The sequence below is a fragment of the Quercus suber genome, unplaced genomic scaffold (genome assembly GCF_002906115.3).
Source record: "Quercus suber isolate HL8 unplaced genomic scaffold, Cork oak 2.0 scaffold_512, whole genome shotgun sequence".
In the NCBI taxonomy this organism is placed as follows: domain Eukaryota; kingdom Viridiplantae; phylum Streptophyta; class Magnoliopsida; order Fagales; family Fagaceae; genus Quercus; species Quercus suber.
Genome location: NW_027069961.1, coordinates 164951 through 308031, shown reverse-complemented (window position 1 = coordinate 308031; position 143081 = coordinate 164951). Strand labels below are relative to the sequence as shown.

Genomic DNA, 143081 nt, shown 5'->3' with positions numbered 1-143081 from the left:
TTCTGTGTGTTGTATCAAAAGGCTCATTTCAAACACCATAAAACTTGGTATAGAAAAAAATTTATCTATTGATGTGGCTTCCAAATGCCACAGTAGTCAAAGTAGTGGCCTGACATGAATTATTCCATGACAGATTATTGCTAGTCATATCATAAAACTTCATGCATCTGCTGGTTTGGCCTCAAGTGACAGTAAAGTTTCTAAAGAAGAGAACTGGCTGAAGAGGTATACAGTGAAGCAACTAGCTCATGAATTTCATTGATGTTGCTTTGTCAAATATTGATGAGATGCTGAAGCATTTAGGTTCCAATATTTGCAGGTATTTACAATACTGTCGAACTGAATGTCACCCACGCTTATCAGAATCTGCATCCACATTGCTCCAGAATAATTATGTCAAAATCAGACAGGTATTTATGCAGTTCTAGCTCATCTTAGAAAGAGCATTCAGTTCATATTAGTTCCAAGTTGGTGTTAGAAGAAATATTTGATGCAAGAAATTGCTTGGGAATAGCCTTGCCTATCAAAAAAGAAAAAAGTTACTTGGGAATGGCCATTTGATTGTTCTGTTGCTGAATTCCTATTTCAAATGAGCTTCATTGAGAAGGCCCTGTATCCAAATTGACTTCATTATTGTGATATTTTCTGTAGGACATGAGGCTGCAGGCAAATGAAACCGGTGAGGCTGCTGCAATACCGATTACTGTAAGGCAGCTGGAAGCTATTGTAAGATTGAGTGAGGCTCTCGCAAAAATGAAATTGTAAGTGTTGGTGTTAAACATGATAATTTCAACACTGTATGTCATTTGCTCCTGAAGTTGATCTCAGAACATTGAGCTGTGACATGTTGCACTAAATTGGGCATCAGAACTGTAGTTGCATGAACTCTATTGTGCTAAATTTGAATGATACACGGTTTAGAAAACATTTGGGAAGTGTGCAATGTTTGAATGACTTCTAATGGTTACTAGGAAGGAATAATTTAGACCTTTTTTTAAAAGAAATTCCTTACTCAATTACAGCATGGCAGTTGCTTGCTAGACTCCAATGAATGATGATCCAATTGCTAGGACTCTTAAATGACCATACCCTCCCAATAACAAGAGTCAAAACCTCACTCATGTTACTGAGTTAAATTTGTCTTATATGCCGTCACACAACACCACCCCCACCCCACCCCCCCCCCTCAAAAAAGAGCTTGCAGTAAACCAGCTGTTAAAAAAAAAAAAAAAATTTGCTGAAGGGAGCAGCAATAAGGGTTTTTTTTAGGAATTTTAGTTACAAGGGTTTAAGGAATAGGGATTCAGTATTTTTAATAGAGAATGCCTATTCCTCATTTTAAAGAACAACTATTCATAAAGAATGACTATTTCCTGTAATAAAAATACAACCTAACAAGTAACAACAAAATAGCTATTCACTATAATAGCTATTACATTATAGTGGTTATTACAGTTTACCAAACATGTCCTTAGTCTCTAAACACAACTTTCAAATGTGATTCAGACACTTTCTTTTGCTAAATGGAAAGAAAATGTATATATCCAACAACTAAAACATGCAATACATGATGTGACCGGATTGTAATCTTGTGTTGTGATATTCTAAGGTGCATTTCTGTCCACAAAACTCAAGCCACCTTCACCTGCCTTAGCTGCTTTGAATTCATAATAACTGCCTTAACCTGCTTCCATAATAAGATAAGTAGAAAATGATGCTATCAAGCCTACATGTATGTAAATAATAATAGCCAAAACATACTCAATTCTCCAATAAGATGATTGATAAAAAGCTACAGGAATGCTTTCTGTATGTGCTCTAAAATCAACGAGACTCCCAATCCTTCAATTTCTTGCTTCCTTTAGGTTTAGCTATAGGTGCATTCATTCCAGCCATTTTTGCATTGTATTTTGTGCGTAGAGGATCATTGTATGTCCACCTGCTCAACAAACAAACATTTGAGAATTGAGATCAAGAATAGACACGGGTAAAGAATATTCAAGTAACAAAAAGTAGCATAAATTTTTTTTATTTTTGACTTCTCATACACATCATCAAAATATAGAACTGATGTAGCAAAAACTAACAAGAATCAGTAGAAAAGCAGATCAATATCAAAAGTAAATGCAAATACGATATAGCAATTACTAATGAATGGAGAATAATCAAAAAATAAAACTTACGGGTTGTCCCAGTCGGTTGTATCCTCGTTGACAAGATGAGTCCATTTTGTCCTTCCACTACGACCAAAGTGCTTGACCTGCATGACCTTGGGCAATATTGTCTTGTCCATCTTATCTTCTCCAGTTGGGGCAGAGAAATCCCGAGTGTAAATATTATCTGATCCAGCAGTTGCAGCAGTGTCGTCAGCATTTGACTGGAAGAATACACCCTTGTGGTAATATTTCTGCATGAACCTCCATTTCTGCTTTTGTGGTGGAGCAGGTTTTGGATTCTTCCTCTCCCACTCCCTCCTCTCTTCCTCTGTCATGTTTCTCACCCTCTCAATCTCTTCCCTCTCCTTCAACATCGACTCACGGTCATCCCTATCCCTCTTGATCCTAGCAATCTCCCTCACCTTCCAAGCTTCATACTCCTCTGCCTCATTAACTTCATCATCTATCAAGATAATGATTCAAAACAGAAAGCAATAAAACAGCAGAAGAAAGAAGTGCAGTGATGCTGAACACAAGTTGCACAAGTTGAACGACAGCATAGTCTTGTAGTTTTTAATTATGCATTGTAAACGCTTGTAGTTTAGTGTTATTTTTAAGTAAAGCACTTCACACGTGTTTTAACTAACCAAAACACGTGCTGTAACCGTTTCCACTCTTCCTGGAAATTTCTGTTTGCTCTGTTTGCTCTGTTTGATGTATTTAAACCAGATCATGTACAGATACATTCATTCAATACAATTGAGATATTTTTCTTCATTCCAAATATTCTCTCTAGCTTGATTTTCCTTTCTTCTTCTTCCAAAGCTCTCAGTGCTTTCTTATATGGTATCAGAGCTTGACCCCTCATTAATGGAGTCAAATACATCTTCTTCTTCTACACGAGAGCTTTCTCCATTGGAAGATCCTGGAAGCCCATTCTTCTTGCATCANTATTCAAGTAACAAAAAGTAGCATAAATTTTTTTTATTTTTGACTTCTCATACACATCATCAAAATATAGAACTGATGTAGCAAAAACTAACAAGAATCAGTAGAAAAGCAGATCAATATCAAAAGTAAATGCAAATACGATATAGCAATTACTAATGAATGGAGAATAATCAAAAAATAAAACTTACGGGTTGTCCCAGTCGGTTGTATCCTCGTTGACAAGATGAGTCCATTTTGTCCTTCCACTACGACCAAAGTGCTTGACCTGCATGACCTTGGGCAATATTGTCTTGTCCATCTTATCTTCTCCAGTTGGGGCAGAGAAATCCCGAGTGTAAATATTATCTGATCCAGCAGTTGCAGCAGTGTCGTCAGCATTTGACTGGAAGAATACACCCTTGTGGTAATATTTCTGCATGAACCTCCATTTCTGCTTTTGTGGTGGAGCAGGTTTTGGATTCTTCCTCTCCCACTCCCTCCTCTCTTCCTCTGTCATGTTTCTCACCCTCTCAATCTCTTCCCTCTCCTTCAACATCGACTCACGGTCATCCCTATCCCTCTTGATCCTAGCAATCTCCCTCACCTTCCAAGCTTCATACTCCTCTGCCTCATTAACTTCATCATCTATCAAGATAATGATTCAAAACAGAAAGCAATAAAACAGCAGAAGAAAGAAGTGCAGTGATGCTGAACACAAGTTGCACAAGTTGAACGACAGCATAGTCTTGTAGTTTTTAATTATGCATTGTAAACGCTTGTAGTTTAGTGTTATTTTTAAGTAAAGCACTTCACACGTGTTTTAACTAACCAAAACACGTGCTGTAACCGTTTCCACTCTTCCTGGAAATTTCTGTTTGCTCTGTTTGCTCTGTTTGATGTATTTAAACCAGATCATGTACAGATACATTCATTCAATACAATTGAGATATTTTTCTTCATTCCAAATATTCTCTCTAGCTTGATTTTCCTTTCTTCTTCTTCCAAAGCTCTCAGTGCTTTCTTATATGGTATCAGAGCTTGACCCCTCATTAATGGAGTCAAATACATCTTCTTCTTCTACACGAGAGCTTTCTCCATTGGAAGATCCTGGAAGCCCATTCTTCTTGCATCACGGTGAATCTCCTGGTGCGATTCTGGTTGTTCAACCTCTCACCGAGGATAACTACCCTAATTGGGCCAGAGCAATGAGGATGGCTCTAGATGCTAAGAGTAAACTTGGATTCGTAGATGGATCCATCACTGCATCAATGGCAATTACACCACTGAGAAAAAGGCATGGTCCAAATGTAATTCAATGATCTCATCATGGATCTTGAATTCAGTTTCACCTCATATCACTGCTAGTGTGATTTATAGAAACACAGCTTTTGAGGTCTGGAATGCTCTCAGGAACCGTTTTTTGCAAGCAAATGGTCCTAGGATTTCTCAACTTCAGAAACACAATCATTTATCTGCTAATGCCTTTGATCTCATTCACTGTGATGTTTGGGGTCCTTTTGCAAAATCCACTCATAATGGTTTTAGATACTTCCTCACCATTGTTGATGATGCAACTAGATCAACTTGGGTATACCTTATGCAGTCCAAAATAGAAACTAGACCATTATTAATCTCATTTTATAAAATGATTTCCACTCAATTTCACATCAACATTAAAGTAGAACTGATAATGCTCATGAATTCTTTCTTAAAGATTTCTTTGCTGCTCATGGCATTATACATCAGCATTCTTGTGTTGCCACTCCACAACAAAATTCTGTTGTGGAGAGGAAACATCAACACATTTTAAGCATTGCAAGGGCACTAAAATTTCAGTCTAATGTACCTATTTCCTACTGGGGTGAATGCATTTTGACTACTGTGTACATCATCAACAGACTGCCTTCCTCCCTTTTAGGCAATAAAACTCCTTTTGAGAAGCTTTACAACAAATCACCTTCCTTTGTTCACCTAAAGGTCTTTGGCTGCCTTTGTTTTGCATCCACATTGTCTCATAACCGATCCAAATTTGATCCTAGGTCTATTCCTTGTGTCTTTCTGGGATTTCCTTTTGGTGTCAAAGGTTACAAACTCCTCAATCTAGTTACTAAGAAAATTTTTGTCTCTAGAGATGTGATTTTCCATGAGACTGTTTTTCCCTTTGTTTCATATACTTATTCTTCCTCACCTAACTCCACTATCACTTTTCCTCATCTTTTTCCTCCTCTAGATACTTCTGATATCTCTCAATTTGCCTTGTTTGATTCTCCTTTAACCACACATTCTGATTCTGTCATCACTCAGACCATACCTGATCCAAATCTGCCTATTTTGCCTTCCAATTCTAGACTTCATTCTCCTTTACCTGATGATTCTATTTCTGCATCTAGTGATTTGCATACTGTTTCTTCTCATAGTCCTACTCCCTTGAACACTGACCTTTCTATTCTTCCTTCAAATCCATCCTTAAGGAAATCTACTAGAGTGTCTAAGCCTCCTTCCTATTTGAAAGATTTTCAATGTAGCAATGTTATTACTGATCAGCCTCCCCATTCCAATCATGCCATCAAGACTGGTTCAGCTTCCCACACCTCAGGTACAAAATATCCCTTATCCCACTTTCTTGGTTCATCTACTTTATCTCCATCCTATGCCCACTTTTGCTCTCTTATCACTGCTGTTTCTGAACCACAATCATATCATGAGGCTGTTCAAAATCCCAAATGGCAATCTGCAATGGATGCTGAAATTGCTGCTTTAGAATCCAACCAGACCTGGTCTCTTACTCCCTTACCATCTCATAAAAGAGCCATTGGGTGCAGATGGGTCTATAAAGTGAAGTATAAGGCTGATGGCACAGTGGAAAGGTATAAGGCCCATCTTGTAGCTAAAGGTTTTACACAGCAGGAAGGTTTGGACTTCACTGAGACCTTTTCCCCAGTTGCTAAAATGACAACTGTCAAGACCTTACTTGTCATTTCTGCTGTGAGGGGCTGGCACCTCACTCAGCTTGATGTTAACAATGCTTTCCTTCATGGAGAGCTTCATGAGGAAGTTTATATGCAACTGCCTCCAGGTTTCCACAGCAAAGAGAAGAACATTGTATGTAAACTGCACAAGTCCTTATATGGCCTTAGGCAAGCATCAAGGCAGTGGTACTCCAAATTTTCATCCACCATTCTCAGATGTGGTTTCAAACAGTCAAGGTCAGATTATTCCCTCTTTACCAAGAAGTTTAATCAGTCATTCATAGCTCTTCTAGTTTATGTGGATGATATTCTCATAGCTAGTAATGATATTCAAGCTGTTGAGGAACTTAAGGTATTTCTGGACCAAGAGTTCAAATTAAAGGATCTTGGAAATTTAAAATTCTTCCTTGGTCTTGAGGTTGCTAGGTCAGCTAAAGGCATTTCTTTGTGTCAAAGGAAGTATGCCTTGGATGTGCTCAAAGATGCAGGCATGACAGGCTGCAAGCCTAGCAAAGTTCCTATGGAACAAAACCTGAAATTGAGCAAATACCATGGGGAATTATTACCTGACCCTGGCATTTATAGAAGATTGGTTGGCAGATTAATCTATTTGACTATTACCAGACCAGATATCACATATCCAGTGAATAAGCTGAGTCAATTTCTTTCCAAACCAAGAAAACCTCACTTGGATGCAGCCTATAAAGTGTTACAGTATATCAAAGGCAGTCCTGGACAAGGTATTTTGTTATCTTCCTCTTCGGATTTGCATTTGAAGGCATTCACTGATGCAGATTGGGCATCCTGTGTTGACACTAGACGCTCCACCACTGGCTATTGCATATTTTTGGGTAATTCTCTGATTTCTTGGAAGTCCAAAAAGCAATCCATTGTCTCCAGATCATTTGCAGAAGCGGAATATCGAGCCATGGCAGTGATAGTGTGTGAGATGACTTGGATATTGGCTCTTTTAAAGGATTTCGAAGTGTGTCATCCAAAGCCTGCAATGATGTTTTGTGATAACCAAGCAGCCATATATATTGGTGAGAATCCCGTCTTTCATGAGAGGACTAAGCACATAGAAATAGATTGTCATTTGGTCAGGAACAAAGTTGAAGATAAAGTCATAAGATTGTTCTTCACTCCTACTCACTCTCAGCTAGCTGATTTGCTTACTAAAGCCCTCAGTGGTCACCAATTGAAAGTTCTACTTGCCAAGATGAACATTGTGAACATTCACAATCCAGATTGTCATCTTGAGGGGGGGTATCAAGATAATGATTCAAAACAGAAAGCAATAAAACAGCAGAAGAAAGAAGTGCAGTGCTGCTGAACACAAGTTGCACAAGTTGAACGACAGCATAGTCTTGTAGTTTTTAATTATGCATTGTAAACGCTTGTAGTTTAGTGTTATTTTTAAGTAAAGCACTTCACACGTGTTTTAACTAACCAAAACACGTGCTGTAACCGTTTCCACTCTTCCTGGAAATTTCTGTTTGCTCTGTTTGATGTATTTAAACCAGATCATGTACAGATACATTCATTCAATACAATTGAGATATTTTTCTTCATTCCAAATATTCTCTCTAGCTTGATTTTCCTTTCTTCTTCTTCCAAATCTCTCAGTGCTTTCTTATATCATCAGTATCCACATCAGCAATATCTGCCTCCATTTCCAAATTCCTCTGAATCTCTTCATCTTTTCGGATCTCCTCAACCACAATCTGCTTTGTATGCACCTTCCTCTCCTCCAATCTCTTCTTCTTTGATTCCTCGAGGGCCCGTTCCTCAGCCTCAAGGCGTTCCCGCTCAGCAATGGTATCCCTCTTCGACTTGGGAACAAACACAGGCTTAACCATTGCAATACCCATATGCTCTTCCTCCGAGTCAGTCTCGTATTCAGACTCCTCTTCCTCCTCCTCCTCTTCTCCCAAAATTGCAGCCTCTTCCTGCTCCCTCTGAAGCAACTTCTCCTTAATCCTCCTCCTCCTTTCCTCCAAAGCATCCGCATCATCTTCCTCCATATCCAACTTTTCCTGCATTCTAGCTTCCTCTTCAATTGTCGAAACAATCTCAGCCTGTCTAATGCGGCGATGATCAGCTCTCACTTCCTCGCGATCGTCTATCCTACTCTGAGCCAAACGTCGCAGCCTAGCATCATCCTTCCTAACAATATTCGAGTCATCCTGACGACTCCTCGGAAACGCTTGTTCCAGAGCAACATCTCCATCTTCAAGGGCAGCATTAGCAGCATCATCATCATCAGCCCATTCAGGTGCTCTACCAGGCCAATACCTTTTAACTTTTGTTTGCCTAATTTTCCCCCTAAGCTTATCCCTAATGGCAATTATAGTATCACTAACACCCGCTGTCACCGACATTTTTGTTCCCTGTTTCGAAAATCCTAAGTTTATCAAGAGTTCAACCCTCAAAACATTATTGACATTTACTAGGTCTGCTGTTGTAATCCCTTAAAAGTGAAGAATTTTAGTACATGTTTTGGCCAACAATTGTACACAAAATAAATAACCCAAATAACAATTTGATAATCTCTCTCTCATTCTCTCACGTCGATCTGCTCTGGCTCTTCGGGAGAGCTGTCAGCTGACCAACCGATCTTCTTCCCTCTTTTCTTTTTCTTCTTCTTCTAAATATACGCCTTACATATTTTACCGTTTTCCCCTCTTGCCCCATAGGTTTTTTTTTTTTTTTTTTTTTTTTTTTGAAGAAGAAGAAGAAGAAGATACGAAAATAAAAGGTAGTTTGGTTGATGTAGATATGCAGTGGTGGGCGCTGGTTTTGCTGGGCTCTCCGTTGCTTGGCACTTATTAAACGTAACGTATTATCTATTCTTTTTTTTTTTAACACTCTCCTTCCTTCTTTCTTTACAAAACAAAAACATTAGCTTTTTATTGATTGATATTAACAATGGGGAGCAGAGTAGTGGTAAGGATTTGGGATTACGCATAGACATATTTGATGAAGTAGGCATTGGCGGTGGAGCCTCTGGAGTCTCTGGCGGTCTTCTCCACCCTTATTCCCCAAAAGGTACCATAACATACCAACATTCTTCACTCCAATCAACTCTATGCTCATTTGTCATCACTTTTTTTTAACTCTATATCTATATTGTTCTTTTTGTTGTTCACTAGTTACAATTTGCTCCATGATTTTCTGTTTTTCAACTATGTTAATGTAGTCTTTTCGGCACAAAGCCTATATTCTATCCAAAATTAAAAATTTTGGATGAAATTGGAACCCTTTAAACATATGAGAATGGAATGGGACCTTCTTCACTCCACTAAACTCTATGCTCTTTTTTCTTTACTTTTTGTTGTTCACTAGTTACAATTTGATCCCTCATTTTCACAAGTTCCAACAATATATAAAATGTAGTCTTTTTTACCTTCAAAACTTCAAGTGCCACACCATCATCAATTTCCACACGAAGCCTATATAATCTTCCAAATTAACATTTTTAATGAAAATTGAAACCCTTTTCAATTTTGGGAATGGAATTTGATATTTCATGAACCAAAAATTGTAGTTGTTTAGTTTCTTCTTTCTTTTAACTATTCATAATATACTTGTGTTGTTTTGTTTTTGCCATTTTTTGTAAAAAATTTAAACGGACTGATCAGTTTGACTTTTATTTTGTAGGTAAGCTACTCTGGCGGGGTGCTGAGTGTTGGAATGAGTGTTTAAAGCTTTTGAGCATTGCTGAAGCAGCAGTTCCTCAAAACTTTAATGAGTTCATAGTTCAGAGAAGGTTCTTTTCTCATTGCATAACCTCTTTGTTTTGTTTCTCTGTAGATTTGGTTACCCTTTTAAGTGCATGTGTGTGTGTGTGTGTGCAGTGCATACTTCGGATCTTTCGGTCATTGTATATGATATTTACAAATTAGTTGACTGAAAGTAGTAGTTTAGAAATCTAGGATTTTTTGTAAGGTCCATTTTGATGTGCTCTTAATCCCTTTGGGTCAGGTCGTTCATGAACAGGTTTAAACATGGAAATATCCTAAACTTCTGGAAGTAAAAGGTCATGTTTTCTTAAAAATATATTGCACTAAGTTGGAGCCCTGTTCAGTTTTCATTGTATTCTACTTTACTGCTCATGCATTGAATTTGAAGGCTTAGAGAGCTGGTATAAGTTCTCACTACTTTCATTGTATTCTATTTGTTCCCCTTTATCTTCTATGTCCGTTAACCTTTATGTGGTGGGTTGTCATTTCTGATCAAAGTTTTTCAAATTTCTATTCAGGGGCATCTTGAGACCTGCTATGAACTTGAAGAATTTGCTTATATTGAATGATGTAATTCAATCTGACCTTCATCAATGCTCAAATAGCTTAGTAGTTGATATTTCATTTGTAATAATATTGGCATTTCTTGCTTTTTATTTGTTTAGAATGCTCAGAATTGCCTTGCCAGTTGCAGAATAGAGACCATCAATCAGGATGCTGCTCAAAATCTAACACCCAACTTATGTCTTCCTTTCAACTCTGCCTTCTATATGCCTGAAGCTGTAAATATCCATCCTCAACGCTATCTCCAGGTCTGAAGAAATTAAGTCTCTTCTTGGAGTAATTATTAGTTCATATATATACACATATATATATATATACTGTCCTCATTCTAACTCTTATTTTTTTAGGCACTCTTCTTAGCGTGTGAAAATTTAGGGAAAGAACTATCAAATTCTGGCTTTGGACTAAAAGAGTTACGTTTGCATAAGAAATCTATTCACAAACTCCTAGATTTTGAAGGTAATCTCTCAGACTACTGTTTTGATCTTTTTTAATTGCATTTGTGCGTTGAAAGCTGGTCATCACATATCTGCTAAAGAAGGCTCATGTTGTAGAATTTTTAGGCTCTTTCTATATAGGTTGCATGCATGTAATCATCCCTTCTTATACTTGAACGTCACACGTAATTTCCTGTATAATCAATAAAAAATGAAATTTATAGTGCAAATTTTTTGACCTTGAGTTGTTGGTTGGCTTATAATAGTTTCTGATACAGAGCAGTAACATGGCTGGAAATATACAACTGAGTAACATGGACAATTCTTGTAGAGTATCCATGTCCCTGTTTTGTTTTCTTACAATTTCAATATTTGTTGCATGTATCCATTGTCATGTCTTTGACCCGTGTCCATGTTAATGCATCATGGTTGATTTAAGAATATAATAAAAATTGAATTACCACCTGAAGATTCAAAAATTTATCAAGCCTTCACCTACACTTGGCCCCCAAGTACAAAATGCAATGTCTCTTTTCTGTGGATTAGAGAGATGTCTTTCTGAATTATACAGCATATGATGGCTGATTATGAAGGTAGGGATTGGAACAGAAGGAGACACTGATTACTTTCATTTTGGGGAGTCAGCAATTCAGAAATGTTCTCATTCACACTTCTCAAAATGGTGTCCCAAACAGGTTAACTAGCTTGAGAAAGGTTTCTCGTACCTGATTATTCCCTATAACATTCAATCCTGAACCTGAGAACTTGGATACACAATCTGTTGGCTATAATAAAAATAAGATTTGGCTTTGCATTGGCAAAAGAAAACTTTCAATGGCAATTTAGACCATCAAACCTATATTAAGCTTCAAATTGCTGTTTTGACTTTTGAGTTGCTAATCTTGGTGGAATTTCATAATTTACAAACATACTTCGTTTAGATCATCTATCTCTTAATTAGTTAATCTGTGATTGAATTTTTTGTATTAGGGGAATATGATGCGGTGGTAGTATGTCTAGGTGCCAAAGCAGATTTGCTTCCGGAGCTCTCAGGAAGGCTTCCATTGAGGACTTGCAGGGGTGTCATTGCTCACCTGCAGCTGCCTGATGATATGGGGTAAAAGCTGTCTTATGTCTTGCGTACACTTTGTGCCAGTGTTTAAAATTAACTTGGAATCTCATGGCCCATATCATAGTTTTTAGTATCATAAGATATGCGATACACATTGTATCGTAGCCAAAAAGTTATGTATCGGTACATTACATAAACATTTGGGTTTAAATAGGGTTTTCTTACTAAAATTTGGGCTTTGGCTTGAGCCCAAAAGTTGTTATACTTGTTTTAATCAAAATTATTGGGCTATTTTGCTTTAGAGTCGTGTTAACAAATGCCCCTAGGGCATTTGTTAATGGATCATTTTTAGGAAAGTTTTAATAACACTTTTATTAGAAATATAAAAAGTTGTCCAAAAAGTTAATTACTTTTTTTTTCCTATAAAAAGTTTCTAAAAATAATTCCTAAACCCCCCTTAGAGCATTCATTAACTTTTCTCATTATATATAGCAAATGACTTTTAAAAAATTAGTTTAATATAACTGCATTTATAAGAATATATATTGTTATTTATACTGTGGTTCTTAGAAGATTTTTGTTATTTGTGTGATTGTACAATGAGCTTTCCAAAAATTTAAAAAAAGAAGGAAAAAATGGGTGATAAGAGGAAAAGAATTATGGAAAAGGATTCCACTTGGGATCATTGTATCCATAATTCCATATAATTGATGATAAGATAAGTAGGCTTAAACTTAAATGCAACTATTTGTCAAACGAATATTGGGGTGAAGTTGTACGGATGAAAAACCACCTAGCACAAACTCGTAAGGATTTTATTTTTTATTTATTTTAATAATTTTGATGAAAACTCGTAAAGATGTTTAATCATGCTTGAAGATGCTAGATGATGTTAAAGATTATTTTGCCAAACTTTTTTTATAATAAATATACAATTTATATATGTATATCTATAACTTTTTTGGAAATTTTATAAGATGTTTATATATATTACGACACACAATACATAAAAATGAAAAAAAATAATTCACGATACAATTCGTGTTTGATAACTATGGTCCATAATATATAACTCAATTTTGGACAACAAAACAAATTTAAATGTTTAATAACTTGTACAGGGTCATATAATGGATTTCTTGATATTTTGATCCCCTCCCTCTTTCCTTGTGTGTCAGTGTGGATATTGTACTCCTTATTTTGATTTCCCTCATGATGTCATCATCATGTAAAGGCTAAAAGAAACAAATGGTAGATCATGTTGTTTCTAGTCCGTTTGAGAATAATTTATTTAGCTAAAATTGAAAACTTTTTACTGAAAGTGTAAAGAAAAAAAAAAAGCTAAAAGTTAGCTGCATAGTACAATAGAATTCATGAATAGTACCAAAAAGTGCAATGAGACCCATATATAAAAAATAATAATAAAAAAGGCTAAAAACTCAAATAAGCTAAACTTTTCATCACATCCCAAACAAAAGCTTTCTCAAATTTTTACTTCTATTGCAATACTCATTTTTGAAACACTTGCAGAGAAGATTATCCAGACCATGGCCCCTCAATATTGTCAGATGCGTGGCTTGCCTTCCAGGGCCCCCGCAGTTTATATATGGGCTCAACATGGGAATGGAAATCAAGGAACTCCTCACCAAATGTATCAGCAGATGAATCTTCTAGTGCTCTTCAAGAGCTTTTGCCGAAGGCAAATGTGATATATCCAGCTATAAAGGATTGGACTTTTACTGGAGCAAAGGCTGGTCTGAGGGCAATGCCACCTCTCACTCCACATGGATCACTTCCACTTTTGGGATGTATCAATGATGTTATTGGTGGAAATTATGCTTGTAATTTCTGGTTATTTGGAGGGCTTGGTTCAAGGGGATTGTTGTACCACGGTTGGCTAGGGAAATTGATTGCACAGGCCATCCTGTGCTCTAATGAAGAAATGATTCCAACTGAACTAACATCTTGGAAGAAAATAAAGCAATGATTCATGAAATTCTTCAAGAAAACCATCTATTGAATTCTTAATTTATTTAGTTCTCTTAGAAAGAAGACATGCTCAACTTTCCTCTTGCAAACAGAAATGGGCCCATAGATTTTTGTTTTTTGTTTTTGTTTTTTGGGAGGCTCAGGTGGAGTAAAAATTATATGTTGTACCCGGCATATATGCCGGGTACACCATATACCTGCTCCAGGTGGAGGGGGGATTCTGTAACAACAAAGTAAACTGATCTATTACAATTCAAGGTTTAAGATTTAGGAAAATGTCAATAACTTAGCTTCAATTTTCATAATAAGCTGTTTTTTCCCCCTGGTATTCCCTGTCATCTAACTAATCTAAGATAGTGACCATCTTTTGAGGTTATCTTGGATGAGATTTTAATTTGAAAAGAGTAAAGATAGCTAAAATTGGACAATATATTTCCACAAGCAGTCATTAGTCATTTAGTTGTAACAATTCTTAGCCAGACAAAAAAGAACCAAAACAAAATTCAAGAAAAAATTCTAGCCGACATTTCTAGTAACTGGGGCTAACAAAAGCATTTTCTTGTCATTGCAACACATTAAACTGCATGAAGAATATACTTTACACTAACTGGTAACATCAATATGAAAACTCTGGTGCAGGAAGAAACCGAGGTTCTTAGCCCAATGTCCACATATAAACCTGGCCCCCACTAGTGGCTCCTGCAAGCATGCCAACATTGTAAGGGTGTGCATCAAACCTGCATGGAATTGCTGACATGTGTGGGCTTTCTAGAGTGAATATTGTTCTTTTTTGAGCTGGGGAGATAACATCAACTCCTCTTTTCATATTGCCAATGAAGATGTATGAATCATCCCAGCCCCATATTGCTCTGCTCCCGCAAAATTAGAAAAAAAAGAGACGTTAAAGACAATCTTATTTCCGCAATAATTGGTCATCAGACCACAGTTTACAGTCCAACTTATCCTAATCACATTTGATCTTTTTCTGTGTTTTTGAAAGAGGCTTTTTTTTTTTGGTGGGGGGGGAGGTGTTTGTGGCGTGGATGAGGAGGGGACTACGGTCCATCTTAGCATAGAGCTGGGCATGTAAAGATGTATTTCTTTGCCTGAACAACTGGGAACAGCAATAATGCAGGAGTTTCTAGTGTTATCTCTAATGACCATTGATGCTGATTCAAGATAAATTGCTTCAGGAAAACCTGGAAGAGAGGGATTTCATAGAATGGACTGGACTGTTGCTAAATCTGGTATCTTCAATAATGCTAGAGTTTCTAGTGTTATCTCTAATGACCATTGATGCTGATTCAAGCTAAATTGCTTCAGGAAAACCTGGAAGAAGAGAGGGATTTTGTAGTATGAACTGGACTGTTGCTATCAGATCAAAGCAGCCAGCTGTTGATTGGTGGAGGATGGTCTGGCATTCTTCTACTATCCCAAGGCATGCATTCATTTGTTGCTTGGATTTTAAAAATAGATTGATTACCCTTGACAGACTCTTAAATTGGGGGTATCAAGGTAACATTTTGCATGTATTTTGAAGAGGGTATATAGAAAGCAGGGATCACTTGAATTTTGAGTGCTCTTTTCCCTCGAGAGTTTGGCATCAGATTGAGATGTTATGTCAGATTAGATTCAGGAGGCAGTGCTATTCTAAACTCCTACAATGGGGTGTCAAAGCTTTGAGATGTTACGTCTGTGATTTGTAAGTTTGCTTTGGGCATCACATATTATATCACTGCAAAGAGATGCTAAAGCGTCTGATGGTGTCATCTAGTCTGAGGAGAGCACAATTCAAGCAGTCAAGTGGGATGTCAAATCTACAGGAAGTTTAAAGACTCTGCAGGAAAAAATCCTCAGCAGTCTCTGGGGCATCTTTGCTCAGTGTTGATTGGTGGAAAGAACTAATCGTTCAGGAGTCTGGGTTCTTGGTTACTTCACTGTAATTTGTTTTGTCTGTTTGTCTTAGTTGTTGTGCTGCAGTCTTAGCTGCTGGTTTGGTTTGATTTTTTGTAGCTTTTAGGCGCGAGCCATTGAGGAACAGTCACCAACTTTAATAGAGAATGATTTTCAGATTTGCCATAGAACATAGCAGATGGTTCAACAAAAGAAAGACACATCAGCATTTGATAATCTGACAAAAATTTGTACCTGAAAGAAGAAATCCATCTTCCTGTCTGATTGTTATGCTTAATCATTGAAGTGTTATCGAAATTAACTCCGGTCACTATACCAACTGTGTCGTCCATGCTACATGAAGACAATTGAAAATTAATTAGTAGAATTAAGATCACATACAATCCTGTTCAAACTAACCACACATTATGTACAATACTTTGACTCTAAACAAGATAACTAACATAAGCAATATATTGCATTTAAGGGAAGAAGACAAAATAAAATAATTTGCATGTTTGCATACCTAAAAAGAGGAAGTCGATTAGTAGCTAGAAATCCCAAACATCTCACGACTACGACTATAAAATAAAGGGATCAACTTGAAATTTAGCTTCTTCAGCAAGTGGTTTATAAGGTAATTCACTCAATCAGTATTTAACTAGTATTGGTAAATAGAATACACAGTGAAAAAGAGTCTTTTATTTGCAAAGTTTTGTAGAAATTATAAAATTATACAAAAAAGTACAGATTATGATCACTGAAGTGTACTCAGATAGTTTGAAGCAAACTACCATCTAAGAGGTTGTAAGATATTCAATCTGAAAATCAAAGGCTTGATACAGCACTGCATACCTTGTTGTTGCGAGGGAGCTTCCAGAGGGTGAGAAGTAAGCAGACTGCACAGCCCTATTGTGCCTAACTTCCTTCAGAGGTTTGGGTTGATCTACATTAACACTTCTCAAATCCCATATGCAGGCAGTTCCATCTGAGGAACTGGTAGCTATGATGTTAGAGTTTTCTGAGTTAAAATCAATGGAATTAATCCTATCTTCATGCAAATTCCATTGGGTTGAGCATTTCCCAACCCTTTCATCCCAGATATTAAAACCTCCACGACCCTCGCTAAAATATAAGCACTTGATATCATCTGGTCGTTGAGAAAGAGAATATATAGAATCATTACTAGAATATACCAGGTCAAATACCTCCTTCTCAGCATCCATCAATCGGATAAATCCAAAATAACAACTGGTAAAGATCTGCACTTTAAATTCAACAATTATGAATCAGCTGGAATCTTATGAATTTATGAAACTCAACATGCGTCCAATATTTCTATAGTGTAAGAGTGTGTAACTAGGAAGTCACAGCTAAAGTCGAATGACATTTTACAAGAGCCAGCCCAAGCAATGATATTGAACTATTAAAAGCAGATAACTCAACATGAAGATACAGTCATACATACAAAGCAAAGCCATCTGCATTCATTATTCAATCCAATGGTATCAAGGTATCCTAGAACATTTACAACCTCATTAATTCTTCTCAAATATACAGAATCATCATCAGAATTGTTAACTGAAGGCTACTATATTCAAGAAAAAGAAATGCCAATGCATGGCAAATAAGGGAAGGGGGTAGGGGAAGCATATAACAGCTACAAAAGTGTTGGTTATTAACCTATATAAGTGATATTCATTCTAATATTTACAGTGTCTACTGCTCAAAACAATGTGGTTTGGTCTATGAGGAAAAAACTATTACGTTGCAAGTAAAGCAACAACTTCAACAATAACTTAAAGTTCACATAAAAAAGATATGCATTATTGCTTTACAATTCATCTATCACCAATTCTGTACATATCATATAAAGAGATGATTATGCAGCTCCAATTCACTTCCAACCAAAGTAATACATAACTGTACAGTGAAAAACACCACTGCTGTCTAGTAAATAAGAAGTTGCCTTCAAATTTCAAAATCTCGTTACAGAAATTCTTATGCTAGTGCTACTACTAAAAAACTTCCTCAGGTACCATGTGACAGTAACTCAGCAAGATTGTGTTATGACAAAGTAGTTATAAGATAATACAATCTCAAAATGTACATGTGGTATACCATTTCTACAACTATTTAACACACCAACACTAAATGCAGAGTACTTATAACCTTTATAGGCAATCAATTACACACTAATGTAAACATTAAGTACAATACAAGCAATCTTTTCAAACCAAATTACCTTTGATGAGCATTGTTGCTGGATGGAAATCCCGGAAATGGGACCAGAATGTGGATGATACAAATAAATCCCGTCATCTTTATCCATACTAGAATCAACATCCCAAAACCCAACATCCCCAAACTTGTTCCCAACCACAATCATTTTCGAATTGCTACAAGGCAAAAACCGCACATTCATAATCCTCCCCGGCACAACTCGCGCAATATTCTCTGGATTCAGACTCAAAGAACCCAATTCCAAACCACCCTTTATCGAATCTCCACCGTTTTCAAAACCAAAATCCTCATGGGGTTTCTTTGAAACGCCCAAAATCCTTTCCATTAGTAGTTTATCGGAGCCGGTTCCACGATAAGCATCTCTGCAACTAAGAGGCCCCAAACCTCGCGGCGAAGGGTTGGATTGGGTTAAAGTTTTTGCGACCATAGGAGTTGCTTCGACAGTATCGTCTAGAGCTTTGAAGTCAGAGTATTCTGGTGGCATTCCACGAGTGCGCAGGGACCTTCGGATTACGATTGGGGATTGAGTTCTGGGCTTCTTCTCCGGACTCACTTTGTACGATTTAGTTACAACTCTGCCACAATACAAACAAAAACAAAAGAAATTTAAAATTTTGAGAAATGGGTTTTCCATTTTGGATAAAAATATTGATGGGTTTTGGTTTTTGGATGTGTTGTTACAAAGATGGGTTTTCATTGAAAGTAAAATTTAGAGAGAGAGAGAGAGAGAGAGAGAGAGACCTTTGGCGCTTAGCAGAGGAAGAGGCGGAGAGCTCAGTGGCTTTGGAGTGGATTTTAAGAGCAGCCATCATTTCGTCGTTTCGACGAATGTTCTCGAGGCGCTTCCGCTCGTATTCTGTGAGTTTCTGAGACGACGCCATGGGAGAGTCGAAAGACAGAGCTTGAGAGAGAGAGAGAGAGAGAGCGGTTCTATTTGGAATTTGGAAGTGTCAAATGTAGAAAATATGTAAATACGGGGGTGTTGTGTAATTGTGTTGTGTACTGTAGATGCGTGTGTGGCTTTGGCGGGAAATGGCTTTGGCGGGAATGAAAAATGTCATAATAGTGTAGGACAGGTGAGAGAGGCAGAGCATTTTGAACAAAATTGTCTTTCTCAATTGTCGTTTGGATTTGGGAAAATGTGATTGGATTGGAACCGAATGATAGTGGCACTGAACTTTTGATATCTAGGAAAATTCTTGTTAAAGTCTCATCTCATACAATACTTATTATGAGGCTATATTTTTATCTATACTACTATTTATTGAACTTCTTATATTTGGAATCTTCATTTATTATTATTATTTTTTTAAATGCCCTTACACCCTATGTCTAAGTAGTGATAAAATTAAATGACAATTCAGTAAAAATATAATTCTAATCCTACTGAAAAATAGGGCTACTCTTCTATTGATTTTCAAATAACTTTGTCCACTTATAAATTAAATTCTCTAAATAAAAATTATATATATAAAATAAAAACACTAGTTTTTTTTTTTTTTTAATTTTGCTATAAAAAAAAAAAGTCTCATCGCATGCGCGAACTAATGAACCTAGTCATATATTACGGTATTGAAATTCACTATTTATATTTAGGCAAAGCAAAAATGTAGAGTGCACCTTATTTGGCCAAAATTTACTTTAGGCTTTTAATTTTGTTTTTGTTCGAATGAGTCATTTATTCAATTAAGGCATCTTTGTTCCAATCCCCAAAAAAGAATTAAGGTATTTTTGACAATTTCTATTAAAAGATTTTTTAATTTAAAATTGTTGTAAAATAAAATTTTGGACACTTGATAACAACATTTAACAATGATTGATGGATAGATCTTAACAGTCCATTTGGATTGAGGTGGAGGCCAGAGAAGTGGAAGGGAGTAGAGTACAAATTAATAAACTTGAAACTTAGAGGTCTTAACTGAAAGGAAAGTAAATTTAAAAAATTGAAATAAATTTTGGTCAAACTTAGAGAATGCACTTTGTATTTTTTTCACATATTTATTATCATATTAATTTGTAATTTTTTATGAAGAATTTATAAATGATATTAATAGTAATCAAAATACATCCGCCTCAGTAGTTGCGGTAAAACAAGGAGGAATTTCCTCTAATCAAGAATATGAAACTAATAACTTTTTACTAAAAGTATTGTAAATAATACTAAAAAGAAGCTGAAATAGTACAGTGAGATCTATAAATAGTACAGTGGGATTTATAAATAGTACGAAAAAGTGCAATGAGACCCATGAATAGTACCAAAAAAAAGCTAAATAGTAAAAAAAGTTGACTTTTTAAGTTGATGTCAAATACAACCGACATATTCATTGCAAGAATTTCCTCCAAAAGCATCCATATGTTGCCATATCTAATCTGAGCGCTTTTACCAAACATAAACCACTTCTTGGTCATCCCATTCAACAACAAAGTCAAAAATACCAATTTCCAAGCAAAACATGATAACGATGGATGGAATCAGGACTTGGAGTTAGATGACAAAAGTATTAAAAAAAAAAAAAGTCATTATGATCGTCTTAATAAGTATTCATTTAGTATTAAGTATTAACAATTTGTTAACAAAGATAGAGATACAAAAAATCATTGTTTTTTAATAAGTTAATACATTACAATACAATTATGTATGAAAATGGAACTCGGTGTGTTTTTAAATCTTTTTAAAATCATCTATTATTGAATTCGTACTAATTGTCGCAGTGATATCCCTTTTAATGAATAATATCATAAAATCTGTCAAAAACTCACATTCCATCTTGTTGTGAAGGTCAATTTTCATGACATTCTTAGCTGACAATTTTCACTCTATAGTTGTAATAAAAATTAGAAGAATAAATACAAGCATGACCACTCTACAATCAAGCGGGTAGTATTATGATTTTTTAGTTCTCACCATCCATTGACACAATTATTTAATTTAAAATTATGTTGAATTTGCCAAAGGCTTTGTAGTTGAATTGGCACATTCCCATGTACTAAGTACTCGAGGATCTAAGGCGGGGAAGGATTTGAATTGCATGGTTAGCAGTATATTGTAATTACCTCTCAAAAAAAAATTATGTTGAATAAGGGAAAAATTATTTTGTTTAAATTTGTTTAAAGAGCCAAGTTGTCTGTTTTGGGTAAAATTAGTTCATTCTGCTTAAATTTTTTTAGCTTTACTATTGGAAAATTTTGTTGTTGGGCTAATTTTTTGAGCTTGTTAATTTTGTTTTAAATTCTAGATCTATACATTTTTTTAATAGCTTATAAAATTGTCAATGTATTGTTAAGGATGGTTAAATGTCATTTTATTGAATAAAATTGCTAAAATTAATACTTAGTATTTTAAAAAAAAAATTGGGGGGGGGGGGGGGGGGAGAAGAATCCCCCAAGGTCCAAGAATACCTCCATCCATTATGATCACTTCTAGAGCAGCAAATGCATGAGAGACTAACCATGAATAGAGAGATGACAACATTGTATTTGTACTCCTTGCCTTAATCACATTAATTTCTGAATGAGCTTGGTTAACAAGTATTCTTAGGGTATTTGTTTTTTGATAAACCTTAATTCATTTGTTAATGGACCATTTTATAAAAGTTTTTATACCACTTTCATGATAAATATAAAAATCTGTTAAAAAATCAATTACTTTTTTTCATTCCTTATAAATTTTTTTTAAAAAATATTGCATAAATCAATGCCCTTAGGATGTCCATATTAACATTTTCATTTGTAAATTTATGTAGTAAAATTTGTAATAGTTTTAGCATTTTTCATAGAGGACTTACTTAGGAAATAGAAATCTTATATCTCACTTTTTATATTCCACTTTATAATTAACCAATTATGGTATGTTAAGTGTCTATTTTTTTTTTTTTTAATTTTAAACTTTGGTTATTTTATAAGGAAAGTAAAAGAGAATACATGACAAGTTATAATTGGTAGAATATAAAATAAAACTCAAATACTTGTCTTAGAAGATGGACTAAAATTAAGCAAGTTGCAATCCTTATTTCTTGTAACATGAATCTAACTTTTGTTTCATATGGAATAAATAATAATAAAAAAACCATCTTTTTTTTTTCAATCCATAGGTTGAATGATCTATGGTCTAGTGGTTGCCTTTAACCTTAAAATTTCATTCATGACATCCATTTAGGGGAAATACATAGAAATTGATGTTTCACAATCATTTGAAATTACAATAAACAATCTCATGACTAAGGATGGCAATAAAAGCCCGACTCGCGAATACTCGGCTTGGCTCAACCCTAATGGGTTGGATTTTACCCGGTCCGATAAATAATAGGCTTGGATATGGATTAAAAAAAAAACCCGAAAAGGGTCCTGGTTTTATGCATACCCGACTCGTATACATATATAATATTAAAAAATAAAATAGAAAACCCTAGATATAAATACTCTCTTTCTCCTATTAGATTTCATTTCCCAAACCCTAACGCTCACCCTCACCCTCACCTCTCTCTCTCTCTCTCTCTCTCTCTCACAGAGGCACACACTATCGTTGACCACGCACTTTTGCTGATCTTAACAAACCACAATACAAATCCAAATCCTTGTTGCCGTTGTCATCTCTCATCGCCATCTTCGTAGTCGTTGTCTTCGCTTCATTACCGACGTTACTATTATCACCATCATCTTCATCACAAATCTGACAGCAAGATTGAAACGGCGCTGTTGTAGCATAGAGCCTTTCAACAATCCCATCTCTTCGTTGCTTCAACTCGCTACCATAATCCATAGATGCCACCAAAATTGCTGTCTCTATAAACGTCCACACATCCACACCTGAAGTCTTTAGAACCATTCCTGAAATCATCTATATCCATTGTTTTGTCCTCTCTTTTAATATATATATATATATATAAATTGTATCTGAAATGAAACAATATCATATTGAAGATTGAAAATAGTTTCTGTTTGTGATTTGTATTTTTTTTTTTCGATTAGTGTGATTTGTATTTCTGTTTATGTTTGTGATTGAAACAGTTTTTGTGGTTATGATTTTTGTGGTTGTAAATTTTTTTTTTTTTTAAAGATTGGATCAGATTGGGCCATAGATTAGGCCTTTTGAATAGGCGGCAAAACTGGCTAGATGAGGCCTGTAGGCCCCAACAAGGCAGGTTTGCCATTTATTAAACGGGCTGGGTTTGGGTAACGGATAAGGCCCACAGGTTGGGTTCAAGTATCAAAGAATCTGGCCTGAATCCGACTCGTTGCCATTCCTACTCCTGACTTAGAGAAATCATATAGTCATCAAAGTAGGGCAGTATGCGTCTATTTTCCTTGCTTTATAGATATTATGGGGGGCAACATATCTATAAAGCAAAGTGCTTTGGGAAAAAAAATTAAAATTAAAATTTTGAGAAATGGGTTTTCCATATTGGGTAAAAAAAAATGATGGGTTTTGGTTTTCGGATGTGTTATACAAAGATGGGTTTTCAATTTTCATTGAAAGTTAAATTTAGAGAGAGAGACCTTTGGCACTTAATAGAGGAAGAGGTAGAGAGCTCAGTGGATTTTGGAGTTGATTTTAAGAGCAGCCATCATTTCGTCGTTTGTACGAATGTTCTTGAGGCACTTTCGCTTGTATTTTATGAGTTTCTGAGACGACGCTATGGGAGTGTCAGAGGGAGAGAGAGAGAGAGAGAGAGAGAGAGAGAGAGAGAGAGAGAGAGAGAGAGAGAGGATTCTATTTGGAATATATATATATATATATGGAAATGCTAACGATATCCTTAGGTCATTGGTTAACAATTTATTTAAAGAAAGTTTTTATGGGAAAAGAAAAAAAATTAATATTTTTGACAATTTTTTTCATTTCTCATAAAAGTGGTGTCAAAACTTTCTTTAAATGGATTGACACTCGTTAGTATGATCCCATATATATGTGTGTGTGTGTGTGTGTGTGTGTGTGTGTGTGTGAGAGAGAGAGAGAGAGAGAGAGAGAGAGAGTGATTGTGTTGTGTAGGTGTGGCGGGAATGAAAAATATCATAATTAGTGTAGGACAGGTCACAGGAGAGAGAGGCAAGACCATTTTGAACACAAAGTTGTCTTTCTCAATTGTCATTTGGATTTGGGACAAAGTGATTGGATTGGAACTGAATGAGAACTTCTGATATCGTATATTATGTTTTTGAAATTCACTATTTATACTAGCATACACTAAACTCAATAGTTTACTTTATTTCAAACCCTAAATTTTAGTTTCTTAAAAATAACTTCTTGTGTAACCTTACTAACAATAGATAAATTCAAATTGAAAAAGTACATTAACCTCAAAATAAAAAAAGAGTCTCATTGCACGTGCGGAGCGCGAGTGATGAGGCTAGTAATTTATAAATGCTTAGTATGATATTTGCGGATAAAACTTTAACCACAATCTCTACAACCTATTGCAATCATCTTTACATCTTCACTTATGTGCCCAAAGACATCACATACAAAGCAGAATTAATGAACTCCAATCTCTCTAACCTGTTGCAACCATCTTTGCATCTTCACTACTATGCCCCAAAAATATCATATAGAGCAATGAATGAACTACTATATTAATTTTTTTTTTTTTAATTCCCCGTCCAACTTTGTTAAAGGTGAATTCTAATTGTTGGTGGTGCATGAACTCATCCTCGCACTATTTGCGAAGTTATTTAACCAAATGTTAGTGCTTGCACTCCAAAGGAAACTAATTAAAAGATATATTATCGGAGCAATATAAGCAAAATTGATTAGAGGATTATCTCTCCTATATTTATTGGAGAGTAATTCTTAGGTACTCTCGGAGTATGGAAAATGATACTCCCTCCTCTCACATTCATGGTGGGGTCCACTTATTAAATTCATTGCAGAGTTCATTATAAATGTGAGAAGAGGAAGCACTATTTATCCATGCTCCGGAAGTACCTAAAAATTTTCCTTTACTGAAAAGGAAGTAGAGAGCTAGATCCAAAAACTTTCCTTTTTGTTTCCTCAAAAAAGATAAAACTTAAAATACTAATTTTTAATACCGAGTATGAGATGAATACAATTCATAGATTATTTTTTGTGTAGTTAATTATATATTAATGATGGGGTTGGCTTCAAAAAAAAATCAACTAAAAAAAAAAGGATGGCGCTGCAATCCATTTCTTTTGGAGATAAGATTTTATTTACTCTTAATAATAAAAGGATTAGATGAAAATTTTATATTATAATCAAATTAAGATTTTTATCAACTTAGAAATTATAGGAGAAGAAGATTGTAATCAAATTAAGATTTTTATCAACTCATAAATTACAGGAGAAGAAGATAAGAACAAAAAAAATTTATATTTATTTTTTTATATAAAAAATGTACAAAAATTTTTGCAATTTGGTGCTGCCACATAGCACAACTACGACTTCTAAACTCAACTTTTATTATACTTATTATATATTAATGATTGTGTTGGCTTAAAAAAAATCAACTAAAAAAAATGATGGCGCTGCAATCCATTTATTTTGGAGATAAGATTTTATTTACTCTTAATAATAAAAGGATTAGATGAAAATTTTAGATTGAAATCAAATTAAGATTTTGATCAACTTAGAAATTATAGGAGAATAAGATTGTAATCAAATTAAGATTTTTATCAACTTAGAAATTATAGAAAAAGAAGATTGTAATCAAATTAAGATTTTTATCAACTTAAAAATTATAAGAGAAGAAGATAAGAACAAAAAATTTTATATCTAATTTTTTTATATAAAAAATGTACAAAAATTTCTACAATTTGGTACTGCCACATGGCACAATCACGACTTATAAACTCAACTTTTATTATATAGTATATGATTTAGGCAAAAATGTAAAATGCACTATTTAAATTTGACGAAAATTTATTTTAAACTTCTAACTTTGTTTTGTTTGATTGAGTTATTTAAGTTTTATATTTATTCAATTAAGGTCTTTTTTGTTCCGATAAAAAAAAAGGCATTTTTGTCAACTTCGGTTAAAATATTTTTTATTTTAAAAATTTGAAAAATAAAATAAAAATTTGGACACTTAATGGTAACATTTAACAGAAATTAACAGATAAACTTTAATGGTCCGTTTGTATTGAGGTGAAAAAGAGAGAAGTAGAATAGAGTTAAATTAACTTAAAATTTAGAGGATTTAATTGGAAAGTAAAGGGAAAAGGCTTAAATGAATTTTAGTCTAACTTTTTTTTTTTTTGAGGATAAACTACATAAAAAAAAAGGGTCAAACTAAAAAAGTGTACTTTCCATTTATTTCCTCATATTTATTATCCTGTTAATTTGTAATTTTTTTATTATAAAGAATTTAAAATTTTTATTAATAGTAAATCAAAAAAGTATATACGCCTCAACAGCTGCAGTAAAACAAGGAGGAATTTCCTTTAACCAAGATACATATTAACCACAAGAATTTCCTCCAATAAAGCATCCATATTAGCCGTATCTAATCTGAGCCCTTTTACCACTTAAAACATGAACCGATTCTTGGTCATCCCAATCAACAGCAAAAGCAAAAATACCAATTTTCAAGCAAAAGCTGATCATCACGTATGGAATTAGGAACTAGAGTTAGGAGGGTAAAAGTATATATATAATAAATAAAAAGTTATTATGAAACTCTAAATAAGTATGCATTTATAGTATTAACAATGTATTAACAAAGAGTAATATACAACATCATTATTTCTTAATAAGTTAATACATTACAATGCAATCATTTATGAAAATGGAATTTGGTTTGCGTTCTTAAATATTTAAAATCATCTATGATTGAATTCGTACTAATTGTTACAGCGATGTCCCTTTTAATGAATAATATCATAATGTTGTCAAAAACTCATATTCCATTTTGTTGCATAAGTCAATTTTTGATAACATTCATAGCTGAAAATTTTATCTAATTGAGAAACGTAAGTAGTTAAAGATTGTAACTAAGTTTTGCCTTTATATTTATTTCTGAAAAGCAAATACAGAAATACTTATATTACTAGAAGATAGACTGAAATTAAGCAACCATTACTTGAGAAAACACAACTACTAGTCAGATATTATATATATATATATATATATGTTTTCTTTGGGGTTGTGATTTGGATAATCTGACCAAATTATAACAAGTAGCAATCCCTATTTCTTGGCCATCTTCTTTTTTCTCAATCCCTTGGCCGAATGATCTAGTGGTTGCCTTTAACCTTAAAATTTCATTCATGACATCCATTTAGGGGAAATACATAGAAATTGATGTTTCACAATCATCTGAATTTCAATAAACATCTCCTGACTCAGAGAAATCATACAGTCATCTGAGTAGGGCAGTATGTGTCTATTTTCCTTGCTTTATAGATATTATGGGGGGCAACATATCTTGCTGCTTATTTCAGGAAGTGATTTGGTTCCTGCATGATATTGATATGCCAACAAAACGTAGAGGCAATGAACTTTGATCTAAGATAAAGGGTACTATAATACTAAAGAAAACGGAAGAGAAATATATAGACACTATATTTCTAGAAAAAAAACTAGTACAAAGGAGTATTTTTGATCCTGAAAACCTAAAACCAAAAATCTAATGAGGATAGAAATGGAGAAAAGGGTAACAATGTCTAGAAAGAAAAACAAAGGAGTTCTGTCATACTAAAACGTGACACCATATTTCTATAATAATATATAATAGCTCCTTTAATCTTCGTTCCGTCCCTTTGAGTTCATTTTTCCATTCTCCAAATCAACTACAACAAGTCTCAAAGCATCTGGTTATTCCAGCAATTCTAAATCCTCACGGAAAGAAACATAGAAAATCAAATGAAGAAAGAAACATCACAAAGAGCTTCTCCTTTAAACCTTGTCCTCCCATCTTACTTAATTGTCTACATACACTTAATTAACGACTCAGCCGCATTCCATGTTTCACGAGGTCTTTTAAACAGTGTAGTGCTGTTGGATGGTTTCAATGTCCAGACCCTTCAACTTCACCACTGATTCAACATGTCCCTTGAGGGTGTGCAACTCCCTGAGCCTGCAAAAATAAGTAGAGTTTATATTCAATGTGGTTTTCGAAATAAGAATGACTTTTCTAAATGAACTTGATATTTGAATGTTTAACTGGACTATCATACAAACTTTGTTAGCTAGTCCAATTTAATGCATAGGTACAATCTTTTATAAAGCTTCCTGCCCCAATAGGGCCTCATTGAAGTTTATTTAAGGAACCATGAAACAACATGTTGAAGTTAAAAAGTTTCCCAGAATTATATAAATTTGTAATCACTTATGTTCCTGCTGGATTGAATGAGAATTTTAAAGTTCAAATATCTCCAGGGGTGAATTTTAGATGGGGCTGGTTCTGTAATCTACCTGGCAACTTCAGCACGCCTCTTCGCCTGCTCTGCAATCTCAGAAAGATCCCGGTAGCTGCTTTTCTCTGTATATAATGCTTCCGGAGGCTGGAGACCATGGAGTGTACGTTGAGCCAAGGCCCATTGTGCTTCCCTCTCGCCCTTCCCATAATCCTTCTTTGTCGTGAAAGCGGTCTTCATTAGGTACATACACAAAGAGAAAGCAATGGTAAGAGAAAACAAAAAACAAAAATTAAATTGAATAACATCGACTGATGGAGCTTAAAGATTATACGGTTTTATGAGAATTATTAGTCACCTTGTTTTGAAGCATGTTGTTCCAGGCCTTGCCGGACAATCCAAATCGGATGATGAACTTGAGGACATCGAGAGGGAGGTAGGTAATGATGCTGTAAATCCAGATCACTCCTGCCCAACCCCACCCAATGCCATGGATCCTGGCAAAGCCCCAGTGTGCATACACAGCAATGAGAGTGGCAACCTAATTTGAACAGGTAACACAATTAGAACAATATATGGTAATCATGCACACAAAAGTAGTAAGAACAAATTCAACACAATAACAAATAAAAATACAAACCAATTGTGCTGTAATGAAGGCAATGCAAAGCAAGAAACCAGGGCGTTCAACAAAGGACCAGCTCCTTGATCGGGTCACAAAGATGAGTGCTTGACTAATAATGCTCACTTGAAGGTAAAGGGCCGAGTTAAGCTCTGCATCATTATTAGCAATTGCCTTCACTCCAAAAACTTTCTGCAACAGTTATATTATTAGTATCCAACTTCTTTATACAATCATATTTCTATTATTTCTTATTTGACTTGCTTCTTCTTCCTTTTTATTTTTATTTTTTTTAAATAATCTAAAAAACTATATTCTAAAGCATCACTTGTTTCAATGTACAGCCATACTTTTGTATAATTAATCAAAATAAGCTTTATCCAAACACATGTGTGATTCACTCACTTTGAAGAAGTTGGTGTCATTTGCAAGATAAAAGAACACCACAGACATGACGGCCAGGTAGGCCCCAAGGATAATTCCAGTGGCAAAGATTTCCTTGAGCTTCCATGAGTCAGGAACAGGAGATGGCTTCACCCTGTCCTTGGAGATGGTCATGATGGTTCCGTCATTCAAGATGGCAATGATCAGGACCATGAAAGGTGAGAAGTCAAACTTCCAGATGAGAGCAATAAGCAGGAACCCCATCACAATACGTATTGTTATGGAAACAGCATAGATTGTGTAGTTCTTCATCCTCTGAAAGATAGCCCTGCTTGTCAACACAGCACTCACTATCACACTCAAACCTGGCTCTGTCAAGACAATGTCTGATGCACCCCTAGCTGCATCAGTAGCATCAGCTACTGCAATACCAATGTCTGCCTTCTTGAGTGCTGGGGCATCATTTACACCATCTCCAGTCATTCCACAAATGTGCTTCCTCTCCTGCAGCCTCTTAACAATCTCATACTTGTGCTCTGTCAAGCCCCAAATTAGAATTGCTAATAATACTATGAAATGCAATAATCAATACCGACATCATTTTTGGTAGAGCTAAAATGAAAATTTTATTACCAGGGAAAACACCAGCAAATCCATCAGCCTTTTCAATGAGCTCATCAACAGGAATGGAAGAAATGGACTCATCCTTGCTCTGGCCAAGGAGGGTGGCAGAGGGATACATGTTGGTGCCCATGCCAAGCCTACGACCAGTCTCTTTTCCAATGGCAAGCTGATCACCAGTGATCATCTTAACATTGACACCAAGGTCAAGAGCCCGACGGATGGTCTCTGCACTATCATGCCTTGGAGGATCAAAGAGGGGTAAGAGACCAACAAACTCCCAAGGCCCTCCAGCGCTCTCTTTGGTCTTCTCTGGAACAGTCTGCATTGGGAGGGCATAGAGCCCGATTCAATACAGCTTTCACATTTCATTTACTGATAATCAAGAAGCTGTTATTATTAATTAACAACTAGTCTACCTGTCTAGCAACTCCCAAGGAACGAAGACCACGTTCAGCAAAATTGTCAATGACGCTGTGTGCCCTCTTCCTCACATCCGCCTTTGGATCACAAAGTTCAATGATCTGGTAAACAAGTATAATAGTTAGTTCTATCATATTTCAATGAAGCAAATTTTGTTGATAGGATGTTTTGTTGAACGTATGATATCGAAATGCTATAATGGTTCAAGAGGAGATTTTCGTACTTGCTCAGGAGCTCCTTTGCTGCATCGGTGCCAGTTGCCATCTTCTTCAATATAGGTGATTGCTGTGCGCTTATCTACAGGATTGAAGGGCAAGAAATGCACCTCAGTGATTCCTGCTCTTGCCTGCAAAGCCAGCAGTTAGAACTTGTCAATGAATAGAAAGTAGACTAACATGAAATGCATTGGCCAAAAAGTAGTTGGAATTTCATACCTCCTTGGGATCACCCAACATTCCAACAATACAAGCATCAATGGCATCTTGGTTTTCAATCCTGGAAGCCCTGGCAGCAAGCAAGACTACAGTATCCTTATCAATGTTCTTTGGAAACACCTGTAGTAAAAAATACACCCATGATAAGTACCAATACTTAAAATGGTTACAAGTGCATTTCCTTTGGCAAATTACATTACTTGGCTTTTAAGCCACCAACCTCAATCAGGTTCTTGTCAACAGTGAGTTTGTTGAGGGTGAGAGTCCCAGTCTTGTCACTGCATAGGACATCCATTCCTGCCATCTCCTCAATGGCTGTCATCCTCTTTGTGATAGCACCTTGTTCTGACAGGCGGTGAGACCCAATAGCCATGGTCACAGACAAGACCGTTGGCATAGCAATTGGGATACCTCCAATAAGAAGCACCAGCATGTTGTCAATACCCTCTCTGTATTTCCTGTGTTGGATTGGGTACATCACTATAATCTCAATTACCATGCCCACCGCAATAGAGCAGATACAGAAGTTACCAATGGCTGTCAACACCTGATCAAATTATCAACAACCATCAAAACATCAATCCAACCAAAAAAAAAAAAATCCCCGAAGAAATATATATGGATTGTTAAAATTTAGTATGCAATTTATTAGCTGGCTAGTATACCTTTTGGAAGTGACCAACTTGGTTTGTGCTGTCCACAAGGTGAGCAGCCTTGCCAAAAAAGGTATGAACACCAGTGGCAATAACAACAGCCTCAATCTCTCCTTGTTTGCAGGTGGAACCGGAGAAGATCTCTTGGCCCGGGTGCTTGGTGACTGGAAGGGATTCACCGGTGAGAGCAGACTGGTCGATTTTAAGAGGATCACCCTCCAAGAGACGGGCATCGGCTGGGATGATGTCTCCCAACTTGATGCTGATCACATCTCCTGGTACCAAGATTGCTGCATCTTGCTCACTCCATTTCCCATCCCTCAACACCTACAAACACATGAATCCATTAAGTTAAATTCTTCATAAAATTGAATGCAGCGACGAGTGTAATTAATTATTTAGTATTGGGCATGTATATACGTGGATCATGAACATGTGATGTGTACCTTGGTTTTGGGGGCAAGACCCGCCATGAGAGCAGCCGCAGCATTGCCTGCGTTGTTTTCTTCAATGAAGCTGATAGTTGAGTTGATGAGGAGCAACACGACAATACCAACGAAATCTTGCCAGTCCGGTGGCTTTCCCTGAATTGTTCATCGTTAAAGATATCAAGGTCTCATATACTTTATAATGGTGTCAACGTTACGTCACATCTTGTGTGTGTGTGTGTGTGTGTGTGTGTGTGAGAGAGAGAGAGAGAGAGAGAGAGTTACCCCTCCATTGGCCAAAACAATGGCCATGATAGCAGCACACTCCATGACCCATGATAGGGGATTCCACATGAAACCCAAGAACTTGAGGAGTTTACTCTCCTTTTTCTCCTCAAGCTTGTTTGGACCAAAGATTTGGAGCCTCTTCTCACCTTCATCTCCTGTCAAACCATTTCTTGTACATTTCAGCTGCTCAAAAACTTCATCAATAGGAATTCGCTCCTGCACACAGACAATCACAATTCATGAAAATCAACAACTTATTTTAACCATTAGCTCCAACGTAGTTCTAAGAAAATCGAAAAATAAAATCATGAAAAAAAACTATCATTTTTCCTGTCATGCAATCCAAGTTCATGTCATCCAAAAACCTTTCCACGAATAAAACAAAAAGAATAGCTAAAGAAGAATAACCAAACCAAGAAATGAAAAAAATTAGCAGATGAAAATTCCCAGCTGACAAAACATATAAAACAAAGAATACCCATTTGACATATTTGTGTTATATTGAGTTTTTCATTGTTTATCAAAACAAAATCCAACAAAAACATATTCAAATGAAACACAAGAATGGAAAAAGAAAACAATATATATATATATATGTTGTTTTGCTTACAAGATCAACAGTTTCGTTCTTGACATCATCTAAAGAAATGAATGTGGAACCCATGATGAACAACAAGTGCAAGTTCAAGGAAGACAATTAAAGATCCCTCTCTTTTCTGGGGCTTTTTTTTTTTTTTTAATATAAATTTTTTTGTTAAAACGGGAAACTCCCTTTCTTTCTCAACTTTTTTCAACGAGAGAGACCTATCCTAGGCCTTCTCGCCCTCCATCCAAAAGACACAGAATGAGAGGGAAAGAGAAAGAGAGAGAGACAAAGCTCTGAGGAAAGCCAAAGCAAAGATGGAATTGAGACTTGTTGCACTAAGATGAGACGACAAACTAAGGTTTCATAAGGACGGCTTTTATTTTATAAATGAACGTTGGAGAGGGAAGGGAGGGAATGAAAGGTTACGGGCAACCCATGATTACCCGTTGATTGCTATTACAGTTGACCGGTTACGTGCCGGTTCGGTTTCCCCGGAAGTGTTTGTTTTCGTACGTGTCTCATTACCATTCCTAAATTCTGTGGCTCACCAAAGTCCACGGTCTTTCTTGGGTACATGTTTTTATCTTTGGGAGGTTCACTTTTTTTATTTTTATGTATGTTGGCTACTTCATTTGCCTTTCTTGTAGCGGTTATTAAAATTTCTATGACATCTAAGAATGACAAGATTTTATAACCAACCATTAATTTGTTTTTTTTTTGGGATGGATTTTGGATCACAAAATTTTCTCACAATTTTTTGTTATTTTTTTTTATTTCGTACCTTGTGCATATTGTGATTGGTGTTATCAAAGGTGGTGATGATGTTATATGATAATAATGTTACTTCAATCACAAATTATCAAATGACAGGTATTAAAACGCTGGTGAAATTTGTTGTGCTCTCAAAATTACTTTTATTTTGGTTTTTTTGGTTTTTTTCTAGGTAATCATTATTGGTTATTAGTTATTACCAAAATGCTAAATCCTATTGATAGATTCTTATATTAAATTTGTTTCAAAATATATATTTTTTTGTGGTTGAAAATTTTATGTAAAATTCTTAACCACATTCTATGTATTCCACCTTTATGCAATGGGAGGAAAGTAAACAAGAAACCAGATTGAAACAACTTTATCCCTTAGAGTTAACTAGATAATTTTGCAAATTAATTTGAAACAATTTTTATGTTTTTTAAGACCCATTTATAATACTCATTTTGCTATATAATATTTATGTTTTACCAAAATATTGCTAAATGCTTTGAATCTCAATTTTCTTAATTCATATTTTGTATAAATTTTTTTCATAGAATTTGTTTCCGACTATTGAGCAGAATTGAATTGCTAATCTAAAATTTTGAGTTGGAACAATCAAGTTTTTCGACATTTGTAGGAGACGAACATACTATATTATTTGTAGACTTTATTTTTTAAATTGATTAAATTATTTAGAAATTTAAATTAAAAGTATAAAATACTTTCATATCCTAAAATTACAAAAAAAAAAAAAAAATCAAGGAATCTCCCAAATACTTCCTCAACTAACTCGATTTTCACAATCAAATACTGAGCTCCATATCTCAAAAACCCATTTCATTATCTCAACAAAAGAAAATTGTTTGTAAGTACTTGTGTAACACCCAATAAATTTGATACTAATTTAATTCTTATATGTAAATTAAAAAGGAGGCCCACAATTAAATGGATTTAGTTGGTTTGGGACTAAGATATTTAAATCTGATAATTAGTAGGGTGTAAGAGGCGCAAGTGAGATGGCATAGGTATATATATATGGGCCTTGATAAGCTTAAAAAAAAAAAAAAGGAAAACCCTAGCCTTTTATCTAAGTTATACGTGTGTGTGTGTGTGTATATAAATAGGAGATCTCTCCTCTTTGAGCGGCACGAAGAAATCTTCCTGTTTTTAGTCTTCTCTGCAACTAGGTGTGGGAGAATCAAGTCAGCCCTCCTTATTACTTGGGTTCTTTTACTTATGTGATACCTGGCAAGTGTCTATATAGCTTAAGGGCTATTGATATCTCACACACCTAGGATAGAGAATGTTTATGTATTTTAGTCTTTGGGTCACACAAATCACAGATGGTTAGGCATGGACTTAGGAAATCAATTTGTCACCAAGCTAATGAGAAAAAGCTGCTTATGGTTTACTATATTATTGCACCATCTATTTAAGTTCACAATCTGTCAGTCACGCACTTGCCAATATTCAAAAACTTGTCTAGCTTTATCATTAAGTCTAGTGGCAAAAGGGGAATAAAGGACTAGCAATGGGATTGATAAATTAAGATATAATATTAGCTTCAACTATATATTAGATTGAGTAGATATCTATCATTCAGCTATATTGGAGTTTCATGAATATCTATGATTAAATTAATGGGAAAAATATGATTATGCAGCAATATTTGTAAGCCCAAAAATCTGACAAAGCTGAAGTGTATCTCAAAGAATCTAACATCTCCGTAAGCTTTAATATAGATAGATAAAACTATTTAAGTGTGAGAACATATTTATAAGTGGAAAATTCGTGTATTGATGGACCTATGTTTGGTGTTGCTAGGTTCTAATTCTACTGATTTATTGCGACTCAAGGGTGGTTGATTTCATTTTTGCAAATAAGAGGTAAGTGGTGTTTACTAATTTTGAGGGTTTTCTCAAAACAATGTTGATTATTAAACTATTTTATATCAAAAAAATATGTTAATATTCTATATATAAATTGATATTTTATAAATGTTTGATGTGCATATTAACTATTCGTTTTATAAAAAACTTGTGGGACAACCTAAATTTATTTAAACTTGTATATGTGAATATATCTTTAAATTTTTGAGAATTATGAATGGATAATTTTTATGAGCATATTGAATATGTTTTGAAAACCTATGGCAAGTCGTGATTAAAAGCTTAGTATTGTATTTAGTTCTTAGTAAAAGACAATCATACTGCAGTTAGTCCTTAGTAAATGACGGTTCCATAATAAGGGGACAATGCACAATTGATAGCTCCTTAGTAAAGGAGTATACCAAGTTCCTTTGCAAGGGAGTGCACATTCAGGTTCTAAATGAACTACCCTTAAAAAAAGGGATGAAAAGGGAGTTCCAGTCCAAAAAGGGGATGGCACAACCTTGTCAACATGGTGTAAATGTTGACCACGAGAAAAACTTAGGAAATTGTTTATATGATGGTATTGATATATATATATATATATATACACCATTAAGGATCCGAAAAGGAAACTCCTTTGCAAGGAAGTGCACCTTCAGGTTCTAAATGAACTTGTAAGGAAGTGCACCTTCAAGTTCTAAATGAACTACCCTTAAGAAAAGGGATGAAAAGGGAGTTCCAGTACAAAAAGGGGATGACAAAACTCTGTCAACGGGGTGTAAACGTTGACCACGAGAAAAGCCTAGGAAATTGTTTATATGATGATATTGATATATATAAAAATATATATATATATATATATATATATATTATGATGGCTCACAATATAAATATATATTATTTTATGTTTCCCCCCTTTTACTCCTCCTTACAGATACATTAGAGGGATAATTAGAGTAAAGATTCTTGGAGGATAATAGTTACAAATTATATTGTGAAACTGAGGATTTCATTATTATTTCTATGGTATTGAATATTGTATTGGAGAATTATTTTGAGGATATTTTATCTTTAAGGGAATTAGAGCTCTGACAATTGCGATGAGATTTTAGGTTGTTGGTTACATTTATTTAATATTTTTTTTTGGATTATTTAGATTGAATAGAGATTTATTATTTATGATTTTGGGGCGTTACAACCAACATATAGAGAATGTGATAAAAAATAAAGAAAAACAGTTTAAAACATTTTCATTTATCAAGATTTAATTGCCTCTAGCAAGGCTTCCACATTAAAAAATAAAAATAAAGCGCAAGAAGCACCCTAAAAGCATCATTGACTTTTACTTTTATTGTCATGGCTCATATCGATATTGTACTAAATAATAGTAAAAAAATACAAAATAACCTATAAATTATAAGTTCTAAAACATAATAAAAAAAGTAATTAATCTCATCAATACTCAATTAGAAAGTTTCTTTTTATTTCTCTTTAGTTCTAAAACAAAATACATTTATGGCTTTCCCACACCAAACACCCAAAGCCCTAAAGCAATTACTTGCTTTACAGAACCCACAACATTTGATCACAACATCAAAACCATAATTTGTCATCACTCAATGAAAAAAAGCAAGTCATCTTTCCTTTGTTATAGCCAACTCATATGGGTTAAGATTAGATGGTATGACAAAGTTGGAGCTAGGTAGGTGTCATTGACATGTTAAAAATAGTGACATTATTTTTGATCTGGATGTGTTTGAGATGAGATGACATAAAGGGTCATGAGTTATATATAAAGGAGTAGAAGTGTAAGAGGTTTATCTTGAAATATTGAACCAAAGAAAACAAAGAGTCATACAAAGAATTTTTATTCTCTAATAGAAAAAGTCTTTAAACATTGAACCAAAGAAATAAAAATTTCATTTTTTTTTGTTCTTATGATTGCATCTCATGCTTTCCCACATGAGATCTTTGCTTTATTAAAATATATATATATATATATATATTGTGGGGGGGGGGAGAATTATAATGAAAAACTTGGCACCATTATATGGAGGTTAGAAACAGGGGTAATACTTGAAAGTGATATCAATTATGAGAATCTTAGTGGGTTAATTCCACATTAGAAAATAAATTTGAGTTAAAGAGGTTTAAAACTTGTGTTGTATATCCAAGAGTTAGGCCCTTTTTGGGTATATACCACTGTCAGTTTCTTTAAGATATTCTCACCTCTCCCCGTATGTGTTAAAAATACTTAGTATTATCAAAGCCATAGGGGTAACTCCAGTGTAGTTGCAAAGCTTTGGGAAGTACGGGATGGGTTGTTGTTGTTGTTTTTTTTTTTGAGAAAGAAGGGATGGGTTGTTGTTGTGTATTATTTTGAATCTTTTGGCAGTAGAATTGAAATTGATGCAAGAGTATTGCTTGGTTGGGTTACAGAAGAGTATAACGGTAATTTACATCATGCTTCTCTTATCATGGATTGCATGACCCTCATTAATTTAATTCCTCAGGCGAAGATGAGTTACTATTTTTGTGAAGCTAACAAGTGTGCAAATGCTTTGGCTAGAAGAGACTTTGGTTCCAACCAGGATTTTTTTTTTAATAGTCCCCCTGTAGACTTATGCATACTTATGATAACTTGAGACTATAATACGAGAGGATTTGTCCACTTAATTATGATGTTATTGTTCTCATTAATTTACGAAGGTTTGGTTTTTACCAAATAATAATAATATTAATAATAACTGAAGTAGGTGTTGTAAAAAGCCTAACGCATCAATTTCAAGCTACATTCATAAGTCAAGATGGCAACCACCGCACACCTATGGTGTGATACTTACTCCACAAGTATAAGTGCTTGTGGAGTTATACTTGTGGAGTATGAGGGGAAAGAGCAGGGGTTCAAGTCTCCATGAGAGAGCTTTATACACATATACATTTAAATTAGACTAGAGTAGAATTTCTATCTCGTTAAAAAAAAAAAAAAGTCAAGATGGCATTGGCAACAATATAATTCAGTTACATTATAATTTTGAAGTTGAAATATATTTTTTCATTCCTAAAATTTACTTGAAGGTTTGATTTTCATTCATCAAATTTAAAAAATTACAATTTCTCCTCAAAATATTTAAAAATCTCAAACTCCTTACATTATCTTAACTTATTTATGACTCTCATAGTCTTACATACAACAAAATCCAGTTAGATTACAATTTTTGGATTGAAATATATTTTTGGTTTCTAAAATTTAGTTCAAGTTTGATTAGTTAAGAACTTTACAGTTCAATTATACCACCTCGAGTCTCTAACAAAGATGTCTATAATTCAAATCCCTCATTCTCCAACTGTGAAACAAAAATACGTATATAAAATAAATTTCAATCACATTAGTTTTCTAATAATTCATGGAAACACTAGCTACCATATTTATGATTTTTTTTTAAAAAGTTCAATAGTATCAATTGGGGAAAGGGAATGCTTAATAATAATAATAAATTTCTATAATTAATATAAATATCATATTTTATATTTAGAAAAATAGTAAAAGATAAAAATATAAGTTGTGGAAGGCTCACAATTTTAGACGTCATCATTCTAATATATTTATATGAGATTAAATTCAATAAGGATAGGGTGTAAACCCTTTGGTTTATACCAGCTAATAAAGACGTACCACATCAAACTTCTACTTAAACTCATTGTAAAATCAATACATCCTAATACGCCTAATAACATCTCAAAAAAAAAAAAAAAAACCCTATTTCACATTTTTCCTAAAATCTCACTCCCTCATCAGCTCCTGTGTCTCTAGCCACAATCCTCACCGGACCGCCGTTTGCCGCTACACTAGCCCACTGAACCTCCGCTTGCTACTGCACTACCTCATCGAACCTCAGTCCGTCGCTGCACTACCTTATCGGACTAGGTGATTTGTTTCTTGTTCTCAATATTGATGGGTTATGCTATATTTTGATTGATTTGGCTATTGCTATATTTTGATATCTTCACAATTTAGGTATTGCTATTTTGAATAAAGACATATATGAGTTTTGCATAGTAAGGACTTTTTTTTTTTTTTTTTTTTTTTTTTTTTTTTTTTTTTTCAACTTCATGTTGAGTTCTTTCTCAAAAAAAAAAAAAAAAAAAAAATCATTATTTGAGTATAATATATTTAAACTATACATTATAATCTTACCACGTCATATTTCTTTTAAATTGTAGAATATATATTTCTAATACATTAAAAATCATAATACATATCTTTCAATAATTATCATAATTAGCAAATTTTATTATTCTTATTAATACTCCATCCATCTCACTTTGTTTGTCTTGTTTGAAAAATCAAACTTTTTAAGAGAACATCATTTATTGTATTATCGACCTTTTAAAAATGTATAAGTTTCCAAAACTATCCTTAAATAAATTTATCAAAAAATTGAATTAGTAAATTAATAGGGGTATAATAAAAACATTAGTAAATTAATGGCTTTTATTTTTAAAAACAAGACAATATTTTGGGACACCCCAAAATGGAATAGAGGACAAACAAAGTGGGACGGAGGGAGTAATTATCATTATTATTAAATTTCATAATTCTTGTTAATAATTACCATAATTCAATTTCATATTTAGACCCCAAAAAAAAAATTAAGAATTATATTTTATTAATTTTTGCCGTGCATTACATGAATAACTGATTAGTTAAAATTTAAATGTAAAGTAAATAAAATATCATAATAAAAAAATTATAATTAAAAAAAATACCTGAAGTTATATGATAGATGTCTATCATGTAAGGTTTATTTATTTATTTATTTTAAACTATAAATTATGGTAGATCTCCATCTCCTCTGTCTTTTCCTTGGGATCTATGAGCAAAATGGACTCAATTCCCTTTTTTTCCTAATTTCTTTGTTCCTTTTTGGTTTTGCTAATGAAGAGTATTATCTAGGGGGAAAAATGATAGATGAACTGAACTGCTTTTTTTTTTTTTTTTTTATACCGAATGTTCTTTGGCTGAAGTTAACGAGAAATTATAAGGTTTTCATTGTGGACAAGTGATGTGGTCCACCATTCCACTAAAAGACTCTTACCTATTTAAAATTGCTGAGTTAGAATTTTTTTTTAATTAAAAAAACAGAAATTAATTACTAACTCAGCAATTTTAATCAAATATGAGCTTTTTAGTAGAATGGTGGACAAGTGATGTAGTCCACCAAAAGATTGTATAATTTCTCAAAGTTAACCTAGGCCCAATTTGCAGAGGAGGCTCACATCTTTGATGGTTTTCTTTTTCTTATTTTTCCTTACTTTGTTTTATTTGGGCTAAGCCTAAGCACATCTTTGAGAGGGTTCTACAACTTAAAATACAAGCATTGAAATAGTTCATAATGCACCTATTATGAGCATTATTAGCCAGCAAGCATTACATGTCAAGCCCATACCAATCAATGGCATGCAAGTGCCCATTTCCCTTATTACGCGCCGCTAACTTGTGTACAACTGAACTGTGCAAGGCTGGCAAATCCATAGACTCACTACTTACTAAAATGGCATTGGCAGTCTAAAGAAACTGCAAAACTTGATAAAATAAAAATAGAATAAGAGAGTGAGTATCCATCAAAAAAAGAAAAAAGAAAAAAAAGAATAGGAGAGTGAGTAGAGACAGATCACATAAAAAGACTCAAAATATATACCTTATTTCAGATTGGATCCCAAGTTTTAATTGTGTCAAATAAAATCCCAAATATATAAGATCGGTCAATCATTCCAATTTGAATTTGAAGCTTTCGTCCATTTCGATTACTTTTGACAATAACATAATGGAGCAATGAAAAATTTACAAATCGAATCAGATTCATAAGTTTGAGAATTTGATTAAAAAGAACAAAACTTCGGGACTTAAATTGAAAGATTAACCTTGGGCATTTTTATGCAATTGAGAGAGAGAGAGAGTAGTTGGGTTGCGAATGTAACTCAGGTGTTTCCAAGAGAGTAAATAGTTTTTCTTGAATTCCCCTTTTATATATGCAGGAGGATGAAATTAATTTTGAGCTTAAATGTCAATCAGAGATCATATAAAACCATGCCTGATGGGATGGCATAAAACTTTATCCATATCTCTGGTCTGTAAACATGGGTATGTGTAAAATTGATTGGCATGGATTAACAAAGCTTCCAACACATATTTAAGTATAATATGACTCGGATAGACAAGAACTAATTGATCCATTAGCTTAAGATTATTTGCGAATGTAACTCAGGTGTTTCCAAGAGAGTAAATAGTTTTTCTTGAATTCCCCTTTTATATATGCAGGAGGATGAAATTAATTTTGAGCTTAAATGTCAATCAGAGATCATATAAAACCATGCCTGATGGGATGGCATAAAACTTTATCCATATCTCTGGTCTGTAAACATGGGTATGTGTAAAATTGATTGGCATGGATTAACAAAGCTTCCAACACATATTTAAGTATAATATGACTCGGATAGACAAGAACTAATTGATCCATTAGCTTAAGATTATAATCTTATTTTCCATATGCAAACCAACCATGCAGTTCAATCCCCAATTGCAAATCATGTTACTTCTCATCAATCTTTCAACTACGTAAGGAGTATATCATATATCATATACTCAGTCAAAAATTATATATGTGAATGTCTTAATGCTTCTCTATCATTCCAATTCTTCCTAATTGTAAGTTTCTAACACCTTGGCAAACTTTGCAGAGTACTGTTTGCGTATGAGCAAACATTACACTTAATTATGATTCGTCACTATCCCATTCAACTCAAAAAGGAGAGGGAAAAAATAATCATTTTATCTTACAAGTTCGATGTAGGTAGACTCATCACTATATAATACGATAGTTACTTTTGGTAAGCTCATACGTTTCCATTTCACTGTTTGATTTACACTTGTTGCAGACAACATATTCTTAAATCCAACTCCTATGCAAATTAGTTAGGACCAACAAAGACACTATATAAAAAAACAAAACACACCCATCTACATAATCATATCAATATCAAGCACAAAAACAACCTAGTAATCAACCAACCACCCAATTAAAACCAAACAGCAGAAACACAATAAAAAGTGTGGAAAAAAAAATCACAGCAAAACTCATGATTGAACCTAAAATAGTTCTAACCCATTACTTGAAATTCCAAATAAACTACAAAAACAAACACCAATCTCATCAAAACCCTCAACTGCATAACTTTCTCTTCCAGAGTTCAAAACCCAAACATATTTCCAAGTCTTTCAAGAATAAACGAAAAAAGAAGCTTAATTAAAAAACTAAAACCTGATTCACCCAGCTAAGAACCATGTAAAGCTATGTTCCCTGTGTGTGTGTGTATATATATATATTGTATTTCTATTTTGCATACACCCTCCGTAATTGATCACACTCCCAACACACACACAGAGGGGGAGAGAAAGTGACTACCAGAAGTCCATAAATATCACAATAATGATAAAATTTTGGCCTCTCAGCCAATCCACCACCCCAACAGCGAATCATATTAAAATTCATATCAGCATGAAACTTGATGTCTGTATCATAGATGTAGTAACCCATCTGACAAAATCCAATTAAAACCATGGATAAAAATAGGCTGTTCGTGGACCTTGAACAACCTGTAATTCTGTAAAGCAACAATTTATAGACTACATATCAATATATCATAATATCAAAATAAAAACCTATGTAAAAGGTTCAATTCTAGAAGGCATATAAAGCAAGACCCTCCACCTGTGGAACTATCAATATGGCTCTCAATTTTTCAGAAGCCAAATAGATGGCTCCAAGCATTAGACTCTCCATATCCCTTCACATCAACAGTAAAACGAACTTTGTACAAGGATAGTTTTCCCATACAGTTCAGCCACCATAATTCAGGCTTCTAGAAGAAAAGCTGCAAATTCATACCATTATAACCTACAGCAGAAGTATTGAGAGCCTAAAACTAGATTAAAATGCAACATAGTCAAATCTCTAATAATCGGATGCTCCAAATGCTCAGTAATAAAAAATTACACATTTCTAGATATCATTTTGTATAATCCAAAGCACAGATAAGTGATGAAGGCTATATTCCTTCTGTTCTTCGGGTGCAGTATGCAATTTTTTAACTTGGGGAAGGAGGGGTTCATTTATGCTTTCACCTCTCTTTAATGGTAATGTATAATATCAGTTAAATGAATCGAGAAGGAAGTTCATTACCTAAATGTACAATATCGTGTTATTATTTTGGAAGATATTGACAAGGAAAAAAAAATGAAAAATATTAGTTCATTTTACCGAATCATAAGCAGAAGGTATAAGCATCAAAGACAGACAAATGGACTAACAAGGAAAACTGAAGAGGCCAAGAAGAGTTAAGCTATAGGACATGTGCTCTAGCAAAAATTTGGCGGTTGATATATATATATATATATATTTATAGTAAAACAAGGTGAACCACCATCACTATAGTAGATTCTATACCTCAAATAGATAAGGCTTAAGAGCATATTCAATGAGTAGAAACAAAAGCAATCCTTTAGCTGACAAAAGAAAAACAGGAACTAGAGTAAAAAAGAGAAGGTATACAGAGTGTCAAAAGTATGAGGAGGAATGGTATTAACACCAAAAGAGCCAGGGTTACTAATAAACAGACTTCTATGATAAGTATTACAGGTTGCATAATATGCTAGAATAAGTCAACAAGTCCTCTTCACTGAAATTGGGAAGAAGGATATAGATAGCTCACATAACCTAGTTCCTTAACGTTAACTCCAAGCTGGTCTAATCTTTTTTTTTTTCTTTTTTCTTTTTTTCCATGTGGGGGCAATCCAATGGAGCATAAAGTTAAAACTGTCCTAAAGATACTACAAATAAAAGAAGTTTGCTCTTAATGGTTAATAACTTCTTAGTGAAACAAGAGTATCTTAAGTTTTGATGGCTTAACAAAGAGGCAAGCTGAAAAGAGACTATTCTTCACAAATTAACATTAGAATGAATGCTATCACTAGATAGCATAGCATAGTGATAGCATTCATTGTTACTTAGGTTGATTGGGCAAATGCTACGGGTGTTTTTACTTTTATTTCTTTACCTATTATGCTTGATTTTTGTACTTTCATTGTTACTTAGGTTTTTTTTCCCCTGTTGAGCATTCCCATCAGCTCGTGCATAAATTTTTCCATTTTGCATGTCTAAAACCTACTTTTTTCTATTTTACACACTTATTTTTACAAAACACTTATATCAGTTTGTCTATTATATACATTTATTCAAATAAAATATTCATTTATTTGCCACAGCCACCGACCCACACCCACAATCCACATCGATATCACACTGGAATCCACACAACCCACCGGCAGAAAACCATAAAAACAAACCCAACAAAATGGATCAAAACCCACTTATCAAGATCGACGCCTCGCCTTGAGCAACAAGATCAACCTCCGGTGGCGATGGCGATGGCGAGAACGAGAAACAAGATCAACGCCTCCAAAGGCAAGCAGTGGCGATGGCGATGGCGAGAGACATTCAACCCCATTCAAGCTGAAACCCACTGATCAAGCCCATTCAACCCGAAAACAACGAGAAACAAAGGAATAAAAAGCGATCGGCGGCGATGGCGATCAACGGCGGTGGCGATTGGCGGAAGCTAGAGGAAGAAAGATTGATGAGAGGAAGAAAGATGGATGAGATAAGAGAGAGAGAGAGAGAGTTGTGCACCTGAGAGAGAGAGAGAGAGGGAGCTGAGAGTCAAGTACAGAGAGGAGAGAGAAAAAATTGTTAAAAAATTATATACACATGCTACAGTGCCTGTGTAAATATGCATGGGTACTGTAGCAACTTGCATTTATACACAAGTTTACACCCACTGATGTGGGTGTTTTTTTGCTCAAATTGTATAAAATTTGTTACTTTTTCTATTTTGCAAAGTTATCCACAAGCTAATGTGGGTGCTCTTACTTCTAGCACATGGCCTATGTGATATTTTTCCCTCTGTATTTTCTCTTCTTCTTTTTTCAATGAAGTTATTACTTATAAAAAATAAATAAATAAATAATGAATGCTATCACTAACCTCAGGAAACGTATATTGTACTTGTGATCCAACAGGGATTGACACATGTTGAGTCAGAATATGCCCTTCTAAACTAATGTTTCCCTCAACTCTTGTTGTCACTTGGATATTCAAGGAACACTCAGCAACCCAGGCACTTCTATTTTCTAACTCTGTTGTATAATGCAAGTATACCCTCTTGTAATAATAAAAAATAGATGAAACCAAGTGGGGATCAATTATTTTCACTGGCTAAATCAAAAATATTAAAGCCTTAGTATCTTAATTATCTGATTCAATAAGTATAGAACAAATCCCCTGGAGGAACAAAAACACCATTAAAAATTGAAATTCTAATTCAGAAGGAATTGCATGACCACGAATAAATGTTAATAAGTAACTACATGGAAGAAGAAGAAATCTATACTACATGTTTCATAACCATGCATATCTACAGCTTATGAGGATACTACTAATCCTTGCACTAGTGCATTCTTTTCAAAGTTCCAAATATTATTAACATGATAGTTTATCACATATTTATTGTTCCGGAAGAAAATTATGCAATACAGCTCGCCCCAGTTATTAATATAGACACCTCATCCCATATGCCAGTGTTCTTATCCCTGTAATAGTACAAATGTCAAGTACTTAGAAACAAAATCATTTTGCTTTGAATATATTCTATGAATCATTTTGCTTTGATTTATTTAACTGGAAAGAGACCATATGGATAGGTTAAAATAGAACGAAAACGCATTCTTAAATGCAAAAGACACAATAAGAAGTGAATGCCCTTAGAATTTTTTTATTATTATTATAATTAAATATTCATTAAAGGGCAGAGGTGCAACCCATGCAAGAAATACACCAACAATTATTAATGATAATTACAACAATCAAGCATCTCAAGTAAATTAGAAATGTAAAACTGTCCTGAAGCTGATATCCACTCATATAAGGATCTAAGAAATGGAAAAATGCGTGGAATTTTGAAGGACAAAACCTTATCTATATTTGATGAATCCACTTTATGTTGTATGTCTATATTTTGTTATTCCAGGTCAAACTTAGTTAACAAGCTTTTGTGTCCCTTAAAATTCCTGAATGGTAAGTCTATCCAAGATCACATCTAATCTCCAAACATACCTTCAGAAGTTCACCCAGTGCATCAGTCCATTTTGGTTTTCAAGACACCCATACAATTGTTCTCATACTTCCTCTTTTTCTCTCGAAATCAGAACTTCCATGAATGAGCTGCATAAACCACATACAAATTATACTTATACCTTTGACCCATTTTCAACCAAATAATTCTCCATTGTATAACTGATCTCTCAATGAATTATCATCCTGACACTATCATCTAAAAATATGTTACAAACATCCATAGACAGTAAACTGTCTCATTTTGATTCTGACATGAAATTTCTAATCATTTCTTACCAATAGGCATCTACCATCTCTTATTTTCCAACAAGAAACTAGAAGAAACAATATCATTATGGAAAAAAATTAACCACAATCAAAGGTAATAAATATAGTCACCATATAGGAGCCATCCAATCCCAACCCTGAACGTATTGCATGGCAACATCGTTTCTAGTCTACCATGAAAACAAATTATTATTATATTGCATATCTTCCAAGCATATCAAAATTTAGGTTTTTACTCCACCATTCCACTCACATAGGATCCAAAATCATATATGTAATTCTTAAGTAAAATATTATATAAATTGAATAGATTTGGATTTAGCTATAAACCTCATGGTCACCACCTTACCCCCCTTAGGAGGAATTTTCCCACAATGATCTAGTAAGTGAACAAGAATATCAGTGACATTGCGAGAATGCCTCTAAAACATCCCCTTTTTGGCATGACCGTTTTGTGCTCATTTAAACATACTTTTGCAGAATAATTGATTCCACGAAAATTCAGATCCATGTGTTGATTTCTTGACTGCAAAAGGATAAGCTATTTGATACTGAGAAGTAGAAAGGCTTAGGAACTGCCAACTTCGAGACAAGTTTGATAAATTCCAACTCAATGAAATGTCAAAACTTAGATAACAATTTCCAAAATTTGTTATTGTTAGAATTATGATTAAGTGATTAAACTTACCATTTCCTGATAGCTTAAGCTTTTGAGACAAGTGATAATTTAACGTAGTATCAGAGCAGAAGATCATGAGTTCGATCCCTGTCTTCACTATACCTCCCATTTAAAATATTAAATTCCTACTTGTTGGGCCCCCATTTATTAAGGAGAAGTTTAGGTTCACAAGTAAGGGAGAGTGTAAGAATTATAATTAAATGCTTAAACTCATCATTTCCTGATAGCTTAAGATTTTGGGACAATCAGTAATTTAACAGTTATTTTTTAATTTCTATTACTATTTTTTTTTTCTTGGTAAGTTACTCACGCACCCAAGGGGAATTGAACCCCATCCTCACCAACCAACCATACTTATATGGGTGTTGGAGGTGACATTTGGCCCAAAGACCATCGGCAATTTCCAGAAAAATCAAAATTATCAAACCATCTTTTGGTTAAAATCTGACCCTGACTGATTTAAAAAATATAACTTTCATTTTCTTCTTCCGCCCCAAAAGTCCCCAAACAGCTAACATAAGCCATGAGTATATACAGATACAACACTTGCCAAAACTTTGTTTCTATGAAAGATAGTGAATGTTAGAAGCTCAACCAACTTTTAAATCACCAACCAGCTAATAATCCAACCATCCAATTCAATAGACAGATTATTAGACTGAACACAGAATATTAGAAATATTTGAGTGGTATCAAACCAATGGCTCTCCCTTCCCATCTTGATCCAAGTAATAGATAATGAACCTCTTATCTGGAGCATATCCTTCAGCTGTCATGTGTCTAAACAACTCAGCCAAAACCCCATATATGTTTCCAGATTGTGCATGCATTTTGTCACCAACAACAAAGCTTTGGACTTTCTTTTCAATCTCAATCCAACTCATACCTACTTCCTTTGACACCCCCATCTCCCTCATTCTCTTAATAGTCCTTGCTCTCTCTTTCCATCTCCCTTCAGAAGAATATATATTGGACAATAAAACATATGGTGCTGGGCTTTCAGGTGCTGCCGAAAACAACTGATCTGCAGCATACTTTCCCATCTCTGAATCACCATGAATGCTACAAGCACCAAGCAATGCTTGCCAAACCTCTATACCAGGATTCTCAGGTAATCTGGCAATAAACTGTTTTGCTTCAGTAAGAAGTCCAGCCCGACCCAACAAGTCAATAATACAAGCATAGTGTTCTGATCTTGGACTCAACCCATGATCTTTAGCCATGGATTCCAGCAACTCCATTCCCCTTTCAACTAAGCCAACATGGCTACAAGCATGGAGCAAAGACAGAAATGTAACATCCGTTGGCTGTATGCCTTCCAACCTCATCTCATCATACATTTCTAGTGCCTTGGAGCCATCCCCATGACGAGCAAAAGCTGCAATTAAAGAGTTCCATGAGACTGAGTTCCTTTGAGACATCCGATGGAAGACTTTGATTGAATCCTCCAAATCCCCGCACTTGGAGTACATGTTTATAAGTCCATTGATGACAAAAGTATTATTACTGAAGTTCTTCTTGATAACTAAAGCGTGAATTTGTGTACCAAGACCCAAAGAAGCATCAACTCCAAATGCCCCAAGGACAGCAGAAACCATATCTGGGTCAACCTCAATACCTGACTTAATAATTTTAACAAATATCTGAATAGCTTCTTCCTCAAATCCATTCTGTGCAAAACCCACAAGGATAACAGTCATGGAAACCTCATCAAGTTCTTCCGCAGACTCAAAGATTTTCCATGCATCTTCTATGCTTCCACACTTCGAATACATGTCCATTAGTGCACTCTCAATGCACAAATCTGATTGAATTCCCAATTTCCAAAGGAGCCCATGAATTTGACGCCCTTCACTTGATGTCTGCAAACCTGAACATGCCATGAGCGAGCTCAAATATGTCAATAAATTTGGATCCACTGATCCATACCGCATCTTTACAAAAAGTTCCAAACTTTCCTCGTAGCACTCATTCTGTGCAAGGCCCGAGATCACAGCCGTCCAAGTAATGACATTCCTTTCAAGCATTTCATCGAAAACCTGCATTCCTGAACAAATACACCCACATTTAAAGTATGATGTTATCAAAGCATTTCCCACCGTAAGTTCCTGCTCATTCCCATTTAAAATTACTAAAGCATGTATCATTTTACTCACATAACAAAACTCGGGTCCCTCACAAGCTGATAAAATTGTAGTCAAAGTAGCTTTATCAAATTGATATAAACCGGAATCACGCATTCGTTTAAATAACCCAAAACCTATATCAAACTCCCCATTCCTTAAAAAGCCAGACATAACCGTATTCCACGAAACAGTATCTTTCACAGGCATATGATCAAACAGCTTAACTGCATTTGACAGTTCACCGCATTTTGAGTACATTTTTTTTTTTTTTTTTTTTTTTTTTTTAAATTTTAATTTTTTTAGATGTGTATACAATGCCTAGTTCTAAAGTTAAGATATCTATACAAGTATGACTGAATAACAGATGCAGTTTGGAAGAATACTTAGTAAGGCTAAAGAAAGGCCCTAAGCATAATCTTAGGGTGTCACGTTAAGAAAAACTCAAATATAAATGCTTTCAGCATAATTTGACAATCATTAGAACTTTTAATTGCAGTGTTAGGATACACACCTTAACACCACGATAACGTAGTATACATACCTTAACACCATTCAACTAAATTCACAACCATGAATTTTTCTACCACAAAGATACAAATTAGGGGAAAGCCTCACAAATGAAAGATGCCTTCTATAGGATTAGCAAAACTAAAAGAAAACCAAAAAAATATGAAAAAAAAAGACGTAGATATAAAACCATACCTTCCATGTAAGAGCAGTCTCCCTAAACAGAGTGAATGTCTTTCTTTGTAAAAAGATATCTAACTATGTTACAAACCCATGGAGGTTTTGTGTCTATCAATAAAACTACTGTTTCCAGCAAAAGGATCGTTGACATGCTAGATTCCTTAGGTTTCATTAATACTAGCTCCTTCAATTGATTCCTGTCCAACAAAACAAATATGCAACACTTGCATTAAACAGTAACACAAACAAAAGAAAAAAAAAAAAAGAAAAAAAAAATTCTCAAGAATATCCCCAAAGCTTTTGTATTAAGTGCAATTAAATACAATGTAATATGAAAAATTCATGCTATATCTGAAATTACCCAAATCCTTAGATCAAGTCCATTTGGAAATAGTTCTCTTGAGGGCTTCTTTCATGTCATCATCTCTAGTAGCATGATAACAAAACCATATGCATCTCCTCTAGTGGAAACTTGTTAAAGGCAATTTTTTGGACAACAAACCAGCAAAACCAAAGAAAATGCTCCATAGCTTGAATTAGATTAACATGAGAAATCTATTGCCCTCATTAATTCATTATTTTGGTTACTCATTATATTATCTTTTTCCTAGGAGAAAACACAACGGTAGCAGCCAAAGGACAAACCATTGGCCTGAGTACCAAACTTGAATACTCCAAAACTTATCAAAACACAACACGTGGGCAAAAGCCTCTTAAACATCTTAATCAACTAAGTGGGGTTATACAACCAAATTCATTTATTTTAGAAGAGGTAAGTCAAGAAACAAGAATCATCATTAGCTTATCAAATGCGCAGCTGTAGGTATATAACAAATTGATCCTCATAAAAAACTTGCATGACTACATATCCTTTTAGTTTGTTGAGCTGACAGAAAATTTGTAGAAAAATGGAGAACATAGGGTCTTAAAGGATAATACTCTATGAACCATCTACTAACTTCTTTCCCTCCCTATTTTGTTATTAACGATCAAGTATACTAAGTGGGCAAAAGCATTTAGAAGTTCAACCAGCTTAAAACCAGTCACCTAATAATCCAATCATCCAATTACACCAAGAGGTTACTAGACTAAGCACAGAACATTAGAAATAATTTAGTGGTTAGTAAATCAAACCAATGGTTCTTCCTTCCTATCTTATCCAAGTTATAGAGAATGAACCTCTTATATGGAGCAGATCCTTCATCTATCATGTGTCTAAACAACTTAGCCAAAACCCTATAGAGGTTTACAGATTGTGCATGCATTCTGTTCCCAACAACAAAGTTTTGGACTTTCTTTTTAATCTGATCCAACTCATACCTGTTTCTTTTGCCACCCCCATTTCCCTCATTCTCTTAATAGTTCTTGTTCTCTCTTTCATTTCCCTACAAAAGAATACTAATTGGCCAATAAAACATATGGCATTGGAATTTTGGGTGCTACAAAAAACAACTAATTTGTAGCATATTTTTCCATCTCTGAATCACCATGAATGCTACAACAACCAAGCAATGCTTATAAAATTCTCGGGTAATCCATTCATAAAATATTTTGACTCATTAAGCAGTCCTGCCAGACCCAACAAGTCAACAACACAAGCATATTGTTCTGATCTTGGACTTAGCCCCTAATCTTTCTCCATGGATTCCAACAATTCCATAGTCCATACCCCTTTCAAATAAACCAACGTGGTTGCAAGCATGGAGCAAGGACAGAAATGTAACATCTGGTGGCCGTATACCTTCTAACCTCATCTCTTCGTCCTTGCATGAGACACAGTTCCTTTAAAAGACACCCTACTAAAGTCTTTGATCAAATCCTCCAAAACCGCATTACTTGGAGTACATGTTTATAAGTCCCTTGCTAACAAAAGTTATCCCTGAAGTTCTTTGTGATAACTAAAGCATGAATACTTCATTCTCCACAATCTCAATTTTTACCTTGCTAGGTATATATAATTACAATTATAAAGGTGCCAACATTCTCTACAAACATCAGGAATGATAATTACAATAGTACAATGCAACAAAAAGATGTGATAAACTCTAATGACAAGAGGGAAAATCCTGTTGCAAACTAGGATTAGATATGAGAAAAAAGACAAGGTAAGAACATGCAAAGGACATATTGCATTGTATTTGAAGAATTTCACACACATTTTTCCTTCCTATAAACATAATCTGTGCAATGTGCATGTAGAAATTACACAAGGCACATTGATATCTCTATATTTCACAAGAACTATTACATTTAAGAGTGGTCTTTAGTTTCTCAATGAAAGAAATGGGGTGTGGGCGATAGACAAATGTGTAAGTACCTCCAAACAGTTGGCCATTATGTGTATTACTTCCAATTTGGGTATTTCCCAAGAATACCGTGCAGCACATACTCTAGGTGAGGAGAGTAGCAATGTGGGTGAGAGCAGCATAACCGTCAATTTTGAGCTGGATTTAGACCAGGCAAGAAAGGGCTTAACATTATAGGGCCTTCAGCACTAGGCAGACCTAAAGAGAATAGTACTGTGAATTTTGCAACCCAACCGCTGATGCTGCAATTCAAGATTGGAGAATTCTTAGATTGGATTAAGAAAGCTTAGAGCCTTGAAGAAGCTTAGAGCCTTGAAGAAGCTTAGAGCCTTGAAGTAAGGATGTTTATGGGGTCCCCATGTTTAGGTTGTATTAAGCCAAAGGCTATGAAGTAGGTATTAAGGAGTAAAAATATAGAAATATATAGGAATTTGGCTTAAAAAGTGGAGTATGGTAAATTGAAATTATATGTTGTGCAGAAGTGTATGTTTCAGTCTCTTGGGAATAGGAATCATAGGATTCTCAACAGGTAAAACAATTAGCTGTGGGGTACTATCAGAATATGTTATCCACAAACATCTGACTTGAAAACCAGAATTGTGGATTGAAGAGCTCTCAAAATTCAACCTTGATTGTTACATAGAACAGAGTTATAAAATGAATCATTGAGCTGCACTATTATTTCAACTTTAATCAGCTTTCGCATCTTCAGAGCTCACTAACCAGTTACAAAGTGGAGAACTAAGAGATTACACAAATACATGCTATCATCATTTGCAAAAATAAAAGAAATTATGAACAAGATAAATAACAAACCATTATTAAAGGTCATAAAGAAAATTCACCATTACAGAATTATTCACAATTTTTCCTCCCAATTCAAGTTAATGAAAATAGCTTCTTTCACATTCTTGCCATAAAAACTGTATGCAATTCAAATGAATAATAGTACATGCTTTTACTTTGATTATAAACTCTTACAATGTTACTCAAGTCAACAGATGGGTTAAGGAGTTATTTTAACCTGGATGACATTATATCTCCAATGCTCCAGTGGGTCCATTACCAAACTCAAAAGATGCACACTTCTTTCTTTCCAAGGCAAATCAGCCACAATTAGACTCATTTGGTAAATTAAGAGCTGCAGTGTGTAACCCCATCCAATACTAACATGGCTCAAACTTAACTGATACAATTTTCCCAACTCAGATAAAGAAATAATTCTCAAACATCAAAAGCACTCTAAAAGGACATCTAATTAACAAGACCCCCTTATTAGTACCATATCAGACCATATATGATGAGGATTACCAAACACAACATGCTAGGTGCCAGAAAACTCCCGTATAACATGGAATCACATTAAAAATATACGAATATCTTGAGAAGAAATGTCAGTGCCACCAATAAATAGTTCTCAACCTTGATATATTGTCCATACAATGGAAGGGCTCAATTTGCAAGTATGCTGTACTAAAACCAACTAATTTCTTCGATGCTGCAACAATAGATTGCTCCAGATCAAACAATCACTTGGAAGAGTACTTAGTCCAACTATATAGAAAATGAGAAAGATACATCATAAGAGAAGACTTAGGAGATATATATATATATATATATAGAATCTTTTTAAAAGGTGAAATACAAGCGTAGATAAGGAGACACTATTCAAAGAATCATGTGTAATATAAAACATTAGGATACAGAAGATCAAATATATTATGTGCATTTTTCTTACTACAAGAGCTATAGACTATAGGTGTTGGCAAAAACATATGATTAATCAGTCAAATTCTAGGTTTGATGATAAATTGTAGTAAATTTGAACTCAGTTCTCAAAAGGAATCTGAGATCTCAATATTATTTTCTTAATAAAGTTAATGTCGTAAGTAATATCAAGAATAAAATGTCAACTATAAATGTTAGTATAGGACTTCTGAAAAATGAATATAAGTCATTTAAGAACAAGAAGAGAGGTATAGGGAAGCTCAAGAGATGCCAAGCACTTTGTCTCATGGTGGTGAATAATGCTGACTATGGTAATTGCACAGTCATCAAGAGATTGAAAAAAATAACATAAGAATTGGGTAGTGAAAAAAGTGGACAGAGTTAGAGGATTAGAATAGGAATATCCATATAGTATCATTTAAAAATAATAATAAGAATAACACAATTGGACAGAAATCCAGAAGTAGAATGCTTAAAAATTAATTGAGGGAAAAGAAACAAAAGCATGGTTTTTGAAGACAAGTACCCAAGTAATAATAAATGTTTCTCCCTTACAATTTTAGAAGTGCTACATAACAACGACATTGTTCAAAGTAGGAAAGGTCCAACTAGCATTTTTTTAAACTAAGCCCAGAACTTATCAAACCTAGTTTGAAGTAATCTCTTTGCCTGGCAAGGTTTTGAAGATTACTTTAGAGTACATTCAATGCCACTATATAACTCAACTAAGCTATTTTATTACAATATTTATATCTTGAGAAGAAATTTCAGTGCAACCAATAAATAATTCTTGACCATGATATGCCCATACAATGGAAGGACTAATCTCTTCTATGTTGCAACAACAATTACAGACTGCTCCAAATCAAATAATCACTTGGAATAGTGCCTAGCCAAATTATGAACTCTATTGATAAAACATGAGAAAGATACATCATAGGAGAAACTTTAGGATATATACATGATCTTATAAAAGGTAAAATATAAGAGCCGATATGGAAATGATGCCAAACAATCATGGGTAAAATAACACATTAAATTACAGAGCATCAAATATAACAGAAGTTTTAGAATGCAACACTTTTCCTACTACTAGACCAGCAGATTTTGACTACAGTTGTTTGTAAAAATATATGATCAGTGGGTCAAATTTTAGGTTTGATGATAAATTGTTCAATTTTATTTTTTAACAAAGTTAACGGGGTAAGTAATATCAAGAATAAAATGGAAATATGACTTTATTGAATAATAACAAAAATTCGCACTAACAGTCCACTTAATGTTAAGCGAGGCCCATTTTTTAAATTTGTAATAACACATTAGATTTAATAATAAAAACAAAGGCTCAATCCAAGACAAAAATATAAATATAAAAATTAAAACCACATTCGTCATTTCCATAAACATTTATCATGGATGTAGAAATTACACAGGGCACATTGTAAGATAAACTCTCTACAAGGATCACCACAACTGTGGCATTGAGGACCGTCTTCAGTTTCCACAATGAAGGTAAGGGGGTGTGAGTGACAGTTAGATGGGAAAACATCTCCAGACCTAATATTTGTGTACATCCCAAAAATGCAATTGGGATGAGCAGGATAGCTGCAATTTTCACAGTAATAGAACCAATGTTTTGGATCTCGTTCTTCTTCACAGATATCACAATAGTATTCATTAGAGTCATCTTCAACAGCATAAGTAAGAGTGAGGGGATGCTCATGTTGTCTGTAGCTTGTGGTATATGGCAGCGTAGCGCATTTGAAGTCGAGAGCAAATTCACAAACAGTAGAACGAAATATTTGGTTACTTTTAGAATTACAACTAGTGCAATTTTGTTGATATGTTGTGCTGGAGAGGATAAGTTGGTGCTCATGACTTTTGTGGACAAGGATTTCTGAGATCAAACTACACTGAACATCGAGATCAAAGTAGCATCTTTCTCATTTATAGGAGAAGCCATTACAAACCCGCTCACAGGCATGACACTCAAAAAACTCACTTGATTTCATTGGGACAAGGATGAGTGGGTGTTGATGAAGTGGGTGTCGCTTTTTCTTGGGTAAATTAGCACATGATTTATGAAGAAAGAAGCTACACTTGGCACAACTATAAAAGGGAGGGACAATGGCTCGTGAGCACCCATTGCATTTTTGGCTATTTTGAACCTTATCAGTAAGATTTAAATCATGCTTGTGACTAAAGTGTGCAATTTCTGTGTCTATTTAAGTTTTGTCCTTCCCTATATTGAATTTTTTGACTTCGTAAGGTGCTGTTAAGTCAATGGACTCATCGACCTCTGAATCCTCATCTTCAAATTTTGACAAATCTATATCCTCCCTGTTTTTCTTGGCTATAGCACATTCAAGGTGGGCAATGAAATTGCACCTGGAGCAATAGAAAAGCCTATAGCGTGTGTCCACTTTTTGAACACATATTTGACAAATTCGGGAGTCGGGTTGATGGAATTCAAGAGAAGAATGGGTGAGGTGGAGGAGGTGCTTGTGACGCACAACTTTGACTCTATGTGGGTATTGATAAACACATGTTCTATGAATCCAGGAGCCACATGTATTACACAGGAAGGGCATGCCTTTGTCTTCTTTGCCACAAATGTTGCAAGTGAACGTGATCCACTTCCAAATGCGGATCAATGGGTGGTCGTGCAATTCAGATTCAGCTTCCAAAGTGGGCAGTAAAGAAGCGCATGTGATGTGAAGGTTGAAGTCCTAGCGGGAACACCGATAAATGTATACACCTTTCTCTTCTTTGCAGAGTTCGCAATTGCTAAATTCTATGTCTTGGCCATATTCTATCCATTCGAGAGAGAATAAGAGGATGGATTGGGTGCAAGGATGGTGCAACCCAAGGGGTAGTTCCGCATGTTAAACAGACAATATTATTATTATCAACGCAATGTGTTGTATCATGTTGTGTATGCTAGAGTGGATGCGGAAGATGAAGCATAGAATAGGAACACTAAGAACACAAGAGTTACGTGGTTCAGCCTTGTCGGCCTACATCCACGGAGGAATCCCTTCAGGGTTACATTTTTATTGTATAAGAGTGCAGTACAATAACCTGTGTTACAATGAACCCTAAAATGAGTATATATAGGCAACTAAACCCTAGACTACTAGTACAAGCAAGAATGAACTTGGGCCTATTACATTAGGCTAATATATGTCTAATATATATCTCCAACACCCTCCCTCAAACTCAAGGTGGAAGCTCGATGAAAACTTGAGGTTGGATAAGTATGAGTAGATCACTTGGAGATGCCTTGAAGAAACCACAATAAAGAATGTGCCAATTGACCAATTTTGGAGTTTCAAATGAAGAAATGGAGTCCAAAATTGGAATCTACGTGAAAACTGAGCAAGATAGTCCCTTTCAAAAATTTTGACTTTTGATCAAAGGTCAACGCAAAAAGTCAAAGTCAAAGAGTCCTAGTCAAGGTCAACAGTCAGTGCTCACTATCAGATCCGGGTGGTTCGTGTCGGGTCGGTCTGGGTCAAGGGTCAGCTAGGTGACGTGGTGCTGATGAGGCGACACTGCTGACGTGGCTAGAGACGTGGCTGATGATGTGTCTAGGGCTGACGTGGCTCTTTGATGACGTCATCAAATGACGTCATGGATGACTCGGCAGCAATTTTGGCACCTATGGCGCGTGTGAGTAGTCCACCGGCGTGTGCATGAGATGCCAGAAAACCTGGAGGCGTGTGTAGGCACGTGTTTTCGTTTTGGCTGCTGGGCTTCTCGGTTTCCGTAGATCGGAGGGTTACAAGACCGTAGGAGCGGCGCGTGTTCCATAATCTTTTCTGAAATCCGAGAACTTCGGCAGCGCGTGGGAGGAGCAACTGAAGGCTTTGTCAGCGCGTGGTGGCGCGTGCGGAGGTCTTTGGATTCCCGGTTCCTGGGTTTTGGTCGCGGGAGGTCGTGGATCACATCTATGGTGTTGGTTTCATCAAGCGAAGCTTGGATTTGCACAGATCTAAGAAGTTGAGCTTGAGTTTGTGGATCTTGGACACAACACTGAGTCATGGTGGCTGCGAGATGCCATGGAGTCTAGATCCAACAAAGAAGCATATGTGACTTTTGATGGTGGTGTGCACATAAGAATCTTCTTTGCTTGCTAGAGATTTTGTTTGATGCCAAGAATGGAGTTTGGCTCTGATACCATGTTAAATAGACAATATTATTATTATCAATGCAATGTGTTGTATCATGTTGTGTATGCTAGAGTAGATGCGGAAGATGAAGTATAGAATAGGAACACTGAGAACACGAGGGTTACGTGGTTCAGCCTTGTCGGCCTACATCTACGAAGGAATCCCTTAAGGGCTACATCTTTATTGTATAAGAGTGCAGTACAATAACCTGTGTTACAATGAACCATAACATGAGTATATATAGGTGACTAAACTCTAGACTACTAGTACAAGCAAGAATGAGTTTGGGCATATTACATTGGGTTAATATATGTCTAATATATATCTTTAACACCATACATGATTTATGATGCCAGTAATCATCGCATTCTTTACAACTGTAGCTAGGACCATAAACTGCTTCGTCGCACCCATAGCAATCTTCTCCACTTCTATCATCTTGATTGAAGAGCAAGGGATGCTCCGGATGGCAAAAATGTTGAATCTGTTGCTACTGCCGCTCCATCTAATCTAATCTATCTTCTTTATTTAACTGTATGACAAGACATACAAGGAAAAGTGACAGTCACAATCACACACATATCATCATCATCATCATCATCATCAAATTTCTTTATTGTTTATAAAAATAAATAAATAATAATAAGAAGAAAAAAGTGCAGAAATAAAAATCAGAGAGAGATAGCAAAAAAGAAACAGGGAGCAAAGAGAGTACGTGATGAGAATTGAATAGCAACAATTTAGGTTTTTATGGGTGAATGAATTAGAATTGGAAACAGAATGTAAAAAGTCAAAAAATAAATAAATAAAAGAGGGATTCAATGTCAAAGAATTTGGGCCTAACTCAGCACGTGTTTGTTTCATTTTAGCGTGTAATAAATGAGTAGTAAGTAGTAACTAAAGAAGTCGGAGTGGGATTCAATGTTTAATGGGCTTTTTATTTAACAAAGATTCAAACCCCCTTGTCTTCTTTGTTTTTTCTGGCTTCATACGGTTATGGAATTAGATATGAGTGCTCAAGGGGCTTGTGTGTGGCCCACCGGTCATTTGATTGGGTGGGTATTTTTAATTTTTTAATGTGAACACTGAAAGGCACAAAAACTATTGTATATATTGGAATCCTTTTAATTAATTTTCATTAAAAATTAAAGTGATTTATTTTTGGAGAAAGAATAAAAGTATTGTATAGATGGGAATTATTTTACTTCATTTCATTAAAAATTAAACTTGATTTTAAAAAAAATGGAATGCATCTAAAAAGTTAGGAATAAATAGTAAGAATGCTTGCACAACAAAAATTCAAACTATGTTTTTAATTGATCCTCCATTCTTGTTAATAGAAAATTATAATTTTTTTTTTCTTTTGTTAATTTTTGAGAATGAATGTAAATTATCTTACTATTAATATGGGATAAAATGAACATTTGATAGGAATATGTTCAAGTTTGACTTTTGGATAACTTTTACCAAAGTTTTATTTATTTTTCTTTTTTCTTTTTTTGAATAATTAACTTCTATAAAAGTTATATTCCTCAATTCCATTCTTCCATAATAATAGTTTGTAATCCCATTATTGGACTAAATTTCTTTCCTCCAACTATCATGCTAATTAAATCTTAAGGTGATTTATTATCCTTTCTAAAAATTAAGGTGATTAGACATTAAAAACTCACTAATTTATGAAGAGTGATTAAATATATTTTTTGTATACTTAAATACAATAAATGAAAAACTTTATAAATTTAACAATAAATGGCAACTAATTATTTTGAAATTTTGTGTGCAATTAACCTATAATAGATATGAAATAATAATGTGATTCAAGAAAATGTTGATTTATGAAAAATAATTGAGTGATATACCATTTATCCAAATTGCATTAAGTGTAATATAAACCAAACCATCTAGCAGTAATATATCTCACAAAAATATAGTGTCAAGTACAATAAAATCTTATTACATTTAACATCTACATGACAAATTTTAAGTAAGCAAAATAACCTACTGTTTATAAACGCCAATAGGAAAACACACATACATGTGAACCAATTTACAAAGACAACTATCAATACTTACATCAAGAAGAATCCAATTTTGGCTTCAAAACACACTTAGGGAAGCTTCCAAATTATGCTCGATTTCAATTTTTTTTTTTAAGGCTAACTTCATATCAAACCCCTCTATAACATCTACTATATATAGGATTATCGTGACATTGTGCCAAAGAAGATATACTTATCCAACTCAAAAGATTTTCATGCCATTGTGTAAAAGAATAAATACTTTCTCCAAAACAAAGAAAACAAAAAAAGAAAGAAAGAATAAAGGGAGCAAGTAGACAAGAAGGTAAGGCATATGCTTGCTTGCCAACTTAGACTTAAAAACTTCATGGTAACATTTCCCACTTCTTTGCATAGAATCTACTCAATCATGTTTACAAACAGAGCAAGAAACTGCTGTTCATATCGAAGTTCAAGTTTCATTTTACACATAAAAGACAAGTTGATATCAAATAAAGAGTGTAGCCAATGCAACTCAAAAGATCAAATTCAATTTTACAAACAGTAAACACTACTCGTTAACAAAATCTCCAGCTCAAAGTCAATCTAGGCAGGGAAGCTTAGTTCAAATCCAATCCAATTCAATATGAGAAATGCAACGGGGAAGCAATCCCTTAATCAAGACATACTCTTGATAGAATAAGGACATAAAATACTGAGAAAACACACACTCAAACAAACACAAGCAAATGATAAAAAGGTTCATTTCTACAAGTTCCTTATAGATGGTGACACGGAGTCAACACTTAAACGCTGTATATGATAAATTTGATGGAATTTCACTTAAGAAGAACTAGTATTGGTAAAACCTGTTCCACACAAACTTGAAATCACACTCATGATTTTAGTTCAAAATAACCTGTGTATAAACTGTGTGCAAAACAGTGCGTGTAATTATCACTATCCTATGCATATAATGGTGCTAATGTAATTGTTAAAGATACTAATTTATAATTTAAACTTGTTTATTATGTAACAGCCCAAGAGACCTGATTTAGTGTAAAGTCCAATTAAGGCTAATCCTAACTCTTAGTTTTTATATATACTTTGCTTAGGGTTGATTGTACATACAGTAAAGATGTAGTTATTAAAGACTTTATCCTGTTGACATAAGCTATCAGGTTGAACTATATAACCCTTATGCTCTCTCTCTCTCTCTCTCTCTCTCTCATCTATTTTGTTTTCTCCTATAATTTCAAGGGTGCTTACCAAAAAAAAAAAAAAAAAATGCTAGAGACTAGAGAGTACATATGCAACAAATTTTACAATTTGTTGATAACTTATTGAAGTGACAAATTGTGATTAATGCAACATCATTTTTATTGGGACTACTATTGGTATCACTTTTGATACATTAACCACATCCAACCTGGCTTCTTAGGCTCTCAGCAAATGCTCGTTGGTATGACAATCGGGAAAATTGTTTGTTATTAGACTTGTTATTTTATTGGGGAAAAAAGTTGAGAAGTTCTCTTATATATATGCGCACCCAAAATTTGAAGAAGGTGGCAGCCATGTCAATTTGAAGAATGTTACGTCTACAACATTTTTACAACATTTTCACTACAAATCATAGGTGGTAAGTTGTTATTGGTTCTAATTAGTAATTTCAATCTACAACTTAAATTATTTATTTTGCCCACTCATAATAATCAATAACAACTCACCACTTAGAATTTGTTGTAAAATTATCATGAAAATATTGCGGAAATAACATTTTTCTATCAATTTGTTTTTGTTTTTTCAGTTGAAAGCAACAGTCATGTTGTTTTAGTCACTTAGAAAGTTGACTTAAATGATAATGTTTATTTATTTATTTATTTATTTTTAGTGCTATTGACTTAAACCGTTAAACGATGATGTTTGAGGTTGAACAACCGCATCAGTGCCCAGAAAACAAAAACAAAAACAAAAACAAAAACAAAAGTTACTAAAAATAATAAGATCATTGTCTTGCTAAACAGTCATTTCAGCGTCGGAATTTTAGAATTTAAAAGTGGAAAGCTGGAATAATATTTGAAGAAATCATTTACACTCTTTATCTTATTTGCGGGTGTAACGTTCTCTGCAATGTAATCCCTTTGATACTCCCATTTATCAGCAAAAACATAAATTGATGCAATGACGGATGACCAGTTGAATCAGGTGACTGCACACCCCTTACAATAGCACAAGAAAAAGTTTATTCTCAACTACAGTTTCAAACATTGATTAGGGACAATCGCATAATTGGACAACGGCAAACTTGACATGATCAAACATTCCAACAACTTTCTTTCAATTGTATTCCTAGAATTGTGTAAAACATTCAACAATTCTCTTAAAATCATGGAAGAGAAATCAAACGCTGAAGTTCATGTGATCATGTTGAGTTTTATACAAAATGATATATTAATAATAAGAAATTGCTATAAAACTCACGATTATTGATATAATCGCATCCTAAGATTTTCAATAATCTATAACGCAAAAAAAAAAAAAAAAAAAAAATCTCAGTGGTGTATTGCCCAGCCCAGCCCCGACCCCACTACCTCTGTGGCAAACTTATAGCCCTTGTATTGATTCAAGATTGTATTTTTGCAAAGGCGAAGCTTCAGCCTGCCCATTATCTTGCAATTTTGGTTTCTTTATGGCATCAAGAGTTTGCAAATATTGGGAGGAAGCATTACGATTTGACGAAAGGCCAGGACTGCTAATTCTGCTGGCAAGGAAGCGGCGAATCAAGCCCCTGAGGAATGGAGCCATGGTGTCTGGTTCATGTTCCAAGTAGTACATGATTCCTCCCATACAAATACAAAATAAAAACACCTGTTTCAGTTGAAAAGCATCAATTTGAGTAGCAATATTAAAAAAAAAAAAAAATCAGTTAACTAATAACCACAAGCAAAAAATTCAGTAGTACATGATTCCTCTCTCTCTCTCTCTCTCTCTCTCTCTCTCTCTCTCTCTCAACTTGACCCAATGTAGAGCACGTGGTTGAGTTCAGACAAATCATGAGCAGGACACCATACCCAGGCCCTTAAGATGATGACCATGGAATGACTCCTCTGAAACTTCCATTTCTGAAGTAAGCTATAGATTGGCTAGTTCATAATGGCAAGATACTTCTTTTGTAATAACTGAGGATATAAGTATACATCATACAAAGAAAATTGACAGGAGGCATCAAAAGACAGGCCCCAGAAATAACGCTGATTTACAATTTCAATTGATTTGGTTTGTTAACTAGTTCACTGAAACTGCATTCAGGAATTCATACCTAAAACAATTAAAAATGCTTTCAGAAAAGTATGGCAACAATTTTAGCAATACCTCTGCATTCTTAATATCTGGAAGCAGGTGGCGGTTCACTGAAATATACCACAGCGAATCTCCTGCTCGTGGAAGAACATACAAGGCAAGTTCACTGCGCCTAGCTTTTTTCTCCAATAATACAGAAAGGGCTGCCATACCGCCTGCGATCCAATATACAAGCTTGTGGTCTTTTGATGCAACTTTTCTATGCAAACATATCACTCCCTTGTATCACCCAAGCACCACAAAAGAACTAAGAACATGGTCATGAAAATTTAACCAAAGATGCAGATAAGGATTAAGACAGCTACCTGAAAAATTCCAACAAAAGCTGACAGAAATGTTGTGGAGCGAACAGCCCCCTTAAGAGCAAGCCAGCAGGTACGAACAGGGGCATCCATGAACTAAAAAGGCATTATGTAACTAAAATTAATAACAAAAATAACATTAATAACATTAATTTCAGAGATGAAAAAAGTCAACCAGGGCTAGTCTAAATGAAGTAAAATCCTCCCAATTTAAACATAAGGCAGAAATTGCTATCCATTACTTCAAAATGAAGTTTATTTTTTCCTGGTTTCTAATCTTCAAAATAGAGCATATCTAAGTCAACTACCACATAAACATACCATGTAATATATTTACAAAATGAATTCGACATAAGAAGCATCGAACTTTATATTAGCAGGAATATCACAATTATTATCCTCTTCTACTTATAGAGATGATATCCCCAAGAGTATAGGCCAGTCTGGTTGGTTCTTTGCACGTGATTTTGGTGTCAATGTATGCATCCCATGGAAAAAAATACAATGTCACACACAAAAGGCATATGGAATGACAGTATCATGGGTTTATAGTACATTCAGTACATATGTAAAATAAGCACTGAAATCACACCTAGATACCAAATGTCACATAAATAAACCACATATTATCAAAATGGGAATAGGGAAGTTTTAAGGTCTTAGAAATAAGCCAACTGAAATTGAGAATCAGAATACAGGACTCCACCATTTTGACCAAAACCCCAATTACTATGCAATAATCATCCTACAGTTTTATCATACTACTAGAGTTCAACTAATGCAAAATTTGAGATATTTGATTCGAGTAGACATTTTTTACAATTATATTTCCAATAATATCACTGATTGCAATGTTCTTTATGCGGCCACAGCACACAAAGAAAGATTCTAAAATTCAGGATAAACCCCAATTCAAAATTTAAATACATGGAGCTGAGTTGCTGTAGTTTACTGGAGGTTCAGAAAGAACAAATCATAAATATAGAAGCAATCTTTATCCATGTAGGTAACACTATCTTTCCCCATCTTTGCCCCTAGCAGTAATATAGGCTAAAAGAATAGAGATGATTGTGGTGGTGATGTTCGTTTTTGACAAATAATGTCCATGGAGACAGTTGCATGCCAAAAGATGTGATGGTAGTGTTAATGAAACTGGAGAAGAAAGTGATGTTGTAAATTGAAATATTATAGAAATATGGTAAAATCCATATAGCTGGAGATGACAACAACACTGTTGTGAGGTCATGGTACAATTAGAGACAAGTTAGCAGTAATTTACGTAGGACTGGTGAGGTGTTGATGATGCAACAACTATCAAATGTGACACATGTTAAGGAAAAGAGCAAGGCCATGCACCAACACAATCAATGCAAGAGAAAGTATAAGTGCCTTTCTCTAAAATCTTAAATACCAATCTACCATCCCATCCTACCAGAAGACATCTCTAGTAAAACCAATAACAATTTAATTCTCTCCGTTATAATTCTGTTTTCATATCTCTCCCACATTAGCACATCAGATATGCATTTAATCACATCATGGCAAGCTTAATGTTCATATGCATTTTGGAAGACAAATGTGACATGGTAATCTACCATTAAAGTGAGTGGCACTTGCCTGGCATGTTAATTAGTCAACCCACTAACAGATCAAAATAGATCTCAACTAATAAACAGTACACCTCTTACAACTGTTTGAGAGTTATGGTTCTGCTTTAGCACAATAGATATATGAGGCCATCTCCACAACTATTTCCAACCATGTGAATTTACATTATATATAAGATTGTCTACTTGTCATTTTTCTTCTTTCAGCAGAAGCATAGAAAACTGAAGTTTAAAAGCAAAAGAAATAACGTGGATAAATAATGTACCTTTTGCAGGTGCAGAACAACAAATGGTACAAAGGTCAAAGAGAAGTAAAGTGGAAATGTTTTCCTGAATGTAGCTGATGTTGCATTTGCATTGTGAGTCAAACATGAATTCATGTCTGGATGAATAACAGAACAAGGAATAATGGCGGGAAATTCTTCCAACTTTACATAGTTGGGATTCCTTCTGCCAGATAAGTAAGCAGAGAGTGAGGCCACATCAACTGGGAAACCTCTACAGCTGTCTCTTACAGCCTTGTATACAGGCTGTGCTACTGGCCCAGTCTTCTGAATGAAGTCTTGATATGATTTTGGCAAGCTCTCAGGACGCATTACAAATGAATACATAACCTGAAATGAGTTTATCAATCAATAAAATGATTATGGAAGATACAAAAGTAACTTATTAAAAGATATTTTGGAAAAAGCCCTAGTAAGTGAAGAGGATTTGAGAAATTCGAATCAAATTCCAATCAATAGCTTAGATATAATAAGAACCAGAATTTTAACATCTTTACACAAACAAATGAGCCATGATACCATTACAAGCTCAGTGCAAGAACCAGAATTTCAAAGCGTGAAGAAAGTACTTACTTTATATCGTTACAGGGTTACAAAAACCTAATCACCACAGAACTCATATATTCTATAGCCAGCACTACATCAGTTAAGGAATCACAAGCCTTAGTATTGTTTAATGAACATGTGCAGACTTATGGGCCCCACATATAACATCTGAGATGCATTCTAATCCATCTCAAACATTACAAGTAAATGGTTAAACAAGTGGAACATAGAATTAAGTCAGTGGAATATAGGGTTAACATTTATGGAGTCAAGTTTTGGGTTTTAGAGCTATAGGACTTCGATATGTGCGGTGACTAATAGTAGTTTTCTATAAATCCTCCTAAGATTTTTTATTCCAAACTATTATGGGTATTATATTGATTGTTATTAATCTATGATATTCAAATAATTTCTAAAATTCCTACGTTTGTTTTCTTAGAGATTAGACTTTGATCAATATGAGACTTATTCTATGACATCCTAGTATCCTACCATTTCAGAATAACATTTGCGGTATTGTTCATGGTTGCAAATCATGGTATTCGCTTGTTTGATTATGACAAAATTTTCCTAATGCAACAACACCACCTTAAATTGTTTCCCGGCATCCTGCACCCTGCTTCTTTACAATTCTTTTAACTTCTTGCATGAGAAATCCACAAAAATGAAAAATCCAAATACATTCAAAATCAATGTTCTAAACCATTTGTTATATATTTCCAAAAACTGAAATCCAAGTTCCGAAGCCCCAGCACCAAAAAAGCAATAGTGGAAAGGTTTCTAAAAAAGCAAATCTATCCTCCCAACTCACAAATGTTCGGGTTCCTCACTTTTTCATAAAGCATAAGCTAATATAAACTTGCTCACTAACTCAATTGACATCATTTCTAATCTTAAAATTATCCTTGGCTCTCTACTGATCTGTGTAGGTTTCTTCTTGCTAAAACAGCTACCAGACTTTTACGCACATAGAAAAATAAATCCATGCATACGCATATTCCTAAACAATTGTTTGAAGCTCCCAACCATGCCATTATGAAATCACTCTGCCCTTGATCAGCTTACTGCTTGTTTATCTCTACATTTGCATTCAGCTTAGGCTGAATTCATTGACAAGATTTTACAAAACTGCCCAACACTCAATTCCCTGACGGGTAACACTTAGGTAGTCCCGGAGCAGTGCTCCGGGCTCTCACAAAGTGGGTGGGCCCCATGGTGGGACCCACGTGTGGGGCCCACCCACTTTGTGAGAGCCCAGAGCACTGCTCCGGGACTATCTAAGTTTTTCCCTTCCCTGACAGCATGGCTGGTCATATACCAGCCAATTAAATTTACCCTCCAATATGATAGATGTAGGCTGGTCACACTGCACTCATTGACTTAGCTATAATACTGTCAAAGTAACAATAATTACAGTCACTATCACCATGACGTTTCCATCAATCACAAATACTTCCATACTTTCTAGTTAAAAGCCATTCCACTAGCAATTATATAGTGAATTCAGGTACGAATTTTTTTTTTTTTTTTTACTCAAGTTATCTACAGCTTTACAAGTCAAAATGAACTTAATGTTACCTGTGCACATGCAAAAGCAAAGAGTAAAGAATCTCCATGCCTCCAATGGCTTCCCCAAAAGTGAAACTTGTCCTTCGACTTTGCAGAATTATAAGCACACTAATAGAATAAGACACATAAACCATTAGGCTGGCGTGAAAAATCATAATCACAAGCAAAATAAAAACAAACGATTCCTGATTCCTATAACTTAGCGTAGCTCGCGAAAATTTAATTAGGTTATACACCATTTGTTCACAGACCTGGGCTAGCCTAGCCAAAAGATATAAAGCAAGTGTGCGCCTCCGATTAGAATCATCTAGGGCTAAAATTGACAAACCAGCAATTGAACCTGCTAAAATGCTGCTCCATCATCCCTCAAACAATGTCATAAATAAGGAACATGCATTATCATTGCAAATTGAACGAAAACAAAAATTCATATTCTACGCACTGCAAACTTACGCATTGAATGGCGTCTCTTTCTTTCTCAATTTTCTCAACAAGCATCTAAGAGCTTGATAAGATCCTGTAAAGCCACCGAAAAACAATCCGATTCGACAGGCTTCCTCTCTTACTATCAGATCTTTCTCTGACACAAGTTGCTGCAATCAAAACACAATCGCAAGCTCACACATTGTCCACAAATACACAGCGATCGATGGATTATAGTTATTCAAATAATTCAAAATCGTTGCAGCTTCAATTTTTGAAATGAAAAACCCTAATTACAACGAAATTCATGCATGATCACACAGAAACCAATCCAATCCAATCCAATTCAATTCACAACAAAAAAAAGGACATGGAAAAGAGAGTAATTTACGAAAGTGACCTTGAGATCGAGGAGGGAAGAGTAGGACTGGCGGCGAGCGAGCTTGAAAGCGCGGAGGAGGATGCCGATGCCGACGCGGACGCCGTAGGAGAGGAGGAAGGTTTGGCAGAGGTTGCCGATGGCGTTGGCAACGCACGACGGTTCGTAGGCGGCATGGTCGCAGCAGGGCGGGCAATGCTGTGGCTGGTTGTGGTGGGGAGAGGAGCGGACGGCGGCTCCGGCCTTGCGCTGGCGGCGCTGGAGCTCCTCTATGGCTTCGCGGAGACGGTCCTCGGCTTCCCGGAGGCGGCGCTCGGCGTCGACGTTGTCTTGGAGTGGCGGCGACGGTGGAGACCCTGCTGCTGATGCCATTTTCGTCGCACAGTCACAGCGAGAAGAGAGAGAGAGTGAGAGAGGGGTTGGTTTGTTCAGTAATACTTGCACGCGAAAGTCGAGTGAGAGAGAGAAAGAGTAGATAAAGGGGAATGGGTTTTAAAAGGAAGAAGTAACGTCACGAAAGGAAGGTACAAGTCGCCATCATCATTCTCGGTATCAGCCCCGTCAGGCCATCACCATATCTTATTCCCATCCCATCCATCCTATGATTTAGATTTTCTTTTTATTTGCTCCCAATTATTATTTGATGAATTTTACTAATGTGTGTTCTTAGAGTACATATTAATTTTTATTTTTGAAATTTTTTTTTTCGAGAATTGAAAAAGTAATGACAGTCTTTTTAATTCTCGAGAAAATATTTTTAAAAATAAAAAACTTAATGTGTGCCTTAAGGACACATATTAACCGGACCATTATATGCTATATGATGATTTGACACCATTTTTGTCTTCTTCTTCATTATTATTTTTTTTCTTCGGAAATGAAGAAATGTCCAATCATGGTCTAAAATTAAATAAATTTAAGATTTAGATTTTGCCATCTTATTTTTTCTTTAAAAAAGGAAAGAAGATTTTGTCTTAGCTGTAGTTTAGTTTAATCATAGTCAAATTTTTACTACAGTTAAATATTATATGTTATGGCAAAATTTAAACTTCATATTTATTTGTTAATTGTTTATTTCACTTTGAAATGAAAAAAGTCCAAATCTAAAAATATCGGAAGTTGGAAGGATGTGGATGTTAGAATCAAGTTGTCAATTTCTTTTTTTTGTCATCGTCTTGATTTGTCCATTTATATATATATATATATATTAATTTTGGAATATCTTTTGTTAAAAATTAAAATGATATATTTTGGTATCTATTTATTTTGGAGAAAAAATTTATTTTATAATATATATTTATGTATCTTTAACACAAAATAACTAAACATAATTATTCATTGTATCCTACTTTATCATATCATTTATATATATTATAAGGACACAATTTGGTTTCTAAGCCCAAAAAGTAAAAGGATCTAGCTCCAAAGAGCCCAATACAATGAATTTGTAGAGAGTGAGTTAGAAAACTAGGCTCTAATGAGTTAGGTGACAATTATAATGAATCCAAACCACAATAAAGTAAAGATAGACTGGTTTTATTTAAAGAAAATCTTCATTAGCACAATCCGAAAAGATCAATTCTTGTATATATCTCTATAATTTGATTACAAGCACAGTTCTTGTTGCTACAGTATTTTCTTTCTTAATTTTCCAATCTCTTTCCCTTAGGGTCTTCTTTCTATTTTATACTATTTTCCTTCTTTCATTTCTACCCTCCACATGTAGATTAGATTGCTGGTGTTGATCCTTGTCTCATCAACACCTTCTTGAAATCTTTGGGGAGTAGCTGTAAGGCTGAAAATTACTGTTCAGGTATCATTTCTTCATTAATGCGGCCAGAGAGTTAGTTATAGAGCATTCAATGTGGTGGTAACAGCTTTCTCTTAAATATTATATGACTTCCCTCTATCCTGTGTTTCTAGGATGCTTGTCCTTATCAATAGAATCTCCTAGAACGTTGCCCTGGATGGCAGACCACACTGTCGGACCTCGACTTTGCTCATTTGAGGAGGCATTCATCCTTGGACCACCTTCTTAGACTCTTACGACCAACCCTTACCTCTTCATTCAATAATACGGACCCCTATAACTTGTTATTAAATTCATATTTTAAGAATCCCACCGTTGAATTACATGTTCTATATGTGCTTAACATGCATGCAAATTTTCATGCTAATCGGATATTATTTACTATGTGATCCATAAACTTATCTTTTATGAATTATTTTAAACTACAAAAACTTGAATTTAAACAATTGATTGATAATATGACAATTAATCTTTGATCACCGTGAAATTTTGCAAGCATGGAGAGTATATAAATATAATATAATTCAACGGTAGATTTGTCAAAATTCGCATCTAATAATAAGTTATTAAGTGGTGTAATATAGTTTAGAGTTACACCATGTGTAATTTGAACCTAACTCATATATATATATATATATATAATGTATATAGTGATGATGTGGGAAAATATGGGATCATCAAGTTAGTACAATGCACAAAAAAGTTCAACAAAATATATATGAGATTCAAGTGATAACCTAATAAATGACATTCTTTTTTGGTGTCTCATATATGTAGTTTGAGACTAAACCCCACTTCCCCCTCCCCCATGCTATCTAGTAGCATCTACCTATCAAGGGAAAAAAAAAAGTTCAACAAAATTTAATATTCTCTTCCTATTTTATTTACTAGTTTGTAATTTTATGCATATGTATGAATATACTTAAAATATACTAGTCTCATCATACGTACTTTGCACGTGAGACGAGGCTTTTATTTATTTATTTTGAATTTAATGTAATTTTTCAATTTGAATTTATTTATGGTTAATGAGGGTACACAGGAAGAGATTTTTAAGAAACTAAAATTTAGAATTTGAAATAGAGTAAATTGCTGGGTTTAGTGTGTGCTAGTTTTCAAAAGAAAAAAAATTATCAAACGTACGTGAGATATATTTGAATAGAGAGTGTGCTAGTTTTTAGGAAAAAAGTTTCTCGGGTTTTTTTTTTTTTTGTCCTTGACCTTAAGAAATATCTAGGCATGGTGGGTCCTTTGGCACCTATTTACTTTATTCAAATTTTGTCGCTTAGTACCTTCCTTTCTCTTTACGGAGTCACTTGTTTTTATTGGCAGGCTATCCAGGCTCTTTTCAGGTTAGACGAGGAGGTCGATGGCCAGAGCAATGCCTTAGCGCAAGAGCGTGACAAGTTCTTGGAAGCTGCTAATACCCTCAGGAGATCTGAAACCGACCTAAAAAAGGCGACCGAGGATCTGGAGGAGATGACGAAAGCTAGGGACACTGCTGCCTCCGACCTAGCCGTGGCCAGGAAGCAAGCTGAGAATCAAACTAATCGCTTGCAAGACGTTGAGGGTCAACTACAAATTGCCAAAGGGGACATTTCCTATCTGAAGGAAAAGTTGACCACGGCAATCCATGAGAAAGGTATTGTCGAGTATGCCAGGGACGAGGCTGTGAGAGCCAAAGACGAGGCGGTATTTGCAAAAATAGATGTTGAGCGCTCTGTAGAACAGGCAAAGGAGGAGGCTTTCGCAGATGGGGTGGCTAAGACTGAAGCCACCCATCGGGTTCAAGTTCTTGTAGTGTGCAGGTATTACTGTTCTCAGACCTGGCATGAAGCCCTCAACTAAGCAGGGGTTGACGCCTCATCTGACCTTAGGAGGGAGGACAGGGTATATTACCCTATTGCAATTCGCGAGGCCGCCCTTACTGCTCCCGAGGAGGGGTCCTCTTACCAGCGGTTGAGAGTCACAATAAGACCGCCGATGATATATCTTTAACTGACCAACCACCAGAGGAGGTTGAGCCCCAGAGAATGTTGGGGGGAGTTATAACCGAGGGTCAGGAAATACCACAAGACGTGGCGAGGCCTCCGGCGGACCCTTCGAGACAAAGCCCTAGGCTTTGGCTAAAGCCTTTTAATTTGCTTATCGAATTAATTTGCCTACTGAGTTGGGGAGACTGGTATACGACATAGGATAATTTTGTTTATTTTCTCTTTTATCTCATTTTGTTTCTTGCCTCAGTGGCGTTGTAAGGAAGTTGTATACTTTCCGTTTGAACTGAATGCTTAATACTTTGCTTCCAACTAATGATATTTTCTTTTATTTGCTTTACTATAATATTTTGCTCGATATTTGTATTCTATTCTGGAGTTAGTCTCATGAAACCATCTGTTATCCTTCAAATATAAATCTAAAGACCGTATTATAGCTTGACTCTAGGTAACGCTTTGGTTTTTCTCCAGATAGTTATTTTCTCCATAGGTTCGAGTCCGAGGACCATGCAATACTTTGGTTCTGTCTAGTACCCAGGTATAATGGTGTGAATAGTTTTACCATAGGCTTGGGTCCGAGGACCATGCAATACCTTGGTTCTGTCTACCACTTCTATTTTTCTGTAAGTATCTAGTTTCCCCATAGGTTTGAGTCCGAGGACCATGCAATACTTTGATTCTGTCTAGTACCCAGGTATAATGGTGTGAATAGTTTTACCATAGGTTTGGGTCCGAGGACCATGCAATACCTTGGTTCTGTTTACCACTTCTATTTTTCTATAAGTATTTAGTTTCCCCATAGGTTTGAGTCCGAGGACCATGCAATACCTTGGTTCTGTCTAGTACCCAGGTATAATGGTGTGAATAGTTTTACCATAGGTTTGGGTCCGAGGACCATGCAATACCTTGGTTCTGTCTACCACTTCTATTTTTCTTTAAGTATCTAGTTTTCCCATAGATTTGAGTCCGAGGACCATACAATACCTTGGTTCTGTCTAGTACCCAGGTATAATGGTGTGAATAGTTTTACCATAGGTTTGGGTCCGAGGACCATGCAATACCTTGGTTCTATCTACCACTTCTATTTTTCTGTAAGTATCTAGTTTCCCCATAGGTTTGAGTCCGAGGACCATACAATACCTTGGTTCTGTCTAGTACCCAGGTATAATGGTGTGAATAGTTTTACCATAGGTTTGGGTCCGAGGACCATGCAATACCTTGGTTCTGTCTACCACTTCTATTTTTCTGTAAGTATCTAGTTTCCTCATAGGTTTGAGTCCGAGGACCATGCAATACCTTGGTTCTGTCTAGTACCCAGGTATAATGGTGTGAATAGTTTTACCATAGGCTTGGGTCCGAAGACCATGCAATACCTTGGTTCTGTCTACCACTTCTATTTTTCTGTAAGTATAGGCTTATCCTCGGACCGCTTTACTGGAGATGATTCCTCCTTGGGTCGGATTATGATCTTTACACGTGGCGTTGATCTCGCCTCCAGCTCAAGGCCCCATCTTTTTCATTTATGAAGCGCCCTTTGTCCGTTCGTGTTCCGCGCTTGACGCTTCGGTGCGCGAAACGTGCCTTCATTAATGTCCTCGTGAATTAACACGAGTCCAACGGTCTACAGCCTCCTTGGAACTTGGTAGCTTCATTATTAGCCCAGCTGATAATTCTCTTTTCTAATTCTGCATGAATTAATTCTCACCAACCCCTATCCCCTATATAAGGTGGGGAGATGGTTTCTCCACAATCCATGAACCTCCCAACACAAACAGAAAAGACACATCCTTTTAGCTTCCCAAACCCTTTTAACAACCTCGCCGGAATTGTAACTGGAATTTGCAAATATGAGGCGGCTTTGGGCGGGTGTGAGGACATCCGTGCCAAGAGCTGTTATGGCCGCAGCCCCCACTGGGCTTCCGGTGCGGCAGAATCTAGGTGTAACCCCGATGGCGCCATACACGGTGGCCCGGAGGGATGTTGTTGAAGTACCTAACGTCTCTCCTCGGAGCGCACCCCCGACGAAGAAGGCGTGCGAATTCACATTATGGGCGGTGCTCGAGTGTTGCCGTCTCCAACGGCCAACACTCGTGAGGATTGGAGAGAATCAAGGGAACATCATGCGGGAAGGTATCCCAGAGCCCCTGCATCTGCTCCTCTCTTTGTTCCAGCTCCGCCGCGCCGAGAAGGGAGTTGTTGGTGGCCTGGAAACAAGATGGCCCTCCCCCTTCCCTGCTTTTTGTGTCAAGCTCTCCTATTCTCTTTATACCAATAAAAGCACGGCTTGACACTTCCCTCTAGCTAGCTCTTTAGGGCAGGTCCACCTGGGCCTCTGATTGTAGGACTAGCTGGTAGGATTAGCTTGTAAATTTGTGTGTAAAACACGCCTGCCTGAGCCTCTTATTGTAATTTGTACTGTTTCTATTTATGAAATAATATCAAGATCTCTCTTTTCTCTGTCAAATCTTCTATATAATTGTATTTTTTTTTTTTGTTTACTTCGCCAACCTACTGTAAAACGGCCACTTAGAACAATCGCCTGGTGCGCCGGCCAACCCACTAATCATTCCCACAGACGGCGCCAATTGTAGGGACTCAATTTGGATTAGACTCTGAATATCAATGGGTTTTCAGCCCAACAAGCCCAAACAATAAATTTGTAGAGAGTGGGTTAAAGGTTTAGGCGCTGGCCGTCGTTCACCAAGCATGAACTCATTTTTTATAAAAGAAAATACTTAGAGTTTATTTACAACTGGGGGGATGCTCCTCGGCCAAGGGCCGAGGAGCCCCTTTTCTTCTCCCTTTTTTCCCCCCCCTTTTTTACTTTACTTGCTTTTCTTATATAGTCTTCATCTCCCTATCTCATTCTTCCATCTGTTGATCATCCATTTACCTCTCTTCTGGCCATCCGTCCCATCAGAGGCCTTATCAGTACTCAAGTGGTTCACTCTGATCAACGTTGCCCTGCTAAGGGGTTATATCCCCATTAATGCGGCTAGAGGGGTTAGGTGAATGCATTAAGTGTGAGGGTGACAGCTTACTTTGAGCCTGGTCTTTCCCAAAAATCGTCCTTGTCATGCCGAGGACGAGGAGGTCCTCGGCGTGGATCCGGAAAAGAGGTTTTCCCCAATTTAGCCTCGAATGGTCAGTATTCCTCGGCGTGGGCCTTGGGCCTGCTACACGATGGGCCGAGGCTATCAGGCCCACGGGCCCCACAATATATATAATACACATTTAGTTAATAAATATTAAAAAANGTTGGCAACGCACGACGGTTCGTAGGCGGCATGGTCGCAGCAGGGCGGGCAATGCTGTGGCTGGTTGTGGTGGGGAGAGGAGCGGACGGCGGCTCCGGCCTTGCGCTGGCGGCGCTGGAGCTCCTCTATGGCTTCGCGGAGACGGTCCTCGGCTTCCCGGAGGCGGCGCTCGGCGTCGACGTTGTCTTGGAGTGGCGGCGACGGTGGAGACCCTGCTGCTGATGCCATTTTCGTCGCACAGTCACAGCGAGAAGAGAGAGAGAGTGAGAGAGGGGTTGGTTTGTTCAGTAATACTTGCACGCGAAAGTCGAGTGAGAGAGAGAAAGAGTAGATAAAGGGGAATGGGTTTTAAAAGGAAGAAGTAACGTCACGAAAGGAAGGTACAAGTCGCCATCATCATTCTCGGTATCAGCCCCGTCAGGCCATCACCATATCTTATTCCCATCCCATCCATCCTATGATTTAGATTTTCTTTTTATTTGCTCCCAATTATTATTTGATGAATTTTACTAATGTGTGTTCTTAGAGTACATATTAATTTTTATTTTTGAAATTTTTTTTTTCGAGAATTGAAAAAGTAATGACAGTCTTTTTAATTCTCGAGAAAATATTTTTAAAAATAAAAAACTTAATGTGTGCCTTAAGGACACATATTAACCGGACCATTATATGCTATATGATGATTTGACACCATTTTTGTCTTCTTCTTCATTATTATTTTTTTTCTTCGGAAATGAAGAAATGTCCAATCATGGTCTAAAATTAAATAAATTTAAGATTTAGATTTTGCCATCTTATTTTTTCTTTAAAAAAGGAAAGAAGATTTTGTCTTAGCTGTAGTTTAGTTTAATCATAGTCAAATTTTTACTACAGTTAAATATTATATGTTATGGCAAAATTTAAACTTCATATTTATTTGTTAATTGTTTATTTCACTTTGAAATGAAAAAAGTCCAAATCTAAAAATATCGGAAGTTGGAAGGATGTGGATGTTAGAATCAAGTTGTCAATTTCTTTTTTTTGTCATCGTCTTGATTTGTCCATTTATATATATATATATATATTAATTTTGGAATATCTTTTGTTAAAAATTAAAATGATATATTTTGGTATCTATTTATTTTGGAGAAAAAATTTATTTTATAATATATATTTATGTATCTTTAACACAAAATAACTAAACATAATTATTCATTGTATCCTACTTTATCATATCATTTATATATATTATAAGGACACAATTTGGTTTCTAAGCCCAAAAAGTAAAAGGATCTAGCTCCAAAGAGCCCAATACAATGAATTTGTAGAGAGTGAGTTAGAAAACTAGGCTCTAATGAGTTAGGTGACAATTATAATGAATCCAAACCACAATAAAGTAAAGATAGACTGGTTTTATTTAAAGAAAATCTTCATTAGCACAATCCGAAAAGATCAATTCTTGTATATATCTCTATAATTTGATTACAAGCACAGTTCTTGTTGCTACAGTATTTTCTTTCTTAATTTTCCAATCTCTTTCCCTTAGGGTCTTCTTTCTATTTTATACTATTTTCCTTCTTTCATTTCTACCCTCCACATGTAGATTAGATTGCTGGTGTTGATCCTTGTCTCATCAACACCTTCTTGAAATCTTTGGGGAGTAGCTGTAAGGCTGAAAATTACTGTTCAGGTATCATTTCTTCATTAATGCGGCCAGAGAGTTAGTTATAGAGCATTCAATGTGGTGGTAACAGCTTTCTCTTAAATATTATATGACTTCCCTCTATCCTGTGTTTCTAGGATGCTTGTCCTTATCAATAGAATCTCCTAGAACGTTGCCCTGGATGGCAGACCACACTGTCGGACCTCGACTTTGCTCATTTGAGGAGGCATTCATCCTTGGACCACCTTCTTAGACTCTTACGACCAACCCTTACCTCTTCATTCAATAATACGGACCCCTATAACTTGTTATTAAATTCATATTTTAAGAATCCCACCGTTGAATTACATGTTCTATATGTGCTTAACATGCATGCAAATTTTCATGCTAATCGGATATTATTTACTATGTGATCCATAAACTTATCTTTTATGAATTATTTTAAACTACAAAAACTTGAATTTAAACAATTGATTGATAATATGACAATTAATCTTTGATCACCGTGAAATTTTGCAAGCATGGAGAGTATATAAATATAATATAATTCAACGGTAGATTTGTCAAAATTCGCATCTAATAATAAGTTATTAAGTGGTGTAATATAGTTTAGAGTTACACCATGTGTAATTTGAACCTAACTCATATATATATATATATATATAATGTATATAGTGATGATGTGGGAAAATATGGGATCATCAAGTTAGTACAATGCACAAAAAAGTTCAACAAAATATATATGAGATTCAAGTGATAACCTAATAAATGACATTCTTTTTTGGTGTCTCATATATGTAGTTTGAGACTAAACCCCACTTCCCCCTCCCCCATGCTATCTAGTAGCATCTACCTATCAAGGGAAAAAAAAAAGTTCAACAAAATTTAATATTCTCTTCCTATTTTATTTACTAGTTTGTAATTTTATGCATATGTATGAATATACTTAAAATATACTAGTCTCATCATACGTACTTTGCACGTGAGACGAGGCTTTTATTTATTTATTTTGAATTTAATGTAATTTTTCAATTTGAATTTATTTATGGTTAATGAGGGTACACAGGAAGAGATTTTTAAGAAACTAAAATTTAGAATTTGAAATAGAGTAAATTGCTGGGTTTAGTGTGTGCTAGTTTTCAAAAGAAAAAAAATTATCAAACGTACGTGAGATATATTTGAATAGAGAGTGTGCTAGTTTTTAGGAAAAAAGTTTCTCGGGTTTTTTTTTTTTTTTAAATTACAATTTTAACCCTTTTTTTTTTTTTTTTTTTTTTTTTTTTTTTAAGAATAAGGATTATCTAATTAGCTTAGATTATTTTTGATATTTTTTGAAGGCATAACTAACTTATGGAATCTTCTTAATATATTGAAATGCATTAAGATGTAGAGTATAATTCTTACATATATAATTTAATATTATTGATAGTCATTGTTTTTTTAACTCTTTAAAAAGTCTTGTAAGAATATTATTAGATAGAAAATGTAAATTGTCCATTTATTTTTAAAAATTTTTATGTTCATTAATTCTAGACTCTTTGATTTTTGTACACAATAACTCGCTTGGATGGATATTTATGATGTGGTTCCACATTTGACTCCAAAATTAAGAAATAAAACTCTCTCAAAGTCAAATTAGATAATTTATATAAAATAAATAAATAATTTAATTAGAACTTGTTTAGGGAAGATATATATATATATATATATATAATTTAATTTAATTAAGATTTTTTTGGTGTTAGGTTGCTTTATCAAAGAAAGTTGAATTCTAATTAGTTTAATCATTGATTATTAATCGGCATTTAATATGATTTTGTTTATACCTGGAATTATCTATTATGTCATTTAAAGAATTTTAGATGACAAGATTCTAATAGATCACGTGTAAATATATAATGTTTTATACGAAATTCTTACATATATATTTTAAAAATACTTATAGAATTTAAACTCAATTAAAAAATTGAGTTAGATATTTTACTTCATAGGCTTTTCCAACTTATGAGTCTACTTTTGAATGGCTAACAAAAAAGTAATAAGAAATTTAATATTAATGTTTTTTATGTTCACCAATAGCATTCATTGTCATATGCTTTTTTTTTTTTTTTTAAAGCTTTGCATTTTCTTTAACAAATAATATGAAAAGATGTGGGCTTTTTTTCAAGCTGTGGCAACACTTCAAGAAGTTAACAAGAAATCAAAAAGATTTTATATTATATTATATATAGAGTATTTCTTTACTTGTGTAATATATGTATGGAAAAGTTTAACAAAAAAAATACATATATAATACACATTTAGTTAATAAATATTAAAAAATAAAAGTCAAATTAGATAATTTATATAAAATAAATAAATAATTTAATTAGAACTTGTTTAGGGAAGATATAATATAATTTGATTAAGATTATTTTTGGTGTTGGGTTGCTTTATCAAAGAAAGTTGAATTATAATTAGTTTAATCATTGAAGGAATACTATTCTTGACCTAAGTAAGCAAGGCTACTCATGGTTACTATCTAGTACTTAGGAAATCCATAACATAATTTTTTTTTTGATACATGATAGAAATTTTACTCTAACCTAATCTAAGTGTATATGTGTGTGAAATTTTCTTCTGGAGACTTGAACCTTGGACCTTGCCCCCCACACCCCACAAGTATTTATATTTGTAGAGTGACCATTGCACCAAATGTGCACAGCGTTTCCATAACATAATTTTATTTAGGAATATTGTGGTGTGTTTGGATGGCATGATGTGGGCATTTGAATTTGGACTTGGGTAATTAAAATACAAATATTTTGTTTGGACAGTTTACAAAAGGTTAAGGATTTGAATTTGACAAATCCACCATTTAAAAAGTTTAAAACCATTGAATTTGAAATAACACCTAAAATCAATGTATTTGAAATCAAAGCATTTCAAATCTATTAATTTAAAACCCATATCCAAATTCAAGTCCAAGTTTCCAAACGCAACCGTGATGATCTAAATAATTTTTCTCAAAAATATTGTTAATGCTTTAGCATTTTATTAGAGCATTGAATGGAGTCTTTCGAGCTCTGTCCTCACATGCCTTCTAGTGATATCCTTCACACTAGGACAGCCAGATAAAGCCATGGTGAGCTCAAGTTCATCCTTCAGCATTTGGATAACTTGCCTCACCCCATATTCTCCCTTAGCCGCTAGTCCATAGATAACTGGCCTTCCAATCTGCGATTACATATGTAGATTACAATAAACTTAAGAGAGCAATGATTAAGAAGCATATACCCTAATAACCATAGTGATACTTCTAATTCTTCATATTTGACATATTTGTTATGACTTATCAGTGTATGTGTGAGTATTGAATTCATCATCAAAAAAACATAAATGGATGGAACAGTTGATATACATAGTTAAACATATATGGATGGAACAATTGATATACATAGTTAAACCTATTAGTTTAAGTTTTTGGGTTAAGCTTTGTGAAAAAAAAATAGAAGGTTTTTGGCAATCAACATTGCAACGTGTTCTTGAAGAAAGACCAAAGAGCTTCGCAAAGGAAGCTTCTTACAGAACTCGTTGTGCTCAATGACAATGTCAATGAACAGTCAAATTGGTTTGTGAGAGGATGAGAAGGAGGCTGAGATGACCAGGAAATCAATTATTCGATTGGCATCTAACTCCACCCTTGACAATAAGTTCATTTTATTTGTGTAAAGAAAACAAAGAGATAAAGATAAAGAACACATGAAATTAACGTGGTTCAACCTTTCCCTCCCTTACTATCCCTCCACCACCCCCCCAAAAGATAAAAAAGCACGTTAAACAGATTTATTGGTTTAGGGGCCACTCAATCAGTAAGTTGAAAAAGATGGCTGGCAATTCCATTAGCTCAGTATGATACAGCTGCATCTCTAAAAACCATCAGTTGGATGTAGAGACATCTATTGACGCTTTGAAACTCACACAATTGCAGTAAAATGAGTGCATGACAGAAAAATAGTTTAGCAGTTACATTGCCAACATTGCATATGAAATAAATAAGATGTTTGCAGAATTAAATAGTTTGTGTTGGAGAGCTTACAAGGACGGCTTGTGCACCAAGGGCTAATGCCTTGAAGACATCTGTTCCTCGCCGCACTCCTCCATCAAAGAAAACAGGAATTCTCCCTCCAACAGCCTGAACCACCTGGAACCAAAAGGTACATCAATATCATCAGACATGTGACTAACCTTGCTGATTAAACTTTCCTTCCCAATGAGCATTATGTTCTGTATACTAGTAACATTACATGAATCCAAACAAAACAAGTCCTGTGCAGGAATGCATGAGCATTTACATTTTCTGTATTGAAATGCTAATAATTTCTACAAATTGTTATGTTGAGGATGTCTTGCTATGAAATAACCACCTGCAAGCTTTCCCTATATATATAAAAGCAGAAAGATGCAATGTGTCTGCAACTAAAACCCAATATCCGTGTCTTACACACCAACAAACTAATTGAGTAGAGAGGAGAACAGTCTTTCTTTTGCTAAACAGTAGAGATAGATCCCCACCTCTTCCAGAACAGTAATAGTAGCAGGAGCATAATCAAGCTGGCGACCTCCATGGTTGGAGACAACAATCCCAGCAACACCTACTTTTACAGCCTTTATTGCTGCCAATAGTAATACATCAAATGTTAAGGATGTTTGAATAATGAACTGAAATCTGAAATGAAAACAATGCTATGACTTTCAGGGATCTGAGTAAACTATCAAGAACATGTAACAAGGGAGTATTTAAAGAATTTATAAAAAAATGAAGAGAGGGTTGAGGCCAATAAGAAAATAAAGACTACTTGGTTAGTATGATTAGCAGTGCTCGGTGCTCCTATACTTGAATTTCCAAAGAAAAAAAATGATTTTAAAGAGTTTCCTATATAAGTATAATCATTAAATAAAAAGAAATAGAATCTTAGAATGGAGAAGTTAAGACTTTCAATTAGTTAATAAATAAGAACTGAAAGTTTCACTCAAAGGCAGAGAAGGTTCTTCCTTTTTTGTGATTAAAGGGAAGTAGTGTGGAGGAGATGAAGTGAAGAGAAGTGACTGTCACAAGTAGAGCTTGATCTTACCATCTTCACGAGTAAGTAGTCCCTTGATAAGGATTGGCATGTTTGTAATTGTACTTAACCATTCTATGTCCTGCAGATGTTATGATGCACTAATTAAACCATCGTTCAAGAGTGAACCCCAGCTAACACTATTAAAGAGTACAAAATATGTCCTTTACAGTAGTTGTAGTATCTTTCAGATATTTCATATTTGCATTCATCTAATAACTTATGGCATGTCTTTTTTTCCCACCCATTAAATGTCTTATCCCGAATCAATCATAGGTCCCTGACATGAAACTATGAGACTTTGCCAACTAAGCAGAATGGAATCTTTGTAATTGACACAACTAATCTTTTCTGACATATTTCAACAAGCATAACAGTAGCAAATCATAATATTTTCTCGTATATACCTTCCAACAAAAGGAAGCATCCTTCGTCTCTTTGGCAACAGCTGCTAAATTTGAACCATTATCCTGCAAAAGTTTAGTTTTGGAATTGTTGTAATTACTAACTTTGGTCTATGAGTTTGAATAATCACAACACTTCCAGAGTACATGATAGACATATAAAATAATTTGCATCTCATATCTTATGTCATGTCTTTTCCCCACCCATAAACCTCCCTATCCCTAATCAGTCCTATATCCCTGCTATGGAAACCATGAGACTTTGCTAGCTAACCAAACTGGTCCATAATTGAAATATCTAACCTTTCCTGACATATTAAAACAAGCATATCAGAAGGCAATAAAATAGTGCTGGTTTATACCTTCCACCAAAAGGAAGCATTCTTTGTCTCTTTGGTAAAAGCTTCTAAATCTGAACCACTATCTTGCAATAGAGTAATTTTGGAATAATTGCAACAATTTTAGTCTATGAGTTTGAATAACCAATAGCACTTCTACAATACAATTTTAGCAATAGTATTTGTAAAATATTATGAATTTCTGTTTCAGAAGGGTCCCGAGGACAGAAATACATGATAGAGATATTTCTCTATTACATTCTTAAAAATTTAAACGCTAGTTTGGGCAAAAGCAGACAAAGATGCTATATCCCACATACTGATAATTGGTGAGGTAGTGACATGTAAATCACAGATAAGAATTTTAATCCATTTATGATAGACAATTAGACTTAGGACACTCCATGCATGTTTGAGATTCACTCATTTGTGTACCTTGTACTTTGAATTTATTCATATTGATAAATGGTATCACTGCATAAGAACTGATCACTTGTTTCTTTACAGATTAATGGGGATTTTTTTGCCTTATCAAAGGAAAATATGATATGATACTGTTAAAGCAACGTATTTTTTCAAAGAAGATATTAGACACCTTGGAAGAAGAACCTCTTCATTCTAAGCTTAGCTGTTAAATTTAGATTCAAAAGTATAGAAATATTCCACTCACAGAAGAAGCTTCAAGTGATAAGAGACGCTCTGTATTCTTCAGTTTAGGCAAAGTCATTCTGCAGAAATGATCAAAATTGTGTTTCAAATGAGATGAATAAGACATGGCTCATTGCATAGCGTTCAAATTCGTGTCCTGTCTCCTTTTTAAAAGCAGTTTTTGCCAAACTTTTCTGGAAATCAAATTAATTGTGCTTGCACACGGAAGGAAAAGGAGTGAGATGATATTTCACTTGTTCTTTATGTCTGCCTCCTTTCGTCCAACTCTGGGAGAATCAGCAGTTAGGACAAGAGCCTTGTATCCATTTCTCTCTGCTCTCTGCACCAACAGAGCTGATAAATCTCGCCTCTTGTATACCTATTCGTAAAGGGTAATCAAATTTCAGTGTCTGTTTCTACCAAAAAAAATAATAATAATAACACATAAGGAACAGACAACAACAAAAATTGAAATAATAAGAGATCAAGAAGAATACAATACATATATTTGAAAGAACCGAACAGCATTGCAGCTGGAAGCAACCTCCTCCAAAGTGCAAGAAGATGTGAAGGATAGAGCCTGCAGTAAAAGATAACTTAATTAGTCTGCAACACCTTTTAAGTATGACAAATTCGTTGTATTAATACCATTATAGTTTTACATGCAGCGGCTGCCCTGGCTGTGACAACCTCTCCTGAAACAAATAGCAAGTAATATAAGCATTTGACAGGGGAAAGGAATCTCAACCAAAGTATTTTTTAGAGGACATTAGACCTTCAGGGTGTGCCAACTTATGCAAGGAAGTTGGAGCTATCAAAATTGGCGCCGATATATTGTACCCCAATACATAAGTTGACAAATCTATTCTACTGACATCCACAAGAACTCTAGGCCGAATCCTGAGAAAACCATGAAAACTGATTGGTAAAATGCCATACCCACTTTGCCCTGTTGAGACTAGCACATTACATGATTCTACGAAATGCTTCCATGTTCTCTTCTAGCGTGTACTGATCCTCAGCTCCCCCAGCATAGAAGTCATAATACATTTTTGGAAGGGCTTGCCTAGCCAATTCTTGAAACTCGTTCAAATTAACGGGTTCACCCACCATTGTCCTGGAAACAGACATGAGCATTAGTTTTTGTTTACGTTCTATTGATCTAGTACTGGATGCAGTCTCAGCAAACTACACCATATAAAGACACTGATTATAGTAGGTGCCATACTTGCAAGAATTTCCTAAAATAGGTGATGCTCCTGTTTAGGGCCTCAAAACTTTTGCTTGAAAGAAGTTGCTTAAATTATAAGATAACCGCAATCCAGTTTTGAGGCAAAGTTAGGTTCCCCAGCAACTCAAAATTACTTGCAGAAAGTAGCACATTCTGGTACTTTGATGACCATAATCAAAGCCCTTGACAAATGTTAGAATATATATACACATATATAATGTGTCTGTGTCTGTGTCTACGTATGTATAGAGAGAGCTAGTTGCACAGGCAGTAAAATTGCAGTTAGAATTGTGATTTCACAATTTTAACTAAAATTGTATTTTCAATACATGATTTCAGCTTGTGTGCACGGTACACATTGTGTGTTATAATCATTACTCTCTATATTTAGTTGAACTCCTCTAGTGTCTATACCTAGTAGATGATCTACAGAGCCAGGCAGATCTGAAAGATTGAACATGTCACTTAAATAAGTAGCATCCGTCAACAAAAATAAAATAATAATAATAAAAGTAAGTAGCATCCAACCAACTGAAAGCCAAAAAGTAGTTCAAAACCAATAAAAAGCATGATGACCCATTAAAGTATTACATCCATTTATTCCTTCGAGCTCAAAAGATGTTCAAGTAAGTTGATCAAGATCAAAGATAAGCAGTACATACATACCAACGAGAACTGGGAAAGCACTGTAGTAATAGATACAGTCTGAACAATTGCTGCAAGTTTCAGGCAATGATTTTTTGACTATAAAGTTTAGATAAGAGGGGAGTAAGAGCAACGATCAGAATATTCTCAGCTGGCCAATCAGATTTGTCAATAAAAGCCCAACTCGACTCCTGGCGGCTCTAGAAATTTAAATTATACAATATTTAATAAAAAAGATAGCTATACTTTATTGATAATGCTGTAAGTTATATCTCTTTCAATATTTTAGTTAAATAAAAAAAATTTTGGATTTTTCTTTTTGTTTGTAAGGGTCTAATATATTGTTAAAAGGACTAAAGTTAGACTACAATCTTATTGTAGTCTAAGACTACAACTTTCACTAAACAAATTAATATGAATACATATTTTGAAAATCTAATCGTTGAATTATATGATTTTTTATGTTTTTAAAACAAATGTCAAGTTAAATGTCAATCGGATGTTATTTCGTATTTGATCCATAAACTTATTTTTTGCATATAATTTTAGACTACAAAAACTCAAAAATTAAACATTTGATTGATGACATAAGCTATTTATCTTTAATTTTCTTGAAGTTTTGCAAGTATGTAGGATATAAGAAAAAAAAATGTAATTTAATTGTGGAATTGTTAAAATTCATATCCAATAAAAAAGATTGAGTGGAGTTGTAGCCTTAATATTCTACAACCAAATTTGTTGCTAAACTTTGTCTAAAGTTTAATTATATTGGACATAAAGAAAATTTAGGGTGGTCACACATTTTTTTTAAGGTAAGAAAAATCATAAAATTTTTAAATTATATATATATATATATATTAATGATTTTTTTTTCCAAGCCAGGTGGTCCTGTGACCACCTGACTCTAACCTAGAGCTGCCAGTGACTCCATCCAGGGTCAATAATTTTGTTTCTTTAAAGCACCCCTCCTCAATTATTGAACCTTCATCATTGTCCAAAAGTTGAAGTAGTTCAAAAAAAAGAAGATGATTTTAATCATTTAATTTAATATTTTCCTTTCATGTTTGGGTTCAAGCTGTTGTTATTAAATGAGGTTTAACATATGAGAATTTTTTTAATTAAATGTAAGGTGAAGATAGGGTTACACCGATGGCTTATGTCTATGAAGAAAACCTTTAATTAGCTACATTTTTGATATTGTCCAAAAGTTTAAGTAGTTCAAATAAGATGATTTTAATTCAAGGTTAGCATGTAATGTTTGTTCAACAAGTACATGTAAGCCTCATGACTCATGAGTCATTACACATAAAAAATTATAAACTCATTATCTTTGCTAAAACGTAAGCCCCTGTGGTAGTGAGAATGGTTTGCAGGCAACCTAATTGCTATTTCACATCTTACTTAGGTAACGAGCTTGATTCACAAGAATCACTGTCACTTTGTATACAATAAAAATGATATAAGTAAAAATAAAAATAAATAAATAAATGATATAAGTAGTGAACTTAAAGTGAAAGTGGTCTTGCATTTTGATCTTCATTTTGAGGTTAATAAATAAATAAGTAAAATATATATATATATATATATATAAGAAATTTTAAAAAAGTATATATCAAATATGAACAAAAGAAAAGACAAAAATAACTATATTTTAATACATGATTACTCATCTAACGTGAAAGAATAAAAACAAAACGACAAACAAACACTAGAGGAAACAAAGAACCAAATATAGAAATTATTAAATCGTGCATACAGAAACAATTTTAACTTTTAAGGGATGTAAAGACTACTTTAATGACTTAATCATGGCCGGTTTGAGATATTTTGTAGCCTAAGGCGTCAGTGTTCAATGGGGGCCTCTTTTTATATAATTTAATAAGTCAATTGAAGTAATTTTCATTTATTGGTAAAAAAAATTTAAAAATTTGTTTTATCAAAAAATCTAAACCGTTTATTATAGTATCAAAATATTATATATATATATATATATAATAATGATAAAAGAAAAAATATAGCTCTCTCCGGTCCTCATTGTTCACATTGCCCTAAAATTGTAGCAGCATTCACCTAGCTAATGTGATGTAATAAAAGAGGAAAAGTAAAAAAATAAAAAATTTTTATGTACATCATGTGGGTGATGTGATAAGTTTAGGAAAAGAAATATTAAAAATACTAAAACACTTGACTGAATAATGACTAGAAATAAAAGGGTGAGGGGGTGACACCTTGACAGTAGGTGAAGCTGCTTTTTCAATATTTGGCTTCTGTTTTGTCTTCTACCACTGACATGAGAAAACAAAATTTTAGGAGAAAAAAGAAATAGATTGAGAGCTTAACACAAATCTGAAAGATTTTTTAGAACCAAACCTGAAGGGAGAAAAATCCGAACCACAACAAATTTCAAGCTGTTATAGAGAATTTAAATGGAGAGAATGGCAAAGTTTCTAGCAATGAGTATAAAAGTCTAAGGTTTGAGATTTAACTTTTTGGGTCTTTTGTTTTTAGTTTTTCTTTGTTGAGTCGTTAAGAGAGAGAAAGATTTTTTTTGTTTGTGTTTTGGGAGACGTAGTTGTACATTCTAATTAAAACTCCCACACAGAGATCAAACCGTCAAGAGCACAGCTCATGAAGAGATTGTTTTTTCTATTTTTTCTTTGATATAGATAAGAGATTATCAGTTCTCCTGCATAGTCCACAAATTTTTTTTTTTTTTAATGTTTTTTCTTTGATAAAAAATTTATTAATATGCATTAAATATTTGGAGCTTAATTAATACTTTTACACATAAAGAGATAATTTTATTGGTTTAAATTTAGGGGCCTTGTTTCACTTGGAGGCTTTAGACAATTGCATATACCGTACAACTAGCCATGGACTTAAGGCAAGGCTTAGGTATAGTATTTAGGTACTATTTCTTAAGTTCATCTCTTAAAATTTTGTTATGTAGATTTTTTCACATGAAATAAAAGTATATTTTTTTAGTTAAATAATCACGTGCCTAAGTTTTGTACCTGGACTTAATATAATGCTACATAAAAAACACGTTTTTGGTGATGCGCTTGTTAGTCCTTGATAGGTTATTAGGTTGTCTCTATTGCAAGAGTTAGCACAGGAGATTGAACAAAATCCATATTCATTGGTTTGGGGGCCAATAATCTATATCTATATAATATTTAAAAGTTAAAGTGTATCATTTTTTGTTACTACTCCTGTTGAGCCACATTAATATACACATTTCGGTTTAGTTTGTTCCATTTTTGTCCCTTTGGTCTAGTTCGGTCATTTTAGTCTACTTCAATCCAATTTAGTCTTTTTGGTCCACTTCAGTGATGCTTTGTAAAGAGAGCTTTGTGTAGAAAGAGGAGTCACTACAATTATGTCACATTCTTAATGTCATGTTGGATATTTGATAGGTTCTTGCTAAAATTACATATTTCTAATGTTATTAAAATCTTGTATTTTTTTTTCTTCTAATATAAGTGATGTATTCACTTATATATGCATTTCTCTAAAAATAAAAAATAAAAAATTACTTATATGTACTTTCTCTTTACACCATTCAAAATGTATAGAGGATGAACCATTTGTAAAAAGTACTAGAAGCAAATTTCAACCATATATTACATTATTTACAAAATATCTTGCTTTGTATAACAATTGAATGTAACATGTATTGTGTTTCCTTGAAAAAAGAAAGAAAAAACTTACAAAATTTAAAAAACTTTCAAATTATAAATATAAATAGCTTAATTTAGAAAATCTAATACATGTTGTATCAACAATACTTTGTTAGACCACCTCAAAAAAAAAAAAAAAAAAAAACTATACTTTGTTAGAAAATAATCACATCATTTTAAGAATGATTTGGAACTAATACTTATAAATCTCATATACTATTTTCATTATTCACTTAATAAAAAAAAATTGTTAATTTTTTTTTTTTTGCATCGCACTAGTTTGCGACTAATTTTTCAGTTTTCCTTAAAACCCATTTAGGGCCCGTTTGGATGCAGCTGAAAATTGAAAACTGAAAACTGAAAACACTGTAGCAAAATAATTTTTAAATGTGTGAATAGTATCGTGGGACCCACTTTTAATGAAAAAGTTGCTGAAAAGTGAAAATTGTGGGTCCGTGAACAGTACATATATATACTGTTCATTGACAAAAGTCAACAAGTGCGGCTACTGTTCATTGAACAGTAACCGCACAGTAACCGTGAACAGTGATTCACTCTTATTATACGGCTGAAAGCAAAAAAAAAAAAAAAAAAGAAGGAAAAAACGCAAACGTGCAATGCCAACGCTGGTCCCAAACGGTCTCTTAGTATGCAGGATAATGAAACTGCTTAGGCCTTTTCAATGCTTTCTCATTTATGTCTCCATATATTTCATCCCCACTTTTTTCACTTGACTACCTACTTATACCATTACACCGGCAATATCATAACTTGGTATCGCAAAAACTTTTCTACTAAAATTTATAGTTAAAGCTCTACTTGCCACAGCAATGCCAAATGAAAACTATATAGTCCAAAACAGTTAGCAGATGCATTATGAAATCATCATACAATTTTCCTTCACTTGCAATTTGCAAATCCGGTGCCTATTATAGTCCTAACTTTTGTAGCACAGTGAAAGAACAAATTTATAAAAGGAAGGCAAACTAAATTTTCTTTCAAGTATGCTGCAAAGCACCAACATTTTGGTCTTGCCATGATGCTTGCCACTGCTTGTCATAGAAGGTAGCCTCATCAGCTAGCTTCTTCATGTTCTCAAAATCTTCACTTCGTCTTAAAAGTATCACACTGATGACTGTCACAAAGAGTCCTGCCTTGCATATGAAATTGCTAGTTTGGCCTACCACATCAAGACCTGTGAATGCATCTACTAAGTATGCCATGAAGAATCCTACCATTATAGCTCGACCTACAAGAAGATACAAGAGAGAGGTAGTAATGCAAAGAAGTTTTTAGAATAATGGTTAAAATTTTCATTCTATAATAGTTTATGCTTTTGAGACAAGTGGTAATTTATCACATGGTCTTGAATTCAAATCCTATTTCACTCAACCTCCCATTTAAAAGTTTTAAAATCTCACTAGTTGAGTCTTACTTATTAGTGGATCTGGGCTCGCATGTGAGATGTGTTAGAATAATGATTGGCTAGTTTCATCATTTTCTAAAAAAACTGAAACTTTTAAGATAAGTGGTAATTATCAGAAGAGAATTGAAAAGTAGAAGGCCATAGGTGCTAGAAGTTTTGTAATAACCATTTATCAGCTCGGCTTCTGGGAGATAGGACCTACAAGTCATGCCCACCAAGGTATGATGGAAGTCCTAAAGAGCAATGGATCTTGGTTTGTGGCTGCTTCTGGATGCAGCTCAAGAAACTTCCTCCTCCTCGCTTCTACAAGACCAACATAGATGAATCATACAAAATGTTTAGAGATATTTTTTGTTGAACTTAGGCTTAGACTAATTGTTTATCGAGTAATAATTATCACATACTCGCTATTGGCTATTGCACACTCACCATATACAGAGTGTCACGTGGATTGAAAACACAATTTTAAAGGGAGTATGTAAGGAGCATGTAATAGCAAGTGTTGTAACAAGATTTTCCCTTGTTTATTAACCTTTGCAGCCTGTTAATGATATGGAAAATGTATAATTGAAGTTCAGGATTCCAGGTCAATGTAGGTATATATAACTGTTATTACCCACCGGTTTACAAGGACTTCATCTTTCAGCAAGGATTTACAGCATTTTAGAGAATAGAACCACCGGATGCTTATAGAATCACAGTTCAAACCCATATTCCATAGCATTTCCTTCACCTTCTAAAGGGTTTTAATGAGAGAGGAAGAGGTTTGCTTGATAAAAGAAAAAGTTTTCAATTCGAAAAGCATAGCATCATTTACTTGTGGACTTGATTTGTATGGGGTGTTTGCAATATTTATGTTAAACAGAATATTACAGGACAACTCAAAATTGTAATGTTGCCAAACATATCTGAGCAGAAGAGGTTGTGACAATTTTCTTTGCGACTAGTATAGCCTTCCTTGCCATAATGGATGTCAAACAATGAGTGAAGTCTGTGAACAATTTTAGTCTCGAGTGTTTTTTATGCAGAATAATTTTTACTTGTGAACCTCAGAGAGGAAGAGAAGCTGTACCTGCAACAATGACACCATCCCAGTCCATCTTCCCATCATGAACAAACATATTAAGATCCCATGTACCATTCTTCCATCGCTCATCAACAAACTTTGGACCACAAGGTCCGGTGTTTGTGTCTGAACCATGCTCCATCTCATCTTTGGCGTTGTTTGATTTTTCATTGTATGAAGCAGACTTCACATGGTGTTCTGCTGTGTTAAAACCTTTTTGGCCTTCAACATCCAGTGTAACAACATTTGCCACCTGCTTTGACCCCAAAGAGCGTGCAGTACCCGATTGAGGCTGTTGCTTCTTAGTGACATGATGTGTGCTGGATGCTATATGCAATGAGGAAGTAATGGCCATGGAAGCCATGGCTATTCTAAGATTGCTCTTCCTTAAGCTCTTGTTTTGGCCTATATCTTCATATCTAGTATCTTACGTACTTATTTTATTCTTTAAAATGGTCTAGATAGAAAGTATGGAAGAAGCCCATGCTTTGAAGTATAAAAGATTATCTTCCCTCCCCTGTTTTTGTCAGTGAAATTATGGGCAAGGTATTCTCTTTACATGTGAATTTTCAGACTTCAAGTAATTGACGGAATTGGCAATATCTGGTACATTGGTATGTATGACTTTAGTGAAAGTATGAACAAGTTGCACCCTTTATCAGGTATGAAACTACTTGCATTTATTCCCTGATTTGTTGCCACAAGTAAGACTAAATGGGATATTGTTGATGGCTTGATGCCACATCATTAATCTCAACCCTTAAAAAGGTGAAAAAAGGTAAAAGGATAAAAAGTTAAAGAGAGGTGCTTGTTATTGGTTCTAATTTGAACCTATCACTGAAATTGTTTTTCTACTCCACCAATAACAACCCGTAACAACTTGCCATAGAGGATTTATCGTGAAAATGTTGTAAATATAGCATTTCTCAAAATTAAAACATGAAAATATTTTGTGAGAGGGATGAGAGGTATTGCACCCAGTGGGTATTGCATTGGATCTCAGTCCGATAACAAAGTTCAGTTTTCAAAAATCTTGAAACTTCAAAAGCTATGGCAAATGATTCGTTAATCCAACAAGTACAGAGCCTGACAATCAATCAACTAGAGCACATATTATTCACCATTAAAAGTGCAGATATGATTAGACTTTTTGGAAAATCAAGAACCATAAGTAGTGGCTGAAGGCCAAACTTAAATTAATCTGTTGATTTCAAATGGAATATGCAAGATAGCATTTCAGTCCCCAACAAAAATGATAATGATAACAACAATAACAATGACTAACACATCTTCAGACAAATTGCTGGTAATAATTTTCTATTGTCTAACAAATCTGTTAGATAGCGGGGTGTAAGAATAGCTTCCAAGCTTACTTTCTTCAGCTGTGAATAGGGATAAGGTTGAAGATGAATCAGAAATGGAAAAAACAGAAGACTGAAAAGAAGCAATTTATGCTTCCCAACCCCTTAAGACAGTGGAACGTGCAACCCGGTTTACCCCTAGTGTAAAAGCACCCATCCGGAGATTACAATCATGTGATTTGCACATATTCTTGACATTTTGAAAACCTCGAGTCATGTACCTCCTAAGCTCCCTATTTACCTTCTCTTCATCCCACATAAAACCTTGAATATTCTGCAAAATAATCAAATTGCATCATGTAACAGTCCTTAAATGTAACGAATCTATTTGAGCATATGACATACACCCATTGCACATATGTCATAGATTTCATACGGAGAAAATATCTGTTCTGTTACCTGAACCCACTCAAAATAGCTAACAGTCACACCCCCAGCATTTGCATATATGTCGGGGAGTATTAAAACTCCCTTCTTACATAGAATCTGCAATAACATAATCTCATGCATCAGAATTCTATAACTTTTCATCACATGAATGTCCTAAAAACCCAAAATGCAACTTTACCTTGTCTGCTTCTGGATCAGTAGGATGATTTGCAGCCTCTATAATGTACTTAGCTTTCACCTCTGCAGCATTTTCCCTTCAAAGGATGAATGAAAATTTTTAGGCAAAAAGATTTTGGATGTGATAAATCAGAAGATTAAACTAGAAACATATCCTCTTTTATTTTCCCACAAAACATTGCAAAAGCTAAAATCAATTCTAATCAGCAACAATATTTCAACTCTCAAAGCACTATCAGTTATGAAGTAGTTTTTAAGGAGGGCATAAGATATCAGGTGAACTATATGGATTGTTTCATTTCTTTTTCCCTAAATAAAATAGCAACTACACAATGTACTATTACCTAACATCTGATATAGTTTGGTACCATACAAATGGAAGAAATCTGAGTCCTGACTAAAGAAAAAGATATGGGTGATGAACATAAATAACATAAAAATCAACTAAAACTCAATTGAACTACGTTAAAGAATGTTAAAGTAAAAGGACAAATGAAGCTTTAATGGATAATCTGCACTTGCATGCATTCTCACGCACACACAAATGAAGTATTAGCATAACATTAGTGCCAATGTTCTCTTGTCATGTGAAATATCGTCAGTTTCTTAAATAATTAGGGGGTTGTCTCCTGTCACTGACATTGGAGAAGTAACAGTGTCCATTAAAAAATAAACTATCAACATGCACTACTGTTAAAGAAATAAAAAGGTAGGAATGAATTTCTTGCACAAGGTCCTAACCTGTTCAGAACTCCACCTAGAGCACATGGGATGAGAACATCACATTCATGTACAAGCAGTTCGTGAGCATCCATGGCATCTCCACCATTGAAATCTTTTAAACTGCCAGTTCTTTCTTTATGCTTAAGCAATTCCTTTATATCAATTCCACTTGGGTTCTTAACTGCACCAGTGATGTCACTCACTGCGATGACTTTACCACCTTTCTCATGAATTAGCCTTGCCACCCAGGAACCCACATTTCCAAATCCCTACAAATTTACATGTTTAGAAATATATGAAAAAATTTCAACTATGAAGGCATTTTAACTATTATAAGACAGACAAATAATGTACAAATCTACCTGAATAGCAAATGTCAAATCCTTGATTGACTTCCCGTGCTCAGTAAGTAATGCTTCTGTAGCATAAACAACACCACGCCCAGTTGCAGCCTCTCTACCCAGTGATCCACCAAGATCCTAAAACCACAATTATAAACATATGAGAGAGAGAGAGAGAGAGAGGGAGAGAGAGAGAGAGTGGTTTATCTCTGATAAGTTTCAACAGCATCTATTCCAAATTTAACAAACAGATTACTTCTTTTTAGTCTCAGTACTTACTATGGGCTTTCCTGTCACAATAGCTGGTGAGTGGCCATGAAATTTTGAGTACTCATCCAAAATCCATGCCATAGTCTACACAAATAGTTTTTTGATGTGTAAGAGTGAAGGGTAATCAGCTCCTATAAGAATAGTTATGGAAAAGTATAGAATCATAAAAAAAAAAAAATCAGCAGGGCTTTCATAAAACCTGAGCATTGGTGCCCATGTCTGGCGCAGGAACATCAGTATGAATTCCAATGAGGTCATGAATTTTCTGAGTAAAGACCCGGGTAAGACGCTCCAACTCACTCTTACTTAAGTCCTTTGGGTTGCATCCAATCCCACCCTTTGCTCCACCATATGGAATGTCTACCACAGCAGTCTTCCAAGTCATTAGTTGAGCCAATGCATTCACTTCATCAGGGTCAACCTTTTTAAAACAAGCTTATCATTAGTCCGCAGAAAGAATTCTCTGTTTGTGTAAATCTAGAAGATCAGTACAATCATTTATTCTGAAAAAAAAAAAAAAAGAAAAAAAAAAAATCCTTGGGGATTGCAGATACATCTGGAAGCAACTTCCAGAAGAATGATACACGAATCTATAACCTATAGAATTCTAAAGTTCTAGTTTTAAAAATCTCTAGCTATTTAGTTTACTACCAAATCCCTTAAGGGATCAGTAACTGCCAAACTTTCTGCAGAAGTTAAAAACTTAGAAGATGATTAAGGATTGTGTTTGATCCAACAACTTTTTTTTTCTTCTAATGAACAAAAATTATTAAATAATTGCTCTTGCACCACATATGTTTCAAGAGAACGAAAATAAACCACAATGACAATTTTCTTTTCTGCTAGGTAAAACTCTTGGGGGGATTTGACCACCAGACATGCCCTTCCACTAGGGAGGGAAGTGCCAATTGGCATAAAGAAATGCCATTGGCAACCACAATAACATTTAAAACCAAACAAAAGACAACTTTTAACTTTATATATGGCATATTTATATAAAGCCACAGCTGTAAACATACTGTTTATGCAGTACAATAATCAATGAACAATATCTCTTATATTGAAATACAAATCCTCTGTCTCACATTTTGTGTTCCATCTAATTACTTCAATCCTAATTTAAAGTAGCAGTGGTCCAAGCTATGCATTAAACCCAGAAAATCATCCTACTTCATTTAATCAACATTTGATTTCAAAGGCAGAGCTTATAGAATAAGACATATTTTGTAAATCAACATGTTCTCCCAGTTCCTCAAGAAATCCAACTGATGTTTTGTATCCAAATTATGATTCTCAAAAAGAAAAAAAGAAATAAAAATGTGGCAAAATTATAGACATTCCATCAACTGTTTAGCTAGACCAAGCTAATCTTTGATAGCTAACTACAAAAGCAAAATTCTTCCAAGACATTAACCTTGCTATCAGATAATAATATTAAGGTGGGTCTTAAATAAAATTATAACATAATGATTAGTGACAAACTTAACGGAGTCAATTTTACTTTCACCCCCATCAATTCCTACATTATTGAGCCGTGTTTATTACGTATAAACTGTTTTACAAAGTTTTACACGCATCTAATAAAGCAACTGAAAAGTTTAACCCTACCAAATTTGTAATCTCCCCATCCACTAAACCTCCATTCTATTAGCAGAATGCATCCAAAAAGTGGGTTTTAACTTTTTTTTTATGAAGCCATAGCAAAAAACAAAAAAAAAAAAAAACAAAACAAAAAAAACTTTATGTGAAGTACACCTTAATGTCGTGGTTTATTACTTTATTCCGAAGGAACCTTAGATTAAACTATAGAGTTTGAAAAAAAAAATTTCTAAAAAGGACCCAAAATCCAAAAACCCCGAAAACCCAAATAACAAGATCCAGTGATTCAGCAAAAGATTAAGAAACAAAAACAAGTTAACATCAATATCCAATGGAAACAAACAAAAATCTTAGAACCGACACAAGAAGAAAGTTTGAACAGAAACCAAAAAAAAAGTGAGAACACAGACCTCGGGATGATATCTGATCCCTCCCTTCATGGGCCCACGTGCATTGTCATGTTGTACTCTGAACCCAACGTACGATACCAGACTCCCATCATCCTTGGGGATCGTGCACTCCACCTAACCATAATCAAACACACACACACACTGTTAAATTTTCTTGGAAAACAAACAATACCCATGAACTGAAACAAACAAAAAAAAAAAAAAAAACTCCAAACCTTGATCTCCCTGAATGGGATCAAGAGGCTCTTTTCAATCTTTGAGTCCAGCCCAAGTAAACGTGAAGCATGGCGAAAATTACGGTTGGTTGCGGCTAGAGCGTTCATTGTTGGATTATTGGTTGGATAGGTAGAAAATTTGAGAGGAGAGGAAGAAGAAAGAAAGAAAGAAAGGAGAGTTATAGTGAGAGAGTAAAAGAAGGAAATTTGGACTGAGAAAGAATGAACGTGTGTGTGAGTGTGTAATGTGGGAATATAGAGAAATATATATAGAAAGATAAATTGGGAAGGAAGAGTGTAGAGACTAGTTCAATGGGTGTGCGTGTGAAGTTGGTGAGAGTGGTCAAGGAGTTTAAGAGAGAGGAAAAGCTAAATATGGTGACTAATACTTGTTGGATGATGTTGCCATAAACTTCCAAGTTGGATCATTATCAAGATAATTTTTCCACATTACAATAATACCCTCGTCCTAAACTTTTTTTTTTCTTTTAAATTTTTATTGGGTATGTTTTGTTATGTCTTAAAAAAGAAAATTCATGTGGGCTTTGCTAGAAGTCTTGGTTGCACTAATAGCTTCCTGGCAAAATTGTGGGATTTAAGAGATGGTCTTATTTTGGCCAAGGACCTAAATTTTAATAGTTTTATTGTCAAGCTGGATGCTAAGATTGTTGTCCAACTTATGAATAACAATTTTGTCAATATGCTAATGGAGCCTCTTTTAATTGACTGCATGACCCTCTAGCGAGCGATCCCCAACAAACGGATTGAACACACCTACCGCGAAACAAATCAATGCACGGATGCTCTAGCTAGAATAAGAGCTAGGCGTAACTTCTCTTTTGTTGTTTTTGTTGAACCACCACATGCGGTGGAATTGTTGTTAGCTCATGATAAAGCTAACACCTTTTGAAATAGACTTGTTGCTTCTAATCTTTAATATATAAGTACCCTTTTCAGACCAAAAAGAAAAAAAAGAAAAAAGAAAATTCATATGAGAAATCCTAATCACAATCCTTTTTTTAAAAAGAAATTTGCAACAATTACGGTCCTTGTCAATCAGAATTTTAACGCCCTTATTTTCACTCTCTTTACATATGGGTCCCTTATAGAGGCACAACATCAGTGGCGGCTCTAGAAATTTTGTTCAGTGTATTCCTTAAGAAGTATAAATTATATAATCTTATTTCTTTTTAGCCTTTAGGTAATTATGTTTGATTCAATGTTATTAATTCCATTTCATTCTGGCCATAATGGCCAGAAAATACTGTGCTGGCAAACAAACCAGAGCAGTAACCCACCCTATTCCACTTCAGAAAAAATTTCAAGTCATTCCAGTTTATTTTGGGTGTTTCGTTAAATACAGGCCGAAATTCAAGATTCGACTGGCATGAAATTTGTGCTTAAAAAAAAAATTGTTCTAAAAACCAAAACAAATTTGCATTTTGTAAACCAAAAAACCTCAAAAGGAAAAAAAATGAAAAGAAAAGAAATGAACAAAGGTACCTGTACAACTAAAAAAAAAAACGTATTGAGAAATTTGAGACTCAAAACTTGAGAAGAGACATTGCCGCACTGGTACTGGTAGAAGACATAAAAGTTACGAATAAGGAGGAATGCAAAACGTAGATATAAAAGTATAGATGAAGATGTGTTAAAATTTAAAAGTCTAAAGTGTAAAAATTGATGAATCAGAAGACGTGTGTGGTTAAGAATAAAAAAGAAAAATAATTAACAATGAGAAGTAATATATGTTTGGTGAGGAAAAATAATACTGTAATAAAAAATAATAAAAAGTTGAAAATTGTGTTGTATTGGGTAGTGTGCTTAGTCAAAGAAATCAAGCCAATGCCTAGCTTGTAGTAGTTTTATTATAATTTTTTTTGAGTTTTTTTCTTTTTGATTGAAAGACCCCAATATAATGTTAAGTTGCTTAAATTATGGACTAGAATTTAGTTTTATTGACATAAAAAAAAATTCAGAGTGGTCCCAATTTTTTTTTAAAGATAAATAATTATAAAATTTTAAATTATTATATATATATATATATATTTCACGTCAAGGTGGTCTTGGGACCAACCTGGCCATAAGGTGGCACTGCCACTGCCACTGCCTAGCCCATAGTAGTTTATATATATATATATATATATGTATGTATATTTTTTAGATTTTTTTTTTTTTGAGTTTTTCCTTTTTGATTGAAAGACGTATATATATATATATATATATATGTGATAAATTCAAGAAAAAATTTAAACTCAAAACTACATATTTTGATACCATAATAAATTAAACCATTAGGAAGTAATAAATTTAATTATAATTTTAACACACTTCTTTTTTTAATGTTGTGGACCTGTGGTAGGTTAGGTAAAGTACAATGTGAGAAAATTAGGGGTGGATACCTAATATTAGAGGAAATATCCTAGGTAACACATAAAACAATGAAGTATGGACACAATTCACTTAAAATTTTGAGTTTGTTGGCTGAATATTGCAGAAAATCAAGTTTATTTGTGATATAGGTACTATTCAAAGTTATTTGGAAAACTGAGAAGAGAAGCAAAATTTCGGCAATCTTGTTGCCAAAATTCTAACAAAAAAAAGGACGAGAGAGGAGAGAGAAATGATGTGATAGTGGAGTGAGAAAATAATTGAATTTCGGTAATGAGGTTATCAAAATTCCTTTTGCCCGATTTTTGCTGCCCAAATCGATGAAGTGCCCGAAGTAGCAATGCTCTCGAAAGGGAAAAAACCAATTGTGGCAACCAAGTTGCCAAAATTCAAGGAGAGTGAGGAGAGAGAAAAAAGGATTGTGGCAACCAAGTTGCCCAAAATAGGATGAACAAAAAAAAAAAAAAAAAAACCCAATTGTGGCAACCAAGTTGCCAAAAATGAGAGAAAAAAAAAAATTTGTGGTTGCGGAAATAGTGAAGGATGTAATAGAAATTTTGGCAATAAAGCTGCCGAAATTTCTATTAAGTCGCTGCAGTCATGTCTTTCACTTATGATTCAATAGGCATTGGTCTATCTATTGCAAAAATAGCAGGGTAGCAATAATGCACATTTATCACACATAAAGAAAATATGTAGCATATAGCATGCAATGTTTCTTATTAATTTTCCTTGGATTATATTTAGTAAAAGAAAATTTTTGTCAATTTTCTAAGCTATTTTGTAGAAGGGAGATATGGTAGGACAAGCATCACTGGTGTGACTGTTGGAGTAGACGTGGCAACAAGTTCACAGAAGGCATGGAATAGCTTTGGGAACATTTTTTGGCAACTTGACAATTCTTTTTTCTTTTTCTTTTTTTTTTCTCTTATTTTTGGCAACTTGGTTGCCTTGATTTCTTTTTCTCCCTTACAATTTCGGCAACTTGGTTGCCACAATTGGTTTTTTTTTTCATCCCATACACAATCATTTTTTCTCTCTCCTCACTTCTCTTGAATTTTGGCAACTTGGCTGCCACAATTGTTTTTTTTTTTTTTCTTCTTTTGAGCACTTCTCCTTTGGGCACTTCATCAATCTGGGCAGGCAAATTCGGGTAGAAGGAATTTCGGTAATCTCATTACCAAAATTCAATTCTTTTCTCACTTCACTATCACATCATTTCTCTCTTCTCTCTCATCTTTTTTTTGTTAGAATTTCGGCAACGGGATTGCCGAAATTTGCTTTTCTCTTCAATTTCTCAAATAATTTTGAACAGTACCTATATCACAAATAAATTTGATTTTCTGCAATATTTAGCCAAAAGACTTCAAAATTTTAGAATTCATAATATATTTTTTAGTTTAGTAATTATTGTTTCAAAATTAACAATTAAATATTTAGAATGATTCCATTAAAATTTTTTTTTTTAAATTGATGAAAAGTGGGGGTAAATATGGGAATTTGATAGTTTTTTGTCTGGTAGTTTTTTTCTTTGTTTTGTGGAAAAGGGGAAAAAGATGAATCATGTAAGTAAAGCCATCCAAATTGGAAGGCGCATAAATTCGAGAAGTCAAAGCAAAGGTGGTGGTGTGGTGTGGTGTGGTGTGTCTAGTCATTTCCATGTAGCTGGGAAAGATCTGGACCGTTCATATGATGCTGTCAGCTTTAACAAAATAATTAACGGCGAATCACTTTTTCCACGTGGCTTTTGATTCTTTGAAAGTTATTTTTGGAAGGTATTGTAATTGGGTTACACACATTGGAGGCTGTGACGAGGCGCCGCGGCCAGTAGCTTTCCACGAAATTAGGGGGTTGGCAGTTTCGCCGCGTCTTGATGACGTGGACTGGTAGATGAAATTGCCAGCTTTACAAGTGTCCAACTAAAAATAAAAAAAGCAAAAAAAGGATAAAATATATTATTTATGAGGTGGCACCACACCACAGCCATGTCACACTTTACGATCTTATCTCTGTGTGAGACAGATTTTTACTACTCACACCACTTTACGTGAATGAATTGTGATATAAGTTGTGTTATTTTATTTGATGCCGGTATTGCTTTTTTTTTTTTTGTTAAAGCTTTACATTATTTAGTAGAAAAAAGAAAAAGTTTACTTGTAGTACTATGACTAGTTTTTGGTTTCCCTTGGACTACGAGTAATTGGCAGGACCACTACTTTGAAAATCAATATTATATTAGTTTTCACCAACCTTTCTTTCTCTTCTTGCTTTATTTTATTTTACTTCGAAAATGAATACAATATTAATTTTTCTTTAAAAAAGAAAAGAAAATTAATTTGTAAAGTAGATGGAGATTTGAACTCTAACTCTTCTAACAAAGAAGATCGTTATTAATAATATTCAATTTTAAGGCCATTGGTATCTTCATTTTGGTATCATCATTCTTATTTTTTAGCCAAATAACTATGTAATTTGTCTCTCATAAAAAAAAAAAAAATGTAATTTGTCAAGCATTCTCCCTATTTTTTTTTATTTAAAAAACTTAGGTATAATTCTTTAAGTGCAGTATAATTTTCCTTATTATGATTTGGCTCTATGACAATTTGGTTTACAAGTTTTCAATTTTTATATTTGACTACCTAAAATTTGGATTACAAACGAATCGTTAAGGTTCTGTTCAAAGTATTCCTAATTATTTCATTTTAATACAAATCTTAGAGAGTCTAATGTAACAATAGAAAACTTACGGGGCATAATTGTGATTGGTTCAAATCGAATTTGTTTGTCCAAAAAATGCAAAAGTCTATTAATCTAGACAAAACCCATCATAATTGATATTTATCATTAAATTAAGACATCAATAAACACCTTTTTAATGTAGGTAACATTCGAATTTAGGTTCTTTATTCAACGATAAATGGCTTTACCGAAAGACATGAATTTAATTTAAAAAAAAAAAAAAATCACACACTCAACATCTATATTGATCTAAAGTGAAACTCTACACATACACTTCACTCTTTTATCTATAAATATCTCTATTTTATCCCAAAAGAAAAAGAAAAAAAAATCTAACACAAGGAAGCTATACAACTCAAGTGAATTTAAGTGGATTAGCTAACGTCTCAATTAATATGAATTTTAAACTAAAGTGATATTATATAACGCACAGTCAATTTAATGCAAATGGAATCATGACTTGCATTATCGAAAAATGTTGTACAAGTATGAAATAACAAAATTAGTTTACTCCTATTTGCATTAAAGGGAACTAGGGGCGGCTTTGTGCATTTTAGGGCCTATGCCAAAGACTTTAAAGTAAAATCCAGTGATATTAACCCCAAAAAATTAAAGAGGTTTGACCTTCTTTTATTATTATTATTTACTTTTATGGTTTTTTTTTTTTGGTTCTGTTTTGTTGAGAGAGAAAGAGTGAGGGAGAGAGATTTTAGCTTTTAGGTAAAAAGAACTTATTTTTTCTGTTTTTTATAGTTTGGTATAATTCATTGGTCTTCTTCCTTCCACTAAGACGTTTTTCCTCTTATGTTTTAGCTATATTTTTGGCATCCTTTCCCCTTTTTTTTCCTCTCTCTCTCTCTCTCTCTTAGAAGTTTGTTTTCCTTATTTTTTGGCTATATTTTGGACATCCTATCCCAATTTTGTTTTTCACTTAGATGTTTGTTTTTGTTTTTGTTTTTGTTTTTTTTTTTTTTTTGGGGGGGGGGGGGGGGGGGGGTGCCACCGCCTGCTGCAGAAGGGGGAGGGGGGTGTCAAGAAGATTTTTGCTTTTCTTAATGATTGAATGGTCCACCATTCTTTATTATAATTCATTTGTGGATTTACATAATTATTTCCTAACAAAATCGCAGGTATCCTCATTGCTTATTTTTTCTAGAACTTCTCCAAAATGCTAACTTCCGCAATGCAATGGCACATCCTGGCAACAAGGTTAAAATCTTCTGTTTTCATATTGCCCCTCTCAAATGAAATCATTTAATATCTCCTTTGAAATTTCCATGGTGATTCAAATATATTTCTGAGATCAGCTACATGATCCTCTCAAAAGTCACATGTTATTTGCATTCCTTTTTAGATCTCTTAATAATGCTTTGGCATTCATGTTAGCTCTTTTTACATTTTTTTTCTATACAATTGTAGAATGTGAGTTATGATTTATACTTTATCCTATAATTGGTGATGCAATTTTTTTAAGTAAATTTACTCGTACACCTAGTGGGTCATGAACCAGAACCTCACCTTCCACCTTGCTAAAGAGAGGAGATGCCGTTTGAGCTAAAGCTCACCAGCAAGATTTGATCCATCTTTATTATTATTTTGACCAGAACCTCACCTTCCACCTTGTTAAAGAGAGGAGATGCCATTTGAGCTAAAGCTCACTGGCAAGATTTGATCCATCTTTATTATTATTTTGCAGGAGGTACTCTGAATGATAGTTTAGTTATAACCATTGTTAATGTACCTTCTCTTTCAATCAAATGTTCTATTGAAAGTTGCTTGATAGTGTGTCACATGTCTGCCTGTTGCATTTTAAACCTAGCACAGATCAAATTCATCAAACCAAATAACTTAGCATTATAGTAAGGATTTCTTTTATAAGTAAAAATAACCCTTGCCAAGAGCCTTGTGAATTGTAACTCAGTGGCATTGATTTGGCCTCATTTGTGAGGAGAAACAAGGTTTGAACCCCCACACCCCCCTGGGGCATGTTGTAACAATTGAATTATAAAAAAATTACCTTTTCATGAAAGAAGGTGGTTCCAATACACAGGAAGTGTGTGAAAACTACTACTAAATAATTCTAATCTGAAATTCAAAAGATCTAAAAAACATGAGGAAGTTATGGTGCCTAAAGCGTTCATCCAGTCAGACATTGGGAGGTGGAGGTACATATCTTGACTGTTTAGTAGTTACCTGAACAAGATGACAACCAAAATATCTTAATGGTCCGTGAAAGAGATTTTTGCATTTTTCCTCTTCTCATCTCTAGTAATTCATAACGATATATTTATACAACTTCTCAGATAAATTCAAAGTCAGTTGAAACTTCTTGGAACTTTTCAGGAATTGGCACATAGGCAGCAATTCTACTTCTGGAAGAATTATAGGAGCAATCGATTGAAACATATTATGCCAAGACCCCTTCCTGAACCCGTTGTTGCACCCCCTGCTTCTGCTCCACCTCAGCCACCTGTACAACCTGTGCCACCTGCTCCAGCTACAACTATTGCTGTTACGGTACCACCTGCTCCAGCCCCTTCTCCTATGCAGTATGCTATCCCCCATGGATCTGCTCTTGCAAAAAATGATATGAGGAGTAGTGGGGTAGAGCGAAGAAAAAGAAAGTATGCAACTTAAATTTTAGCAGATGATAAAATTATGGAGCCTTTATCTCTTTCAGTTCAAATATACATATTATCTACATACTGCTCAAAGGACTTTGAGAGACCAACATTCTGATATATATATATATATATATATATATATATGTTGATTATTGCAGGAAAGAAGGATAACTTGCCTTCTGTCATGTAATGACAGAGAAGGGGAATCAGAGGTAATGTTCGTGTCCCTCCACATTTACGCAATTGAAGAGGAAATTGATGCAACTTTTCTATTAAAAATGTTGATACTATGATTGGCACCTTTGTAATAACATAAAGCCCATTTGTTTCCTATGTATTAATTATTTATTTAGATATAGCATGTTGTCAATTCTGAATAGACACATTTACTAGATCAATTTTATGCTTCTTGAATGATGTTCAAGTATTTCATGATAGTCCTTCTCCAAGCACCTCTTGTCTGTGTCTGTGAATTACAAAAATGATAATACAACTGACATAATCTTTGAAACTTCTCAAAAATGCTTGAAATTGTATGTATGGAGGGGTTGAATTCCATGATGACAAAGCTTGGGTGCAGAACTCTTAAGGAACTTGGGCACCGTCTTTTTCATAGTTTTTTGTTTACTCAAGTTTATTTTATATGAAGTAAATTTACTTTGAAGTTGTGGGAGGGAGCTTGGGGACTCACATCTAGTGTCTCCCTCCCAGTGTTTTTAGATTCCATTTCGTCTTGTACATGGTGTTGAGTCTTTCGTATTTTCTTGGCTACCTCGTGTTTTTTTTCCATGTAGTAGTCTTTTTTTTTTTAATGAAATTTTATCTTACCTATCAATTTTTTTTTTTGTTGAGAGAATCAAATCCTGATAGCCAGCTTTCTCACTCTAAATTTCACCCTAATATAATTACATCCTGATGTGGTATGGAAGCTTTCTCATTGTAAATTTACCATTACAGCGAGGGATGAACAATAATCTAGAGTTCTGATTCAAAAAATTTTGTGCAACTGTCATATTTATATCCTCTTGGGTTTCAGTCAATGTTTCTTTTTGTATTGCTTGTCTCAAATTATATTGAGCTTAAACTGTGGGAGTGAGACCTATGAATAAAAACACCCAAAATTACTATATTTACAACTAGGGTGATGCCATAGAGAGCCTTTTCTCGAATGAGAACAAGGTCTGGATCTTAAGATGTGTATGAGATTGGAGTGTGGAAACAGAGGTGCAAAATGCTCGGTGTAATTGACTGTAAGTGGTATGATATCTATAGCGTGGGTTAAAGTTTACGAGGAAAATCTGGGAATTTATCACACTTATACATGCCCCATTTGTTTCTCTTTTTATTATTATTATTATTTTCTTTTGGCCATTCTGTTTCATGAGACTAGTTACAACTTTTCAAAATCAAACTTCTAATTATGATTCATCTAATTTCTTGAGAAATTAGACCCTCCCCCCCCCCCTCCATATGATTTTCATAGTCTGTGTTTGTTAGTAAATGGATTTGGATTTTGAATTTTTGAATTTTTTTTTCCCTCGTGTTCAGAATCCAGACCCATTACCACTCACGAGAAAGCCGTTAATTAAATTTTAAAAAGTTAGGCCTCAACATAAATTTAATGCAATTCTCTTGATTTAGCTTCCTAAACCTTCTCAAAAAAGAAAAGCTTCTCTATATCCTAGAAAGTTTTTTTTTTTTTTTTTTTAATAATTAAATAGTNCGTCTTCTCTAATATATTTTAAGACCAAAACTACTTTAAACTAAAATATTGAACATTAGAACCAACTCTTCCATGAAACGTTTTTTTAGGAAGAACTCTTTTACGGAACGTGAAATAAAGCAGAGGTGGTTGAGAGGAAGTATTAAGCATAGGCAACTTGTAATACTATAAGACTTTCAAAAGAAGAAACTCTATATATAACCTTTATAATAAAGCCTTATGGATAGAAACTTTTGTAAAAATATAATTGACAGTTGTAAGGAAGCATTTTTATATAAGAAGAGGGGAAAAAAAACACGTCCACGTATCTTTGCGCAATTAGATATGTATGTATGGTTGAACATAATTGAATCAGCTTAGGTTGGCTATGCACGAAATTGGATACATTGTACTATCTAGGCTCAAACAATTCACGTTACTTTGATTATTGATTACCATAATGCTCGTTTTTCTCAAGTACAATTGGTACCAGGGAGTTCATGCATGCAATGACAGAAACACGATTTTCATAACAGCTATTAGTACCTTACAATATGAGTCAATAATGACACCTAGATTCAATCCATATCTGTATTTCTAGCTCACTGTCTTTACTTCAATTCATTTGGTTCACTTTCTGTAATTAATATTGCTGTTATATACTTAACAGTTCTTTATATTTCCTTTTTTTTTTTTTTTCCAATTTTTATATTCTTATTGTACTTAGAGAATACTACTCAAATTCTGCATTTAAGTCCTCGTAAATATGAGTCCTACTATAAATAAGACATGGGAATTCAAAGTCAGATAGATGATTGATGTGAAATATTGTTCATCAAATTTATTTATTCCGAGTGTTCTTTCCCCTTAAAACCTTGATGCTAAATACTTTAAAGTTGGAGGCCGAATGTGATTTATCGGTGGTAAGATAAAGTTGAGCCACAACAAAGAAGTCAGAGACTCACAAAATGAGGTTCTTGTCCTTGATGGCCCACCATTATTTCTTTGAAACTTGTGGGATGATCGAACATAAATATATAAACAAAAAAAAGTGAATTATTGGTGGGTCATTGCCCACATGTTAAGGAAATTGGGCAACCTTTTTAGTGCTATTGCTCACATGTTTAAGAAGAAAGTTTTATTTCATTTCTTTAGCATGATAACTAAGAAACTTGTTTTTCATTGGCCACATGTTTTTTATATAGTGATATTAAGGATATTACAAATTTTACTTCATAAATCTTACAAATCAGTATGTCAAAAAAAAATTAAAAAATTATTTATTATGTAGTTGAAGTCCACCAATAACATTCATTACTATATTATTTTGTAAATTTTATGTAAAAAAAATTATAATAGATTTAACATATTCCTTCTCAATATCGTTCATTTGTCTTTCACTTCTTTAATTAACAAACTTTTTTACAAGCATCAATAAAACTTAAAAGAGCCTCTCAATGAGACTCTGTGAGTTTGTGTACAACTCATAGCAATTCCCTTCTTTTTCATATATATATATATATATATATATATACATATATCGATATTACGGGTGGAAAGATTTGAACCATGGATCTCTCCACTAAAAATACTAAAAAAATACTAATTAAACTACAAAGTGCTTGGCAAACCATGACAATTTCATTCAAATAAAAATTTATTTTAATGTCATGTGTAAGTATGCAATGTTTTTTTTTTTTTTTTTTGAGAGAGTTTCAACTTATGGCATCTACTCCTGATAATAGTTTTTTATTATCAGACCAAGACACTAACCAGTTTTTGGTATAAGCGGGAATTAAACTCCAGATCTCTTATATAACCATTAGAGATTTTACCAATTAAGCTATCTGAAACCTACTAAGTATGCAATGTATAGACAAAGCAATAATGTCAAGTGTAAGTAATTATTCCATGGGAACCTTAAGAAAGAGTTGTTATAAAGAAGTTTAAAAACTGAAATTCTTATTTTTAGTATAGGTTACATGGTAAAAATAACTATCTTCTTACAAAATGTCTCAAAGGACTTGGAAATAGAGAGGGGTAGCTTGTATGAAGTTTAAAAAACTACTCTATTGCCATGTGGAGTAGTTATTGATTATAAATTACTAGATTTTTACCAATAAAATCTACCCATGAAAAAGGGATCATAAATCAGTCACAATCCAACACCAACACTTCAACATGTTATATTTTATCTTAGGAGTACTGTAGTTGATTTGCATTTCCTTATTTCCATTCACTTAGTGTCAATTCTTGCCTTAGGCGAGTTAGACAATCGCTTAAGGCCAATTAGGTTAGTTCTTTGATTCCCCAAAAAAAGGTAAATTATGTAAAATGAACAAATTAAACCTCAAATATAGCCCCCCCCCCAAAAAAAAAAAGGTGGCAAAGCTCACATTATAAATTTTAGGTACTCAGGCTGCTGCCAGTATTGAAGGTATTTTAGGTAGCCAATAAAAGCTTCATCTTCAAAATAGCGATTTTGAGCCAAATCTGCGTTAGAGTAACAGACAAGACATCAGGGAGAAAGAAAACACACACACAAAGAGAATAGAAAAGGAGACACCAGCATTCAATGCTTACATCTCTACACACTTAAATAATTTTTAAGAACACAAAAAGAAAAACATATCCAAGCATTAACAGAGGTGATCATTGCCAATATGAAGCACTAAGCCACTAACACTATCTGGCTTTGTCTGCGCATTGTGAGTGTGAATACTCTTTGCATCCAAAAAACAAAACAAGGCATTAGGGAGAGAGAAAACACACACACAAAGAGACAAAAAGAAACACCAACATTCAATGCTTAGATTTCTAGAAACTTAAAAGATTTTTAAAGAAAAACAAAAAGAAAAACATATCTAACCATTAACAGAGGTGATCATTGCCAACAGGAACCACTAACACTACCTACCATGTGCTTGTCTGTGTAGTGTGTGTGTGTGTGAGTGAATATTCTTTGCATCCAAAAAACAATTGTGACCCTAGTTGACACTTTAAAATTTTGACTCTTGTTTGGGGAGGCTGCCATGACATCACTCCTATTCACAATAACTCCAACATGATACTATCACTTGCAACCTCATCTGTCCCAAGATCCCAAAACTTCTACCTCTCTCTCTCTCTCTCTCTCTCTCTCTCTCTCTCTCAGACACAGACATACTCAAAAGTATTAACCATCCTGTTTATTCAGAAAAATCTGGAATAAAAACAAAAATAAACTTATGGGTGACATCTTAAAGGGTGGGGCTGGGGCCAGAGGTTCAATTCATATCATTTTCTGAAGGGGAAAAAAACAAATATGGACTAGACAACCTAATGAATCTAAAAGACCCCCTTAAATTCCTACCATATATAACATGAGTGCTAAATATGCAATGTACTTGCCATGAAACAAATGCTTATGCACTCAGTTTTTAAATGCCTAGGCTTGAAGTGAGTGCAAGCCAATCAAGGCCTCAGCAATCACCGCCATTTAATATGTTCCCAAAGTAGCAGTCGTAAAACTCCAATTTCCATTTCCTTTCTACAGAATAACGAGAAACTAAAAAAAGATCAAGAGAGTATTCTTATGATACCCCTTGGTTAGATTGTATGTTTTGCAGACGGGTGCTGAGTCCCACATTAACCCGAGTATGACTCGGGGCATTGCAGGGTTTTAAGTGGTGGAGATTGTGAAACCCCAGGCTGTGACAATTCTAGTACAAAAATGCTGAATATGCAGACATTGTATTTGTACAAGGCACTCAACAGGAAAGAAAACTGAACATTTTTGACAAATCTGAACACATACAGTGGATGTAGGTGGGATTAGCTAGACATTGGACAAATTCCAATTCAAGCAAAAATCGCTGCCTCCCATCATCTGGATCTTTATATAAAGTCGTTGGCCTGAAAAAAGTCATTCAGCAAAGGAAAAGAACCTTAAACTGTTAATTCCTTAATATCCCATTACGATCATTAGGACAAAGTTAAAACTAACTTACATAATTAACAGGAAAAACTAACTATTACCCATGAATTCTATCAGAAGACCATAAATTTGCTAGCTGAGAAAAAAATTAATTAATTAATTAATTTTTTAAATCCAACAAAATTTTGAATGTCATAATTTTTTGCTATGTACCTGAGAAAATAAAAAGACCCATTAATAAACTAAAACTAATTACACAACTATTAAGACTTAAATTAGCTGAGTTTTTCCCTACTTATTCATGGGATTCATATAAAATTTAAAAGAGAAAAAAAGAAAAAAGAAAGAAAATTATTTGCTTTGTTTAAAGGAAAAAGAAGAAAGGGCGAGATGATTACGAGGAAGGAGTAGAGGCTTCATCATCTTCTTCTTCTTCTTTAATAGAGGCCATTGATTGAAACTGAAGCCCTCCTTCACTATAAGAAAAACAAAAGCATATATAGGAGAGAAAGAGATCGCAAGGATTCTATCTCTACTTAAAAACACTTGAGTTTAGAGAGAGAGAGATATTAGAAAACCTTTGCAATGTACATCCGAGTTTCAAGTGAACTGAAGAGAAAAATAACCTCGTTTCTTAAGTTACATGTCCGAACTCAAACTCTCAAGTCTCTCAACTAAGCCAATTGGGCCGGGGAGGGACTGGCCCAATTGTTTGATAGGGGGACTGAAGGCCAGAAAAGGTGAAGACCCTGGTAACCATGCTATCTTCTCTCTCAAATCTCACCTTTATTATTATTATTTTTATTATAAATTTTAATAATAAAAAAAGAAGCTTATGTGTGTGGTCACTGCCTCTGCCTGCTTAAACTCTGTCATGTATGGTGTGGAATCACTCGAACAATAGTGAGGCTTGTCACTACTCGAACTCACAACTCTTGAACTTGCAAGTGTGATGGGTCACAAGAGCTTTCTACCACTAAGTTATGCCCTCAAGTATTCACTTCTATCTCACTTTGACATTGGGTTATTGCTATCTAACATTATTGAAAACGTACCATTAGTTAAGCCAAGTATAACTTTCAAGCAAAGGTAGATAGTCAAAAAATTGAATTCAACAACCATTCATAACCAAACACAATTTCATTAAATTTTTAGTATGATACCAAACGTATATTATGTCATAATGTATTTTTTTAGAAAACATTCTGTGAATGGAGGATCCAAACATAGCCTAAGACCAAAAAAAAAAAAAAAACATTCTTAATAGAGTTACTAAAATGGGGTTAGACTAACTTGATCATTGGAAGAACCATTTGTTCATAAATATCAAAATTTTCTACGTTTTATTTTTTTTCATAAATAATGAAAGAAAAAAAAGGCAAATATGCCACAAATATAGTTGCTAATGACAAAGTCATAAAGGTTTCTATTTTATTTTTCTTGGGGAAGAGTTTAGGTTCAATTATTAAGGTAACACATTTATTTTTTGGCTAGATAAATAATAGGTGAGTGGAAAGGTGAGATTCAAACCCTAGAAATTGAGCACCACAAAGGATGTCAATTCCACCAGGCTATTACTTGAATCCCAAAATGATAGATAACACCTTTTGTTTTACATTGATCTATGTATATTTGGAACTAAAACTTTGTTGTTATTACTAAATCTATATTCTCCATCATTATGATTTATGACCAATATTCTGACCTGTGGATTTACATATTTGATACATTAAAGTAAATTTTGAACTAGAAATAGCGTCAAATTTGCAATATAATTGTTCTAATTGTCAGAGATTTGAAACCAAATTCGTTTCTAGAACTAAAAAAGTGTCTCATTTGCTATTCAGTTAGGCTTCCTTCCATGATTTGCCAATCTTAGTTTACAACAAATACACGAGCTTAACTAAAATTGTTCCCCCAGCTCATCTTTCAATTTTTTTTTTTTACCATAATCTCTTATGCCATCTTGGGAATATCATGCCAAGTTCCAATAAGAAGAGAGCTAAATATGGCTAGGATAAAAGGAGTAATGGAGTTTACTACTCTCAAAAAACTCACACTCAATTTTTCCCTCTGGGGTTGCAGACAAAAAACACATCCTGACAACAAACTCAAAACCACATCCATAGATCATTTCTATGGACATTTATGTCAAAGGTGCGGAAAATATTATTATATGGACTTATATCATGATACTTTCCCACACATCTGGACTCTGATTGCAATAAATAATGAAAAATTGAACTCAGTTCAGAGTTCAGACCATGTTACACAACAATCTCATACCATATTCAATAACAAGATAGCTCTGCCTTTTGATGAACATGTCTACCATAATAAATTTGGCAAAATTAATTTCCATAATTCACAACTAGAGTACATCATTTAAGTCAAATTTTTGGTGAACTTGAATTCTTCAATGTCTGAGCTCATTCAAACTGAATTGAAAATTACAAATCTAGCAGAACTTATAGAGGCCTAAAAATTCTTCACTACAATAAATATTTAAAATCTTTGCCTCTTTTTATCCCCTCCAAAGCAGGTAATTGTACAATATGATAAACATAATAATACTACGCGCTCAAATTCAGGAAGGAAGATCACATTAACCAATAATAACCATTATACATTGTATAGTAATGGTTTTTCTCACAATTGTGGCCACCAGTAAAGTAAGATTCAGCATTAATATGGCCTGTATCGCACGGGTCTTCTGAACCTTGGAACCCTTCTGCACATAAGGACAAATGAATAAATCACATTGAGCAACATGAAATTTTGGTGCAGATGAAAATCATGAGTGGAAGTCAAGTATGGGCTAAGCTAGCCACTCCAATGAGGCAATGACAAAAGTACAAATAAATGAACAAGTTATATGAATGGTCTCAATTGTAAATTTGCAATTTGAGCTGGCTGTTGAATTGTATATTATGTATAAACTATAAAGGTGGCTGGTAAATTTGTCATGAAACAGGAAGGTTTGGTGTCTAGGAAGCAAAGAGTGCCTAGATTGATAATGGAAAAGATGACAGCCTAAAACCATGTACCCAAAAAAAAAAAAAAAAAAAATGAAGAAGGTACAGACACCGATAAAACAGCCATAAAGAGATTTGCATCACCATATTCCTACACGCATTCTTGTTAGCATGGACTCTCTCTCTCTCTCTCTCTCCCTCTCCCTCTCCCTCTCTCTTTGCCACATGGACCATAACTCGCAATATAACCCACATTAGTAAGAACTACTATTCTAGCAACAAATTGATTCTGCTAACCAAAGGAGGATTTTTTTCCCTCACAAATGAAATGAACTGGGCAAAAAAATAATATTCATCTGAAATTTAATAATTCATATGTACACTACAATGTATTTAAAACTTTAACAAACTGGAAGCCAAAGATAGCAAAGTTAGTAGACACTCCATTTAATTTCAGTGAAAAAGTTCAATTCCCATGTTAATTTCTTTTCTATCCTTCCTCACAACCAAACTCAGTAAAATTCGAGTGCTTACCCATAACCTTATGGAGTATAGACAGGCACTAAGGGCCTCCAGGGTCGAAAACCTAAATATGGGTTAGGTCGCCTTCCCCGATACTGTTTCATTCCAGGAACGTTTGTTCGCTTAGCAGAGACCTATACAAAACCAAAACCTCCAACTATGATCAAAAAAGTATATTCATGAAGTAATCAATAGCACAAAAGAAGACTGAAAGACCTTCAATTGACAACCATGCAACTCAGACTCATTTAACAGGAGAGCATTCTGAACAGCATCAATTTCAACAAATTCAACATATGCAAATCCTTTTGGTTGCCCACACTTGTCAGTCAAAATAGTCACTCTGTTCACTGTTCCACAAGATTGAAAGTGCTGCTGGACTTCTTCAGGCGTACAAGCATAGTCAACCTGATTGATAATAGAAGACCAAAATTAATGTGCACTTCAAGTCTCATAATTTTCTAAGAGCATTATACAAATGAAGCATCATGAAATGAAAGTCACTGTAACTATTCTTAAAATAGTAATTGAAGTCCAAAGCAACCCTAAACAAATTAAACATGCACCATATAAAGTATGCATGTGTCAACCAAGTGCTAACATTTAGTTTCTTCAAATATACAAATGTGTGTAATTTCACTTGAGAGGGTCCAGAGCATAGCTAATAACTTTGAGAAAATGAAGGGGGTTCATTATGAGAGAAGAGTATTTTATGCATGTAGTAATAACTTAAACTACTTGATTAATGGATCAACATAAATATCAATATACCCTTAAACAGTGATTTATTTATTCTTAAATAGTAAGTAAAATTCATTCAAAAATACAAGAGAGGCACAATCCCATTGTATGTGAAGGGTACAAAGAAGTAGCCAAAACAAAGAAAAAGGAAAATATACAAAGGAATTAAGCTAGACATTATCATTAAGTCCAATAGACTAAAAGGAGTAAAAGTGAGCTGCTGATGACATCCATTCATATAAGGTCTTGAGAAATGAAAACTTGAGATATACCCACAAAAGATAACCTGGTTACTGAAATTTAAAATAGAATATGTCAAGTCAAGTGAAAAAACAAATGACAGATAAGCACCATTTTCTAAACCAATCTACTACGTTGGTATCTATGCTTACTAAGTTAACACTATATTATATTCTCAATGGAAAATTCCTTCTTTCAACTTGGTAGCAGCACCAAAAGAAAAAATCCAATCAGTTACCATTCAAATTGATATGTCCTTGTACAAAAGATACTCTATATAAATATGTCAAATAAATGGAGAAAAGATATATAGCATATAAATATTGAAATTTGTTTAGAATACAATTTGGAAGCATTGGAATTAAAATAGGCAAGAAAGGGATTGTTAAAATCTCACATTGACAACATAAATGGACTGTGCATCCACCTCCTCCTTTTCAGCCTGAGTTGCAGAAGAACCGGATGAATCTTCATACATATTGAAAATGAAGATATTAATCAACTAAATATTTCAAATATACTTACTTAAAGAGTCAATATTGTAAGGAAATTTACATCCAGCACAAGACAACAAGAGGAAATGTGCAGAAAACAACAATCATACATGCCATCTATGGTTCAAAATGATTTTTAATCCAATGGCCTATTGCATGATTCTATGAAAATCAATAAGAACGTAGATCAATTCATAGGTTTCTATGAAAAGACCTAGCAATTATGTTCTTAAGATTGCTTTTTGATTAGATGCTGTAATTGGTTCTCTACTTTTACTTCTCTGATTAATTTCTTAGATCGACTGAATTCAGAGGCTAGAATATATATATAGGTTTTTCCTCCTTTATCTTGGCGTTTCCCTTGTATAGATGTCATGCACCAGACTTGCACCCCCCCCCCCCCTTCTCTCTCTCTCCACCCTTTTGCACTTACTAATGAATTTCTACCTTATCAAGAAAAAATGTAGCAATTATAGAGTATATAGTTTTTTTATATATATATATAGGTAGGCAGTGTGGGAGGGGGAGATGCGGTTTGTGAACCACAGACATGGGGCACCACAAAGGATACCATTACCACCAGGCTATGATTCCTTATAGATTATATAATACATCTTAGACACGAAAGTCTGAAATTATTAATTAGAAATTCATACTTGCCCAACCCATGACTGCTAACAAGGATGATAAATTCAGTTTCTTTTCCCCATTGACTCATTAGAAATAAGCTTCAAATATAAATGAGAATGAACTGATCTAGACATTACAAGTATATTGAATGTCCCAGGCAGAAGCAAAAGGCTAACTTATATTTTAAATACCAGTGAAAGACTAGAAAGCATGAACGCGGCTGGGAGGGTGCCGCACCCGAGTCCCCCGAGTCCGACGCGGCCTGACGCGGGACGCGGCGTCCGACGCGGTTGACCGCGAGACGGTGCCGCGTCTGATTTTTTTTTTTTTTTTCTCAGATTTGCGCCAACGAGGCTCAATTCGCGCCGACGAGGCTCGATTCGGCCAGAATCGGCTTCGATTCGGCCAGAATCAGTCCATATCGACCGTATCAGATCGTATCGGCCGACGACCGATACGGCCGAAATAAGCCGGAAACGGCCGAAACAGGCCGATATCGGCCTTAAAACTCGCCGAAACAGCCAAAATTCTGACTTCAGAGGCATAGTAATGTGTTTCTTGCCTTCTTCTTTCTTTGTTTTGTGAATCAAGGAATAACAATGTGTTTTTTATGAATATTTTAATAGTAAAAATATATAGAAAATATAAATAAAATATTTTTAATAATTTTTTAATTGCCGAGTCCCGCCGCACCCGCACCCTACTTTTTCAAAAATTGCCGAGTCCCGCACCCGCACCCGCACCCGAGTCCCGAAACACACCCGTGCTTCATAGGTGAAAGATACAATATTATGGTCCTAATATATAGCTAGAAAAGGGAAACAAAACCACAATCACTTATATATTAGCAAATTAGGATGAAATTTCAAGTTCAAGTAATTTTAGAATCATTTGTGTTCTTGGCTCTTAGTATTTCTAATGGCCTTCCCAAGTTTATAAATTAGACTTGCCTTTTGTTGAATATTAAAAATTTTGGACCATTTAAAATGGATGTGCAGGAGCAATTTCACAAGATCCAAGGTAAAAAGCAAAACAAAATTCAGTGTTGTATTTAGGGATAAACGACACACATTTTAGGGACCAGATTATTTAGATCTTGCTGTATGGGCAAGGGAAACTCTGAGTGAGAAACTTGGGATTAGCTAGAAATTGGACAAATTCTAATTCAAGCAAAAACCGCTGCCTTCCATCATCTGGATCTTTATATATAGTCGTTGGCCTGAAAAAAGAACCTTAAACTGTTAATTCCTTAATATTCCATTACAATCATTAAATCTCATCTCTCCTTTTTTTTTTTTAAAATATATATATATATATATATTTTATCTTTTTATTTTTTTTAATTATAAAATTTAATAATAAAAAAAGAAGCTCATGTGTGTGGTCACTGCCTCCGCCTACTTAAACCTTGCCATGCATGGTGTGGAATCACTTGAACAATAGTGAGACTTGTTACTACTCGAATCTACAACTCCTAAACTCGCAGGTGTGATGGATAATAAGAGCTTTTTACTACTAAGTTACATCCTCGAGTGTTCTCTTCTATCTCACTTTGACATTGGGTTATTGAAATATACTATCTCCTCTCTTTCTCAACTTTTCCTATCTAATGTTATTGAAAATGTAGCATTAGTTAAGCTAAGTATAACATTCAAGCAAAGGTAGACAGTTAAAAAATTGAATTCAACAACCATTCATAACCAAACACAATTTCATTAAATTTTTAGTATGATACCAAACGTATATTATGTCATAATATATTTTTTTAGAAAACATTCTGTGAATGGAGGATCCAAACATAGCTTAAGACAAAAAAAAAAAAAAGGTGTTTAAAAAAAAAAGAAACATTCTTAATAGAGTTACTAAAATGGGGTTAGACTAACTTGATCATTGGAAGAACCGTTTGTTCATAAATATCAAAATTTTCTAGGTTTTATTTTATTTTTTTCATAAATAATGAAAGAAAAAAAAAAGGTAAATATGCCACAAATATGGTTGCTAATGACAAAGTCATAAAGGTTTCTATTTTATTTTTCTTGGGGAAGAGTTTAGGTTCAATTACTAAGGTAACGCATTTTATTTTTTGGCTAGATAAATAATAGGTGAGTGGAAAGGTGAGATTCAAACCCTAGAAATTGAGCACCACGAAGGATGTCAATTCAACCAGGCTGTTACTTGAATTCCAAAATGATAGATAACACCTTTTGTTTTACATTGAATCAATTGGGAAAACTTAAGTCATAACACCTAAGGAATTGCCCATGAGTTTTTCTCTCCTTGTTAAGCCCATATTTGGGACTAAAACTTTGTTGTTATTACTAAATCTATATTCTCCATCATTATGACCAATATTCTGAAATGTGGATTTACATATTTGATACATTAAAGTAAACTTTGAACTAGAAATAGCATCAAATTTGCAATATAATTGTTCTAATTGTAAGAGATTTGAAACCAAATTCGTTTCTCAAACTAAAAAAGTGTCTCATTTGCTATTCAGTTAGGCTTCCTTCCATGATTTGCCAATCTTAGTTTACAACAAATACACGAGCTTAACTAAAATTGTTCCCCCAGCTCATCTTTCAATTTTTTTTACCATAATCTCTTATGCCATCTTGGGAATATCATGCCAAGTTCCAATAAGAAGAGAGCTAAATATGGCTAGGTTAAAAGGAGTAATGGAGTTTACTATCAAAAAACTCGCACTCAATTTTTCCCTCTGGGGTTGCAGACAAAAAACACATCCTGAAATCAAACTCAAAACCACATCCATAGATCATTTCTATGGACCTTTATGTCAAAGGTGCGGAAAATATTATTATACGGACTTATATCATGATACTTTCCCACACATCTGGACTCTGATTGCAATAAATAATGAAAAATTGAACTCAGTTCAGAGTTCAGATCATGTTACACAACCTCATACCATATTCAATAACAAGATAGCTCTTCCTTTTGATGAACATGCCTACCATAATAAATTTTGCAAAATTAATTTCCATAATTCACAACTAGAGTACGTCATTCAAGTCAAATTTTTGGTGAACTTGAATTCTTCAATGTCTGAGCTCATCCAAACTGAACTGAAAATTACAAATCTAGCAGAACTTATAGAGGCCTAAAAATTCTTCACTACAATAAATATTTAAAATCTTTGCCTCTTTTTATCCCCTCCAAAGCAGGTAATTGTACAATATGATAAACATAATAATACTACTTGCTCAAATTCAGGGAGGAAGATCACATTAACCAATAATAACCATTATACAACGTATAGTAATGGTTTTTCTCATAATTTTGGCCACCAGTAAAGTAAGATTTAGCATTAGTATGGCCTGTACCGCATAGGTCTTCTAAACCTCGGAACCCTTCTGCACATAAGGACAAATGAATAAATCACATTGAGCAACATGAAATTTTGGTGCAGATGAAAATCATGAGTGGAAGTCAAGTATTGGCTAAGCTAGCCACTCCAATGAGGCAATGACAAAAGTACAAATAAATGAACAAGTTACATATGAATGGTCTCAATGGTAAATTTGAAATTTGAGCTGGCCGTTGAATTGTATATTATATATGAAGGTGGCTTTTGTTATGAAACAGGCAGATTCTGTGTCTAGGAAGCAAAGAAAACCTAGATTGATAACGGAAAAGATGACAGCCTAAAACCATGTACCAAAAAAATAGATTAAAAAGAAGGTACAGACACCGATAAAACAGCCATAAAGAGATTTGCACGACCATATTCCTACATGCATTCTTTTTAGCATGGACTCTCTCTCTCTCTCTCTCTCTCTCTTTGCCACATGGACCATAACTCGCAATATGAACCACATTAGTCAGAACTACTATTCTAGCAACAAATTGATTCTGCTAACCAAAGGCGGATTCTTTTTCCCTCACAAATGAAATGAGCTGAGAAAAAAATAATTCATCTGAAATTTAATAAATCATATGTACACTACAACGTATTTAAAACTTTAACAAACTGGAAGCCAAAAGATAGCAAAGTTAGTAGACACTCCATTTAATTTCAGTGAAAAAGTTCAATTCCCATGTTAATTTCTTTTCTATCCTTCCTCACAACCAAACTCAGTAAAATTCTAGTGCTTACCCATAACCGTATGGAGTATAGACAGGCACGAAGGGCCTCCGTGGTCGAAAACCTAAATATGGGTTAGGTCGCCTTCCCCGATACTGTTTCATTCCAGGAACGTTTGTTCGCTTAGCAGAGACCTATACAAAACCAAAACCTCCACCTATGATCAAAAAAGTAAATTCATGAAGTAATCAATAGCACAAAAGAAGATTGAAAGACCTTCAATTGACGACCATGCAACTCAGACTCATTTAACAGGAGAGCATTCTGAACAGCATCAATTTCAACAAATTCAACATATGCAAATCCTTTTGGTTGCCCAAACTTGTCAGTCAAAATAGTCACCCTGTTCACTGTTCCACAAGATTGAAAGTGCTGCTGGACTTCTTCAGGCGTACAAGCATAGTCAACCTGATTGATAATAGAAGACCAAAATTAATGTGCACTCCAAGTCTCATAATTTTCCAAGAGCATTATACAAATGAAGCATTGCAAAATGAAAGTCACTGTAACTATTCTTAAAATAATAATTGAAGTTCAAAGCAACCCTAAACAAATTAAACATGCACCATATAAAGTATGCATGTGTCAACCAAGTGCTAACATTTGGTTTTTTCAAACATACAAATGTATGTACTTTCATTTGACAGGGTCCAGAGCATAGCTAATAACTTTGAGAAAATGAAGGGGGTTCATTATGAGAGAAGAGTATTTTATGCATGTAGTAATAACTTAAACTACTTTTTTTTTTTTATAGGTAATAAACTTTATTGAAAATAAAAGTACAATGAATTTACGATAGTAAACTCACTGCACTAAAAAGAATACAAACTAATCAAAAAGAAATACAAAAGGAATTAAGAAATTCAAACAAGGAATGACAATGCGTAAACCCCCAAATACGAGACCAGTCAAACAAAGTCTGAAGTAGCAAAGACTTCACACAGTCAACAGTTCTCTCAGTTTCCTCAAAGGTACGGGCATTCCGCTCCTTCCAAATTAACCACATAAGACACGTTGGGATCATATTCCACACCTTCAAAGTGCGACTCCCCAACCAATTCCACCATGCAAAGTGAAGAGAAACAACATTTTTTGGCATCACCCACTGAACCCCAAACAAACGAAGGACTTCACTCCACAAGGTATGAGCATACTTACAATGGATCAGTAAATGATCCATAGTTTCCTCATCACATCGACAAAGGAAACACCAATTGACAAGAGGTAACTTCTTAACGAGGTTGTCGATAGTAAGAATCCCACCCCTAGCAGCTGTCCATAAAAAGAAAGCCACCCTTTTAGGTACCTTAACACACCAAATGCTCTTCCAAGGAAAAGGCACCAACGGGGCTGCTAGCAATGAAAAATAGAAAGAGTGCACATCAAAGTCACCACTACGATTCAAATGCCATGTCATGGTATTGTCACCCCCTCTAGGTAACTTAGATGAGATATGTGCAAAAAAATCAGAAAAGATCCCTATCTCCCAATCTTGAAAAGCATGACGGAAGCGTAAGTTCTAGCTTCTACCACCCCATCCGATGCAAACTCAAACATATCAGAAATCATAGCTGCCTTATCCACAGCAATAGCAAATATTGCCAGATATAAATCTTTCAAGGCAGTAGAGCTACTCCAAGGGTCATACCAGAATCTAATACAAAAATCCTCACCCGCCGCATACAACACATGACCAAAGAAGCTATCAGCCCCCTTCCTAATGTTCTTCCACATACCACATCCATGCGTCCCTCTAACAACTCTAGTACACCATCCCCCATTTGCCTCCCCATATTTGGAAGCTATAACCTGCCTCCATAAATGTGTGACCTCATTCCCAAATCGCCAAAGCCACTTCCCAAGCAAAGCTTGATTAAACAGCCCAATCTTCCGGATTCCCAAGCCACCTGCCTCCACTGGCCACACAACTTTCTCCCAAGCAACAAGTGAGAATTCAAAAACATCATTAGATTTTCCCCAAAGGAAATTCCTCTGAATCCTCTCTAATCTGTCCACCACATGTTGTGGAATAGTGAACAAAGATAAATAATAAGTAGGAAGGCTTGATAAGGTACTCTTCAATAAAGTAAGTCTACTCCCTTTTGATAAATATAACTGCTTCCAACCTGCGAGCTTCCTTTCCATCCATTCAATGATAGGGTTTCATATTGAGGAATCCTTATAATGTGCTCCCAAAGGCATGCCCAAGTAAGACATGGGTAAACAGCCAACCTTACAACATAAAATACAGGCTAAGGCATCCAAATTCCCAACCTCACCAACCGGCGTAATCTCACTCTTACCAACATTTACTTTCAATCCTGTGATAGCTTCAAAGAAAATTAGAACCATACGAATATGTAATAATTGTTCCTTGGATGCCTCACAAAAAAGAATAGTATCATCAGCAAACAAAAGGTGAGAGATATGCAAACCTCCACTTGTATTGGGACTTGCTTGGAATCTACTAAGAAAGCCTCCATCTTCCATCCTTTTCAACAACTTACTCAACACCTCCATTTCCAATAAGAATAGGGGTGGAGATAAAGGATCCCCTTGGTGAAGACCACGGGAGCTGCCAAAAAAGCCAGCTAGAGACCCATTAATAAGCACTGAAAAGCATGTAGTAGAAATACACATTTTCATCCATCTCCCCCACTTCTCCCCAAAACCCATCCTCTCTCCATAAGGTAAAATAAGGCACTCCAACTCACATGATCATAAGCCTTCTCAATATCCAATTTAATAATTACACTCGGAATACTACTCTTCAATCTACTGTCCAAGCATTCATTTGCAATAATAACAGAGTCAAGAATCTGTCTTCCCCCAACAAAAGAATTCTGGGAGTTGGAAATAAGTTTATCCAAAACACAACAGAGTCTATTGCCAAGACCTTGGAAAGTAGCTTGTACAAACTACCCACAAGGCTGATAGGGCAAAAATCTCTAATATTGACTGCACTAAGCTTCTTGGGTATCAAACACAAAAAGGTGGCATTGAGAGATTTTTCAAAGATACATTCTTTGTGGAAGTCCGCAAAAAAAGCCAAGATCTCCTTCTCAAGGACACACCGCCATTTTTGAAAGAAAGCCATAGTAAAGCCATCTGGACCGGGAGCCTTATCACCCTTAGCCTCCCGTAGGGCTGCAATGATCTCTTCCTTCTCAAATTCCCTTGACTAATGGATCAACATAAATATCAAATACCCTTAAACAGTGATTTATTTATTCTTAAAAAGTAAGTAAAATTCATTCAAAAATACAAAAGCGGCACAATCCCATTGTATGTGAAGGGTACAAAGAAGGAGCCAAAATACAAAAAGGAAAATACAAAGGAATTTAGCTAGACATTAATCATTAAGTCCAATAGACTAAAAGGAGTAAAAGTGAGCCGTTGATGACATCCATTCATATAAGGTCTTGAGAAATGAAAACTTGAGATATACCCACAAAAGATAACCTGGTTACTGAAATTTAAAATAGAATATATCAAGTGAAAAATCAAATGACAGATAAGCACCATTTTCTAAACCAATCTAGTATATTGGTATCTATGCTTACTAAGTTAACAATATATTATATTCTCAATGGAAAATTCCTTCTTTCAACTTGGTAGCAGCACCAAAAGAAAAAATCCAATCAGTTACCATTCAAATTGATTTGTCTTGGTACAAAAGATTCTCTACATAAATATGTCAAATAAATTATAAATGGAGAAAAGATATATAGCATATAATATTGAAATTTGTTTAGAATATAATTGGGAAGCATTGGAATTAAAATGAGGCAAGAAAGGGATTGTTAAAATCTCACATTGCCAACATAAATGGACCGTGCATCCACCTCCTCCTTTTCAGCCTGAGTTGCAGAAGAACCGGATGAATCTTCATACATATTAAAAATGAACATATTAATTAACTCAATATTACAAATATGCTTACTTAAAGAGTCAATATTGTAAGAAAGTTTCTTCCAGCACAAGACAACAAGAGGAAATGTGCAGAAAAACAACAATCATACATGCCATCTATGGTTCAAAATGATTTTTAATCCAATGGCCTATTGCATGATTCTATGAAAATCAATAAGAATGTAGATCAATTCATAGGTTTCTATAAAAAGACCTAGCAATCATGTTCTTAAGATTGCTTTTCGATTAGATACTGTAATTGGTTCTCTACTTTTACTTCTCTGATTAATTTCTTAGCTCAGCTGAATTCAGCGGCTAGAATATATAGGTTTTTCCTCCTTTATCTTGGTGCTTCTCTTGTATAGATCTCATGCACCAGACTTGCCAAACCACTGATTCATTAGAAATAAGCTTCAAATATAAACGAGAATGAACTGATCTAGACATTACAAGTATATTGAATGTCCCAGGCAGAAGCAAAAGGCTAATTTATATTCTAAATACCCATGAAAGATACATTATTATGGTCCTAATATATAGCTAGAAAAGGGAAACAAAACCACAATCACTTATATATTAGCAAATTAGGATGAAATTTCAAGTTCAAGTCATTTTAGCATCATTTGTGTTCTTGGCTCTTAGTATTTCTAATGGCCTTCCCAAGTTTATAAATTAGACTTGCCTTTTGATGAATATTAAAACCTTTGGACCATTTAAAACAGATGTGCAGGAGCAATTTCACAAGATCCAAGGTAAAAAGCTAATAAAAAATTCAGTGTTGTATTTAGGGATAAACAAAACACATTTTAGTGCCAGATTATTTAGGTCTTGTGGTATGAGCAAGGGGAACTCTGAGTGAGAAACTTGGGAGTGTCTCCAATTACTAGCACACGACAACAGTTGTAAGCCTCTTAGTTAGAAGATTTCAAGCATAATTCAGTCTCTTTAGTTAGAAGACCCTTAACCTTAGAAAACTTTCAAGGCCTTTCTCAAAACACAAATGCTAATGGTAAGCAAACTTTTTTGTGGTGGTACATTTGGATGCAGCTTCTTGCTGATTGCTTATTAGCTGAAAGTTGGTTAAAGTATGGTTGTACCCTGAAAAATGAGGCTTAAAAAGCTGTACACAATCAAATAAACCAAAAGAAAAAGTTGAGGGTACACGAACTCATCAACTTTAGAAATTTGTCTGTTTACTATGATATAGTTTCAAACTTCTCCAGAACTGATTAAACTATAGTTTGGATCCATTCGTAATATAGATCCAAATTTACTTTATAGACTTTGGAAGCTGCTAGGAGCAGATTAGACCAGGTTGATTGGGTTTCTTCTGGCATGGATTCTAGGAGCTATTCTTGACACAGCTTTACTTCCTTGTTAGCTATTCAGAAGAGATTACCATGAAAGACAAACAGATTGAATGGGGATTTTAAAGGACACTCTCATAGTATCTTCTGCAAAGCTGTTATTGAAACCTGAGATCATTTAATTTTCAAATGCACAATTTCAAGCATGTAATAAAAATGTAAGCAGATTTGAGGTAAGTCAATTGATTCGCATGGGCCAAAAATTATCTTGCAGAGTAATAGATGTACTGATTTGGTTGCGAGGTTGGCTAGGAATGCTCATGTTTATCTCTTGTAGCATAAACTTCCAAATTCATCAAGTTCATATAGAGATGTTGCCCATGTGAGGTTGGCTAGGAATGCTCATGTTTATCTCGTCTAGCATAAACTTCCAAATTCATCAAGTTCATATAGAGATGTTGCCCGTGTCCTGAATTCTGTAAAGCAGGATCCTCTTTTCTTTTTTTTCTTTAAATTTAATTAAAAAAAACAGAGCCAAGTACCCTAAAGGTATACAAGAAAAATGCTTAAAATAGAATAAAAGTATTATATGGGATGTCTAGAAATTCTGTAAAAGAAAAAGAGGGTAAGATTAAACGTTGTCAACCAATTGATCGGCAACATCAGGAACAATATAGCCCTTGGATGGCTAGACAAAATAACCCTATTTTTGTTATATAATAAAGATTTATTGATATAAAATAAGAGACCCAAGTACGTAGGGAGTATACAGGGGTATACAAATCAAATACAAAAATTACATAAATCAAGTAAACCCATAGTTCGCCAGGCCCATCAAACAAGCAATCCTAGTACCTGAGACTACAAAATTTGGGCTTTGTTAATTTTCACAGCATCCAGAATTGATATTTCCTTATCTTGTTTGAGCCCCAAATCCATAGCCCTTCTCTTACATCATTTAAACCCCTAAATCCACAAAGTTATTTCTGGCTAATTGCCGCCTATTAATTCATCAAACCATCCTTAAACCATTAATCAAATTATGGCGGTATTCCACAATTTTCATACTCAGGCGGTGTTTGAGAAGAGTCTTAATGCTTCGTTCCTTGCCCTTATTCCCAAGAAAGTGGATGCAGTGGAGGTAAAGGACTTTCGGCCTATTAGCTTAGTTGGTGGGATTTATAAGATTATCTCTAAGGTGTTGGCTAATCGGCTTCATAGGGTGGTGCATGGGCTTATTTCGGATTCACAAAATGCCTTTGTGAAGGGCAGACAAATTTTGGACTCCATTTTGATTGCTTCTGAATGTATTGATAGTAGATTGAAGTCAGGAGTTCCAGGTGTGTTGTGTAAATTGAATGTGGAAAAGGCGTATGATCATGTGAGCTGGGATTTCTTAACATATATGCTTCAGCGTTGTGGTTTCTCAGAGAAATGGAGAAAATGGATAAGGTATTGCATTTCAATTGTAAAGTTTTCCATTCTAATTAATGGTAGTCCAACTGATTTCTTTGGAAGTTCTAGGGGGCTTCGGCAAGGAGACCCATTATTCTTGAAAGCACGGACGCGGCTGGGAGGGTGCCGCACCTAAGTCCGATGCAGCCTGACGTGGGACGCGGCGTCCGACGCGGTTGACCACGAGTCGGTGCCGCGTCTATTTTTTTTTTTTTTCTTGGATTTGCGCCAACGAGGCTCGATTCGGCCAGAATCGGTCCATATCGGCCGTATCGGATCGTATCGGCCGGCGACCGATACGGCCGAAATATGCCGGAAACGGCCGAAACAGGCCGATATCGGCCTTGAAACTCGCCGGAACAGCCGAAATTCTGACCTCAGAGGCATAGTAATGTGTTTCTTGCCTTCTTCTTTCTTTGTTTTGTGAATCAAGGCATAACAATGTGTTTTTTATGAATATTTTAATAGTAAAAATATATAGAAAATATAAATAAAAATATTTTTAATAATATTTTAATCGCCGAGTCCCGCCGCACCCACACCCTACTTTTTCAAAAATTGCCGAGTCCCGCACCTGCACCCGAGTCCCGAAATGCACCCGTGCTTCATAGCCATTATCTCCTCTGTTGTTTGATATTGTGATGGAAGCATTAAGTCGTTTGTTGGATGTGGCTGCCTCTGCTGGGCAATTTTCAGGCTTTTCTGTGGGTAGTACATCTGGCCCATCAGTGATGGTGTCTCACCTTTTATTTGCAAATGACACTCTGATTTTTTGTGATGCTGATCCTTCTCAAATTGCTAACTTGAAGGCGATTCTTGCTAGATTTGAGGGAGTGTCAGGGCTTCGTATTAATTTGGGGAAATTTGAGTTGGTACCCGTTGGTGGGGTGCAAAATTTGGAGGCTTTGGTGGGTCTGTTGGGGTGTGGGCAGTCGTCTCTGCCTTTGAAATATTTGGGCCTTCCACTAGGTGCTAAGTTTAAGGATTTAACTGTTTGGAATCCTATCCTAGAGGGAATGGAGAGGAGATTAGCAGGTTGGAAGAGACTATATTTATCTAAAGGGGGTAAAGTGACACTCATTAAAAGCTCACTCTCGCCTTTACCTACATACTTCCTTTCCCTTTTTCCTTTACCGGGTAAGGTGGCTAAGCGTATGGAGAAATTACAGAGAGATTTCCTATGGAATGGGATTGGTGGTGAACCTAAAATATATCTAGTTAAATGGGCCAAGGTTTGTAAGCCGATGTAAGTTGGGGGGTTGGGTATAAGACGTTTGGGAAGCTTTAATTCTGTCTTGCTAGGAAAATGGTTGTGGAGGTATGGCATGGAGACTAATGCTTTATGGAGGAGGGTTATAGAGGCAAAATATGAGAATATTTGGGGTGGTTGGTGTACGAAAAAGGTGACAAGTCCTCATGGGGTTAGCTTGTGGAAATACATTAGAAGTGGCTGGTTGAACTTCTCTAAACTCCTTGTATATGATGTGGGGGATGGTACTAGAGTGAAATTTTGGAAGCATTTGTGGTGTGGGGATTGTACTCTCCAAGAGGCTTTTCCAGAGCTTTATTGTCTTAGTAGGTCAAAGGATTCCTCGGTGGCTGAAGTTATGGGTTGGTCTGCTGGGAGATTTCATTGGAATGTGCAATTTCGTCATCCACCTCAAGATTGGGAAGAAGCCTTTGATCGGTTTATGGGGTTGGTCTATTCTTTGATAGTACGGGGTTTTGGCCCAGATAAGGTTTGTTGGAAGCCTGCAAGGAACAGAGGTTTTGAGGTTAAAGGATATTATAGCTCCTTTTACCCTCCTACTCCTGTTTCTTTCCCATGGAAAATGATATGGCAATCGAGGGTTCCTCCTAGGGTGGTTTTCTTTCCTTGGTCTGCTTCCTTAGGTAAGATCTTAACAACAGACAACCTTCGTAAAAGACGTGTGATAGTGCTTGACTGGTGCTATATGTGTAAGAGATGTGGGGAGTCGGTAGATCATCTTCTACTTCATTGCCCCGTAGCTTGGGAGTTGTGGTCTTTGGTTTTCTGCTTGTTTGGTATCCAATGGGTTATGCCTCATCATGTTCTTGAGTTGTTTGAGGCTTGGCAAGGAAATTTTGCACGACATCGTCACATTGATGTTTGGAGATTAGTGCCTCAATGCTTGATTTGGTGCATTTGGCGAGAAAGGAATGCTAGAAGCTTTGAGGATTGTGAACGTTCTTTGCTAGAGCTTAAGTCTTTTTTCTTGCACACTCTCTTTGATTGGAGTGTGGTCTTTTCTCATTTTTCTTGTTCTTCTTTTTCTATTTTTCTTGACTGTTGTACTTTTGTTTCATGATTTGCGCCCCCATAGTACATCCCCAATGTACTCGGTTTGACACTTTTTCTATTATTAATAATATTCTTACGTTACTTATCAAAAAAAAAAAACTCACAGACAATTCATGCCTCTAGTTTTCATAATTCCCACACCCTCTCTCCTTTGAAGCACTTCCACCAGCCCTCCCAATCTCCGATGTATAACCTCCCCCATCTTCCTTCACAAAACAATAATCTTAACTTTTGAGTTCATGCATCAAAGACTCTAGATGTAAAAGGGCTATATATGAAAAGTGGGGAGTTTCTATAACTATAGTGTCAGTAATGGGTGTACAAAATAGCTACTTATTACTTGTAAGACGGGTGGTTTTAATTTGGCACATTTAGCTTGTAGGTGCCTTAGCTTTTGTTTGTTGGATGTCAAAGTCAGCACTAGTGGTGCTTTGCATAATGACCCTCTTTGCTTTGCATTAAATCTTATTTATCCCCCTCCCAAAAATAAAAGGAAGAATTAGAAATGTGACAACCTAATTAACATTAATTGTCCATGTACATAGACTTTTACATGATATTCTCCCATGCTTGTTTCTCCTATAAAACCAGTAAGTAAGCCAAGGAGCTCTGCTCAAATGGCACCTCCTCCCCTTGTAAGGGCAAAGTGGAGGGTGAGACACAGGTTCAAGACTAACTAGTTGCATGTGTAAAGAATCCGCTAAAGTAAATCTTAGCATATGTTTCAATCCTTAAAATACATATAAAAGTTTATTTCTTTTTTTTTTAACAAGTAAAAGATATTTTATTATAAAAGGACTTCTTCAAGTTCATATACAATGGACACAAAGAAGTGTAAAGAATTACAAAGAATAAGTTATTGTATATGGAAGTGTAGCAACTCTTAAAATTGGCAATGGAATTACAATTGGTAAAACCCCATGCACGAGACCAATCAAACAAAGATCTAATAAACAATGCTGCAATTGAGTCACCAAACTATCTACATCCTCAAAAGTACAACGATTTTTTTCCCTCCACAATGTTCACATCAAACATAAAGAGACTAAATTTCAAATATCCTATGAATGTTTTCCAACCCAGTTCTTCCAACCAAATAAAAGATCAACACGGCAACACCTTTTTAGTAACACTAACTAAACCTCAAAAGATCTAAAAGCAAAACTCCATTGGCTGGGTTTTTTGTTTATGGTAGTGGCTGGGTTTTTGTATTAATGGTGGTGGCTGGGTTTTTTGTTTAATGGTGGTGATGGGTTTTTTGTTTATGGTGGTGGCTGAGTTTTTTGTTTAATGTTGGTGGTGGGTTTTTTGTTTCTTGTGATGGCTGGGTTTTTTGTTTATGGTAGTGGCTGGATTTTTGTGTTACTAGTGGTGGCTGTGTTTTTTGTTTAATGGTGGTGGTGGGTTTTTTGTTTATGGTGGTGGCTGGGTTTTGTGTAAATGGTGGTGGCTAGTTTAGTGTAGTGTAACAGTAAAACAATCCACCGTCTCCCTGCTGCACTGACAAATACAACACCATCCTATTTAGGAAAAACCTCAAATAATGAGATTGTCAAATGTAAGGATCTTTCCCCAAGTTGTTGTCCCTACAAAGGAGACCCTCCCTTGAAGCCTTAATACACCAAATACTCTTTCACGGGAAAGAAACTGCACAGGTACCCCATAAAGCAGCATAAAAGAGCAAACATCAAATTCACCACTCCCTTTTAGTCTCCAACTAATTCTATTACAATCCTCTCTCCTTGTGATATTTCAGTAAAGAAGATTTCCAACTCCTAATCATTAAAGTCTACAAAATCTGACATTCCAACACCACAACTCCCCATCTATTTGACTAACCAATGCAGAATAAACTGATGCATCTCTAGCTATGGAGCATGCATAAAAGTCTAGAAACAACACCTTCAAAGGATGATCCTTGCACCAGATGTCATGAGTGCCAAAACTGTACTTGGTTACCATCTCCTACATCAAAGTACACACAATGTAGAAGTTTGTCCCATCCCACCTTAGTGTTTTTCAGTAGGCTATAACCATGAGTCTACTTTGTAGCTCTTACTCGTCTTCACAAATGTGTATGTTCTGTCCCAAAGCACCAAAACCATTTCCCGCAACAAGGCTTGATTGAAGGTTCCTATCTTCCCTACACCCAACCCTCCATTAGCAATAGGAAAGCAAACTCAATCACACCAAATCAAATGAAATTCCAACTCATCCCCCAAACCACCCCACAATAATTTCCTCTATAATCTCTCTACCACATTTGCCACACAAGTGGGGATGGTAAACAAAGAGAGATAGTACATAGATAAGCTCGAAAGTGTACTCTTCAAAAGAGTTATCTTATCTCCCCATAACAGCTACCCATCTTCTCTAAAATTCTATTCCATACCCTTTTTGCCTAAAAAGGATTTCAATTTATTTCCTTTACTCACCTTTTCTTGACAAAAACGACAACCAACATTAATTATAGTTCAATCAAAAAAGGCAGGGCATACTAATTTCAATTAAAACTAGATAACAGCAGGATTACATTAAATCACTCAAATCATAAATTATTGAATGAACACTCATATAAGAAACTAATATTACAATGAATACAAATCTAGAGAGAGGGAGAGACCTTGAACGGCACCCATCTCTTTCTCGACTTTGGCCTGCATTTCGCGAAGAGCACCGGCTTCTTCTTCGATCTCTTTCAGCCTCTTCTTCATGTCCTCCAAGTCCTATACATTAAAAAAAAAAAAAAAAATCAAATTAAAAAAAAAAAAAGAAAGTAGAAAGAGAGAAAGAGTGTGTGTGGTAGTAGTGAAGTAAAAGAAGAAGAAGAAGGGGGGACCGACCTTGGAGTTAGGGTCAGGACCATCTTCTTGTTCCTGAAGTTCGTAATCACCACCGGCGGACATGTCGACGTCAGCGTCCATCTCGCCCTCGTCGGGGATTTCGCCACCGTACACTTCGTGCTCGTGCTCGTGCTCTTCTGGATCTTGCTCGTGCTCCATCTCTCTTTCTCTATCTCTCAGTCTCTGGGTGGGTGTATAGTATTTTAGTGTGTGTGTGTGTGTGTGTGTGTGTAAGAGAGAGAGAGAGAGGGGCTGTTGCTGGTTTAAGAGTAGCGTTTTGTCTTTGTTTGGTTTATATGTGTTTTCGGGGGATTTGGGATCGGGCGGTCGATGGAAAGTGAGAGAGAGAGAGAGATATTGGAGATTTGGTTTTTGGGGGAGAAAAGGCTTGAAAGAAAGAAAGCTCAAGTTTGTTTGTTATTTTTATGAACCGTTAGGGGTATTTTTGGGCTCTTATTTTCTCCAATTACGCTCTAGTTCTTGGATTGTGTTTTTAGGGTTTTAGAGCTAGTCTATCACCGTTCTTTAAATATCCAACAATTTTTTTTGTGTGTGGAATCTCCTGTCTCACGCATAAAGTTATTAGTGGAGGAATCATTTACATCAATTCATGTAAATTTGTGTAAAATAAATAATTTAAGGTGACTATTTTGAAAAGTGATTGTGTAAAAAATAAAAATAAAATGTAAGTTTTTATGTTAAAATAGATAATTTTTTTGCACAAGTTGATGCATATGCTCTTAGGGGTATATTTGGATTCTTTTTGTTTCCAATTACTCTAGTTCTTGGATTTTTTTTTTTTAGGGTTTTAAAGCTAGTTGAACACCTAACTATTCTATCAAATCTTCAGAGTTCTTTGAAGGAAAATGCTAAAGTCACAAAATATTTTACAAACTTTTTTTACAAATTGTTGATGTGATAGGTGGCTATTAGTAAGTAAAAATGTGATTTTAGTTGTGGACCCAGATAAGAACTAGTAAAAATTTACCACTTTAACAATTTGTAAAAATGTTATAATATAGTTTGTGCTTGTAACATCACTCTACTTTGAATACCTAACTATTCCTTTGAATTTGTGTAATCTCTTGTCCCACGAACCAAGTTATTAAAGGAGAAATCACCCACATTAGTTCATGTAAACTTGTGTAAATTTAGATTGTTGCTACAGTAATCATATAAATATACATAAAGTTACTATCCGTGTGCTACAAAGAGGGGGAGAAAGTAATAAAAAATTGATAAAGAAATACTATTTTAATGAAATATAGTGTAGAATAGATAATCTGATATGAATGTTTTTGAAAAGTGATTGTGTAAAATAAAAAAGGTAGGTTCTTATGTTAAAATAGATAAAAATGTTTGTACAAGTTGATGGGAATGCTCTTAGGTATATTTTTGAATTCTTCCATTTTCCAATTACTCTAGTTCTTGGATTATTTTTTAGGGTTTTAGAGCTAGTCAAACAACAAACTATTATATCGAGTATTTTGAGTTCTTTGAATACCTAACTGTCTCATATACCAAGTTATTATAAAGAGGAATCCTTTCAGAGGAATATAAATTCTTTATATCACTTTTTTTTACTTCACTTTATATTCCAAATAATCACTGTAGAGTTGGTATTTGTGGCCCAAGCCCAAAAACAATTAATTTGTAGAGTATGGGTGAAAGAGTTAGGTTAAGTATGGAATTGATAACAATGGATCACAACTTTCAAACACAAGCCAACATGAATTTATACGTAAAATCTGAAAATCCGAAGAGCTACACTATTGTATATCCGATGAACAAAAATCTTAGGGTTACAATCAAGCTCTCTTTTTTCCCTTCTTGTTAGGAGCTTCCTTCCTTTATATAGTCACCCTTCTCCTCATCTCCATCGTCCACTTGTTCCTCATCCATGAGTTTGCTTGAGTACATGTCACGTCAGACATCTTCTTTTAGCTCTGTGTGAGTGGCGGTAGATTAGGATGCACTGTTCAGGGGTCTTCTCCACATAAATGCGGCCAGAAAAGTTGCTGCAGTGCATTAAATACGGTGGTAGCAGCTTTCCCCTTAGATATTTCTCCATCCTTATCGTTCCATAGCATACTCAGAGCTTATCTTGATCAGGTGGAGTCCTCGGAAGGTCATTTTGGCCTTTCACACATTCAATTGATTTATAATATTGCGTCAGAGGATTACAACCTCTTCGGACAGGAGATATCCTCTTCGGATTGTGATAACTCTTCCTTCTGAAGGTCCCACTTCCAGACGGGCCTTGCCTTTTCCATCTTCTTCTTCTCGGTCGCAAAATAGCCCTCCTATGGGCCTTCGGCCCATTACGTTGGGCTGGGTCTTTTTCCCCCCACAATAGCCCCTCAAAATTTTAGTTTTTCCCTCGCATCCGAGGAGAAAAGGTAAGATTTTGATTTGCCACGCAAGAAAAAAGAGATAAAAATAAGAAAAATTAAGAAATTTAAAAGTGGGAAGTCATAAATAACCCCGTTTACACGCGCGAGGGCATAGAGACGCGCTCCTCATTATTGCCGCTGTAAGTCCCATATTCCCAAAGCGCTGTATCAATCACTCCAGGCGGCTTTTTGTCTTTTGCATCCAACGGTGGGTTGTTGATCAAACGACCAGGGTTCGTCTTCGGGATTTGGGCAGAATGAATGACACCGTTTCATCTGTCTCTGTATATAAACCTCTGAAGGAGGTTATTTTTCTTTACTTTACACATTCTCAGAGTATCCAGAGCATTCTCAGAGCACCCAGAGAGTCCCTTCCTTCGAAAGCCTTTCACGCCTCTTCGGATTTCTGCGTTCTTTACCTCCAAGATGTACAAAGAATTCATTTCGAGTTTAGGGACCTTACTCCAATCTTGTTTGTGTAAGTTTCGGCGTCTCCTAATCCTTTATTTTCTTCTTGGCTAACCTTTTCTCCCCTCAAAACCCTTCTTCTGTTCATTGCTTCAGTCACTCTCTTAGAAATGGGCAAATTCCAATATCTCGTCGATAGTCCGGCGTTGATAGAGGAATTCAAGCGAAATTATAATATCCTGCAGGGGGTAAATTTGAGGTATTGTCCTCCAGAGAGGATATTAACGGCCCAAAGAGAAGGAGAGGTTGTAGTTCCAATGATAGCCTTCATTGAAGGGGGAATGACCCTCCCAATGGGCTCCATCACCTTAAACTATCTCCGCAATCACAGGCTCTCTCTTGAGCAGTGCGCGCCCAACACCTTTAGGATAGTAGGGGCCTTCGATGCCTTGAACGTGCAGTTAGGACTAGGGCTAACTTGGCATGACTTAGCATACATGTATGAGTGTCGTGGCCAAAAAGGGGCGAGATACTATCTCAAATCCCGCTCCGACGTCATTAGATTGTTCTCCTGCCTTCCCAAATCAAATAAAGGGATGAAAGACGACTACTTGATCGTCTCGGGCGCATGGCATGACGATCTACATTGTTCGACCGAGCCAGGAGAGCCAGGTGTGCCTTTTTAGACTTAGGGTCTCTAACAATAGTCTTAGGGCTTCCATTCTCCATAGCTGCTTCTTTTTTATATCATCCTGTTTTTGTTTTCTAACCCGACCGGTTTGTTTGTTTTACAGATAAGGCACATACTGCTCCTCGGCTCAGCCTTATTAACGCCCCCGCCCTCAATTACCTACTACGCTCAGAGATATTCATCAGCGAGGACGGACAGCTGCGGTCCATCCCACTCATACTCGGCTACACGCCCAAAAAAGCAGACATCCAGCCAGCAGGTAACACCATCACCCAAGGTGATTACCGGCTGCGACGAATAGACGTTGCTCGGAAAAACTTTTTGGCCCCCTACGACCTCGCACCTGTTCCACACCCCAACCCCCAGGGCGTTCCTTTGCTAATCCGACCAGTTCAACAAGTCCCTCTTGAACCGGCGGCCGCAAGAGAAAGGGTCAGCTCTTCATCCACTTCGTTAGAGGAGCAAATCGACAAGTTTAAATTTGAAGGGGACATTGAAGGGGGGTTCAGATAATACCCTCTTCAGATTCCGAGGAGGAACCTGACAGGCAATCCTGCATCTGCCCACCCCTGCTGTTGACTACAGTCCCTGAGGACTCTTTGGAGGAAGAAGAAATGTCTGACCTAAAACTCCTTCTGAAGAAAAGGGGCAATAAAGCTGAGGCCAAGGGGACGGGGACCTCTCGGCCAGCGGTGAATCTACCTCCACCTCCACCCCCACCCCAGGTCTCTGATCCGGCTCTGAAACTGATACCGAATTTAAAGAAGAAGAGACCAATTGAGCCCGAGAAGAGGGAGGTGGTGTTACCACCAAAGGCTAAGCAGCAGAAGGTGGGAAAGGACCACCGCAGCAAAAGGGCCTCCTTTGTGGAGAGCAGGGAGGAGCCCCCAATGGCCGACATACGTCGAGGGCAATGCACGTGGTCTCCCAGGCTAGAACTTGATGGCATCCCTTTTTCCTGGGAGACCTCTGTCAGGAATTATGATGGGGGTAGGGCTGGACTTATAGCCGAAGCGCTGGAGCAACCACTGCTCTTCCCCCGAGACATGGAGTCATATAGGCGTTTCAGCCAGTATGATCTCTTTATGTCCCTGAAGAGGGACTTGGCCATGGTAAGCATGCTTATTCAACTCCTCGGTCATAGTATTAAGTTTCTATATTTTTATGCTAACACTATTACCTTATTTGTTCAGATCACCCAGCAGGTCTTCGTGGCCAAAGAATGGAACCGCAAGGCCTATGTGGAAGCCCAAGCAGAGGCCCAGGCTAGGTCCGAAGCGGAAAGGGCATTGGGTAACCTAAAGGACGAGGTCTCTCAGATCTCGGACCAGCTAAAGGGAGTGACCCATGAAAGGGATAGCTTCCATGCTGGTCTTAGAAATGCTGAGACCTAGGCCGAAGCCCAACGCAAGCTGCTGAACGAAGCTCAGAGAAATCTGGCAACCGAGAAGGAGCTTGTGAAGGAGCTTTGCGCCGAACTGCTGAAGGCTAAAGAGGCTGCCAAGGAGGCTCGGAGGGACGCTCGGCTGGCCAAGGAGGCGACCGAGGCCGAAAAGAAAGCGTCCTATCAGCTGGGAGTGGAGACGACGAAGAAAGGTCTTACCGAGCAATTCGCTTCAGTCGCTCGGGACTACTGTGATATGACCTGGGGCAAAGCGCTGGATGCTGCTGGAGTGCCTGCTGATTCAGAGCTGAGGCTGCCAGAGAATATCTTTTATGATGAAGACATCCGACAGCTTCCAGAGGCTGATGCCCCTCCTCCAACACAACTCTCAGAGGTCTCGGAGCAGCCTTTGGTTGACCTAGCTCCCCCAGTCATCCTTGAGCCTACCAAGGATTCCAACCCGCTAGGTGATCAGGCCCCCCTACTGAGCCACAACAGGAAAAGGGCGAGGTCTTGGAAGGAAAGAAAACACCCTCGGATCCCCAAGACCAAGCCCCAACAAAAACTTAAGCTTTAGTTATTTTGGTGTTGTTGTTGTTTTTTTTTTTTTTTTTTCCCCCCTTACTGCAGGGAGTTGTAAACTATCTTACTTTGATTAATGAAATAGTTTTTCTTTTAGCTTTGGTGTATTTGTTGCATTCTGTATGATTTTCTTTTGTTACAAGTAATTTCACTTTGTAGTTATAGCAATAGAGACAGACATAATTACTCTGCCTTACTGACAATATATGCAATTAAAATTGGTTCCGAAGAAGACAATACATAGAGGTTACTGTTAAAGGATGGCCATAACAAATATTACAAGAATGGACAAATCCTTTTGCATGTATACTTAGGAATGTTAACACAGGCTTAAAGTTGACATTAAACACAGTCACTAATGCCAGGCAAGATTTATTCTAAAAATAACTCAGTATTAATAACGGCACAACAATATTAACTAACTAAAAATCACCTGGTCGGAAGATCACAAACACGATTAGGTTTAAACATAAGTATTTAGGGAACTAATAGGGAGTGTTAACTAACTCAAAATCATCTGCTTCAAGGACTATAGGCATGATTGGGTTTAAGTTTAAACACTTAGAGAACCACTAAGGAGTGTTAACTAACCCAAAATCATTTGGTCCAAGGACTACAGGCATGATTGGCTTTAAGTTTAAACACTTAGAGAACCAATAAGGAGTGTTAACTAACCCAAAATCATTTGGTCCGAGGACTACAGTCATGATTGGGTTTAAGTTTAAACACTTAGAGAACCAATAAAGAGTGTTAACTAACCCAAAATCATCTGGTCCGAGGACTACATGCATGATTGGGTTTAAATTTAAACACTTAGAAAACCACTAAGGAGTGTTAACTAACTCAAAATTATCTGGTCCGAGGACTACAGGCATGATTGGGTTTAAGTTTAAACACTTAGAGAACCAATAAGGAGTGTTAACTAACCCAAAATCATCTGGTCCGAGGACTACATGCATGATTGAGTTTAAGTTTAAACACTTAGAGAACCACTAAGGAGTGTTAACTAACTCAAAATCATCTGGTTTGAGGACTACATGCATGATTGGGTTTAAGTTTAAACACTTAGAGAACCAATAAGGAGTGTTAACCAACCCAAAATCATCTGGTCCGAGGACTACATGTATGATTGGGTTTAAGTTTAAACACTTAGAGAACCACTAAGGAGTGTTAACTAACCCAAAATCATCTGGTCCGAGGACTACAAGCATGATTGGGTTTAAGTTTAAACACTTAGAGAACCAATAAGGAGTGACAAGTTATCATAATAAACAAAGAAACGATTCGATTAATAATAGTACATTTTGAGGTTATTTACATTCCAGGGGCATGGTATTACATGACTATCCAAGTCCTCTAGGAAATATGCCCCAATGCCGGCACATGAAGTAATGCGATATGGTCCCTCCCAATTTGGTCCTAATTTTCCCCAGGCTGAGTTTTTTGCAGTGTCGACGACTTTCCTGAGTACCAAATCACCAGGTTCTAAAGGTCTTAGCTTGACCTTGGCATCATAGCCCTGCCTAAGCTTCTGCTGGTAATGAGCCAGCCGAACCATTGCACTTTCTCTTCTTTCTTTGATCAAATCCAATCCTGCTTCTAAGAGCTCATCATTGCTGGCCGGGCTGAATAAGCTAGTTCTCAAAGTTGGGAAACCTGTTTCCAAAGGAATGACAGCTTCAGCCCCATAAGTCATTGAAAAAGAAGTCTTTCCAATAGATCTGCGAGGTGTAGTTCTATAAGCCCAGAGCATGTGTGGCAACTCTTCGACCCACTTACCCTTTGCGTCGTCCAGCCTCTTCTTTAACCCACTAACTATGACTTTATTAACTGCTTCAGCTTGCCCATTCCCCTGAGGATAGGAAGGAGTAGAGTATCTGTTCGTGATCCCTAGTTCGCTACAATAACTCTGAAATGCGTTACTGTCGAACTGTAAGCCATTGTCCGAAATGAGAGTATAAGGAACTCCGAAATGAGTGACAATACTCTTCCACACAAATTTTTGCACATCCACGTCTCGGATATTGGCCAGAGGCTCGGCTTCGACCCATTTCGTGAAATAGTCGGTGCCGACCAGAAGGTACTTCCTGTTTCTTGCAGCCTTGGGGAATGGACCCACTATGTCTAAACCCCATTGGGCAAACGGCCACGGATTAGATAGTGGGTTGAGGACTCCACCTGGTTGGTGTATGTTCGGTGCGAATCGCTGACATTGATCACACTTCTTCACATAGTCATGGGCCTCTTTTTGCATGTTCGGCCACCAATATCCCTGAGTAAGGGCTCGGTGGGCCAATGACCTACCTCCAGTGTGACTCCCACAAATTTCTTCAAGCAATTCTTCTAGTAGCAACTCAGCCGCCTCTGGGTGAATACACAACAGGTATGGTCCTGAGTAGGAACGTTTGTATAACTTTCGGTCTTCGGATAGCCAAAACCTGATAGCCTTCCTTCGGATCTTGTCAGCCTCTCCCCGCTCTTTTGGCAAGGTGTCATCCTTCAAGAATTTGATTAGGGGATCCATCCAGCATGAACTTTCTCGAATCTGGTGCACTTGGACTGCATCCCTTCCTGCTCTAGTGGGCTCATGGAGATCCTCAACGAGGATAACTCTCGGCAAGTCTTGATCCGAAGACGTAGCTAGTGTGGCCAAAGAATCTGCGTGTGCATTGCTATTTCTAGAAACATGTAGCAAGCTAAAAAATTCGAATTCCCCCTGCAAACGTTTGACTCGATTCAAGTATCCTTGCATCCTTTCATCCTTTGCTTCAAACTCCCCTTGTACTTGGCCCACAACTAATCTTGAATCCGAGAACAACTCCACGACCTTTCCTCCCATTCTTCGGCCATAGCCATTCCCATCAATAGGGCTTCATACTCTGCCTCATTATTGGTCGTGCCAAAATCCAGCCTTAGCGATTTTTCAATGATGATTCCTTCTGGAGATGTCAAGACCAGCCCCACTCCAGAACCTTTTCGGTTCGCAGCGCCGTTTACGTACACTTCCCATCGGGCAGGATCTTGTTGAGAAATCATGCCGACCGATTTTCCATCCATGCCCCTCTTTACCGTTACTTCTTCTAAATTGGGCTCCGTGAACTCGGCCGCCAAATCTGCAAGGATCTGCCCTTTGACTGAAGTGCAAGGCATATACTTGATATCAAAAGCCCCTAGAATAGTGCCCTACCTGGCTATCCTCCCCGTGTAATCGGTACTTCAAAGTACTGTCTTAAGTGGGAGTTGCGTGAGCACCACGACAGTATGTGCTTGGAAGTAATGGGGCAATTTTCGTGTTCCAAGTACTACGGCCAAAATGACTTTTTCCAATGACAAGTGTCTGATCTCGGCTTCATGTAGAGACTTACTTACACAGTAGATCGGTCTTTGTACGCCTTGATCCACTCTTATCAGCACTAAACTTATAGCATGGGGGACTACTGCGATATAGGCAAATAAGACCTCATTTGGCTCAGGGCTAGACATAATTGGTGGCCGAGACAAGTAGTCTTTAAGTTGTTGGAAAGCCGAGGCACATTCTTCAGTCCATTCAAATCCCTTCCACTTGTTGATCAGCGAGAAGAAGGGTTTGCATTTGTCCGCGGACCTGGAGATGAATCGGTTCAAGGCAGCTGTCATCCCAGTTAACTTCTGGACCTCTTTCAGATTCCGAAGAGGCTGCAGATTTTGAATAGCCTTTATCTGATCAGGATTGACCTCAATTCCCCTGTGCGTTACCATGTAACCCAAAAATTTGCCTGATCCCACATCGAATGAGCACTTCGACGCGTTCAAGCGCAACTTATGTCTCCTCAGGGTCTCAAAAACATTATCAAGATCCTTCAAATGCTCAGAAATAACCTTGCTTTTAACCACCATATCATCTATATAGACCTCAATGCTTTTGCCTAGTTGTGATTCAAACATCTTGGTCATCATCCGCTGATAGGTAGAACCTGCATTTTTCAGACCAAACGATATCACTTTATAGTGGTAATTACCAATGGGGGTAACAAAAGCGGTTCTCCTGGTCATCTGGGGCTAGTGGTATCTGATGATAACCTTAGAAAGCATCTAAGAAACTCATCCGAGGATGGCCAACAGTAGCATCTACTAATTGATCAATCTTCGGCATAGGGAAAGGATCCTTAGGACAAGCCTTGTTCAAGTCTGTGAAGTCCACACAAACTCGCCACTTTCCACTTTTCTTTTTTACCACCACAGTATTTGCCAACCATTCGGGGTAAAAAACTTCTTTAATAGCCCCAACTTGTTTGAGCTTCATCACCTCTTTCCTGACTACCTCAGCATGCTCTCTGGATGACCGCCGAGGAGGTTGCTTCTTTGGTACACTCAGAGGGTTAACCCTCAAATGATGGCAAATGAACTCCGGGTCCACTCTTGGGGCTTCATAAGTACTCCATGGGAATACATCAATATTTCTTTTAAGGAACTCAATTAGCTCTTCTTTCTTTGACTGAGGTATCTGAGATCCGATTTGAAAGTACCTTTCAGGATTGGTTCTAACTAAAACCCGTATTAAGTCCTCGCATTTTACGCCTTCATCCTGACCCTCGACGGGTGACAACCGACCCTTTAATTGCTATAGGTCTCCCTCCACCCTAGCCGAGGATTCACTCTCAGGCTCGTGTCGTATGGCAGCCACCAAACATTGCCTAGTCGAGGATATATCTCCGCGGATCTCACAAACGCGCCCTTCGGAAGGATATTTGACTTTCTGATGCAGAGTGGAGGAAACAGCCCCTAGCGTATGTAACCAAGGCCTGGCTACAATCGCCGTATAAGGGGAATAGACATCTACCATAATGAAGTCCACCTCAACTATTTCTGAGCCAGTCTGCACAGGCAGCCGTATCTGTCCTTTCGGAGTAACCATCCTTCCCTCGAAACTGACCA

At 35.4% G+C, this 143081-nt stretch overlaps 13 protein-coding genes, 1 long non-coding RNA gene and 1 other non-coding gene across 23 annotated transcripts in view; 3 read left to right on the top strand and 12 right to left on the bottom strand.

Annotated features, from left to right (window-relative positions):
• Positions 1–1068, top strand: part of LOC112040109 (DNA replication licensing factor MCM5) — a 4774-nt gene extending 3706 nt beyond the window's left edge. The window contains exons 13-15 of the mRNA XM_024073013.2: positions 134–225; positions 320–410; positions 652–1068. Coding sequence (XP_023928781.1) covers positions 134–225; positions 320–410; positions 652–765 — 297 coding nt within the window. The 3' untranslated portion in view covers positions 766–1068. The remainder of the gene's footprint in view (positions 1–133; positions 226–319; positions 411–651) is intronic.
• Positions 1069–1586: 518 nt separating this feature from the next.
• Positions 1587–8600, bottom strand: LOC112039507 (uncharacterized). The gene is made up of 3 exons (XM_065763542.1): positions 7700–8600; positions 3296–3733; positions 1587–1939 (listed from the first exon to the last, which is right to left on the bottom strand). Exons 1-3 carry the CDS (start codon positions 8434–8436, stop codon positions 1825–1827), a joined length of 1290 nt encoding a protein of 429 aa, XP_065619614.1. The 5' UTR covers positions 8437–8600; the 3' UTR covers positions 1587–1824.
• A 1113-nt stretch (positions 8601–9713) lies between these two features.
• LOC112040114 (uncharacterized) lies at positions 9714–13925 on the top strand. 4 transcript variants are annotated; one of them, XM_065763536.1, is made up of 7 exons: positions 9714–9824; positions 10040–10199; positions 10317–10368; positions 10487–10610; positions 10710–10821; positions 11790–11916; positions 13402–13925. In XM_065763536.1, the coding sequence occupies exons 3-7, from the start codon at positions 10364–10366 to the stop codon at positions 13856–13858; spliced, it is 825 nt and encodes a 274-aa protein (XP_065619608.1). In that variant the 5' UTR covers positions 9714–9824; positions 10040–10199; positions 10317–10363; the 3' UTR covers positions 13859–13925. The 4 variants fall into 4 exon arrangements, with proteins under 4 accessions (XP_065619608.1, XP_065619607.1, XP_065619606.1 ...); XM_065763535.1 differs by having other exon boundaries at positions 10464–10610; XM_065763534.1 differs by lacking the exon at positions 10040–10199 and having other exon boundaries at positions 9722–9824; positions 10464–10610.
• A 346-nt stretch (positions 13926–14271) lies between these two features.
• Positions 14272–18960, bottom strand: LOC112040113 (uncharacterized). The gene is made up of 5 exons (XM_024073018.2): positions 18739–18960; positions 17999–18572; positions 16609–17015; positions 16009–16107; positions 14272–14729 (listed from the first exon to the last, which is right to left on the bottom strand). Exons 1-5 carry the CDS (start codon positions 18876–18878, stop codon positions 14516–14518), a joined length of 1434 nt encoding a protein of 477 aa, XP_023928786.1. The 5' UTR covers positions 18879–18960; the 3' UTR covers positions 14272–14515.
• An 8532-nt stretch (positions 18961–27492) lies between these two features.
• LOC112040108 (ATPase 8, plasma membrane-type) lies at positions 27493–33081 on the bottom strand. The gene is made up of 14 exons (XM_065763541.1): positions 32772–33081; positions 32159–32377; positions 31892–32029; positions 31458–31772; positions 31013–31339; positions 30793–30912; positions 30582–30704; positions 30355–30459; positions 29948–30257; positions 29336–29850; positions 28949–29122; positions 28667–28849; positions 28367–28542; positions 27493–28028 (listed from the first exon to the last, which is right to left on the bottom strand). The coding sequence occupies exons 1-14, from the start codon at positions 32823–32825 to the stop codon at positions 27932–27934; spliced, it is 2856 nt and encodes a 951-aa protein (XP_065619613.1). The 5' UTR covers positions 32826–33081; the 3' UTR covers positions 27493–27931.
• Positions 33082–47806: 14725 nt separating this feature from the next.
• LOC136063331 (pentatricopeptide repeat-containing protein At3g05340-like) lies at positions 47807–49956 on the bottom strand. The gene has a single exon (XM_065763543.1). The coding sequence runs from the start codon at positions 49954–49956 to the stop codon at positions 48265–48267; it is 1692 nt and encodes a 563-aa protein (XP_065619615.1). The 3' UTR covers positions 47807–48264.
• Positions 49957–55810: 5854 nt separating this feature from the next.
• Positions 55811–58463, bottom strand: LOC136063328 (uncharacterized). The gene is made up of 3 exons (XM_065763529.1): positions 58205–58463; positions 56422–56640; positions 55811–56361 (listed from the first exon to the last, which is right to left on the bottom strand). Exons 1-3 carry the CDS (start codon positions 58461–58463, stop codon positions 55811–55813), a joined length of 1029 nt encoding a protein of 342 aa, XP_065619601.1.
• Positions 58464–62902: 4439 nt separating this feature from the next.
• On the bottom strand, positions 62903–69652 carry LOC112019871 (uncharacterized). Its single transcript, XM_024052413.2, has 8 exons — positions 69083–69652; positions 68713–68852; positions 68511–68610; positions 68269–68367; positions 66127–66474; positions 64257–64349; positions 63964–64170; positions 62903–63459 (listed from the first exon to the last, which is right to left on the bottom strand). Exons 1-8 carry the CDS (start codon positions 69431–69433, stop codon positions 63196–63198), a joined length of 1602 nt encoding a protein of 533 aa, XP_023908181.1. The 5' UTR covers positions 69434–69652; the 3' UTR covers positions 62903–63195.
• Positions 69653–80209: 10557 nt separating this feature from the next.
• Positions 80210–86292, bottom strand: LOC112019851 (peroxisomal (S)-2-hydroxyacid oxidase GLO3). Of its 4 annotated transcripts, none has more exons than XM_065763539.1 (12): positions 86150–86292; positions 85227–85373; positions 85032–85156; positions 84919–84951; positions 84754–84836; positions 84511–84635; positions 84279–84336; positions 83274–83336; positions 82879–82948; positions 82319–82419; positions 81843–81947; positions 80210–80980 (listed from the first exon to the last, which is right to left on the bottom strand). In XM_065763539.1, coding segments are annotated over exons 1-12 (1092 nt in total). In that variant the 5' UTR covers positions 86152–86292; the 3' UTR covers positions 80210–80800. The 4 variants fall into 4 exon arrangements, with proteins under 4 accessions (XP_065619611.1, XP_023908163.1, XP_023908165.1 ...); XM_024052395.2 differs by having other exon boundaries at positions 84759–84836; positions 84905–84951; positions 86150–86288; XM_024052397.2 differs by having other exon boundaries at positions 84759–84836; positions 84905–84951; positions 86154–86287.
• Positions 86293–90661: 4369 nt separating this feature from the next.
• LOC112019886 (light-harvesting complex-like protein 3 isotype 1, chloroplastic) lies at positions 90662–93371 on the bottom strand. 3 transcript variants are annotated; one of them, XM_024052435.2, is made up of 3 exons: positions 92311–93371; positions 91405–91541; positions 90662–91061 (listed from the first exon to the last, which is right to left on the bottom strand). In XM_024052435.2, exons 1-2 carry the CDS (start codon positions 92666–92668, stop codon positions 91444–91446), a joined length of 456 nt encoding a protein of 151 aa, XP_023908203.1. In that variant the 5' UTR covers positions 92669–93371; the 3' UTR covers positions 90662–91061; positions 91405–91443. The 3 variants fall into 3 exon arrangements, with proteins under 3 accessions (XP_023908203.1, XP_023908204.1, XP_023908202.1); XM_024052436.2 differs by having other exon boundaries at positions 91441–91541; XM_024052434.2 differs by lacking the exon at positions 91405–91541.
• Positions 93372–93476: 105 nt separating this feature from the next.
• LOC112019877 (glutamate dehydrogenase A) lies at positions 93477–98094 on the bottom strand. The gene is made up of 9 exons (XM_024052419.2): positions 97791–98094; positions 97576–97689; positions 95766–95987; positions 95576–95650; positions 95318–95434; positions 94974–95224; positions 94234–94309; positions 94065–94151; positions 93477–93939 (listed from the first exon to the last, which is right to left on the bottom strand). The coding sequence occupies exons 1-9, from the start codon at positions 97896–97898 to the stop codon at positions 93754–93756; spliced, it is 1236 nt and encodes a 411-aa protein (XP_023908187.1). The 5' UTR covers positions 97899–98094; the 3' UTR covers positions 93477–93753.
• Positions 98095–103943: 5849 nt separating this feature from the next.
• On the top strand, positions 103944–105438 carry LOC136061393 (uncharacterized). Its single transcript, XR_010625017.1, has 2 exons — positions 103944–104129; positions 105264–105438. It is a non-coding gene; the product is annotated as an uncharacterized LOC136061393 (long non-coding RNA).
• Positions 105439–109627: 4189 nt separating this feature from the next.
• On the bottom strand, positions 109628–111785 carry LOC112019857 (uncharacterized). The gene is made up of 3 exons (XR_010625018.1): positions 111561–111785; positions 111043–111140; positions 109628–109739 (listed from the first exon to the last, which is right to left on the bottom strand). It is a non-coding gene; the product is annotated as an uncharacterized LOC112019857 (transcript).
• A 1690-nt stretch (positions 111786–113475) lies between these two features.
• LOC112019849 (polyadenylate-binding protein 1) lies at positions 113476–116118 on the bottom strand. Its single transcript, XM_024052391.2, is given in 4 exon segments — positions 113476–113893; positions 114672–114793; positions 114876–115067; positions 116038–116118. Coding segments are annotated over 4 exon segments (441 nt in total). The 3' UTR covers positions 113476–113847.
• A 3623-nt stretch (positions 116119–119741) lies between these two features.
• LOC112003064 (polyadenylate-binding protein 2) lies at positions 119742–133112 on the bottom strand. Its single transcript, XM_024035234.1, has 6 exons — positions 132710–133112; positions 132490–132592; positions 124685–124755; positions 121086–121277; positions 120882–121003; positions 119742–120138 (listed from the first exon to the last, which is right to left on the bottom strand). The coding sequence occupies exons 1-6, from the start codon at positions 132866–132868 to the stop codon at positions 120093–120095; spliced, it is 693 nt and encodes a 230-aa protein (XP_023891002.1). The 5' UTR covers positions 132869–133112; the 3' UTR covers positions 119742–120092.
• Between the last annotated feature and the right edge of the window lie 9969 nt (positions 133113–143081).

Coding starts and splice junctions, on each gene's coding strand:
- LOC112039507 (XM_065763542.1), bottom strand. CDS start 8,436: ATGTCGGTGACAGCGGGTGTTAGTGATACTATAATTGCCATTAGGGAT. Junction 3,734..7,699: donor GATATTGCTGATGTGGATAC/TGATGATATAAG, acceptor CATTATCTTGAT/AGATGATGAAGTTAATGAGG. Junction 1,940..3,295: donor ACAACCGACTGGGACAACCC/GTAAGTTTTATT, acceptor TTTGTTGAGCAG/GTGGACATACAATGATCCTC.
- LOC112040114 (XM_065763535.1), top strand. CDS start 10,336: ATGAACTTGAAGAATTTGCTTATATTGAATGAT. Junction 10,611..10,709: donor ATCCTCAACGCTATCTCCAG/GTCTGAAGAAAT, acceptor TTATTTTTTTAG/GCACTCTTCTTAGCGTGTGA. Junction 11,917..13,401: donor CAGCTGCCTGATGATATGGG/GTAAAAGCTGTC, acceptor AAACACTTGCAG/AGAAGATTATCCAGACCATG.
- LOC112040113 (XM_024073018.2), bottom strand. CDS start 18,878: ATGGCGTCGTCTCAGAAACTCACAGAATACGAGCGGAAGCGCCTCGAG. Junction 17,016..17,998: donor AGCAACAATGCTCATCAAAG/GTAATTTGGTTT, acceptor TTTAAAGTGCAG/ATCTTTACCAGTTGTTATTT. Junction 14,730..16,008: donor AGATGGATTTCTTCTTTCAG/GTACAAATTTTT, acceptor TTGCGGGAGCAG/AGCAATATGGGGCTGGGATG.
- LOC112040108 (XM_065763541.1), bottom strand. CDS start 32,825: ATGGGTTCCACATTCATTTCTTTAGATGATGTCAAGAACGAAACTGTT. Junction 31,773..31,891: donor GTCTTGCCCCCAAAACCAAG/GTACACATCACA, acceptor ATGTGTTTGTAG/GTGTTGAGGGATGGGAAATG. Junction 31,340..31,457: donor AAGTTGGTCACTTCCAAAAG/GTATACTAGCCA, acceptor TAATTTGATCAG/GTGTTGACAGCCATTGGTAA.
- LOC136063331 (XM_065763543.1), bottom strand. CDS start 49,956: ATGTACTCAAAATGCGGTGAACTGTCAAATGCAGTTAAGCTGTTTGAT.
- LOC136063328 (XM_065763529.1), bottom strand. CDS start 58,463: ATGACTCAGTGTTGTGTCCAAGATCCACAAACTCAAGCTCAACTTCTT. Junction 56,641..58,204: donor CGCGCCGCTCCTACGGTCTT/GTAACCCTCCGA, acceptor AAACTTAAATAG/ACACAGAAATTGCACACTTT. Junction 56,362..56,421: donor CCTTGTCCCAATGAAATCAA/GTGAGTTTTTTG, acceptor CCTATAAATGAG/AAAGATGCTACTTTGATCTC.
- LOC112019871 (XM_024052413.2), bottom strand. CDS start 69,433: ATGGCATCAGCAGCAGGGTCTCCACCGTCGCCGCCACTCCAAGACAAC. Junction 68,853..69,082: donor CTTCCCTCCTCGATCTCAAG/GTCACTTTCGTA, acceptor TTTTGATTGCAG/CAACTTGTGTCAGAGAAAGA. Junction 66,475..68,268: donor TTGCTTTTGCATGTGCACAG/GTAACATTAAGT, acceptor AACTCATTTCAG/GTTATGTATTCATTTGTAAT.
- LOC112019851 (XM_024052395.2), bottom strand. Junction 84,837..84,904: donor CTGCATGTAAAACTATAATG/GTATTAATACAA, acceptor CTTTTACTGCAG/GCTCTATCCTTCACATCTTC. Junction 81,948..82,318: donor CTATTACTGTTCTGGAAGAG/GTGGGGATCTAT, acceptor TTTTGGTTCCAG/GTGGTTCAGGCTGTTGGAGG.
- LOC112019886 (XM_024052434.2), bottom strand. CDS start 92,668: ATGGCTTCCATGGCCATTACTTCCTCATTGCATATAGCATCCAGCACA. Junction 91,062..92,310: donor GGATGGTGTCATTGTTGCAG/GTACAGCTTCTC, acceptor ATCTTCTTGTAG/GTCGAGCTATAATGGTAGGA.
- LOC112019877 (XM_024052419.2), bottom strand. CDS start 97,898: ATGAACGCTCTAGCCGCAACCAACCGTAATTTTCGCCATGCTTCACGT. Junction 95,651..95,765: donor ACATGGGCACCAATGCTCAG/GTTTTATGAAAG, acceptor CTATTTGTGTAG/ACTATGGCATGGATTTTGGA. Junction 95,435..95,575: donor TTGTGACAGGAAAGCCCATA/GTAAGTACTGAG, acceptor TTGTGGTTTTAG/GATCTTGGTGGATCACTGGG.
- LOC112003064 (XM_024035234.1), bottom strand. CDS start 132,868: ATGGAGCACGAGCAAGATCCAGAAGAGCACGAGCACGAGCACGAAGTG. Junction 132,593..132,709: donor GTCCTGACCCTAACTCCAAG/GTCGGTCCCCCC, acceptor TTTAATGTATAG/GACTTGGAGGACATGAAGAA. Junction 120,139..120,881: donor TATACTCCATACGGTTATGG/GTAAGCACTAGA, acceptor CCTTATGTGCAG/AAGGGTTCCGAGGTTTAGAA.